This window comes from Amphiprion ocellaris, chromosome 6 (assembly GCF_022539595.1).
Source record: "Amphiprion ocellaris isolate individual 3 ecotype Okinawa chromosome 6, ASM2253959v1, whole genome shotgun sequence".
Taxonomy (NCBI): Eukaryota; Metazoa; Chordata; class Actinopteri; family Pomacentridae; genus Amphiprion; species Amphiprion ocellaris.
In genome coordinates, this window is record NC_072771.1 from 32571576 (window position 1) to 32713738 (window position 142163).

At 39.6% G+C, this 142163-nt stretch overlaps 9 protein-coding genes across 11 annotated transcripts; 6 read left to right on the forward strand and 3 right to left on the reverse strand.

Moving 5' to 3' along the window:
- Positions 1–3118: 3118 nt before the first annotated feature.
- On the reverse strand, positions 3119–7150 carry LOC111566709 (transcription factor BTF3-like). The gene is made up of 6 exons (XM_023267456.3): positions 7064–7150; positions 5799–5867; positions 5602–5715; positions 4821–5022; positions 4671–4727; positions 3119–3473 (listed from the first exon to the last, which is right to left on the reverse strand). Exons 2-6 carry the CDS (start codon positions 5865–5867, stop codon positions 3427–3429), a joined length of 489 nt encoding a protein of 162 aa, XP_023123224.1. The 5' UTR covers positions 7064–7150; the 3' UTR covers positions 3119–3426.
- Positions 7151–8214: 1064 nt separating this feature from the next.
- utp15 (UTP15 small subunit processome component) lies at positions 8215–16002 on the forward strand. The gene is made up of 12 exons (XM_023267459.3): positions 8215–8377; positions 9172–9290; positions 9436–9528; positions 9689–9873; positions 10893–11071; positions 11578–11703; positions 12447–12582; positions 12839–12923; positions 13290–13445; positions 13634–13735; positions 13859–13992; positions 15338–16002. The coding sequence occupies exons 2-12, from the start codon at positions 9201–9203 to the stop codon at positions 15636–15638; spliced, it is 1587 nt and encodes a 528-aa protein (XP_023123227.2). The 5' UTR covers positions 8215–8377; positions 9172–9200; the 3' UTR covers positions 15639–16002.
- Positions 16003–16230: 228 nt separating this feature from the next.
- Positions 16231–65663, forward strand: LOC111566713 (rho guanine nucleotide exchange factor 28-like). Of its 2 annotated transcripts, XM_035946894.2 has the most exons (41): positions 16231–16407; positions 17049–17137; positions 17239–17282; positions 23114–23255; positions 23956–24065; positions 24503–24689; positions 28660–28843; positions 29520–29721; positions 30074–30149; positions 31829–31875; positions 33177–33273; positions 35647–35775; positions 41096–41217; positions 41399–41781; positions 42601–42775; positions 43317–43428; positions 45636–45678; positions 46661–46750; positions 47321–47444; positions 48236–48380; positions 48655–48710; positions 50618–50675; positions 51205–51343; positions 51777–51907; positions 51991–52131; positions 55171–55421; positions 55499–55624; positions 55719–55836; positions 56137–56391; positions 56474–56550; positions 56633–56811; positions 56934–57031; positions 57191–57388; positions 58030–58161; positions 58306–58439; positions 58520–58567; positions 59573–59677; positions 59809–59973; positions 61615–61866; positions 62610–62982; positions 64596–65663. In XM_035946894.2, exons 3-41 carry the CDS (start codon positions 17250–17252, stop codon positions 64781–64783), a joined length of 5625 nt encoding a protein of 1874 aa, XP_035802787.2. In that variant the 5' UTR covers positions 16231–16407; positions 17049–17137; positions 17239–17249; the 3' UTR covers positions 64784–65663. The 2 variants fall into 2 exon arrangements, with proteins under 2 accessions (XP_035802787.2, XP_023123229.2); XM_023267461.3 differs by lacking the exons at positions 16231–16407; positions 17049–17137; positions 17239–17282; ... (7 more) ...; positions 33177–33273; positions 35647–35775 and adding an exon at positions 36467–36747.
- Positions 65664–65777: 114 nt separating this feature from the next.
- osmr (oncostatin M receptor) lies at positions 65778–76070 on the forward strand. The gene is made up of 17 exons (XM_023267464.3): positions 65778–65962; positions 66058–66200; positions 66364–66517; positions 67531–67800; positions 67914–68037; positions 68459–68607; positions 68826–68959; positions 69063–69204; positions 69540–69619; positions 69759–69972; positions 70608–70793; positions 70914–71015; positions 73095–73256; positions 73515–73667; positions 73800–73881; positions 73969–74041; positions 74338–76070. The coding sequence occupies exons 1-17, from the start codon at positions 65875–65877 to the stop codon at positions 74743–74745; spliced, it is 2664 nt and encodes an 887-aa protein (XP_023123232.2). The 5' UTR covers positions 65778–65874; the 3' UTR covers positions 74746–76070.
- A 2266-nt stretch (positions 76071–78336) lies between these two features.
- ykt6 (YKT6 v-SNARE homolog (S. cerevisiae)) lies at positions 78337–89953 on the reverse strand. Of its 2 annotated transcripts, XM_055011624.1 has the most exons (12): positions 89756–89953; positions 89252–89411; positions 89006–89088; positions 88306–88406; positions 88118–88222; positions 87749–87814; positions 86662–86763; positions 82571–86564; positions 82024–82078; positions 80825–80896; positions 79358–79442; positions 78337–79128 (listed from the first exon to the last, which is right to left on the reverse strand). In XM_055011624.1, exons 2-8 carry the CDS (start codon positions 89353–89355, stop codon positions 86529–86531), a joined length of 597 nt encoding a protein of 198 aa, XP_054867599.1. In that variant the 5' UTR covers positions 89356–89411; positions 89756–89953; the 3' UTR covers positions 78337–79128; positions 79358–79442; positions 80825–80896; positions 82024–82078; positions 82571–86528. The 2 variants fall into 2 exon arrangements, with proteins under 2 accessions (XP_054867599.1, XP_054867600.1); XM_055011625.1 differs by lacking the exon at positions 79358–79442.
- Positions 89954–96444: 6491 nt separating this feature from the next.
- On the forward strand, positions 96445–100989 carry gck (glucokinase (hexokinase 4)). Its single transcript, XM_023269149.3, has 10 exons — positions 96445–96624; positions 96970–97132; positions 97269–97423; positions 97635–97754; positions 97934–98029; positions 98131–98230; positions 98331–98514; positions 99075–99230; positions 99455–99688; positions 100213–100989. Exons 1-10 carry the CDS (start codon positions 96544–96546, stop codon positions 100358–100360), a joined length of 1437 nt encoding a protein of 478 aa, XP_023124917.1. The 5' UTR covers positions 96445–96543; the 3' UTR covers positions 100361–100989.
- Positions 100990–102126: 1137 nt separating this feature from the next.
- myl7 (myosin, light chain 7, regulatory) lies at positions 102127–104112 on the forward strand. Its single transcript, XM_023269148.3, has 7 exons — positions 102127–102180; positions 102370–102471; positions 103099–103174; positions 103299–103403; positions 103482–103560; positions 103659–103707; positions 103796–104112. The coding sequence occupies exons 1-7, from the start codon at positions 102178–102180 to the stop codon at positions 103898–103900; spliced, it is 519 nt and encodes a 172-aa protein (XP_023124916.1). The 5' UTR covers positions 102127–102177; the 3' UTR covers positions 103901–104112.
- Positions 104113–106421: 2309 nt separating this feature from the next.
- agpat9l (1-acylglycerol-3-phosphate O-acyltransferase 9, like) lies at positions 106422–114005 on the reverse strand. Its single transcript, XM_023269167.3, has 14 exons — positions 113860–114005; positions 113297–113500; positions 113122–113188; positions 111457–111605; positions 111221–111366; positions 110218–110292; positions 110004–110093; positions 109823–109916; positions 109607–109722; positions 109188–109243; positions 108883–108968; positions 108651–108779; positions 108228–108307; positions 106422–106978 (listed from the first exon to the last, which is right to left on the reverse strand). Exons 2-14 carry the CDS (start codon positions 113438–113440, stop codon positions 106867–106869), a joined length of 1344 nt encoding a protein of 447 aa, XP_023124935.1. The 5' UTR covers positions 113441–113500; positions 113860–114005; the 3' UTR covers positions 106422–106866.
- A 3553-nt stretch (positions 114006–117558) lies between these two features.
- On the forward strand, positions 117559–138223 carry adamts12 (ADAM metallopeptidase with thrombospondin type 1 motif, 12). The gene is made up of 24 exons (XM_023269164.3): positions 117559–117901; positions 118080–118438; positions 123429–123606; positions 123744–123952; positions 124057–124140; positions 125318–125442; positions 125553–125702; positions 126569–126712; positions 128349–128493; positions 128675–128767; positions 128921–129066; positions 129194–129363; positions 129864–129997; positions 130175–130295; positions 131267–131511; positions 131695–131836; positions 131933–132059; positions 132748–132958; positions 133086–134252; positions 134527–134679; positions 134869–135045; positions 136248–136394; positions 136540–136693; positions 136911–138223. The coding sequence occupies exons 1-24, from the start codon at positions 117784–117786 to the stop codon at positions 137024–137026; spliced, it is 4815 nt and encodes a 1604-aa protein (XP_023124932.2). The 5' UTR covers positions 117559–117783; the 3' UTR covers positions 137027–138223.
- Positions 138224–142163: the final 3940 nt, after the last annotated feature.

Genomic DNA, 142163 nt, shown 5'->3' on the forward strand with positions numbered 1-142163 from the left:
ATCGTGAGATTAATAGGTAATGACAAACATCTAACTATCTTTGCGTTTATGATCATAATTCATTGATCTTAAGTTGAATTCTAACCCTTAATCCTTAATTTGAATCCCAGAAATAATATAGGATTATTTTATCCAGAAAGAACCCCAGCATGCATGATCTGCTCTCTGAGGTTTTCCCCCCCATCACGCTAACGTGAGCACTTTGAAATTAAAACACATTCACTCAGGAAAAAAAGACAGAGACACAACAGGACTTCCCCTGACCATCAGTGATGTATGGGGCAACCCAGTTTTGCTTGGCCAAATGTCAGCCACGGCAAAACTAGCCATTTACCCCTAATGTGTTCATCCTCACACATGCTGTGCTTGGATCATACGTTTCTGTCATGAGTTAAACTGTGTGCAAAGGATTTCCACATGCCTGAAGCCAACATTTGGAGTCATAATATCTTTGTCCTTCTACATTCTGATGGGTAAATTCAATAGAATCTACCATCTACAGTGTGACATGGATATTGTTACCATATGCTGACCTAAAATTCTGTGAAACCTAGTATGTAATTTGAACAAAAATAGTTGGTTTCAGGTTTCAGTTCCTTAAAAGAATAAACAGCTTTTTCATGAGTCTGCGTTAGAGAGTGGTTTAATATTAGAAAGCAAAAAGTTTTGGTTCTTTGAAATTCATATTCAAAACCCCATTTATTAAGGTTAGAATTTGTCATCCTGGTGCTGTGTATTTTTTGCCACTTCTGGTTTCTGCGGTAGACTGGACTTGTTTTCTTAAATTTAACTTCAGAAAGCAAAACTTAACTTTGAATTTGTTCAGGTGTGAATTTAACCAAGTAACGCATATTTTTATGCTGCTGTTTTTCTTTTCTTTCACATAACACAGACTTCGATAGATGGTTTTGAGTCACCCAGCTTCTTTTCCCCTCTAAATCAGATGAATTATTGTGAAAAAGCGAGAAAGTCCCAGTCAGTTCAAAGCCTTACTTGATATGAAACCAAAAAAAAACTCCTCCATCTTACACAGTGTTCAGTACTACGGAATTCTCCGAGGTCATTTCAGTCCACATAAGAGATGAAATCATCAATGCTGCCCCAGAAAGAGCTAAACAGTATCTCAGTTTGTATACGACTTCACCTGCTGGATTGTCATTCTAATGAGTATCACAGATTTATTCCTGACTGATATTCAGTCGCACCCATTCATACATCTGTTAGAGATATGGTCACCTTTGTACTGACCCTCTTACATAGGTACATTATAGGCTAATCCTCTGAAAACATCACCATTGCATGTTGTTGATGTTTCCACCAGAGCACGAGTGATTTACATATAAAAGCTACAATTATAGGCAACGCCTGTGTGGCAAATTATATGGAAAATCAATTCCACTCTCACTATGACACATAGCCCTCACAGACCATTTAGTGTTCAAGATTTGATGAGTAAAAGGTAGGTACATATAGCTCGCATCATGAAGCATAACTGGGAATTCAAAATGATTTGTTTCCTATTTACAGAATACAACAGAAGTGACTTGATTCTATGTAATATCCCCTTAGGGTCAAATGATTCAAAGTTGCAGGACCATACAGTAATTTTATTACTTCTAAGTAAAACAGTGGGATATTTGCTCTTGTAAAATTAAAAACTAACAGCTCGAAACTGTGGAAAATACAGGCCCCACACATCTCAATGCAACAACACCTTCCATTACTCAGATTCATATTGTTTAATACTTTGTATGTCCACTTTTAGTTTTAAAATGAAACTCAACCCTCCTCAGTGCAGAGGATATCAGTGTTTTTCTGGAGAGATGCTCTGCCAGTCTTCAGACAAGAGACTCTATCTTCCCTTTAAAATAACCCAAAGGTGCTTCACTGGATTCAGGTCAGGTGACATCCTTGATCAAGTCATAGTTTGCACTCTTGTGTGATTTCGTATGTGTTCTTTGATTCATTATGATGTAATATTATTCTGCAGACTGGGAATCATATCATCAGCCAGTATTTTGGATAATCTGCAGGCATTCATGGCATCATTTATTAATATCAACAGCTTTTGCACTCCCACCTCCGTGCTTCACTGTCAGGACTATGCATTCACTGCTATACCAGTGGGCCAGGTTCATACCCAACATACTGAAACACAGCAGAGCTGAACAAAACCACCTTGGTGCAATCCCACCAATGAATGTGACCTCATTTTCATTAGGCTTACCTTTTTGTGGTTTACCAGAATTTCATCTTGTAGTTTCATGCTGTATTAATGCTGAGGCGCCTTCATGTCTTGTTTTTCAGACCACACACATGGTTTCTGTTTTCGTATCCTTTTCCATCTTTATGAAGCCTCACAAACAGATTTTTAGTTCCTCTGACAGTTTCCTTTCAGTGTTGTGTCATGATGCAAACATGCCGACAGGCACAACTAAAAAAATCCAAAATTGAGAAAGTTCTTGTGTTCACGGGTCTTTGTTATAACCATGCTCATGACAATTAGGCTAACTGGAAATTGCAGATGCACTTTATTATATTTAGATGTGCACAAGTTTTCAAACTCAAGCTCAATGATCCCAGGTCTATGAATTTTGCAGTGTTGTTTCATCTTTGGAGCCTGTATTTTCAATATAGTCTAATTTGTTTTTGATTGTTCATACAAGAGCATACTTGTCAACATAGAAAATATGCAATTGATGAGAAATATTTTTGAGTAATATGATATTTAACCGATATTACAGAGTGCACACAGAATGGACAGATCATGAGGTCATATTTGCTGGATTTGAAGACTGTACTGTATGACACTCAACATTTTAACATATTAGATTGTGTATCGCACTGTGAAGTCTAGCAAATGCTTCTGAATGTACTCAAACACTCCTGCAGTCATCACAGGTCCAGTGAGTATTTACACTTACAGACAACATGTGCTGGTTTTCTGTCACAGATAAGGATGTTTTATTCATCCTCTTATGTTCCTGTTCCTGAGTATCATTGACTAGAAACCTATTACAATTTAATCATTAATTTACAGAACCAACACCATGAATTTTACAACATTAACATGATTGTCATTCAAAAGCTGAAAAGCACTGGTAGAGCATACACAAAATGAGAAATGTAATTGGAATCTTTATTACATGATTAATTCCACTGATACATTTTTGATGTGTGGCATCACAATACAGGAGAGGCAGCGTCAGAAAGAGAAGGACTTTCACATTCAACTGCATTAAATAATTTTACGTGCACTGCATAGCAAGATGGAAGTGTACGTAACGGTTTCCATAAAAAAGTTGATTTTACTTTTTTTGTCCACTTGTTACAGTTATAATTAAAAGGCATTTTTTTCTTTGTAGCCACAGAGCAATAACAGATGAACAAAATAATGCTGTGCCAAACTGTGGTGTTTTTTTTTTTTTAGTTTGCCTCGTTCTTTGAAGCCTCATCAAAGTTTTCGACAAGATCTGAAAATGGAAACAGAGGGACAAAGGTGGGCAGACAGAAAACGGTAACATGTCAGGACAACAAAATGTCTGCAAAAGCATAATATTCCTTGGAATAAACTGACTAAACTTCGCTAAATTTGAATCAGCCTTCTGACTTAAAGGGGAGGTTTGTTAGCTGAAGTGGGGCTGTATGAGGTTCTTAAAGTAGTTGGTGTATTAGCTACTGCAGAACAAATTCAGCTGTCATCTGAAGAAGCAAACAGGACAACCAACACGAAAGCTATGTGGACGGAGTCAGCAACCAAGTGTATTTTAAACCCCCCCCCCCCGAAAGGAATACATTTTTAAAATCTAATATTAGTTTAATGTACAAAATGTTAACTTGCTGCCAGACACCCCTTTCTTACAGGGAACTGAGGCAGTCATATTATTCCCACCAAAACATTCTACAAAATGAGTCGTTTTACAGAACACTGGAGTCATTATAAGACTTTGGAATTACAAGTTAGTTCAGATCTGCACACAACAACACTAATAAACTGTGAAGTAAAATGATGGACTTAGTCAACAGAGTCTGATCGCTGTCATTAGAGCAACATAAAAGTTTCAGTTCCCTGTCAAATGGGACTGTCTGATGGTAAACCACAGCAGTGTAATTATTATAAATATGGCATACACTTAAACTGATATTCATGTTTTTAGCCTTTATTAGGTAGCAAAAACATATTTTACTGCTGCCCACATCCACGGCAATTTACCGCTTTGCTACTATGTTGTTCCTCCCGTTTGGTTCTCTATACTGATGGCACGTCCACTGTAATCTACTGTAATTTATACACTGATTATTGATAAGTACCTCATATAACATCAATTTTAGAAAAACCAAACTATCCCTTCAAACCAAAATATTTTGTCATTGACAGAGGACTCGTCCTACTTCCTTTAATCCTTTGATGCGCAATGTGGGTCAGGAGATACCCATTTTCCATAGGATTTGGTTCACTTTTGACCCACTTTGTGCATCATATGGTTAAAATACATCCAGACACACTGTGACTACACTTTCTAAGAGCATAGATGTTTCATGTGATCCAGTACACATAAACCAATCCAAAATGTTTGCTTTTGTGTCTAATAAATGCAAATGTTTCGATAAACCTTTTCTTACAGAATCAGTGTTCATTTGTTTTGAATGTGCTGTGTAAATTTGCTTACCTGGAACTTCATCATCCTCCTCTTCAGCAGCAACCATTGGGGCTTTGTTCTCACCGGCTGTGAAGAGGGTGAAAGAGAAAGCAAACTGTTAACAGACAGCAGACAAAACTCATGCATATAAACAGGTCAGGACAGGACTGTTGGGAGCACCTGGTTTGGGCAGAGTCTCTGCTAATCTCCTAAGGCTGGTAAGACTATCGGCTCCAAGCTGGTTTAGGATTCCTGGGAGCATCTCTGTGAGCTGTTTGTTCTCAGCGTGTCCTGTGATTGTAAAAGTGTTGGCAGCCAAGGAGGCTTGAACCTTTGGGTTGTTGAAGTGGATCACTGTCCCCTGGTTTGTGAACATATTCACCTGAAGTGAAAAACAAAAGAAACTGAATGGAATAAAGCAATAAACTGTGAGGTGATTATCCAAGAGGATGACGCAAATGCCCTGCTTTCACTGGACACTGTTTTTAACTATGGATCACTTTAAATATGCACTTTTTAAAAATGTAACTGTTCCTCTTGCCTCCTCTTAAGTCATTTTTTGCTGATTTAACAACCACTTGCTTCAATGATACAAACCTGAGCTCATAAAAAAATGCAAATACCATCTATGCTTTTTAATATTAAAAATAACATGTTGGACAAATTGTGTAACACTGTTTTATTATTTACCCTGAAAATAAACTGCAACAGGTCATTACACACTTCTCTCCCTGCTACCCATACTTCACTAATTAATCAATTAATCACTCAGTTTTTACAGCATGAAAATACAGCAAAAGAAGAGTATTCATTTGATAACAATTTGAAATCCTTGTGCAATGTATTTAACACTCTTAATAGTCTTTACTTCCAGAAACCAAACTTAAAAGCATTAATATCAGGAAGAATACTTTTGTGCTATTTGCTTGTCATTGTATATAACAGAAAGACTTTGCTGTACCTCTTCGATACCAGAGATGTTGTTGACTCCCAGCTTCTTCAGGGAAAACTGCAGCTTCTTGTCATCTGCTGTTGCTGTTCTGTGCACAACCTTCTTCTTTCTGCGGGCTGACCCCTAAGACACACCAAAATTTGCTATAACATATAAACCTGTAACCTAAAGACAACGCTTCTTTTACATTATGCACTCCAACTCACCTTGCCGCCTATGCGGACCTGCGCCTGCAGTTTGGCGAGCTTCTCCTGGTTCATTATCGACTCCTTCATCTGATATAAGAGACAACACAAACTTATCAGAAAATGTAATCTGTCCTTACAAATTTCAGTCATTTGGAAAAGCAAATTCTCACTATACACAGAATAGGAAAATGCATAAAATACACCAGCCATCCCATTGAAGTTATGACACTAATGTCAATTAGTGATGCAGAATATATTATTTCAGCACCCACAACAGTCACAGTTACGAAGTGCAGTGTCAGTTCAGTCAAACACATCGCGCTACACAAAACTTGCATGGTTCTCATTTTCCAAGACTAATCAATGAAACTGTCTGATATACATAGAAAGGATGTTGACCAAAATCAGATTTTATATTGGCAGTCTTTTGCAGTTTGAATCAGCAACACAAAACAACAAAAATAGGTATTTAGGCCATATGTTGAAAATTCACAATTGTTTTTATCCTATTAAAAGAAAAAAAATATGGCAATGTCAGTTTTGTTTTCCAGTATCAATGGTGGTACTGTGTCTAAAACGTCTGAGTTGTTAACTTATTCTTTTAGATTTCATTCAGTTTGATCATACTCAATGTTAGAGAAATATATGGGGTGGTATATAAATTTTACTTCCACGACTAACAAATCGGTAGCCGCAACCCCTTGTGTATGATCTCAACAGTTCACATGAAACATATGGTCTATAATTACCATTAAGTGTCATACCCAAAAGTCCCCCAATCCCCGCCTTCGTTGATGCTTTTTGACGCAAGAAACCAACAAGAATGCGCAGCTGCCAGAGGGCCAAAAATAGCTGCACTTTTTAAGTCTCGACTCGAGTTCTGCTTGAATCAGACAGAGGTGGGCTGCTAAAGTTAGTGGCTAAGTTAGGCACGAATCAAAGCTAAGACAGACCACTTAGCCAGTGACTTTACAAGCTTGCTTTTCATGACCTGTCTTAACGATAAGTTAAGGTGGACCCAAGCTTGATCTTCCAGCATCTGAGATTTAAAAGCTTATTTCTTTAAAAACCTGATGCTCATGTCAACTGAACTGCCCGGCTAGGTAGCAAATCAAGCTAAAAAGCTAGCTTGGGCCTCTTCAAACTTGTGTCAGCAAGCAGAAACAGCTGACAATTTTCTTGAATTTAAACTCGTAATGTCACACAGGGGCTGTTCGTTACCTGTTGAATTAAACTGAAATGTGTATGAGACAGTTTTAAAGTGCAGACAGACGTGAACTGACCTGGGAGAGTGTAAACACGCGGGCCACACAGCCGACAGAAGCTCGGAGAAAAGAAGGAGGAGAGGAAGTGACGTCATGAGATACAGAAGAACCGCATGGCTCCGCAGTTTTTCACAATATATGCTTCTAACAGCCTTAATGCGACTTGAAATTAAAATCAGATAAAATGGAACTTTAATAATCCCGGGGTAAATTCTTGTGCGACATATTACAAAATCTTTTTAACAGCAGCAGCAACAATAATAAGACTAAAAAGACGAAGAAAAAAAAAGAAGAAAAGGAATCATCATAGTCACTTTCCTACGCCTCACACACACTTTTTTCCACTCAAATGCATGTTTCCATGCTTCTAACTTGTTGACCAGTTTACCTTTGTCCTATGCTATGTTTATATGTCTATTTGTGTCTGTGGTTTACATGCGTATTAGTTCCTGCATTCGCCTCTCGGCCGGATCATGTTTGCAAAAGAGAACTGGTTCTCAAGCATTTTTACCTGGTAAAATAAAGGTAAAAAAAAATAAAAATTAAAAATAATCAAGATAATATACTCATAATAAATGTAGTCCCTAATACAATAGCAAAGTGTTATAAGTACACAAAAAGCTAAAATATAGTAGAAAAATAAGAAGTAATGCTGGCAATGATCCTGAAATTTCTTGTCTTTCAATGTTAAATGACGAGATTACGTCCAAGTATTTATTTTTGTTTGTTTGTTTGTTTACAGTTGTAACTGAACTTTTTAAATAAACATTAGCGATGTAATTCATTGAATTACCATTCTAGAGTTTTAGCATACTTCATTTCATTTATTTAATACTCCATCATTTTAATTGTATTGATATTTTTGATTAATTAAATAGTCTTTTATCTATCGCTTAAAGATAAATGAAGCATAAATGTACTAAAAGGCTTTTTTTAATTATTTAATTGTTTTGTTGTGCATTAGTCTCTTAAGCTATTCTTCCCATCCTATGTTTTCTCAGTTGCAGGTAAATTATAAAACACTACATATAAACCAGAGTGGATTGGATTGTTCTCAAAAACATGAGCTGAAGTGACTCCTTCTGTTAACCTGACGGTGGAGGGCAGCACTACGCTTCGTGATGTCCAGTCTGCCGTCAATATAGTCGAAGAAGAAGAAGACGTAGTTACGTTTATAGTCATGGCGTTCTCCTGTGTGTGGAGAGGCAACGTGATCACGCGTTAAAATGAGCAACTTTTGGTTTACTTAAACAAACCAATCTTAGTATCATCTGATTTCAGCACATCATACCTAAAATACGAGTTGGCACTCCTGGACGTTTCCGTTCAAAGGTGAGAATCAGCAGAACGCAGTTTAGTAGAACATGCTAGCCGGCTAAATCTCACATGCTAACTAAGTTGTGCTGTGTTGAACACGTTGGGTCACTGTGTGTCCATTGAGCTGGTTTTCATTTCAAACCTGTAACGACATTTGGAGCTAATGGGAAAATGTCGAGCTTAGACGTTTTATTTTTTAAAATACTTTGGCCAAGATCAAAACTTCTCTGTATTGAAGCAGCTAGATTTTTTGTAAGTTTAATTTTATAGTTTGGTGGATTCTGATGCCGTTTTGCAAAGAAGTTTAACGTGAAATCTGTCATTCAATCTTGTCTGTGTGCAGATTTTGTTCTTGTGAATTAAAACAATATTTGCTAACCACGTCTTTTTTTTTTTTTAACACTTTAACGGTCAGAAAAATCTGTCACAGTGTCATATTCTGCCTTGGCGTGTTTTAGCTGCACGAAGCCTCATCATGTTTATACCTAATGAAATGATCAACATTCTTAAGAACATTCTTCATTCTTAAGACTTTTTAGGCAGCACTAATCCTTTAAAATTCGAATTCAAATATTGTAACTCATGCAGAATTTTGTATCACTCTCCCAATATTCTACCTGCCATATTTTTGAATCTTTGACAGAAAAGTAAAGAACATTTATGTGGATTTGAATATTACTGAGCTGCACTGCAAAGTTTGTTTTAAAATGTAGTAGTCACAGAGTTTATGATGTTAACTAACCCAGGTATGATAGCTCTAATATAAATATTAATAAATATTCAGGTTTCATTGTCTGTATCCCCCACAGATAAAAACTGTTGTGTAAACATCACAGAAATGGCTTCATTTAAACCTACAAATATCCCAGTTTACCCAAAACTAGGAGAGAAAGTCACACAAGACACACTCTACTGGAAAAACTACAAGGTAAGTCTCTACTGCTGTATACTATTTTAATATTGCTGGAAATTGATGAATGTCTTATTTTATGCTGTGTCTCAGAGTTGAAATAAATGTAACTTTTTTGTTGTTTCTCAATCTCAACAATGTAAATTTGTTCTCCCTCTTACAGGCTCCGGTCCAGATAAAAGAATTTGGAGCCATCACAAACATAGACTTCTCCCCCGTGACTCCACATAATTTTGCTGTGACTGCATTCACACGAGTATGCTACCTTGTACTTGTATTCATTTAGATTACTTGTGTTCACTCAGTTTAATCTGTGTTCATTTTGTAAATGATTTTTTTTCAAATCAGTTCAGTCCTTGTGAGTACTAAAGAAATAATCAACATTTGTTCTCATCCAAACACTTGTTTCTCTACAGATCCACATTTATGGGCCATTCTCCCAGGAGCCTGTCAAGACATTTACACGCTTCAAGGACACTGCATACTGTGGCAGGTTCAGGTCAGACGGTCAGCTGCTGGTGGCAGGATGCGAGGACTCTGTCGTCCGGCTGTTTGACGTCGGCGGCAAGGTGGCACTCAGGATGTTCAGAGGACACACAAAGTATGTGTCATACATGTCACTGTGTGATTGTGTTTAAGTTGTCCTGTCCTAGACTGAAAACTGAGTGTTACAAAATAGTCCTGCTACATCTGGAGCACCTGCAGAGGTTATGTTGAGTAGGTTAGTAGGAAATGTTTGCAAAGTCACAGTCTCAGGTTAGAGCTATGCAGCTGTTGGTGAGAGAACAAATCCTTTCTCCACTTGAAGTCAGATTTTCTTTCTTGAATGAGTAAGGATTTGCTGAACATGCACTGAATACCTATGTGTATTCTGTTTTTGTCAGTATAATTTTGCAAATCAAGGAAAATCAATAAGAATGTTACTTTTTCTTGGCAGTGTACTCATTTCTGCTATGAAGTCACGATAACTTGACTTCTTTTTGGCTCTTGAAGATGATTTACCTCACATCCAAGGTTCTTCCTCAGCTTTGACTGGTGGGGAATTCTAAGTATTTACTTAACCTTAATTAATGTGAGTTTTAGGTGAGGAAGGACATACAGGGGACCTGAAGTGAATATTTGGACCTCCCCACCAGTTTGAACTGAGAAAACCCTTGGATGAGAAAAACATCCTCGCGAACCAAAGAGAAGTCCAGTTGCCTTCTACATAAGCAATTAGACTTTAGTAATAAAAAGTGATAATTCTCTTGAGCTTTTAACATCGTAATCACTACTGCATAGTACAATATGAGTTTTTACATCTTCACACAATAGTAGAACCAGTTTCTGAGAGTTTTGGTAAGTTTACACACTGCATAGAATGGCCCTCAACCTACAAAATATCTTTCATTCTAACCTGCTGTCCTGTTCAAGAGTGCAGGAGACTAAGTAACAGTGTTGTTTGGAGTTGTTGTGTAGTAAAGGCAATGTTGAATGATGATATCTTGAGTGATCCATCGACTGAAGTTCATGATGATCGCAAGAATTCTGACAACATGTGAACTGTCTTACTGAGTTATACATGTCTGATCATGAATATGAACTGATGGTAAAATTATCACTTATTTTACTTTTCCTCAGGGCTGTACATGTGACAGACTTCACCTCAGACCGTTATCAGATCCTCACAGGGTCAGATGACTACACCTGCCGACTTTGGGACATCCCAAATGCCACTGAGCTGAATGTTTACCAAGAACACACAGATTATATTCGCTGTGGCATCACCAGCAAACTCAACAGAGACCTTTTCATTACTGGTAAGATGGAAGCTCAGTTCTTTTCTAAGTGGAAATAGTGTAAGTGGATGACCAGAAGTTAACTTCATGGCCCATTAGTAACGATGTCTGGTGTTTCCTTGAATTATCTTTTTGTTTACCAGTCAGGTAACCTTTTGTCACAGAAAATCTACTAACGTTTAGCTTTTGAAAGGTATTATGTACCCCCAGGTTTATGGTGTATTAGCAGCACATATGTAGCACTGCAGGCTACAGGAATGAATTTGTATATTTTGTTCGTAAAGCAACAAATATGAAGTGATTAATAACCACAAAAGTATTCATTTAAGGAAAAAACAAGCAAATTATACAGCTAGAAAAACTAATTAATATGCAAAGTCAGTGTCTACAGAAGAAACAAAGTAATCACACACCAAATGCTTCTCTTGAATTGTTGAACCAATGCCACTGCAGATGGAAGGATGCGTACCATAATGAAAAATTTGTTCTGTTTTTGTGTAATTAACAATATATATTTTCTTACTTAGGATCATACGACCACACACTGAAAGTGTTTGATGCCAGAGTGGATAAGAGTGTGATGAGCATGGACCACGGCCAGCCAATAGAGAGCCTCCTGCTCTACCCCTCTGAGGGACTCCTGGTCTCTGCAGGTAGTCGGCAGAGTAATCCTGTTCAAACAACACATCCAGAAAATGTGTTGACTTTTCTCAGCAGTATTTAACCATTTTATTATGATGGTGCACAGTGGCTGGGTGGTTAGCACTTTCACCTTGCAGCTAGAAGATTCCCGGTTTGCGGCCCAGCCTTCCCGGAATCTTTCTACATGGAGTTTGCATGTTCTCCCTGTGCATGTGTGGGTTTTCTCTGGGTTCTCCAGCTTCCTCCCACAGTCCAAAAACATGCTGAGGCTAATTGGTAACTCTAAATTGACCATAGGTGTGAATGGAAGTGTGATTGTTTGTCTCTATATGTAGCCCTGTGATAGACTGGTGACCTGTCCAGGTGTCCCCTGCCGTTGCCTTAAGTCAGCTGGGATAGGCTCTAGTCCCCCTGCGACCCTAATTAGGATTAAGCGGTGTATACATAATGGAAGGATTATAATGGTGGATCAGTTGTCTTGTTCAGCCTTAAACAGGTCGACATGACACAAGTAGGAAAGGTTAAAATTGTTATGGGCCACGACAAACAAGGACCAATAAGGAAGACAACAGCATTTCACAAGTCCACTTATGCTTCATTGTTATTCCAGTTGAGACAAACCTTAAAATACTTTTTGTTGCACCACTGCCCTCCTGAAAATGATTGCATTCATACACACATTGTATTTAACTATCAAGTTAGTTCATAAAAAAAATGAATCCCCAATTTTATTTTTTTTTATCCCTCTCTTTAGGTGGACGCTATGTGAAAGTGTGGGATCTGCTAAAAGGAGGCCAACCGCTGGTTTCACTGAGGAACCATCACAAAACTGTCACCTGTTTGGCGCTCAGCAGCAACGGACAGAGACTGCTGTCAGCCTCTCTGGACAGGTAACTGCATAGTTGTATGTGGAGGAAGCATTTCTAACATAGCAGACAAATAAAAACTACCTGTTGTGAAATAATTAAACTGTGGAAATCAGACGCCACTATATCTGTCAGGGCAGCTGAGTACTTGATGAATTGTATTTCTAGGAATAGTCCTGTGTGCACAAGGTGTCCATGCAAACTGCTCTCTTTGGACCACCTTGTATAAACGAAGGCTGAATGAATTTGATCTAATGCAGAGCCTCTGTTTGTCTTTCAGGCATGTAAAGGTGTACAGCACAACAAACTACAAAGTGGTGCACAACTTTGACTATGCTGCCTCTATCCTCAGTCTGGCTTTGGCTGTAAGAAACACACTCATTATTATGTGATTGTTAATTATAGTCATCCAGTGTGGGAAGCACCTTATTTGACTTACTGTGGTCTGTAAACATTCAAAAAAAAAAACAGCGAGCTGTGATTTGAGAGATCAGCTCTGCAAAGATAAGTTCAGTTTCTTTCTTTCTGTGCTTTTCTCTTCCAATCATCATAAACAGAAACGCTGTCACAGCTGTAACCAGCAAGATAAATATTAATGTATTTTATACCAAGTTCAAGATATTCTACTTTATTGCGACATCAGTCATAGCACAGCCAGATGTGTCTGTGTGGATGGAAGGAACAAGTCTTAAGTCCTCACGGTAGAACTTTGAATGTGTTCTTCTCCTCAGCCGGATGATGAGTCCATTGTCGTGGGAATGACCAACAGTATTCTGAGTATCAAACACAGGAAAAGTCCTGAAGAGTCAAGGGAAATTAGTGGCCAGCAGAGGCGGCGACCGTCATACCGTGTTTTTGTGAAAGGGAAGAACTACGTCCCTAAACAGGTGAGCTTATATTCAGTAATATGTAGTAGCTGTAGTCAGCAGTGTGAGATGGGATGTTTTCTGCTCAGTCATTATGTTTAATAAGTCAAACTGTCTGATGATAGCTGAATCCTTTTCTTTCTGCACTGAGTTTTTGTGTAAGATTTTTTTTTCCTCAACATTTCAGTCTTTCTTCCTTCTTTTTCCAGGATGATTATCTTGTCAGTAAGCCAGTAAAACAATATTTGGCCAAATATGACAAACAGCTCAAGAAATTTAATGTGTCCAAGGCTTTGGATTGCGCTCTGGAGGTATGCATTTTATGCTTTTGCAGCATGAGCAACAAGATCACAATTTTCTCAAGATTCCTTCTAGTTTTAATGCTGTCCTTTTCCAGTTTGTTGATGCACAAGTGTGATTAACTTTGTTTCTAGAAATGGATAAGACTGAGAAATCCGGAGGTACCAGTGGCTGTTATAAAAGAGCTGGATCGAAGAGGAACGCTGAAGAATGCACTGGCAGGAAGAGATGAACAGCAGCTCTCTCGGTTACTCAGCTTCCTCATAGGGTAAGACTCAGATAAAACTGTGTAGCTCAAGCAGACTTTATCAGGATCTCACCATCACCGACGTGCCAAAGCGTTATGATCCCTCACAGATGAAATGACTAAGTTGAAACAACAGCAGCACATATCAAGATCTGGTTCAGCAGTTGGTTTGTGCAGGATGTAGAGGAGTCAAGCATATATAAAGACCTGAGATTCATTGGAACCACTGTGACCTGTGGTGACTCCAGCTTGCAACTGAAAGGGCCATATTATGCAAAATTGAATTTTTCATTGTTTTCAGTTTTACATCCCCCATATGTCCAGAAACACACAAAAAATAAGAAAAGATCATCCCTTTGTTTCCTTATTTTCTCCACAGTTCAGGAAATGTTTCTCTCATCCTGTTGTGCCATGGTTTCTTCTCCTCCTCTGGATTCCTCTCTGCCAATCCCAATCTCCACCTTAAGGCCTAACTTAACCCACACCACAGTATATAATGCACAATAAATATTTTTTCACTGTGTGAGTTCATAATGATTTGAAATGGTTAGAAAAGGAAAAAAACGAATGCACTTTCAAGATGACACTGGATCGGTTGCTCAGTTATTTGCTCCCTGTTTGTGAAGTTAATGTACTTTCATTTTAAGAAACTACCAAGTCAGGAAATCGTGAACATCTGTAAATCCTGTTTGAAAGTACAAACAGCTCTACAAACTTGCAAAAACAAATGCACAACAGCAAATAGCCAGCTGCCGTCACTTACAGTGTCCTGGTTGCTTTCTTCCCCACATAATCAATGCTTGGTTTGTGTACATTTTGTGGGAGGTAGAACATCCGTGGTAACATATCACCAACTATGACTAGTCCACTGAAAAGTCCACATCAGAGCCCCCATGACAGTGGGACAGCCTTAAGCCATTACCTGGATTGGATCTCAAAAACTGAGTGTTGAAATTGGGATTGGGCCACTCATGAAACAGTTGGATTTAAAGCTACACACTGAATCAGCAAACAGTCTAGTTAATGCTCAAACTAGAAGCAAAAGCGTGGTAGCATGAAAAATCTGTGCAATATTTATGTAATACTTGAAATACACATTCTAGGGACACGTGAGACTTTAACTTAATTAAAAGGAGTGTCATATAGGACTTTTAGATGACAAATAGTCTGCTCCCAACATCTTGGCTCAGAGCTGGTTTGGTGTCACATGAATTACCAACAACATATTAGGCAGAGGTGTTCATAATGTTTTGGCTCATCAGTGTAATGTGTTATTGTATGTTTTTTAATTTGGTTGTGGGTATTTCTGTGTCATATCATGCAGAAAAATTTGCCAAGTCAGTACATTGTTCTGTTTCTTCTCCAGGAACTTGGTTGATATGAGGTTCGCTCCTGTCCTCGTAGTAGCAGCTGAGATGATCCTGGACATCTATCGGTCAATACTGGGCCAGTCACCAGTCATAGACCGACAGCTGCTGCGTATGCAGGACCTGCTGGAGCGAGAGATAGACTACCAGAAGGAACTTGTGGAGGTTCTGGGCATGTTGGACACAATGTTTGCGTCCTCCCTCCCGAAGATGGAGGTGCCGTGTTCTAGTGTCAGCAGGTCCAATGGACTGTCTCAGGGAGAAGCAAGTTCCTCAAGACCACAGCCTCAAGTCACCTGAGACTTCTAAAGGGGAAAAACTGCTTCAGACTGGATTACAGTGCCTTTACAGCTCTTTTGAAACATCAGACACACATTTCCTGACATGACAGGCTACATGTCATAAACTTCAGACAGAAGCATTTTGATACAGGTTTAAGAGACTGTCAAAGCCATGTTCTTACTCAGAGAGGACATGAATTTACTGTATGAAGAATCTCTGAATGTGTGGATGTAAAGCAAAGCATTGGTTTTGTCAGAAGTCTTGTAATTACATTTTCAATTTGTAAATGTATGTGTGTGTGCTTGAGTGTGTGAATGAGTTCACATTGAATATCTGACATTGTTTTATAAGCAGATAAAAATAAATCTTTGTCATATTGAAACTAGGTGATTGGAATTGTGTTCAAACAGGTTGAAAAATGAGGTCACTTGTGTGGTTGGTGAATTTCCACAGATGGTGAAGGTTGAGGGATTTCCTCTGCTACTCTTCTTCCACTGGAGGTCGCTGTACCCTCAAAGAAACTTAACTTTCCCTTGGAGGGAGGAATTTGCATTTGAGCAGGCGGAAAGCAGAAAGCATCAACTGAGAAAGGAAGATGCTGCTGTGTCAGAGGAGTCTGGAGCTCAGACTGCAGACAGCAGCGACTGAAGGTTGTTTCTTAACTTGTGTCTTTAGCACTGACACTTGAATTAGCAGCTTTCATAAGGAGGATGAATCTGAATTAAGGGCTTTTTTGTGCAGAATTGCAGCGTGCTTTCAGGTTTCTTCTGCTGGATCTCCTGTGAAGGTAAGTAAATCAATAATCCTTCTTTGAACTGAAATCTTAACTGTTTCTTCTTAAATTTCTTCTGACAGTTTGCTAATGTCAACCTTATACAGCCTCCCATTTATTCTGCAGCTAAATAGGTCAGCATTAGAATGTGAGTTGAAATACATCAGGAAAAATCTCAAATACAGTTAAAGTGAAACTGTTTAAGGTGTTTGATTAAAAAATAGCAACAACAGAGCCAGTGACATCCCAACTGTGATGAGCAATTTTGCTGTGTCATATACCTTTCACGCTCACAAAATTGGGCAAAGCGATTGATTTATTAAAATTCTAAATGTAGAAATGTAAATGCAAAACAGAATGTGATTGCACAGGAAGCAACTGCTATAAAAAATAACTGTTGGAGTATGTTTAGACTTTGCTGTTCTGTCCAGTTAAGGAAGTGACCACTGATGAAGAACAGATCTGAACCCTGCAGCACTGATATTGAATCGATTTCCTCCCAGCACACACACACACACACATTATTAGACTGCCTGCATATCAGATTTGAGCACATTTGGTGTTCTGGTACAATCTCTACAAACCGAGGCAGAAAGTATCATCATTAAAATCATTATTCACATACTTGGGATCAAAAGATTATCCTGTCTCTTCAGCAGATCCCTGACTTTGGTTGGCACATAAAAGGTTTGATAATCTCTTCGAGATCAGAGGAAAAGGCAGAATAACCAAAATAACCAAAGAGGTAATGAGGAGTCACATGGCTACACTGAGCATGTGCTTGCCACTGTTATTTCATTTTTGACTCTTACATATATATACCTAAATATCTGTCTTTGCTTGCAGTTTCTGTGCAGATGGAGCTGAGCAGAAGAAAAGTGCCTCTGTATGTGAGTATGCGCTCCAGTTTGCAGTCAAGTTCAGCTCCTCCAATTAATCTCAGGAGTCAGTTATCCCTGTGGAAAATCTCTGCAAATAGAGTTTGGAATGCAGTGAGAGATCAGCAGCCTCATTTAAAATAAACTTTCATTCATTGTTTGAGTTTGTGTTCTGCTCATGCATCAGTACAGTACATGTAATTTCAGTTTGTAAAGTTTACTAGAACACAGCCTCAGTGACCCTACATGGCAAACCTGTCCTCAGATTTGGCACTAGAGTCACTGTGATAAACAGAAACTTGATGTTGTCGGCTTAATGTGTCTTTTAATGAAACATTTCTGGGTTTTGCTGTTGGATTATATGAGCAGTAAATCAAAGTTTCTTAGAAAAGCAAATCCATCAGCACAACAGAAACAATAGCAGCCTGGCATTTGTGTATGGAACTAGCAAATCAGTAACTGTATGATTCATCCGCACTAAACTCACGTAGTATTTGCTATCTGTTTGATCTGTGGTGTTTCTGGTTGTGGTAAACCTTTGAATGGATCTGCTGTCTGTGATTTAGCTCTAGTCAAACAGGACATGACTGCGATCAAACATTATTGGTTTCAGTTTGGGATCTTAACAGTGTAAGCAAACACTGATGAGAAATAATGCCTCTCTGAGGATGAAAGGGAGAATACATTCCTCACGGTGTTTTCAATTCAATTCAATCATTTTTCACGCTGTTTTTCTATTACACAAGGTTACCGAAAGGTCATCAAACGGTCAATATGGACAAACCATCTTGTCCTTTTTGTGTAATGAAAAACCAGCTCTTTCTATACTGTGTAACGGCTCATTTTTAAATGCAGAGGGTAGATTATGTCACTGTAGAAAGCCAACTTGTGTTTTAACAAAGCTAATCTAAAGTGATTTTGCAATTCTGAGTTTTGAAGTAAATTGTGAACATGAGCTTGCTAAGATGCTCACAGTGACAGTGCTTATGTTCCAGTGTTTATAAGGTAAACTTCATGACGTCAGTGGGAATGTGGTTAGTCTTTCAGGTATTTGGCCATAAACCAAATATGGGTCATGATAACTGACAACTCTGGCCAGCTTTCATTCCAACCTGAGTCATAGTTATTTAGTTATTTCACTTAGAACCACCTGCTTTTGTAACTAGACGAAAATTCAGTAATTCACCAAAGATGTCAGAATCGATGGATTTAATGATACACTGCAGACCAAGCTATCTACCAAGGTTGAGGTATTTTATTACGTTTATGGAAACTTTTACCTGTAAATCGGTGTCATATGAGATGACGGATGATTAATTCCATTGTACAACATGGATATCTATGCCAAACTGAATGGTAATCCACCTACTAGCAATCGATGAATACATTTTGGCTCAGTTTTTCCATATTTCCCCACATTTAATCAAAATAAACATTCCTTGTCTAAAGTCAGTTATTATCACTACTATGTTTTAGGAATATGACATTACAGAATAATGATAATTCTAATAGTGTTTCTTCTTGCTGAGCAGCCTTTTAGGTTATGTTGATGGAGGACTTAATTTCCTGTAGAAATAGATACATTTTCACATGGTGCTTGATTTGCAGTTTTTGCCCCAAAGTGCATTAATTTCTAGAGGAGAGACACAATATGCTGTCTCTGCTCATGTGTTGTTTTGTTTTTTTATTGTGGTATTGGCAGATTTATTTTGATTCTCCTATTGTGTCAAACAAAGAAACATTAAGCATGAGGACGGACCTTAAAATACAGCTACAGGTAGATTTTCACCTGACTCTAATTAGCTTATTAGAAGCTTTAAAAGACATGACATACTTTTCTGGAATTTTCAGTGATGTTCAAAAGCACAGTCAGCTTAGAGTAAGTAACCTTCTGACCTGCTGAAAATGTCATCTATTGAATTAAAAGCTAAATAATCTGTCCATATATAATGGTTGGAAAAATCACTTGTGCCTTGCGCAAAGTAGAAGTTCTAACCGACTTATCAAAACTATAGTTTGCTAACATGAAAGCTGTAGAGTGATTAAATATTGGTGTTATTGATTTCAACTTGAGCGTGTTTAAACTTCTGAGTTCAACTATGTGCAAACATCCATGGGCATCTGTGCCAAAGTGGATGACAAAGTGAAAAGTAGCATATGGCCACACTGGCACACATCATATCACGTAATGCAACATAAACTGATTCAAAGTCTGTTCCAATCCGTTCTCCCTCTGCTTGTGGTCATCCCTACTCTAAAGTCCAGTATTTCATCTAGTAGCCACAGCATCATTAGTGGTCGCCATCTGGTCAATCATCCGGATGTTAGGCGTCTTAATGAGGACACAGGAGAAGCTGTGTCGAAATTTTTTAATTTGTGGTTCTCTTTGTCAAACAATAGAAAACTAGGGATAAAGAAGTGGGTATTTGAGAATGGATTAGGTGAGACAGAGAGAAATAGAGGCAGGATTACTCACAGACTTTATCAGAGACAGCGAGAGAAGTAAAGAGAAAAGCCTCTAGTTTTTTAGCGTGAGAAACCAGGTCAGCTATTGAGGTAATGCAAGGCTAATAGACAGACTCTCAAGAGATAAGATAGTGATACTACTTTACCATTCAGCACTAGTCTGTGATGGGTTTTTTGCCTTTCACATTTATTTTGCATTCTTACCTTCTACATTCTGTACTTTTTTCCCTCCAGCCTGTCTCCTCTACTCCTGCCTCCGTCAGTCCTTTGATATGTTTCCAAGAATAACCCACGCTGTATGTCTCGTGGCCTCAATTCAGTGGCCTATTGAGGCCACTGTAGGTGGACAAATTGATATCTTCTACAATAGATTTCTTCCCCTGTGACTGTTGGATGGTGGTTGAAGGTGGCAGCTCTATAAAATGGCTAGGGGCCCAGGGAAATGTTTGCTTTTTTTTGAAAGACTGAAAGTGGCTGTTTAGGTTTCACGTTGGAATTGCATTTCATTTGCATTAGATATCTACACTCTGCAGACATTTATCCACAGTTGCTCATAGAGACAAATCCACAGATGATTCAGCTGCTAAAGAACTAACAAGGAATAAAGTGTGAATATTGGACTTACAAATCTCAGGTGGATACTACCATGACTTCAAGTGAATGCTAATGTTGCTTATATTTGCTGAATGTGTGAACAGGCAAGTGTTGGCTCTGGAACTGCACTAATTATTTAAATAATCAATTAGTTGTCAAATAATAAATTCATCGTCAACCATTTTGATAATTAACAAATTCATGTCAGTACATTTTTATGAAAAAAAATAATTCTCCTATTGGGAACTACTTATGTGAATATTTTTTGCTTTCTTTCCTCCTCCTATACAGTAGACTGAATATTTTTTTTATTGAGGACAAAACAAGACATTTTCAGGTCTTTATCTTGGCTTTCAGGAGACATTCATCAACTTTTTTCATCATTTTCTAACCTTTTATAGACTAAACAACTAATTGATTAACTGAGAAAATAATTAAGAGATTAATCAACAATGGAAATATTTGTTAACTCCAACCGTTGTTTGCTCACATTTTCCATATAATCTTTGTACTGTGACAGTGTGTCCGCATTTTCTTTACAACTTGTCTGTCTGTCCCTAAGTGTCTAGAATCCAATAAATAAATGTTTAAGGATCTGAAAGCAGATCTTCTTCAAAGATCCAGTATCCAGTTTTCTTGTGTTGTTGGCTTGTCAGTGCATTCGTATTGTATATTTAACAGCCCCTTAAATGTGTTATATTGCTTTTTGTGTATGTGAAAGATTTGAAAATTTACAAGGCCCAAAGGGAGTTATTCTCTGCCACAGAGAACACTGCTCCGTACCTGCCTAAGTTAGTAACCAACAGCGTTCTTAGCTGAGATGAACAATCAGAGCCTTGTGAGGAAGGCCTTAAAGCGTTTTTTAAATTATTAAATAGGGCCGGGACTTTAACGCATTAATTTTGATTAATTAATTACAGCGGGAAAAATAACGCGTTAAAATGATTTACGCTATTAATTTCACCCTCCTCAGTTCCCTCATTTCTGGCACACCGGTAACTCTGATGAACACTCCAGCCCAGTAGGTGGCGGTAATGGACCTAAAGTCTGTTTGTAGCCATGAAGAAGAAGCACAGGAAGCACTGAGTGAAGTCAGGCACTGGTGAACAGTGAAGGAAGATGAGATTGAGCTTGTTGGGCAGAAAGTTTTCTTTTAAAAATCTTCCTGATGGCAGCTTGGATAAAAGCCTGGTTGTGTGCAAATTGTACAATAAAGAGTTTTCTGATCACTGCGTCACTTCAAGCCGACGGCATCACCTTAATGTAAAACATGTTGCTGTTAGCACCAGAGCTAACGTTAGCTACGAATCATGCTAACGGCTAATGGTGTAACCATCCCATAATAGACCACTTTTCTAGACAGTGCTTGAGTTTACAGAAAGTCTTAAAATGTTGAATAAAATCGCTATAATTGCACTTAGATTTGCAGTAATCTGTGAATGGAGCAGACAGATGAAAAATGCAGATAAATAGAAATGAAACATTTTTGTGGTTTGTTTTTACTCCGTGGAGGAGGAATAACCTAAACAACAAAAATATCTCTTTTAATAACTTCATTATAAAATTTTTGTTTATAAAAAAAATACATAAATAAAAATTGATATTCCTATAAAAAGAACCATCAAAGTTACACCATTTATCAGACCCAGAAAAGATGAAAACACAATGAATCTCTGGATTTTCAACTTTCTGAAGCTCCTTGAACTACTTATGCTGATTTTATGTGCCATACAGTGGAAAAAACAGCTAAATTCAGGCTTTAAGTCATCAAAATCACTTTTTTCTATATGTCCCATTTTCCTTTTTTAAAATAAATTTTAAATTATAAACACGTATATGTCTATTCATTGATTCAACTGTCAACCACAATTTTATTTGAATTGAAAAACTTCACTTATTGTGTCAAATACTGCTATTTGACAAAACTGCAATTATTGAGATTAATTAATTACAAAGACAGTAATTAATTAGATTAATTCCACCACTGTTATTAAAGCATTTAACATATTGTAGTGAACCTCAAAAATAAAACTGTGAACCTGTATATGTGTGTAATATGCATCATTTAGTAGTGTTTATTAGGTATCTATATGAAATCTTTTTGCTTGATATATCTGTCTGGTTGTTTAACCTCAGCAATGTTTTGTTACAGAATTATATCTATACGCCCAGTGTTTCAAAATGTTAGTGCCAAAAGCAGGCATTAAATGTTTACATATGGTAACCTTTTTTTTTTTTTTTTAAACTCTTCTTTGTTTTGATAGTTCCAGAGAGATGAAATGTTAAATGAAGCAATACCCAGGCCTAGATAAATCAGTGACCTAGAATCTGAATAGCTCAAGTGGGGCCTTTTGACTAACAAATTACAGTATTGTGAGGCCGACATATAACATGTTGTCACACCCACACCTGACCTACAGAAAATATTTGAAGGCGACTAATCACTCTATGTATCAGTGTGACTCTTCTGCCCCGTTTTACCTTCTTTTGCCTCAGATGAGAAATCTAAAGTGCTCATGCCTGTGTGGATCAGGGCAGGTCTTTGCAGTAGACACTAAGACATTCCTGTTTTTATTGAGGGGGAGATGTTTTATTGCACCCTCTAGAGGTATGCTGTCAGGGGATTTGGTGTACTTGACAGAAATATAGAACATGACTGCATCAGAATAAACTCTTATTCTAAAATGAGCCTCTACACTTAAGGATAGATATAGTTTTTTTGCTGTGCAGAATCCCTCTTTTTTATTTTACCTCTCAACCTCTCTCACCTTTCTTTGTCTCAGGGCGAGGCGAAGGTGTTTGCATTGCTGGATGGTTTAGACTCGGTGCCAGAGGATGCGGAGATCTATGTTGTTTTGGAGGGATCCACGCTGGTCCATGTCACCAGGGCTCAGAGTGATGTCATGCTCTGCTTTATCGTGCCTGGTATGTGCATGTCTGTATGATGTGTTATTGTATGCATGTGGAGTATTTTGCTGTGTTTTACAAAATCATGGTCAGACATTAAACTGCACATCCTGACAATACCATGTTTTCCTCTCTATATAAAAGGTACATCTTCACACATACACTCTTGTACATATACAGTTGATGACTTGAGATCTGGAGAAGGCACAGAGTCTTATCAGCTTCCTCTCAGGAGGGAATAATATGTCACTATTACTGAGCCTCTGTGTAGGTTGACACTGACAGCAGGCTGTCCTAAAGGCGCTGTACTCTCCATAAGATCTGCACTAATAGAATAAGATCTCCCTATATACCCATAAGAGAAATAAATGCCTTTGTTCGCATACAAAGAGAACATTTTCAAACACTTTTCCCATGCTCAAGCATTGTCTAGTCCCCATACTAGTGGTGTGTAGAATTTAAATCATAAATGCATTTTCAGACAGATGTCCTAGCACCCAGGCAGCAGTTACATTCAGTTCATTTAATTACCATTTGTAACAGAGTCCAGGAACTTTGAGATAGTGAATCAGTCACTGGGAACATTGTGTCTGCTGTATTTTTGTTGGAGCCAGTCCCTCACATTGGAGAAAAAATGCAATTAAGTTCTCATAAAGTTTTTTTTTTTCATCAGACAGATATAAATCTGTGTTAAGTCTAGCTTTTTGTGTTTCTTGAGGACATAACCTGGCTGAGGTCGTGTCTGTCCAGGCCTATCTGTGCTCTGAAACCACACCTCCCACCTGGGTGGGCGGGGCTTCATTAGAGTATGTTCACGATGATGCACAGGTAAGGAAGACGAGCATATATGATCACAAGCATTTCACACAAGGATGAGTATCAATATACTAAAACTACCTGTGTATACACAGATTCTTCTTGTGTGCATGCTGTGGAAAACACCCATATCTCCAAAGTAGTACATGTAGTAGTAATTAGGTTTCCAAGAAATGTGTATTTGCTAAGAGGATAAAATTGTTGTTTGAAAATTATTAGTGGAATTAGTGGAAAGTTACTCATTTTGTCTTATCAAGTGATATAATTAAGAAAAAAATCTCCAAACATGTTTGTTTTTGATAGGAAGTAGTTAAAAAAATCTATTTTGTTGCATAGTTGCATCTTTAAAAAGACACACAGAGAAGCAGTAGTTTAGAAAGTTGTATTTTTTTTTAATAGTCATCCAGTAATCACAGATGGTATCTTATTCATGACTGATTTATTCTCAGGACCTGGCAGAGCACCTGGTAATCCATGGACATTGCCTGAGCTCCACCGATCACAAGGAGCTGAGCAGCCTCTTCAACCTGGGCCAGGAGAGCTCTCGTTGGGCTATGGATCGCCGCGTAGCCCTGGCCATGGCCAACCTGGATATCCCCCAAAACTGGAATGTGCTGGGAAGCCACAGTGGAGACGGTGAGGGCAGAATTGTCTTTTATCATGCATAGTGGGCATTCCTGCACAGATATACTGATCAAAAGCATATTCTATTTGGTTTTTAATAAAAACAACGTGAGTAAAGATATAGAAATTTAAAATGGTGCACAATAGATAAATACTTGCCAGATGGAAAGGGAATGTTTGGATTGGAGAGAGTTGGTTTAAAGACAGACACAAGTGACGAGGGATTTATTACATTTTATTATTTACATGTGGGTTAATGAACAAATTACAAAAAATGAGGGCAGTCAGCTTTCATCATAACATTTGTGAAAACTCAGCATTGCTCTGAATGCTTGAAGCCAGTATTATACAAGGAGGTTGAACTCTTCAACTCTGCTGCCCATCACTCTCCCCCACCCTCTACACCATCATTTCCAGTTTCCACCAGCCTGAAATCGGAAGTGAACGATGTTCACATGCATGCTTCTTCTAAATTCATCAAAGCCAATTAGTAGCATGTAATGTGGTTAATAGAGTCTTTCCATCTGGAAGTAGCCTGAGGCAGAGCTCAATAAATCTAAGTCAGAGTGTGCATGTGTGCACTTGTGTATGGCCTCTGTCCACGCTGACCACCATGTTTACTAGATGCCACCATCTGTTTGTATGATCCCAGTGTTTGTGTAGGGCCACCTACATAAATAACAAACCAGATTTAGCCGTAATATAGTTATGGGAGTCTGTTTCGTCGCAGCGTCTCCTTGTAAATGTCTGCAGTTAATCTGATAACACTGCTTGTGACATCATTCTATTGCTGATGACTCAATAGTCAATTCCAAGTTTTCCTTTAGTAGTCGCCATTTTCTTACAGTGCATTCAATATTACTGAAGGCAATGGAGAACTTAAATAGCGCCTCTGTTGAAAATCAAATGTTTTACCTTGTTATCTTGTCATATGGTGTTTTTTATATGTTAGAAGACACATCATGAGCAAACTATGCAGTGAATGCCATGATTTAGCATTTTCTACCATTGAAACTCCAGAGTTTTATACATAACAAACCTAAAGGACCAATCAGCTCAACCTGAAGGGCTAAACAGTATGCATAATAGTTTTACAGTGTTTTAGCAACGTCACAGGTAAGCTGTTGTGCCCGAGCTGCTGCAAGTAGTACAGGGATTGGTCTGCACATTCTAGAGGATGCAATGATGTAGAGTTACATCTATGCTGTTTAAAGGCAGAAAGGAATTATTTTCCTTAACATGGAAACTTCTAAATATTTAATTTTGATGCACGGAGATGAATTTCAGGGCTTTAGACAGTGTCCACAGAGGGACTTCAAAGGCAGTGTAAGAACTGGAATAACCCTCCCTTCTGTCTCAAAATCAAGAGACACTGGAGCTAATTGTTATGTTTTTCCCAAACTGAGTGCAGTTCTGAAAATTGAGCATTAAAATTCTGACATACTGCTGGTAAATGTGTTATCTTGCAAAATCTGCCTTTGTAGCTCAACAAGGTCTGTACCATGATGGATTTTTGGATACAGACAAAAAGAAAAATGAATCTTTAAGTCCTTAAGTGGAGATAGCTTTGAAGTAATGCAGGATTGTTTCTTTTTTAAAGTAAGCTCAATTTCTTGCTGTTTTGAAGCATAAGTTTTCTGACGGTGGATAAAAATTTGCTTTTATCACCTGTCATGCTTCTATTTTTTTAATGCTTACTGAACTGTCCATTGTAACACAAAGAACAGTTCTAGTCATGTTGGAAAAATCCCACAAAACCGCCACAGTCACAGGATGTGCAACTGAATGGATAAACTATGGCATACAGTGTAGCATTTGCAGTTTAATAGCCCTCTGCAGCAAATATCATGATTATCATGATTGTGATATGTTTGTTTTTTGTCATTGGTCTAAATGTTAATTGTGTTCAATGGTCATATTTGAGGCTATGTTTGTGGTTTTGCCAAGTAATATCTTGCCCCTCAGATAATGTTGTCACCCCCCAGTGTGAACTACAGCCTGACCAACTGTAGATTTTTGGGACAGATAGTGAAATTGATTTTATGTTGAATTCCAATATGGATATATTTGCGGATCATCTTTATATATGCATTAGTTATACTGAAAAGGTAAAGCAATGGTGTAAGAAATGCACTTTCTGCAACTTACCATGAAGACACTGCTTGACTCCACACCACTGTCTGCTTAGCTGCACTGCATACTCTGCTACATGTGCTGCAGAGAGCACCAAGAATGTTGTAAACAGTGGAGTCATGGTGAGTTGTGCTGGAAAATATATGATAATCCAAACCATAGTCATGAATCATATAGTCTTCCATTTAGAATAGAATAGAATAGAATAGAATAGAATAGAATAGAATAGAATAGAATAGAATAGAATATGCTTTATTGTCATTAAACAGTGTATAACAAAATTGGAAAGCTTTTCCTTTTCAGTGCAAGAAATCTTAAAAAATAGTGCAATTTACATTTACAATTTCTGCAATGCATTTCAGTTGGCTCTCTCTTTCCTTTCTGCTATCGACATTTAGCTATTTCTTAGCTATTTTAATGACATTTCTGGCCTAATTGCATGCAAATGTTTCACCAAAGCAAATCTCCTGTCACAATTTGAAGGGGCACCATCAATACATCCTGGGCTCAGTGATAATGAGATGCACCCGATGGGTCTGGCTATGCAAGATGTGATGATGCTATTCCAGAATTACCCCAAACATCGTTTACTGCATTATGTTCTTTAAAAAAAATAAAATATTGGACAGCATATATCGCCCAAAATATCACTGATAAGTTTATTTTGGCTGATAACATCAGTCAACTGATATATCAGTTGAGCGCCAGTGTAAACTGGGTATAATTTATGACTCATTTTCATCTTCCCACATTTTTGCAGTCTTTGTAGATAAGGCACAGTCCATTCAAGTAGCGTCTGTCTGACTTCTTTGTAATTCTGCAAGCCGCCTTGCATTCTTTGAAAACTAGTTATGAAAATTACTGTCAGACCTTTCTGAAAGTTGTCAAAGACTCCTTTTTGCTATGTGACTCACGCTGTTGCCTTTATGATTATGACTTTTTGAAGTCAGGTTTAAGTTGCTTGAGAATCAGCCACTGGTGCTGCAGTCACAAAAATTATGATGATAAATGTCAAACGACAAAACTGCAACAGACTTCATTTGTTCTGAAAGACATCAGATAGTTTGACAGTCAAAAGAAAAATCAAACATTATGAGATTCACCAAATAGGTCATCACTGCAGAGTAATTTGGCATTTTTGTTATTTTGTCCACCCCTCTTAGAATTTAAATTTTCTCTTGACCAAAGGCCAAAATGTGAAGACTAGAATAAAAGAATAGTACTGAAACCTGAAAGAAATTGTCAGAAATGTAAAGATGTTAAGATTAGGATCAATACACGCCGCTAGAATACATTTTAAATTACCATTTTTCTGAGGTTAACAGTTTCCTGCTAATAACTGATTTGATGCATGACATTTACAGGGAACACATCTTGAGACAGACACAGAAAAAGGCAGAAACAGGAACAAGAATCTGTCACCACTTTGCTAAAAGGCTTTTATTGCCTTTAAGTGGGTCAGTGGAGCAGAGGGACTCAGAGCTGTACAAGACAAGAAATCAATTATTGACATTTCATTTAATTACCATGATTAGATGGTTATCAAGACAAGGTTCTCAACATGTCAGGTTTTTATTGCTCTTACTGTTAATCTCACTTCCCTCTTTCATTCAGCAGCTGTCTGAGATCCAACTGCATATATATATATATATATATATATATATATATATATATATATATATATATATATATATATATATATATATATATATATATATATATATATATATATATATATATATATATATATATATATATATACATATATATATATATATATATATATATATTTTTTTTTATCTTTGCAGAATTTTTATGTTAATGGTTTTATTTCTCCCCACATCTCCAGAGCACAGTCCCAGAGAGTCTCCCCTCCACCTGGCTGTGCGATGGGGTTTGTGTCGGCTGGCGGAGCTGCTGCTTTGCCAGCCGGGGGGTTTGATGGCTGTCAGTCTGCCAAACAAAGACGGAGTCACACCGCTGCAGCTGGCACAGACAGCAGGCAACACTGAGCTCCTGGAGCTGCTCTCACAGTAAGATTACAAGCTCTAACAGCGCACCTACAGGAGAGACACTGACAAATGAGTCACTGTTTTTGCTGAAACATTATGCATTCAGTGTAGCGCTTTCCTACGCACATGGGCAAGGGAAAGCTTTCGAGCTTTTACCCTCAGATAATTGTCATTCTTTAGATTTCTCAGTTACTGTAAATATACCTGTTGAATGTCATTTTTACAAACACATAAAATGCTCAACACCTGTTAGTATTATCTGTCAAACTCAGTCAGTCAGAAACAATCTGGATCCATAAATCTTCTTCACAGTTTTATAGGTCTGTTTACTTGGCCTGGAAAACTAAAAGATAATCATCTACAAATGTAGAAGAAACCCAGTTTTACATGAACTATTACCCCAGATCATTTTCATTCTTTAGATATCCTCTACCACTGTAAACATACTGGTTGAAGAGCATTTTAGAAACACTAAAACGTGTTAAACACCTGTTTATATTGTCTTTCAAACTCAGGCTGTTCAATCTGAATCCATTCAGCTTTATAGGTCTGTTTACTTGGCCAGAAGCACAGGAGGACCATCATGCATACTTTTAGATAGCTATTTAAATGCTCTAATCATTTGTGAAGTCTTTTAATCCAAAATACAAACAGTATTCTCTGAGAAAATCACCCTAATACTGATGTCCGGCTGCAGCCCACCCAACCCTCTGGCTACACCTCCAGCAGGTCTGTCCCAGGTGTGGGCAGACCAATCCAGGCTGCTGAGGTTCTGTCATGACACAGGAAACCTGACTCTGACTGTCCGACAAAACCTGAGGTGGAGCTCAGAGGAGAGCAGACACGCTGATATCTTGCTTCTCAGAGACCGACTCAGAGATGTGGACTTTCTCAGAGAGGTATGTGGGAGTTAGCACTGTATGTAAAGAGCTGTATAAAAAGGTAGCATCTGTAAACACAGAATAGTTGTCAAATATGACCAAATGGACTAAAAAAAAAGTCAAAGATTTAGCATTTTTAGGGGTAATTTCTACACAAGCAGAAATGGTTCTGATTTTTGCTGAAAATTATACACTGAAAAGTCCATTCAGCAAAAAAGCCAGATAGAAATTGTGTAATTAAGAAAGCAAACCAAAGTCGAAACCAGTCACAATCCACACTAATGCACTGCTTTTGGCTGCTTTGACCTACTCTGCTAATGTTGGTTTTACAGCATCTTTTCACCCAAGCGTTGCTTTTATTCTTTCTCAGATCAAAGCACTGAGGAGGGACCGGGTGGAGACCATCTTAGGGAAGGAGGAACTAGTGGATGATCCTGCAGACAATGGTATCACACACCTCTTAATCTGTCTCTTTTCTAGGATTTGGCCTGGTTAAAATAAACCTTCACATCTTGACTGTTTTCTTTCATGTTGCAATGATCTCCCAATTTTTTTTATAGCGGTGGTTTGTTATGGATCTTACCTGTGGCCCCATGCAGAGATTAATAGAAAATGACTGCCCTCATCTGGGGTTTTATGAGTACTGCAAACCCAACAAAAGTAAAATTAAGACAAGCAAGGTTTAAAGAGAAATAGTGCTTTCAGCTAATTTGCTGATTAGCCTTCAGAACCCCAAGCAGTTTCTGCTACTGTCACATTTTTTTTTACACAATCTTGGCTCATTTGTCATTCCAATATAAAGTCCTGCACCTCTATTTTTTTTAAAAGGACAACAAGCTTTCAAACCCGCTGGTGTGTTTTGGAGTTCAGTGGGTTAATGGATGATGAATTCTCAGTCAGTTATTCAAAAAATTATCAACAACATTTGGCAGATTTTTATAAATTAGGTAAATGGTGCACATAATTTATCCAGCATCTGTGACAATTATTTTTCCTGGATTTTAAAAATGACTGCTACTTAAAAATAAATAAATAAAATGAAATAAAATTCTGAAGTTTTCCATCAAAATGATAAAAAATAAAAACAATTTAAATAAATAACTAATGTTTAGTAGGTAAAATACTCACTTCTTAGCTTAGCATGTTATTTATCTAACATCTGTTAGTTATTCAAACCTCAAAGTACGCCTGTGGATGATAAGAATTTTATTTTGATCAGAGACCAAAGTCTGACAAAACAAATATTTTGACCTGATGGTGAAGCAGTACAAAAGCTCAGGTGAAGACTGAAGTTACTACAATTTATTATGAGATATTTGGATCCAAATTCTGCATTTTGTGCAGTGGCTGTAAATCATATTGAGATATGACTTTGACCTGCTGGTGGTGCTAGAGGAGAAGTCTGGAAATCAACAGTGTCTTTGCAGTTCAAGCCTCTGGGCATCATGAATGACTGTACAGAATTTAATAGCAGTCTGTCTTCTAGTGTTTGAGCTATTTTATTGGCATGGCTATAAACACACAAGATAGCCAGATGAAATTTAAAATATTATATCTCTTCTCCTCTCTCTGTCCTTCCCTCTTCTCTGAACAACATTTGAGCTAGTAGACATCAATATATCAGTAAATGTGTTTTCTGGTATCATAGAAAACCCAGAGAGACCTTCATGGTGTTTTATATGATATATATTGTCTTTTTTAATCCTTGTTTTGACTTCCCCTCATGGTTCTATTCTTGTCTCTGACTTTCTCTCCCACCCTGTCTGCCCTGCGTGGGTTGCTGTTACTTCCTTATTGTACATTTCCTGCCTTTATATATTCACATGACCTCGGGCCACTAATCAAACCACCCAAACACTAATTTCTGTGTGTTGCTGTTTTGTTTCTGGTAAGTGATCATATGCTGTGGCCTTTGATCTGGGATGCACATGGTGGTTAAATAAAAAGAAAGGAGATCAAGGCCACACAGTTTAAAAAAAAAAAAAAAAAAAAAAAAAAAATCGCCCCAGGTTTGAAAAGAATCTAAAATTAAAACTTTACATGGTATCGTTAAAAACTGACAAACATCTGTGCTTCCTTGAGTCTCTTTTGAAGTTTAATAGCTATATGTTTTCTCTTTGTTAAGCGCTGTATCCTGACATAAATGGGGGAAACTCTGCTGGTGAAGAAAATGTAAGTATTTGATACAGGACATTGATTGATTTGCTTATAATAAATCACTTACATTGGCAGTTATGGATTAGAATATGACCAGAATATATTTCAGTTGCACGATAAATCTTCCTAGAACTAGTGTTTAACCCTCTGAACCTCAAAACCTACTGAGACCTACAGAAACTGTAAAACCAAAAACAACTGTCACATTTTAAAATTTTGGACAGTCTTGGACAGATTTAATCAAAAATCCCTTTATTCTCCAATGCCTCATTTAAAAAATAGCAAAAATAAACTGTTTCCAGAAATCAGGTTCTGTAAAAAACTAAAGAATGCTATTCCCCTTGTTGCATCTGAGAAGCCGTGAGTGACTCGGCTACAGCCAGCAGTCATGTGACAATTTTTCTTTTTTTCTTTTTTTCGGCCTGAACTGCAGGCTGTGTTTATAAAGCACACATAGGAGACAAATGAGGAAACAAAATAAAAATCTAAGTAGTAAAATCTTTCATATGTACGGCCCTAATTTTTTCTAGGTTTGGTAACACCTGTGCACATTTGTAAACTGTTGCACATGGTAATTGCAGGTTGTTTTTTTAATTTTGTAAAGTAATTAATAAAAGAAATTCAGCTTTTGTTTTTTCTTATATATGATTTATGGCATTAAAAACTTTGCCATACTGCACATAATTTTTTTGGAGTTCTCTCACTGCAGTGATAAATGAACCCACAGTTAATAAAAAATATGACAGGGGCAAAAAACACCCGGAATCTGCTTGGAGCTCAGAGAGTTAAGCAGCTTCAGCTGATGAATTAGATAAAAACTTACCTTGCCTGTCCTTTCAAAACATTGAGGACTATAGGCGTTACTTAAAAATGCCTGAAATATGTTATTACAAGTGGTAGCTTGTAAAGCTCTCGGACCCCTCAGTCAGTCTTCGTGAACATCTGCACCAGCTAGTGGCAAACTGCGGTCACGGCTAAAACAAGGCACCGCCTGCCCTCAATGCTGCACATTGTTTCACTCTTATTGTCAAGGTGCTGGAACTGGCACCTTGCACACGCCACTGAATAGATGTCTTTGTGAGTGGTCAAAAGTGTGTTTCATGTTCTGAGAGGTGTGGTGTGTGCACATGATCCTGGTCATCCAATAGGACCTGTTTAATGTGATGCAGATGGTTACCTAATTGATCTTTTTCACACCCCTTGGCACTCACCACACACTTATGCTGTTGTACTTAGTTCTGCTCGTCCTTTTCGTTCTTGCGGTATGCATAAAGTGAAAGTCTCACTGTGGAAATGTGCATGCTGTTTCACTAAAGGTTCCCAGTTGCTTCACTGAGGACTTTGAGGAGCAGCTGATGTTTTGCCTGAATGAGGAGGACGAAGAAGAGGACGAGCCTTCGCAGTCTGACTCTGGTAAAGATTTTAAGATTTCTTCCAAGCAGTGTTACTTTCACAGAAGCCTGTTTTAGACGTGGTTTTAATTTTAGAGCCTGTGGTACCGCAGCTGAAGCTCATGTTTTGTACGGACTGAAAGTGATCATTGTTGTTTTAGGTGGTGTTATATTCATAGGAAGTTATCCAAGTAGCTTCCAATAGTTAAGTGAGTCCAACTGCAGGAAACGTTTCCTTTCCTGAACAGAACTTGGAACTCAGCTCTAACCCTCGACTATGGCTGTCTACCATCCCTGCTGACTATAGGATCACATTTCAGGCCCATGGCTGCTTTTGCACCCCCTACCCTCTGTTTTGAATTTTTGGATTCTTGTCACTCTGTGTTTACAGTTATTGTGGCACCAAGGAGGAATCTTTTACATGTAGTCCTGTAGTTAACTTTGAGTCATCCTGCTTATGCCAACAATCTCAGGAGAACAGAAGTGAACTCCTAACATGATGGCTGAAGGTGGCTTCACTCTGATCTGCCTTCTGGATGGGAAGAGAAGGATTTGAGAGTGGGAACATCCTGTGGGTTAATAATTGCCTTGTGTTTCTGCAGAGCAGACTGATGCCTCAGTGTAAGAATGCTGTGGTTACCAGCTGAGGCTTTGGGCTTTATAACACTTGGCACTGGACATCTGCAATCTTAATGTCCTGTGGCTGGTGTAGTTTTCCATGCTAAATGCTTTAGCCATCCGACTCTCTATGCATATGTGTATCAGTGAGTATCTGTCTGTGTTGTCTGACTGTGGATTTTCACATTTTCTGTGCAGCCTTTGATGACTTCCTCCTCATGACCCCATTCAACCCCTTCAAATGCCTTCTGCGGCTGAGATGAAATAATATGGGTCACTTACGTACTGTTTTCTTCAAGTTTCCCCTCAATGGCATGCTTGACTGAAATAATACAGCTCAGGCTGGAAGTGACTCAGATTTCATACATGACATTCTTCCGGGATAACAATGCTTACTTGACCCTTGAAGAATTTAAATTCTCCATTAGACATACCAGAGCTGTCAGGCATCACGAGTGACCAGTAGGTTTTTATATTTTTTAGTGAAGCAGTAAAGCTGATATTGTGATAACAGCCTGTTTTTTGACACATGGCAATATGGCTGCGTAACTCGAGCTAATGCGTCATCAAATAGACAGACAGAACTTGTGTAGACAGACCCTCAGGGAGGGATGAGGAATTTTGAGCATAGCTGTCATGTTCCCCCTGTCTTCTTGATGTCATCTCTCCTCTCCCCAGTACAGATTACTGGAAATTCACTGGCACGGCTGTAATTGTATATCTTATTGCCAAAGAAGGATTTGCAATATTTACAATATGAATATAATAATTTAGAGTTTAGAAAAAGAAAAGTCACAGTGTTTCTATTTGGTCTTAAATCGCCCCTCCTCCCTTCCCTTTCCCCCATCTTTGCCCTCCTAATGCCCCCAATATTTAAATACCCCACCCAAAACACACACACACACACTTGCACCCAAATACCTACATACAAACACACAAATGTACACACCCACACCCCACATCCCTCCCATCTCATCCTCCCAGGTCAGCATTTTAATGTGAGTTTAGTGAACAAATAGCAAAGGCCACTTCAGCCTGAAGAGCTCTGCTCTCCGTAGCTGGTGAAAGGAAGGAGGTCGATGTGTGTGTGCGTTCGCTTGTGTGTTTCAGAGGAAGAATGCAGTAGGGAAGAGTGCTCTAAAGGGGGCAAGGGGTATAGGGAAGTGAAAAAAAGGGGTGTTTGTGGCTGAATGGGGGTTGCCAGGGCTTTGCTGAATGCAGTTTTCCAGCAGCTTGTTGAGATCCCCAGAGAGCAGGGGAGTGTTAAAATGGTGTTGCGTGTGTGTTTGTGTGTTTGTGTGTGTGTGTGTAATGGGGGGAAAAGGGGAGAGAGAGAGAGAGAAAGGGATTTATGATATGGATAGTTTGGCAGAGTGACAACAGACGATAAGTGCAACGCCAGGAGCGCCAACAAGAGTCTCCGACCCCGACTGAGGGATCTAATTGGAGAACGGAAAAAAGGATTAAAGCTCACACAGACCCCACAAAGGCAGCATTAATGTTCACCAGTACAGTGCCAACACCCTCCTCCACCCCTCTCCCCATGCACACACAGAAACTACTTTCTATAGTCACAGTGTACCTCTTTTTCCCTCCTCTGCATATATTCTGCCTCCAAAACCCCTCTCATCCCCCTTTTCTCTCTGTCTCTTTCTCTCTATATCTTTTTTATCACATTCCTTCATTTATGTGCATTTATAAACCCATGTTTGGCCTCTTTCCGCGATGCTATTGTGTCGTTTGTCTCTTAAAACTCCTTTACCATCCCATTTGCCAGGCTTTGCTTGTGTCCTCGCTGCTGCAGACGGAGCACTGTACTCCTGCAGGTTGCTGAGAAGGGGGGAAAAGGAGGAAAGGAACGACGTGGAAGAAGAAAACAGCAGCAGCTCTCACTGCTGTCTCCATGGTGAGGCTGCTGACCTGGCTGGCTGTCTGTCTGCCCCCCCCTTCCCTCCTCTCCTTTTCCCTCCACAGCTTGGCTTTGACATGCTAAAATTATAGAGAATGAGAGAGAATGGAGTGATTGAGAAGGAGTCTCTTCAGATGTGGCATTGGGCATATTTGGGCAGGATTGCTTGTACCTTGAAGTGTGTGGAGCGTGCAGCTCTGCAGCCATGGTACATCTCTGAGACAATGATGAACTCACAGGGTTAATGATTTCTCCCATGTCTGAGACTCACCTCCGTTGAGCTGTCTGCCCTCGTGTTTGTCTTCGCTGCAGACTCTGAAGTCACTCCTCTGTTTGACTTTGTCTTTCTCTGTTTCTCTCCGTCCTTCAGTCACTCTTTCCGGCCGTCAATACCCTCCTCCCCCCTGCTCCTGTCAGCATGTGTTGATCTCCCTCCCGCTCACTCAGTATACTGTGTGTGGTAGATGAGTGAATGAGGGAGACTCACAGAGAAAGAGAGACCCAGAAGTTGCCACAGATTTGAGAGGAGCCGTCAGAAAAGGAAGGAAGGAAGAAGTGTTAAATAGAAAGAAAACTCAAAGAAGAAGCAGAGGGAGAAGACAGGGTTCGGTCCGGCTCTGTTGGACAGTTGGTTGAGAGTTTTGCAGGGGGGGAAGGGGAGGATTTCTAGGGGGAAGGGTGGCTGGGGGAGACAGAGGGGAACATGCTGGCTCACTCCTGAAGTGTCAGTGTCTACAGCAGGGCTTTGGAAAAAGGAGAGAGTGCTGCAGCTAGTTCGCTGTCTGTTCAGCCATGTGGGAAATTATGTGAATCGAGACACTGCTCATTTATTTATCAAACACTTTGAGCTGTTCGGATGAAGATTTTCTTTAAGATCAAAAATCATGGATTCTGACTCAGACTCTCCTTTCAACTACTCCTGGCCTTCGTTTCCTAAGATGAGGATGCGCAGGAAGATGGGCAAAAAAGGTAACATACTAGTGTTTACAGTTATTATTGTGAAAATCTGTCCTGCTGCCCTTTATCATTCACAGTTATGTCAGTTGCCATAAATGTTGACTTACTCACTTCTCACTTCACTGACAGAAATATCCTTGAAGCATGTCTTTCTGACATGTTGACATCTGCAGAGTTTGACACAGGTCAGATGCGTGTGGACTCATTTTAGAGAGAAAGCTGTCAGCTTTTTAAATGCAGATCATAGAGATGATGCAGCTAGTCCATATTAGAGATGGAAAATCTAGCACTTAACTGCAATCTGCCATGTTGGCAGACATGTTTTACCATTCATGGTGGAACAATAAAGTTAAAATTAGACTGTTCCCATTACACATTGTTACTCAGAGGCCTCCGCTGCAGCACTGCATCGGTCAGAGTGAGATAACTAAATGTTTGCCAGTGATGTAACCTGATATGTGACAGTATGTTGGGGAATGTCAGATGTCCACTTGAGGCTGATTGAGTGGCTTGGAGCTTTTGGCATCTTAAGGACACATTGTCGTGTGCATGAATGCAACCCGCTGAGGAGTCGTGCCCTGATCTGACAAAAAGTAAGCCCACAGTTTAACACATGCCTTCATGTAGGATCAGGCACCTGCAGTTGATCATCGTTTTTTGTTTAGGTGTCACTGAAGAAGTAATTGAAACAGTGTTTGCCTTGGTTCATTATGAGAAACTGAACTGGAATCAAGTTAATACTGGTACTTAAACTTGGCATCCAAGTTTGTTGCTTCATTGTTAATCATGGGAGAGCTTAAGTGGATGCTTAAAATAGCGCAAAATTAAGCCATTGCTTGTGTGCAAGTGGCTTTGTGTTTGTTGAGAAGACAGAGAGAGAGAAAGAGTGAGAAACTGAGAGACAGACAGAGAAGAAGATCGTGTTACTGCCATGGCTGTGTCATGGCTCAACTCCAGTGGTCTTTTCCTCATCTTTCACCATAAACCTTCGCAAGATTATCCGTGTTATTGCTTGGTAATTGTGATTGACGTCGGCACATTTCATACACACTGCCTGTCTGTGCTGCTCTTCCACCAAGAAGCAGAAACAGTGGCACTGAATAAACCTTTTAAACCGACCATATAGTCTTCAAGGGGGATTTAAACATTTTGAGAAGTTGGCTCTGGTGTAACAATGCACCTGCTGAAGTGAAATGTGATTTCAGGTGTGCAAAGCTGCAAGTTTATTTCTCCATTCTGAGAAGTGATCACTGCTCCCTCTGGCTTTACCTCTTCCTGGATCTCTCGACCAGAGTGACGCACCAAAATGTAAACACAATGGGAATGTGATGCTTGGACCGGGATGTTTGACCACAGGTGTCATAACTCAGAGTGGGTTTGTGGATTTTGGTGGACAATTGCTTTAATGATTTAAACGTCCTGAACAGTAAAGTTAAATAATTACCTCTCCCCCTTTTTGTACGATAATAACACCCACTGTTATGTTTCTTTTAGACTCGGCTTGTTATTTCACTGTGATCCTAATTTCTCTCCGCTTTCTCCAAAGTGATAGTTGTTTAGTGTGATTAACTGACATCATAAAAGAAGGGACAGCACGGGCAAATAATCCTCTCGTACTCATAATAAACAAGCCGAGGTGTTTATACAATGAATAATTATGATTATTTTGTTTTTGCCAAACAGCTTCTAAAAGGAACGAACCCTGAGAAAGAGCCCTTGTGACAGCTCTGCCTCCCCCCTCTCCATCCTGCCTTCCTCGATCTTTCCCTCTCTCCCAGGGGTGTGCATGGGTTGAAGGGTCACTCTCTGTGTTTAACTGCCCTGGTCTGGAAACCTGGCACTGACTGCTGTCTTTGTCTTAGTCTCTGTAGAGATCCTTGGTCTCTCTTTTACTTTCTGCAGCCACTCCAGGCACCGCTACTGTATAGGGTTGGCTCTCACTCAGGGACATGCTCTGAATATCACATCACTCCAAATATATCTTCCATGAGCAAAAATCCTATATAAATAGCCCCACACAAGGCTCTGCATTTCTTGAAACTCCCTTTCAAGCGGCAACGTGCGGACGGTGGCCTCTGTCTCAGCGATAAAGACAGAAAGATTGATTTAGTGCAGGTCTAACTTGTTAGTAATATGAACTCCCTGCCTCTCTGTTATTCCCCCACTTAACTAATGTTAAACACAGATCACGCTGCCTGACAGTAATGTTCACTGAGGCAGTGTTTATGGGTCAGAGGTGTGTGAATGATTGAGCCTATGGCAGCCAGCTGTGGCTTTGGACCGGGCCCAGAACTTGAACTATTAGGCCTGCCTGTCAAGTCCCCGAAGTGGGTTTATATGAAACGATATCTGCTTTCAAACAGCAGCTTGACTCACATCCAGGATCTAACCCCTCCTGTGGATTTGATGTTGGACTAAAGCTAATCCTGTGATACATAGTGGAAGGTCTAACGTGACTGTGTGCAGGTATAATGCATTTTGATTCAGGTTCATATACAGAGTAATGTTTTCATGTGGAACTAAGAAGATCCAGACGTATCTTAACAACAGGTTGTAACATTTTGCAGTTTTCTACTTGAGGGACTTCAGACTTCAAAACTTTGCAGGATTGATGTGGAGTGCTCTGTTTATGCTGCAGTAGTCCAGTTAATTCATTTATATTAGATGGGGATGTAACAGGAATCATCTGGTGTCCTCATCAATGTCTGCCTGACTCCCTGTTGCCTCTCAGATTTATTGGACTTACCGCCTACAGGAAGCACAGCCAATTGTTGGTCTGATTTATTCTCTGTTACAAATGCTGGACATCTCCTCTCCACTCTGCGGTGCTGGAAGCCTGGAAACCATGGATAAACTGCAGATTCCTTTGTAAAGAAGACTGTTGAGTCTCATTTTAATAACCGTTTAACATGCCAAAGACATGTTTTTGCCCCGCTGCCATCGCCGGAGGCATGACTTGGCCATCGTGAGGTGAGATGGTCATTATGAGGATAATAATATAACTGAGCTAATGAGGCTGCCTCTTCTGGTCGGTGTGACAAATACTGCACTGTCTCCAATGAATGTGCAGTGTGAAATCTCTTATTCAATGCTACAATTCAGATGTACAAAACAGTTATAACCTGTGAGTCACTGAATTTATAGACAACCTGTTACTCTGTGCCTTTCTAGAGACTGCACTGGAGCACTGAGGGCAAGTTGAGGAGCTCATGAAAAAGTATAATTAGGTGATAGAATTTTGTTTGACCTACTTATGACTCACTTGGTATGATTGGAGTTTTAAAGCCAAAAATTTTTATGCTTTGAAGATCATTGATTTTGAAGTTGGTGTTTCTCAGAGGGACACTTTTTGACTGATGGTAGACCAGTAGCAGAAAAAAACACCAGTAAATGAAGTCTGTATACCAGATTCATGTTTTATTGAGGTGCTTTTCTCGGCGTTCAATCGGGGTTCAATCATGCAAGTTCAGACGTAAAACAGGCTGCATAGGGAGTGTGGACATGGGATTTAACAAAGTCTTACAGAAAACAGTTCTATATATTCTAAAACCCAGTGGAACCTATTTAAACTAAAAACACTCATGCATTTGAGTTTCCTCAACCTTGAAAACAGCAGTTGATTCACAGTTTGGTAGCTGTCTTGGAGCTTTTGATCATTTCACATGCTCCTCATCAGCAGTCGGAGCAGCTGCATTTGTTCAAATTCGAACATTTAAGCTACTTTTTGTCCATGTTTGCATCAGAGTTTCTCTGCTTTGTACAGAAAATCCTAAACAATACTTCACTGTAAATGTCTCATCAAAGGTTTTGTTGTCATGTGTGCCGTGACTGGCAACGTTTAGCTTCTTTGTTTATGTGCATAGGTTATTTTGTAGCCCAAAATACCTTCTAAGAAATTTTGTTGTGGAGAGGGTGTGCGTTTTACATCCCAGAGGGAGCTGTGTGTGTGTGTGTGTGTGTTTTGAGAGCAGGAGTGTTTTCTCCTGTTCAACAGCAAAACCAGACTGCTGCTCACAGTGACTCCACTGTGTTGAAAGGGTTCCTCTCAATGCTACTGTGTGCTCACCGGGAGTTATTTCCACTCGCCTGCCGTATCGAAGGCAGGGCGCGGAAGAAACATGTCTACAGAAGTCTGCTCGCAACTCCATGCACACACCAATTCACGTGTGTGTGCAATGAGCCATTCAGGCAGACACACACATTCACACAGAGACTGTTGGTCCTGAACAATGACATGCAACTGCCCAGGATGTGTATGTCACTTCCCGTGTTTGTGAGTTATTTGGTGTTGCTGTGGAAACCAAATGTAATATTGAAAAATCCCCTCTCTCTCTTTCTCTGGCTTTTTCCCTCTCTGCAGAGAAAAGCCAGTCCATCAGGGAGAGCCAGGCCTCATCCCCGACTCTGGCAGCAGCTGCCAGGCTGTCAGCGATGATACACGGCAAAGACCAAGTTTACGCCAACGCCATGCTGGTAGACCAGGTGAGTTGTGGTATTTATTTCTATTCAGCTAGAATGAAAAAAAAAGTGTTTAGCAGTGATATCATTCATGAAACTAGCAGACTTGGCTCAAGATGTGAAATGTTTCAGTGGACGAGCTACAAATCGGTCAGTGGAATGGTTCCGGTTCCGTCTAACTGCTTTCTCACTTTTTCTGTTCCAGGTGGACGACGCTGACATTAAATACCGCTCTCCAGGGGAGGATGAGGTCAGCCCCATGTCCCACATTGGCAGCTCCTGCTGGGATTCCTTCTCCATGACTCCCCCTAATTCAGGGAACTGCTCCCAGACCCGGTACCCATCCTCACCCCACAACGGGCTGAGAGGGGTCCAAGACCCTGGCTCGGAGAGTCACAGGGAGCCATCCCCTCGCATCTCTCCCCCCTCTCCCTTTGCTTCCTCCCCATCTTTTCCTTCCTCTCCCCTGGCTTCCGCCCTTCGTTTGTTCGAGGGAGCACAGAGGCGTCAGACGCAGACATGCTTGCCAGTTTCTCCGGGTTTGAATCGTAGAGGATGCAGCTTGACAGAGTCGTGCCGGGGCCTGAGGTAGGAGATGACTGCTGTTAATTCTTGATGTAATATCAAAGTGTGAACTATTTTTATGAAAGAAATTTAATGCAACTGCCTCTAAACTGGATTAGTTTTTTTATTGCATGCACACTGACCTACTTTAAAAAAATCGATGCAGCAGATCGTTAAACCTCTGCACCAGATTAGAAATGTGTTGAATCACAGGCAGTCTTCTGTTTAACCTGTGCTAAGACAACTAATCTGTTTGGAATTTCAGCAAAACAATTTTTTGACATTTAGCGCAGTGTCAGTGAAGGTGTGGAAAGTGACAGGAAGCTTGAATACAATTGAGCTGTTTGTTCATTGAAGTGCACATTCCTTCCAGTTTCCTCAGTGATGCAGAATCTGGCACAAGCTATCAAAATGCTGCACATTTGTCCATGATGGTCATCTGTGGTAGTTCTTAGGTCATAGGGGTGCATCTGCCTCAGCCTCTGCAAAATAATGCAGCTCAACACAAACCAGCTTGTTATCTTGTAATCTGCTGGAGTTTAGACTTTAAATCTTTGACCAGCTGTTGACATTATGATCCTGTCAGACTTGTGTCTGAGCAAAGCTTAATATGGGTCTGTAGTTCGATCTGCTTTGTTGTTTGTCAACAACTGTACTCAGCAAAAGTGAGTGTGTGACATCTCTTGACTGTCACAAAGATTCTTCAAGTCTCCAAGATTGTTCTCACCCTTAATGCAGATTGATGTAGTAACAGCCATTTAATATTTTATCATACTGCAGGATTATAACCTCAACGTGTGTGTGTGTGTGTGTGTGTGTTTGTATTTCTGTGTGTGTAAACAGCCCCAGCCTAGAGTGTGACAGTGGAGAAGAGGACTTATTGGGACATTCCTACCCCTGCTCATCTTTAAAGCAGCAATCCATCCTGCGGTCCAGCTCAGGAGAGGAGAGGGACTCCTTTGATGCCTCACCAGATTTTAATCGTGTGCACTCCGACATCACACAAAAGTCCACCAAGGTTAGACCTTCATACTTCTGTTTGTAGAATCCTATCTGGCTTGTCACAGAATATTTGCACAAATTCTCCTCCTTTTGATTCACCAGGATCTTTGTTCCAAATAACAAATTAAAAGAGTGATTATATGACTATACTGTCCTCTCGACTGGAGATTATTCTTCTTGAATGCTTACATCTATGAAGATTTTAACTTCTATCTTTAACAAGGTCACCCCTTTTTTGACTCTGTTTCCGTTTTACTCAAATCTTCTGTGTTGCACTTTCATTATCAATTTTGCAGAAAGGTTTGTCATAAAAATTCAATACAAATGCAATTAAACAATAAAAAGTCACGTCTGACATCAAATGCAAAGTCTACCTTACTGACAATCAGTAATCAAGAAAAGCACACACTGTCAACAGCTCAATAAAGTGGATAGAAAGTCAGAGGTGGGTGGAAAATGTCAACCAGGCAGGATTCTGCTGCTCTCCAATTTTCCTGAACCTGTGAACTTCTGTTTTCTGCTGTCTGATTTGTTCCTTCTGATATGTCTTCACCCAGAACCCAGAGGAAGCTGAGGTTCGCCTGCGCTCCTACTCCTACTCCTCCCCTAAAGCAAAGCCGTCACGGCCGCTGCTAAACCGAGACGCGACTATCACTGATCTGGCAGAAGGTGAGTGAACTATGACTCCTTTGCCCTGCGACCTCTGTGTTCCCAAGAGCCAGCTGAATGGACAAATGTGCCACATGTCCAACAGGGGGGAAGACCAGACAGCTGTCATAAATCAGCTGAAGCTCTATGTGTGTTTAGCATCAGTTCTGCGTTGAGTAAATATGAATGTGCAGCATTAAGGCCGTGCTCTGTCCTGTCTGTTAATTTTATAGTGATCTGATCTCAGGTCAGTTTTAATCTTTATATTTAACTTTATATTGATCTGATCTCAGGTCAGTTTTAAACTTCATATTCATCTGATCTCAAGTCAGTTTTAAACTTTATCTGACCTCAGGCCAGTTTTAAACTTTGTCTTTAACTTAATATTTGTCTGATCTCAGGTCAGTTTTAAACTTTATCTTTAACTTAATATTTGTCTGATTTCAGGTCAGTTTCAAAGTTTATATTTAACTTTATATTGATCTGATCTCAGGTCAGTTTTAAACTTCATATTCATCTGATCTCAAGTCAGTTTTAAACTTTATCTGACCTCAGGCCAGTTTTAAACTTTGTCTTTAACTTAATATTTGTCTGATCTCAGGTCAGTTTTAAACTTTATCTTTAACTTAATATTTGTCTGATTTCAGGTCAGTTTCAAAGTTTATATTTAACTTTATATTGATCTGATCTCAGGTCAGTTTTAAACTTTATATTTATTAGATTTTTTGTGAATGTTCTTAAGAAGCATTTTTAACATCTCTTTTTTTCCACCAAAAAATGTTTAAAGATTTCCCAAAAATGTTGAAAATGTGGACATCAGAAGTTTCACTGTGAAAATAATTTTTTCCCACATTTTCAAACTTTAAAACGGGTCAATTTTGACCCGCAGGACAACACGAGGGTAAAACTTATTTTGAGTTTTCTTGTAAAATTCAACTTAAAACAAGATAATTTCAAGATTGTTTGACTCAACAAGATATTTAAGATGCATTGTCTTAAACCAAGTCCCTCTATCTTGCTGAAATGTCACTTGTTAATTGAATTTATCTTAAATCAAGTGGGATGAGACATTTTGACTAAAAATAAGACAAACACACTTTGTAAGATTATGAGTTTTTGCAGTGTAAGTACAAGAGCAGTGTCGAACAACAACCTGGTTGGTCGGTGGAAGTATTTTGGTGTCTTTTCGCTCTTTCTGATACATCATGGGAACTGGTGACTAATAAGAGCTGCATAATTAAAGGGCACAACTGGTATCTTTGCCCTCTGTAAAATGTATATTTGAAGATGATTTAAAAACTTACAGTGCAAAACAAAATCACTTTGCTGTAAAATAAGTATTTTCCCAGATATTTTCTAGAGCCTGATCAATAAATTGGTCTACCAATATTATCAGCTAATATTGGCTCAACACGGATTTTGGTTTTAGCATATATGTTGACCAATTTGTGCTGAATATACATATACATATGTATATTCAGCAAACAATATGTGTGTGTGTGTATATATATATATATATATATATATATATCAAGAATATCAGTCAATATAAATATCAATGTCAGAATTTTTTTCTCCCTAAAATTCACTATCGGCATCAGCTCCTGAAGTGAAGTATCGACTGGGCTGGATGTTTTTTCACTTTTGGCTAAATTGTGCAGCTCTGTGGTACAGTTTAATTCTTGGTGGTGAGCACAACACTCAATGTGTAATGCACAAATCATTATCTGTGTAAGGAATAGGGTCACTATTACTTTGAACTGATTAACAACAGACTTTCTACAAAGCTGAATGTTAAGATTTTTTTCTTAGTAAAACAATAGTCATCTAAAGACTATATATAATAATGGTGGGCAAGTAGGGGACCAAGGTTTTGGAAAAATGCTCAGCTCCTACAGATCATCTGAATAATGAGTTGTTTCTGCTCTGAGGGTTTTTTATGCTTCCCTTTGGGTATGTGTTTTGTCTCCCTCTTGGTTGTTTTTTTTTTTCCATCTATGCTGTCATCTGGATTTTCAAGACAAGCTGCTGTGTTTATTCTTTCTCTGGAGCTGTTTGCTAGCTCCAGACTTGTCCAACGATCCCTGTATTTGTTTCAGCTTTAATCGAGGATAATGTTTTTTTAACCTTCTCAGCTGACTTACTTCTATCTATAACAGTATTTTCAAATGTTTTGATATGCATTTCTGGCTTACTAATTTGCTCATACTCATTATTCTACATTACAGAGCAGAGAGCATTCAACCTGACTCAGACGCCCCGAGAAAAGAGGTAAAATCAGCGTATCATTTCATGACGCTCAGGCCAGATCCGCTCAGCTGTGTTTAGGGTATTGCTCAGAGGTTCCTCCCTTTTTTAGACATGGTGTTGACCAGCGGCTAGACACTGGCTTAGATGGGGTCTGCATGTGTATATGTGTGTGTTTGTGTGTGTGTGTGTCTCTGTAGTGTTAGGCCTGTGGTTGGAGTCTGAGTGTGCAGGATGTGACATACTTCCTGTTGTGAGACTGGGGCCAGCATATACATATATATATTCTCTGATTGCAACCTCAAAGTAACCCTAAATAAACAGCCAAACTCAGGGCTTCTTGGATGTCAGACCTCAGAAACATCTCACTCATCTCTAGACCACATCAACGATGCTTGATTTGCAGCATGCGCATATTGTAGTATTTACCTTGAGTATAGATTCGAATGGTTATTCCGGATTAACATGTGCTTCACAGTCCTACCATGTAACACATTTTGCTTATTTGGATTTTTTTCATAAGTGCCATTTCTCCATGTTCATTTTACAGCTGATTCCATCTCACTGCCTCATAAACTCATCGTGTGCTAATGTTTTGTGTTTCTAGTAACCATGCATTGCTAACAGAGGAAACACTGTAGAACATCATATTAGGCAATTAAATTATCATATCAGAGCCTTGGATTATTGCGTTAGAAAAAATCACTTTAACCATATAGTAATCACAACACCAGTCTGATCAGACTCACAAACCATTTTTGTCCATCCAGAATTAACAAGGTGTGGATATTACCTCTGCATAAAAGCATCGGCTATTAAAATGTGTGACCTACCAAAGCATAATGTAGCATCATTGTGTCTATCCATATTTAAAACCTATAGTCATCTTAATTTCCATACACATGTTAGTCCAAGAAATGTCCTAATTTTAGATATCACATTTTGAGCTACCTAATGAGCCGAGACACAAGAGCAACCTGGTCTGAGGTGTTTTATATCCATGCAGGGTTTTGGGTTTCCGTAAGCGGGCCCAGTCAGCAGAGGAGGAGAGCAGCGCATCGCTCCAACACCTCACCCTCACAGAGTTCCTCAAAGAGTATGTTTTCACCAAAACGGCCTCACAGCCATGCATGCGTGGCTTAACTCATTCTAACCCCGCCATAAAAATCATTCCTCAACTCATCTACTGATCACATGGATCCTTTGCAGCTGTATTCGTTGATGTAGGAATGTGCAGAAGTAGAATATCAAAGCACTTTTTATGACAAGTTTGATGTGATGTTGCATGTTTCTATTCTTTACGTTCTGTCATTGTTGCCTTTCACCTAAAACGGCCAATGTAACTAGTTGCTGTAAATAGTTGACACATTATTAATTGCATTTTGCCAAGGTCATGCTATAAATAGCAGCCACTAGAGTCCATAGTGACTCCCAAGCATGCCAAGCATGTTGTTAAGAGTAATAATCTGTAGACCAGGGGTCCTGGAAGACTGTCTGGACATTCTTTCATTCCAGCATGACACCAGTACACCTGATTATTCAACTCTTTCTAGTCTATTAATAAAATAGTGACTCATACTAGAAACAGTGTGCATGTTTGGATTTGAGTCTCACACAGGCTGTGATGTGAGGAATTGTGGTGACAAATATGTTCACACTGACACAGGATCGAGGATGAGGAGTGGGATAAATACATAATTCCATCTAAGGTCGAGTCTGAAAAGTACAAAGTCAGCCGGACCTTCAGCTTCCTCAAGAGCAGGATGTCCAGTACTCGAAGCAAGACCAAGGTGAGGTGGCAAAGTGGACTCCAGTGGAAAATATGATTCTTGCTGGCTAAGATTTACCCCTACACGTGCTTAAAATGTGACTGAAAATCCCTATAGTTGGCCTTTATGATAAAAAAAAAGAAATCCACAGCTGAAAGGCTTCCCGGAGTAGCGCAGTGAAAGGTTTACTGCCTCTTAGACAGGCCAGGTCAGAATTCCTGTGCTGGGGTCCCATTGCCTGAGCGCGGTGCCTTTATTTGGCGAAGTAGAAAATTCCCTCTCTTCAGGTCTTAGCAACAGGACTCAATGAAAATATTCTCTTACATAACATACAGACTTCCCTCTGCACAGCGTGAGGAACCAAAACACATTCCGTAGTATTCTCTTAATCTTATGAACACGTGTGTGTTCGAAGACATGTTTCCATGTATGTACAGACACATGATGCACATAGACCGTCGAAAAACAAACACACACTCTTACACTTCCTTGTAAAGTTTGATAAGAAAATAAACATTGCTCCATCACGCACATACACAGAGGAATCCCCCAAAGGCCCTCCTAAGGATAAAGCACCATAACAGCAGCCGTCCCCATGGACCTTAACTAAGTAAACAGAAACGCTCGCTCAGGGGCCTCTTTATCTCCTCTCGCTTCACTTTAACAGGTGTGTTTCAGCAGGAACATGACTGCTGTATGCCTCCTTCTGCCATGTTATTTCTACTTTGCTGGTTTTACATGATATTGTGCATCAACTGCAGTAAATGTCAGCTGAACGAGTAAATGAAAAATATTTGTGGCTTGTATTGTAGGTGAAGGGGAAAGAGGTGAAGGAGGGAAAGGAGAAGTCAGGAGCTGCTAATGGACACCAGTTTGTTCCTGCATCTCCATCTGGTCCTGCTCTCTGTGTGGCCTGTGATAAGTCTGTTTCTGGGAAGGAGCTGTTGCAGTGCTCCAGTGAGTATTATACTGTCAGTGGTGTTGTTGTTTTATGTCCTGTGGTGGCTGAACTGTTTAGGCTTTGTTTAAATCTTTTTGCACATGCTGCCTTGATGTTTTGTTCAGCAAAAGACATGAAGTCAATTGTATTCCTTCCATGAAGTCAACACTGCTCGCGAGACGCAGCACAGTTTGACAGCCATCTGGACACTGAATCCAGAGATGTGGTAATTGTGTTTATTATTAGTTGATTTATAAAATTAACCACGTTTTCGTCTTCCTTTGCCTACAGACTGTTTCCTGAACGTCCATAAAAACTGTCGAGAGTCTGCTGCGGCCTGTGGAAAGGTAACCCTCAGCATCACGCATGTCATTTGATCTGTAAATCAAAAAAAAAAAAGCATTTTTTTTCAATGAACATAACATTAATCAGAAATACAGTCTAGAGATTGATAATGTGGTAAATGACTATTCTAGCTGGAAATGACTGATTTTTAATGGAATATCTCCATAGGGGTACAGAGGAACATTTCCAGCAACCATCACTCCTGTGTTCTAATGCTACATTGTGCTATCTAATGGTGTTGAAAGGCTAATTGGTGATTAGAAAACATTTGTGCAATTATGTTAGCACATGAATAAAAGTGTGAATTTTCAAGGAAAACATGAAACTGTCTGGGTGACCCCAAACCTTTGAATGGTAGTGTATATCTGGGGATGCTTTAAGTACCCCGTTTTTTTTGGCTACCTGACCAGTCACAGCAGACTTAGGTTTTCGGGAGGCGGGCCTTAAAAAGACAGTCGCTAAAACAGAGTGTTTCAGACAGAAAGTGAAATGAGGTGCTGCAGCAATGTAATTTATGAGAAAAGTGGTGTGTTTTTGAACTTTGAAGTATGTAAACATATTCCAGTAGACCCAAAAAGTAAAATCATAAACCTATAAATGCACATATTATAGGCTCTTTCATTTTGTTCATGATTAACAGTGCAGATACAAACAGTGTGGTGTTATTTTCAGAGATTTGACAGAAAGAGTCATACTAATGCTTCTCTTTTACTGTTGTATGATTTCATGAATCACACAATTTCTCAGTGGTTTTATACCAGTAGTTCAGTTACTTGACATTGTTATCACTAGTAGCTTGCATGAACAGGCTGTAAATCTGTCAAATTAATGATCTAAAAAGATATTTTGTATGTTATCATGAGAAATGTAGGAGCTAGCCTCATTTGAATTTATGCTAGGAACTAAAAGTCAGAATGTCTTGGCCTCTTCTGTTTGACTTTGGACTTGCAAATCCTCTTAAGTCTCTGGGGTTACAATACTGCATCAGTTTAGTACACCTTTACTGCCTGAATAGGCAGGAAAATATGTGTATTTTAATTTTGAATTATAGGTGTCCTGTGGCATTTTCTTGTGAACAAGGCATTCTTATTTACGGGATTCTCACCAAAGCATGTTTTTCATTATCCTTGAGAGTCAAACAAAGTGCATTTCCTCCATCAAAAAGTATTCCAATCCTATGAATATTTAAACATTTTTTTGGCATGGATTATTTACACCCATGCCTACCACCCATTGTCAAACCACGTACTGTGAGCTCATGGACTTTCACATGCATTGTTGTGCTTGTTAATCATATGAACACAATGGCGACACACTCAGAGAAACATTGCTGCATAGCACTACGAGGGGCCAAAAAGATGCCTTTAAATACACTTTCTGAGCTGAAAAACTGTCACTCTGAAGTTGTGACTATGCTACAGCTAATGCTTCCATAAATCAAACTCGCCACACAATGTTCTGGATCTAATTATTGCAGTATAATTTGATATGGTTCCTGGGAAATCTAAAAAAACAATTGGTAGCCGTCGATCAACTGTGTCAAGACACGTGGTGTTTGGTCGCCCAGTTAAAATCCGCCTTTTGTTTATGGTTATTCCCTTTGTCTCACTCTGTCTCCTGTCAAGCTATCCTTTTAATGAAGGCAAAATGCCAAAAAAAGAAAACTAATCTGTAGTAGAGGTTGGCTGAGAGGAAGTAAATTCCAGTATGTGGTCACAAAGGAACGCCTGGAATGTTTTGAACATCATCAACCAGTGATGCACAACCACAATAACTGAGGGTAGATTTATCTAGGCATAAATTGACCCCAATATTGACTGAATTTCTTGTGCTACAACCACAGCAACTTGTTATTTATAGGACAAGGATTTACAGCTGCTTATGTTAATATGATTATGTCTTCCCCCAGAAGCCACAGGAGAGGAATGCACTGCTGATGAAAAGCAAGACCTTGTCTCTCCCACAGAGTGAGTTCTTCCCCCACCAGTGTCCTCCCTTGGCTTTTGATTCATTTAGTTTTCACCTGTCCTCCCTTGTTTGTACACTAGTGGATTAAGTAAGCCATTGCTCCTCCCTGGTCTTTCGCTGGTTAAGAAAAAATAGTTAAATTTTAATCTACCTCAGTGGGGGACCTGGCCTGGATTGTGTTTATGTGTTTGTGTATGACTAGGGGTTGAGAGTTTCTTCCACATGAAAAGGATCATTTTATTTCTTAATGTGAACCTCTATGTCTTCACTGAATATTTGATATCTGGCAAAGATGTAAAGGTCATTTATAACCACCTTCAATGACTACAACATGTTGTCACAACTACAGGCTGCCTGCCTGCTTAAACAAGGAAACAGTATTATGATCCATTTACTGTTACAGTCGATGATTACACAGATACAAACAAAGCATCTGAACACTAAATAAAACACTTGAAGTATTTATTTGTGGAGTGGGAAAGCCTCCAAGGTGTGACTAATAACTCTTCCTGTTTTTCCTCCCTTTAGACTCTATGAAAGACAACTCTTCAGCCTCCATTTTTTCTCCATCTTCCTCATCCTTATCTTCACTGCCAGTGACGACCAGAGAGAAAAGAGAAACAGTCGCTCCTCTCTCCAAAAGCCTCTCCATCTCCATAGACGGCAGGTAAAGTCAAGGCAATAGTTTTATTTTTACTGCCACAACAACAAAAAAAAACTTTTAACTTAATTTTACATTTAAATATAACTTAAATAGATTAATCTGGTATTTTATTTTATTTCAGGAGGTTTTCAAATGTGTAAACCCTATAATTTTAACATTGAATGGGTTAGATAAACTAGATTAATTAATCATTTATCACTAATCTGTTTTTCTATGAGCTTCTGTGAGAACTTCTTTCTTCCTTCCTTTCCTTCCTGTCTCACACAAAATAACAGCCAAATTTAACTTCAAACTCCAAAACTAACATCTATTTCAAAACGCTTAAATAAATAATAGATAATTTTTTAATATTTTATAAAGATGCAATCAAATACATACACTCTGTCTTTGTCAACAAGCTTCATGTTTAATTCTTACTTGTGCTGATCGTCTGCAGGCGGCTGAGTGATGCAGCAGTGGCAGATGCTGACTGCAGCGTCACAGTTTGCACCAACAGCTCTTTGTCTGACGAAGGGACTCCAGTCACAGCGACTCCCCCGTCCACCGACCTGCCAATCACCACACAGGGTGAGGAGGGGGGACTTACAGCAAGTGGTGGCTCAAAAAGCGATTTAGAACTAAGACATTGTTCATTGTGTTTGTACCTACAGATACTGTCGATGCTCCTCTGCTGAGTGACCTGTCGGCCGACCTGCTGGGACTCGATGCCGAGTCGTGGAGTCTCGCAGTCAGTCCAGAGTTTTGTAGGAAACACGACAGGCGCACGGTCAAACGACAGGATGTTATTTATGGTGAGAGTCATCCTTCTTTCTTTCATCATATCATCAGTTTTTTAATACTATTGTATTTTAATGTCAATGTCCACTTCATATTTTACATTCTCTGGCATTATAGAGCAAATTTGGTTGACTAAAATAAACCTCAGCAGGTTGAGCCAAAGAATCAAACCACCAGAGGCTTGAAAACTTAGTGCTCAGAAGTCTGCATCTGATTAACATTTGATCATCAAGTTTAAGACAGTAAAGAAGAGTGTAATCCCTGAACTCCAATATATGATTACAACACTAGCATCACATCGCTGATTTTATCTCTCATCTTTGATTGGTCCAGCACAAAACCAAGGCAGACGCAGCTCAGACAGTTATTCTGTATTTTTTTCAGACTCAGACATAATCTTGCATTTATACTACTTTTAAAAATTATGTATTAGACAACAGAATGAGATACAATCTGTATCTGTGATTTAGAGGCAGAGATCAAATTTTCTGGTCTTAATGTTCATGCAATAACTCAGCAACAACAACACACATTAACTCTCTCCAGCAATTAATGTGGCCATGACAACAATGTCAACAACAGGGAATTAAACCACATTAAAGCCAGATCCAGGCTCTCTCCAGAGGGCGGACGGCTCGGGGAAAACGGGCCTGCTCCCGTGGCTTCAGCGCTGCAGCGTCGACTTCGGCTGAAGGCAGCATGGTCCCACGTCTCCTGCCATGTGAAGCCGGTCTTTATAGCAGTAGATGGAATGATCTGCAGGTGTGAGGCTCTCTGCAGCTGTTGATTAGTGGATTGGATGCAGCTGCGGGAGAGCTCTCCCACAGCTGCATCCAATCCACTAATCAACAGCTGCAGAGAGCCTCACAGACCAGCGACACACCGGCAGGGGAACGTACGGCCCAAAGGGGGCAGGGCTGAGCTCGGCCTGTGACAGTACACCCTCCTCAAAGTGCGCCTGGCGCACTAAGGGGGTCCATCCGGGTCGGGGGTCAGAAAAAGCATCCACAAAAAATAAAACAACAAAAACTCAACGTGTCCCACACAGGGAGTGGGGGCGGCTCCATGCACGCCACAAACTAGTCCAAAACAGTTCAGTCATGCTGGCCTATCAGCCAGACACAGGTGGGCCCGCTCCGGCGGTCTGACAGGTGGCCGGCGGAAGAGTTGGGACTGGCTACAGCCTGGAGAATCTGAGTGGGGGCAGGCACGGGTCCAGGGGTGCTTAGTGCACACTCTGGGTTCGTTTTTGGTGGGACCATTCTGTCACGGGTTGGGGGGATTTGAACCCAAGGTGAGTGCGGCACAGAGCTGACATCAGGGGGGAAGGTCCACGCTCTCTCCAGAGGGCGGCAGGGGTCCACGCCCGCTACCTCTGCTCCCGTGGCTTCAGCGCTGCGGCGTCGACTTCGGCTGAAGGTACTGAGGCAGTATGGTCCCACGTCTCCTGCCATGTGAAGCCGGTCTTTATAGCAGTGGATGGAATGATTTGCAGGTGCAGGGCCGTGCAGAGACCTTTGGAGGGGCAGGTGCTCCAAGTTAAAAGGGGGCACATGGAACACGAATTTGAAACACCATACAGAAACATACCTTACAATATAACTGGCTGAATTGTAGCAACCCATATTCATTGAGCTTGACACATGGAGATAGTTGTGCAATGCTGATTGGAAGGTCAGTGGTTCAAACCCTGATGTGGCCACCACTGTTTTTAAATTTCATACTTTTTCAAGACATATACTGTATAGCCACAGATTTGCTCCAGGGCGCTGATTCATAATCTGCCCTTTATTATTTGTAGTGCTAATAATAAAGTAAAACAAAAAACAAAAACTAAATGATACAGAAATCATGTATTTAAATGTATTTGTGCTTTTATTCAGTTTCACTATCCACTTTGCGCAAGACAACAAAGGTATAAAAGTTATATATTTTATATTTATGCATATTATATTTAATTTGTCTATATATACAAATGTTATAAACAAGCACTGATATCTTTAAATGACAGGTTGAAAAAATCACAATTCAAATTCTTCTAATTATTATTGTTATTGTATTTATACTGCAATAGTCCAAAATTATGTGAATATGCATGTACGTAGTTTTAGTGAAATAAATAACTTCTGCCTCACTGCCTCTAGAAACAGGAAACACATTGCAACTCACTGACAGTAAAATAATACATCTCTCTAATGCACTTTGCTCATGACAAAAGAAACATACAGAAACAAAAAGAAGCCTGGCAGACTTTATCCTCTCAGCAGCTGTGTGGTTAACTAGCGGCTAGAACTGATGAGAGGTGTGTTAGAGTCAGACACACACAGGATGCTCACTGCACTTAGTCATCTTGCAAAAATACTCCGTGCATAAACGAATCCCGCTGCAGAACCTCCTCATCATCAGGACCATCAGTTGTTGAAGTCCTCGCTCGTGTCTCCGGTTTCTAGACTAGCGGTGCTAGCGCTGAGCTACAGGGAACATCTGGACCCCTCAGAGCAGTGGGGGACGTCTACGTAGATCATGTGACCGACCGAGGGTAGATCTGAATTATTATTAATTTTATTTTTTTTATTTATTTAAAAAATAACTTTGACAAAAGGGCACTTTGGTCATCAAGGGACAAAGAGGCAGGTGCTTCAGCCCCCTCTGCCCCGCCTCTGCACGTGCCTGTGCAGGTGTGAGGCTCTCTGCAGCTGTTGATTAGTGGATTGGTTGCAGCTGTGGGAGAGCTCTCCCACAGCTGCAACCAATCCACTAATTAACAGCTGCAGAGAGCCTCACAGACCAGCGACACACCGGCAGGGGAACGTACGGCCGAAAGCGGGCGGGGCTGAGCTCGGCCTATGATAGTACCTCTGTAAAACATGTATGTTCAGTCTTGCCCCTTAAGTTAAAATCCTGCTGAATGTCAGCTAGAATAAGCCTGCTGTTCACTGAGATTTATTTTAAGCCTGTAAGAAACCAACTAAACATCTCATCAGCACCTGTAAACACACACGTCCACCAGATATTTTACTACCCATAATCCATTTTGGATCCCCTCCATGCAGAGCTGATGCAGACGGAGCTGCACCACATCCAGACCCTGACCGTCATGTCGGAGGTGTTCAGGAGAGGAATGCTGGAGGAGCTGCAGCTGGACTGGGACTGTGTGGCTCGGATCTTTCCCTGCTTGGATCCGCTGCTGCTCTTCCACAGGAACCTCTTCAGAGCGCTGCAGGAACGCCGGCAGGCCGCAACCGAGATTGACAATTCGCGAAATTACCTCATCTGTCAGATTGGAGATACACTGCTTCAGCAGGTTGGTGAAGGTGGAATCCTGCACGTACAATACACACAAGTACACATATGTACTCTGCATCTGATGGTCTCTCTCAGTTCTCAGATGAAAACGCTGAGAAGATGAAGCAGGTGTACGGAGAGTTCTGCAGTCACCACATCGAGGCTGTCAATGTCTTCAAAGAGCTGAAACAACAGAACAAAAAATTCCAAAATTTTGTCAGAGTAAGTTCCTGTTTCCAGACCTCCCAGAGTTTTATAGCAAAATGTCTCAACTGAACAGCTCATGTTCTGATTTTTAAATTTTCTCTCCTCGCAGCAACAGAGCAATAACTCTCTGGTCAGACGAAGAGGAGTCCCAGAATTCATCCTGCTGGTTACTCAGCGCATCACCAAGTACCCAGTATTGCTGGAGAGGATATTACAGTACACTCAGGGTAAATCAGCTCTACTGCTTCCTCAACAAATCTGCAAATATATGCTGCTCTTGAACTTATGTATTCTGTAGAACAGAAATGGCAAAATATGGGTTCAGTGAAGATGTTGCTTCTTTTGTGTCAATTAAGAGTTACTGGATGTATAAAATTGTCATGTCTTAAACACAATCAATATACAACAAGACTAAAATTTTGTGTTTTTACATTGAGTGCTGCATAATTGAAAAACTGTGGATAGTGGATGTTTTTTTCTGACCTCTCTGCTACTCTGTTACACTGATCTGCTGGTTCTGCCCACAGAGGGAAGTCAGGAACACTCAGACTTGTCAAGTGCTTTGGCTCAGATCCGTGACGTGATCGCAGCTGTGGACTTGACTGTGAGTAAGTATGAGAGGTGTCAGGAGCTGCAGGAAGTTCTGGCCCGACTGGAGAACAAGAGCTTCGCCAAGCTCAAGAACGGCAAAATGTTTCGCAAACAGGACCTGCACAGCAAACACAGGGTTCTGCAGCACAAAGGGCTCGTCTACTGGAAGACCGCCACGGGGCGTCTGAAAGGTGCGTAGAAGATCATTTGTACCACTAGGTTTCTTTTTTGCTTCGAGATAGCCAGTCTACATGTGTGTCGTCTTTTTTCCAGATACTCTGGCTCTTCTTCTCACTGATGTTCTGGTTTTCCTGCAAGAAAAAGACCAGCGCTTCGTGTTTGCTGCTGTGGTGAGAATCGACCCAAACCATTCTATGAATCAATCCGTTCCTCTCCATCCCTTAACCCATTTTTATGGCTTCACTCCTTCAGGACCAGAAGCCCCCAGTAATCCCTCTGCAGAAGCTCATCGTTAGAGAAGTAGCCAATGAGGAGAGGGGGATGTTCCTTATCTCTGCCTCCTCTGTGGGGCCTGAGATGTACGAAGTTCACACGACCACCAGGGAGGAGAGGAATGCATGGATGAGACACATCCGCCAAGCTGTAGAGAGGTGAGCACATGTGGTTCAAGTCTAGTCCACCGTGTTTGTCCTGCTTAGAGTCTGTGTGCGCCTGGCTAATGTGTGTAAATGTTTGTGTCACTCATTACCTAACCTACTGGTCTACATGGCAGCTGTCCCGAAGAAGAGGAAGAGGAAGAGCGAGCGGCTGAGACAGAGGAAGCCAGGCAAGCTGCAGAGGTTAGAGTTCAGAAGATCACCAAGTTCCAAGGTAAGAAAATAAACTACGCATGTACTAAAATTCTCAATTGTCTGTCGAGCATTTATTGATATTATTGAGAGCTTGTGTAGTTGTAAAACCTAAAAGAAAATCCTGTGATATAAACCATAAGCAATAATAAATCCTCATCTTTGTGTTTGTTTTGTATAGAGACACTGTTGGGTCAGGACCAGCGAATCTGCAACAGCCTGGAGGAGAAGCTGCAGCTTTATGCTGAGCTCACAGAGTTAACCCTCCATTCACCAGAACCTGCACCGCATCGCCACCTACTGGTACAACCTGCACAGTACACAGACAGTGAGACGCCACGACCGGCCTCCTCACTGCTCACAGCTGCACTCAGAGAAGGTAAGAAACGTAAAGCTGTATGGCTGCAGAGTTCACAAGCTGAAAAATGACACATGATTATGACTAGTGATGAACTGCATTAAACCTTTCTGTTTGGGGTAAATCTACTGTGGTGAGTAACCAGATTTAAGTCTGTACCTGGGAGTCACTATGGCAAACTTTATCTAAGAATAAGGCTTTTATACACAATGAAAACAGGATGGCTATAAGCAACTTTTTAAAACTTTCATACATTTAATTTCTCTCAAACTAATTGAATCCATCATTATAATAGATTAGCAAAGGTTGTTTATACTTGTTTTGGCTCATCAGACATCTTTTCAAGCTGTGTGGTAGAGTTCCTTGTATTGACAACTCCCTGTTTTGATGTTTTTCAAGGTGTGCACGTATTTAATCAACAAAAATACAGTTTTGTAAAGTGCATCAGAATAAGGAAATACAGTATTAAACTTTTGTTCTAAATACAATTTTGTATCTGTCTTAGAAACGTGTATAAATTGGCCAATTTCAGTACAAAAAGTCTGCACACAGTCCTGTAGGAGAACAGAAAACTGCAACTAAATAGTTTAATGTAAGTAAAGTATGCTGTGGAGTTACTGTAGTATGATCATAAGTTTTGACACATACTGTCTTTCCTGCAGCGGAGAACCTTATCACCATTCTTCAGGTTCGTGATGGTCTTTCTGTTCAAAACCAGAACTTTCCTGTCCGAGGACCAGAGTGCTGCAGCTACAACAGCCACGGCAGCAGCATTCAGGAGTCTCCCTCTGAACGTGAGTCACAGACATAAGCTGCTCTTCTAAATGACATTTTGTTAAGTTTGTCTTTGACCTTTACTGATGTGGGCGAACCACATTTTGTAATATGTGCAAGCCCTGACATTTACCACATACCTTCTTCTTTCCATGTCCCCACAGCGGATTATCTGAGCACGCTCAGTATGAGCTCCACCTCTCTGGGATCAGACAGCGAGTTAACGGGGCTGGACAATGTGCTGTGGAGCTCAGCTGTGGAGCTGAGAAAGAGCGACACCAAAGGCACACTCATAAAGGTTCAGCCACTTTTTGAGCAATGTTTGTAAATAAAAAAATCTATCCTACTGTTCCACTGTGTTAATACACTGTTCTATAGGTGGCAGAGAGTGTGCAGAGCCTGACTCAGCTTCTCTACAGTCTGCAGGTGAGAAGAATCCACACCTCAGATAACCGAATGCATTCATATCTGGATTTAATGAGTTAACTTCAAATACTGGGCACAGTGTATGGACATGCAATATAAAAATAAAGAGCACACTATAATTTTGATAATAGTCGTGTGACTATCTGCCATAGAAAACTCCTCTGTTATCTTTAACTGTCTAGAATAATGGAATATTTATAGGTTTTTGTAACCTTAAATAGAATGAAATCAACCTTAATCTGACCTAAATTTACATCTGATAAAGATTTCCAAGGGATATGCGTTCAATAGACTGAATTGAGACAGAAAAAAATGCTGTCAAATTCAAAGTTTTAATATGACAGTTATGGGGATAGATTTAATTTGAACATTAGGGAACCTGGATACCCTTCCTCAAAAAAAAAAAGATTATCAGACACTGACATTTCTGCATTCATGTGAATCTTTATGCATCACTTTGTCCCTTTTCTGCATATTTTGTGGTGGAGATGTCTTTTTTTTGTGTAAAGAAAACACAAAACTCAGAAACCAGATGACAGTTCAAGATATCATTGAATCTAATGCAATAAAGCATTCTGTCCTGCTTTCAGTTATTAACTCCTGTAAAAAAACATTTCTTATTTGATTAGTTTAGTTAATTCAACATACATATTGGCAAGGTTTACTGTCCATGCATGTGGCATCTCTTCACATTAATAATAAGTTAATTTAGTTTGATAAAATTGTACATTTCTGGCCTTGAATAGCTCATCCATGTTTTAGCTAGATTTGTGCTCATATATTGCACATATCTGTGTTTGACCTGCACCCGTCAGAGGTTTTGTTGCAATGAGTAAATATTGTAGAGGTTTTTCAAAATAAAAGTCCTCTGTCTCGTTCTTGTTTTCATTGGGGGGACAAATGTTAATTTCCTTTGTGTTCCCCTTAAAATTTTCAACTATGATGTCACTGCATATGTTACAGGTAGTAACTGGAGTGTGATGAAGTGTTTTCTCATGTTTGCAGGCAGCTGTGACGCTCCAGGACAGCTGCTATGAAGTCCACAAACTCCTTCTCCAGGAGGGAGAAAGACCTCAGCTCCGAACCATCACGTCTCTCCAAAGCAGCCTGGTATCAGCCACATATTATTAATATTAAAATAAAAACGCATACCATAAAATGATTGTTCTTCTGCTAGAGTTCAGCTGCCTCTTTTGGGAATATCGACAACAAATGATAAACCGGTGTCTGTTGTCACCCAGGAACAGGAGAAGCAGAGGAATATTGAGAAGAAGAAAGAAGAAGTGGAAAAGAAGGGTTTAGAGAGGAAGAAAGAAGAAGTGGATGACGTTCAGAAACTCCATGTGAAGTTGAAACAAGAGCAGCTACGTTGGGACAAAGAGTGTTCAGCCAGAGAGAAACAACAGGTGAGCTTTCTGCTGATGCTCTTTAAATGTGCTCTCATGTGTCTGTCACTGGTCCTTCCAGACTGTTTTTATTCCAGGGCAGTTTGGTGCCTCACATAAAATATCTTCTTGTAGTGGAGAAATAATTCACTTGATTAGTGTTGATTATGTCACGTTTCAATCATATGTTTAATTATCAGAATTTAATTTATGATTTCCATGTTTTATATGCATTTTGCTCATTAGCATAAATGATAAAAGTAGAATTTGAATTTGAACTTTAGCTGAATCTTCGATCAAGATGAAAACAAGCTGTAATTTCCAGAAACTGAAGAGAAAAACAGTGTCCCTCCTTCTCCTCTGTTCCTGTTGTCAGGTCAGGCTGACCTTGGTTCACCGCAGAGATATCCTCTTTTGCTGAGAAAAACAAGAAAAAACTGTTGTTAATTATTTCACATTTGTTTAAGCTGTAAAATTAAAGCTAAAACAACAAAAAAAACACCCTTAGCTGACATGTTAGACTACCGTAGATTACTAGATAATACTGGAATAGAAGCAGTCGTTTACATAAAAAGTGAAGGATGCCACAAATGCACAAAACCTCCCGGTTGAATTCACCCTCATGATCAGATATTTTCACATAGCACGTACTGATGGTATCAATACCATCAGTACGTAATGTGTAGTAAAGTTCAGATGTTATTTTGTGGTTAAGTGCTTTCACTTAATTTCCTTTTGAACTCGTGTTTGTACATCTACCTGTGTATTGTAATATTTTTTGGGTACGATGTGCTAAAAATAAAAGATGATATAATTATGGCAAATGCTATTAGACTGAAGACCAGAAGTAAAACATATGTATTCAGAACATAATGGTGTAAACTTAAGGTATTCTAACTTTTGACATATATTGGAAAAATATGCATGAAATCTATCACAAAATAATAAGGATAAGATGTGGAGTAAAAAGTCTGAACATGTCTGGACATGTTCTCTGTAAAAGATGACCTAATGATAACTTAATGCGCATGTCTTCTGTAAAGTGAGATCTGTGGTGAAATATGATAACCTGACGTCATGATCTGACCAATAGATTGAGAGAAGTATAGTGGTTTTAAAACTCTCAGTCCTATCATACGCCCTATAGGCGTGGAAATATGACCAACGCTCCCAGCATAAAAGACGGTGCACGACTCAGTAACTTCAGTTCTCCTTGGGGTGTTATCACTGCTAAGAATTACTCCTGGATTTTTTGTCAACAAATAAATCCTGCTGCCCTCCGAATGCTTACTTCTCTTGGTGATTTTCTGAAGATCTTAGCACGGTCAAGTCATAGACTCTGGCCTTGATTTGTAACTTAGTTTGCATTTCACCTGTTACAGATTTGTACATCATTTTCTCTCATCAGCCTCCGTTTATTGTGTTGTTTTTGCTTGTGCCTACGTTTAGATGAGTGCAAAATCAGGAACAATGCACATCATAAAGATTTAAATATACAAACTTAAATATAGAACAGATCACTAAAGCGTGTCTTTAAATATAGAAATCTAAATCCTAATTTAGTTCCAATCAACTAGCAGAAGTTGATTTTACTGGAACCCCAGGATGATAGATAGCTAGTGTCCCATGTCCCTGATGTGTATAAGCTTTGTATTGTTGCAGAGTGAGCAGGAGAGTGAGCTGGAGCAGCGAGAGCAGCAGTGTCTCCTGGAGGCCGAGCGGCTGCGGTGTGAGCGTGAGGAGCTCAAGGCTCAGCTGCTGGAGTACCAGCAGAACCTGGACAGACTGAGGGAAGGCCAGAGGAGCGTGGAGAGGGAGAAGGAGAGGATCGAAGCCCAACAGAGGCTGCTCCAGAGCTGGAGACACAACCGCCAGAGCAGCCTGCCTGTTACCATACCGCTGGATGGATACAAGGTGAGGGAGAGCAGAGACAGAAGGGTGGTAGTATATTATAGCAGGACATATTAAAGCACAGAAAGAGGGAAGGAGTGGTGTACAGATGAAAATGTTCATCAGGATCCAAACAATCAAAAGAGAAACGGGTCATTTCATGTCAATTCATCGCATTTTTAGAAGAAGCTTGACTATGTCTGATTTGCCTATATTTTTATATCATATAATATGGATAGATATAAAAAATTAGTACAATTCCAGCTTGCTGCATAAAATAGTTTCTGAGAAAATGTTGTTGTTTTTTTTTATTGTCTGTTGACTCACTTTCAGCATGTTTTTTCGCACACTGAAATTTGAGACTATGTTTGGATGACAACATCGCTCTCTTTTACCTTTATAGGAAAATAACCTTTTCACTTGCACTTATTGTCTGTTATGCTGTTGATTCAGAACCTGCAATATTAGACAAGTAGCTGAAATAAACTCTAACATGAGTGAACATGAATATAAATTCATTCAAATTTCAATGTGCAAAAAAAATGGATACAATTTAAAAATCTATCTATATTTCAGAAAGTATTCAATATATCAAACTAACATTTTACAGATACCATTTTAAATGTCACCAAAAAAAGCTTCACACAAATCAGAGATGGTTAAGCAGAAGGTCCCTGATGATTTAAGATGGAAAAACCCCAAAAACAAAACACTAAACCCTTTTAAACAAACCATATCACATCTGCTTTTCTGCTGTTGTTTCAAAGCCCCAGGTGACCAGCCACAGCCGCTCAGGCAGCCTGGATGGTAACTGTTCGGTGTACGAGAACGAGGCGGCTTTTCTCGCCTCCCTCCAACAGAACCACCTCCACCAGCCCACCACCAACAACCAGCATCTGCTCTCCATGCAGAGGAAAAACCATGACGGGCCTCTGCACAGCTCCAGCTACACCGCTAACCTCGGCCTCAGCGCCAGCCTCTACAACAGCCTCAACACCCTGCTGAGCCAAACGCACAGCAAACAGGCTCTGGACGGTCTGACCTACCCGAGTTACAACCACAGCTGTCCACGACCTCTGAATGATTCCATCCAGCCATTCAGCAGCAGGGTCACCACACAGCCACAGAGGACCAGCAACAGTAAGACTACTCACTATACTGGATATGAAATCATTTAAAACTGTAGAAACCTCAGTGGGATTCTACACGTATATGAGGGTACCTCAAAAAGTTCTTGGTTTTCACCAAAAAACTTCACAGGAGAAAGATAGTTCTTGCATTACTCTTCAATATAGTGTCCTTTAACTTCAGTGCACTTGCTCCACTGATGTTAAAACTTGGAAGAAGCCTCCATATTCTCCTCAACAGCCTGTATGACTTAACTTTGAAAATGGCGATTATGGAAGTAGGATTTAGTTTGCAAAACAGATACAAGTCACATGGTGCAGGGTGGGTAAGTAAGGTTCATGGGGCAACAGTTCACAACCACATTCTGCCACCTGTGCTATGTCAATGGCACATTGTTCTGGAGCAACAACAGCCAGCTGAAAGCTTTACCTTGCTTTTGTCTTTGATTGCTTCAAACATTTGAGTGTTTGTGGACAGTGATATGAGGGTTTATAGTTTACAGTTATGTCTGAAAATGGAAGATACGCCCCTTGTTTCTAGCTGAGGTTGAGAGCTTTTTGAAGTGCCATTTTCATTTCAGGCAAACACAAGGTATTTGTGCTTTGACAAGAAAGATGAGCACTCAGTAAAGAAACCCACCCCACTACGGCCTCTACTGATGAGTTTAGTAGCCTACCATATTGCTCCAGATGTCCCCCACTGCTTGAAATAAATAAGTCAGCACTAGCCAGCATATCACCAAGGCTATCAAGTGGGCACCTCCTTTCACTGATGTTTTGTTTATTAGGTCCTCAATGCCTCAGAGAGGCTGTGAGTTAACTGTGAGCTCTGACGTCCCAGAGCCACCTCCCTCCATGACAGCTCCCATTGCCCACCATCTCCACTAACAGAACATCCCAATTTAACAGCACAACACATACAGTATTCTACAGACCCAGGCTTCATACATGTGAGCTCCAGGGATTGACAATAGTGATACTACCTATCTATTTTGGCCTCCATCTGACATTATTTCTCCTCATTCAGATCCTCTGACTTGTCTTATCTGCTTCATTTGACATTTACCATCTTTCACAGGTTCTGTCCACGTACTCCCAATTCTCCCAGTAATTGAGATATTTGATTGTACTACAACCCCTCTGCATCTGACTTTTACTGGATAAATCCTAACTTTCCAAGCTCGCTGTCCTGTTTCTGCTGCCAGTTCTAAGGTTTTTCCTTTAATATGCCTCCTCCACTTAGTCCTCTTAGGGCACTGTCAGTTCAAAGTCATAAGCTTTCTGCTGACTGAGCACAATGTCAGATCTCAGGTTAGTGCAAACTATCTCTTGTGGCACTACAAGTTTTCCTTCCAAGTCTACCTGCAATCATTAGCACCCTTTATGTGGCCTGACTGCCTATTTACAAACATACCTTCCTTGGATTTCTCTCCTTCATGGACGAAGTGAATGGCTGCACTCTTTCCCTGATTACACCTGATTTTACCTGTCGTATCCTACTTTCAATCCCTGCCACTAAGCTCTTCAACACCTGGCTATGTCACCATGTATAATGACCGACATACATATCAAAACATGACCAAAACACAATCTTTCTTTTAATAGTTTGTGTTGTTCTTTTACCAGCAGACTTCAACCCACTGCTGGACCGACAGTGTCCAGATCCCTGGAGGTCGGAGGTCACAGGTCACGGACTTTATGAGGACTACTCCTCCTCTCCCTCTCTTACCCCTCTCCTCCCCCCTCAGGCCTACCTCTCCCTGGAAGGACAGAATGGGGAGGAGGGAGGAGAGGAGAACATTGTTTACCTCTGAGGATCATGAAATGCAAGCTGCCTAATGTATAACTGGATGAACAATAATGTATCAGTCGCTTCTGTGTGCATGTGTGCATTTGTTTTTGTCTAAATGTGATGGATTTAGTTTCTTTAAAAAAAAAAAAAAAATCCTTAATAATCAAATGGATTGTAAGTAGTTGCAGGGAGAAGGTATAAACAGATACACTATGTGCCTTTAGCAGTGTATGTGCTGAACTAATCTTTCTCTTCCAGTGTCATCAAACCATTGTGCCTTTTTGCAAATCAGCTTTTATGCTTGTACTGCCCATGTTTTTACTTCTACTATGATTTTTTTTTTAAAGCTATCTGTTGCACTTGTTTGATGACAGATTTACCTTTGTGCTACAAACTCTAAAGTACCAGGAAATCATGACAGAAGCATTGACATCCTTTTCCCTTCAGCACTTAAACAAACATGAACATGGAGAAACCAGTTGAGCCCCAAACTATATATAGAGTGCTGTTGATCTTTAATAATATTTATAAGGGATTGTGAGCATCTACAAGACATAAAAAATATACTGACGTTATTGTATAAATATTAAATATATGTATAGTTTTCTGGAAATGCTACCTATGCCCACTGTTGGAGGAGAATCTTAAACTCTATCGTTATTTTTCTCACTTAAGTGCCAAAAATCTCACTATCTGATACTGTAATTGATTTCTGTAAAGAATGGGTGTATTTTTTTTTTCAGTTCATTGCTTTTTCTGATAATTTATTGCATATAATTGCTTCATGCACTGTAAACAGTAATAATATTTTGTTTCAACATGTGTTGTCTTGTAATCTCTATAATCAGAACTGTGATGTGCCATATTAATATTGTGTATATAAAACTATTGTGGCAAACCTCTGTTGACAGTGTATTTTGCCTTGCGTAAAACACATCATAGTGACACCAGCTTGATTTTTACACGCCTCCCATGAGTTCCAATGTTGCATTATGCAATCTTCTTATTGTAGGCTGCTATTTACCGTTGGCTCATGTGGCTTTCAGTTAGTGGGTGCAGTGAAATGTCGGTGTTTAACTCTGGTTTGACCTTGAACATTTTTCAACTAGGAGGATGATAAATGTCAGAATATCCTTCATTAACTTGCTTTGGTTGCATCAAATATTTTCTGTGGATTACAGCGAATGCAATGATGAGACTGGTAAGTTGGATCAGCTTAAAATCTCTTGAGTCACTTGAAAGCTGCTTATGTTACATCCTATAACTTTGTGTGCACTGTGTTGTATTATGTGCCAGTTTGGCAATCATCAAACCCAAGCATCAGGCTCGGTGACAGGCAAAGTCTGGTGGTGAGCTGGGTGGTAAACCACAGTGTCTCAGCGGGAGAAGTTTATGAGATCCAGATTGGGCGCACTGAAAAGCACACCATTGTTTATAATGTGAGTATTGCAGAGTTTGTTTTCTGGATTTTTTTTTTTTTGTTTTAAACATAGTTGCAGTTCTGTAATTTTATGGTACTGATAGTTTAGATTTAACATTATAATAGTAATTACAAAGTCTAATGGAATTCATGTACAATACATCTTGATTTTGTGAATTTAGACAAACGTGACCGTATCCTCTGAAGATTTACATGAATACACATGGACATGGATCTCTGATCTGCCTCTGGAGTGTGTTGATCACTCAGTCAGGATACGACATTTTTATAATCAGTCCACCCCGAGTCCTTGGAGCAACTGGACAACCAACAACGGTGAAATGTTATTCTGTTACTTAATTACCAATGAATGTGAGTAAAATCAAACCACATATGTAAAATGCAGCTTCTTTAGAGTACTGTTTCACTGAGATGGTGATTCTTGGCAGCTTTATTTACATAGCACCAATTCACAACATGAGTTATCCTTGGGCTTTTCACAGATAAGGGCAATATCTTACAGTATGATATTATAGAGAGAAACCCAACAAATCCAGAGATTTTCTTTGGCCAAGAACTTGGAGACAGTGGGGGAGAAAATGTTGATTTTAACATAAGAAATTAGTTTTAAAAGGAAAAACATCTCCCACAGAATCAGGCTCGGGGAGGGAGGCTGTCTTCCTCGACTGGATGGGGTGAGGGTAAAGGGGAGAAAGAACAGAAAAGCAAGAGAGAAATGGACATACAATTAAGAAGAGAAGAGTAAACAGCAGGGATGTTGATGGAACTATTAAATCTGGATCAGAAATACCTGCAGAGACAACAAGATTCAAAGTATGAGTGCTGAGTGAGGACAGCAGGTCCATGTTCTGCTTTACTGCCCCAACAAGAATCAAAAGCATGACCTTCAGAAACAACTAATACTCTCTTATGGGTGTTGAAGGCAAGTGCTATTTTAACAGCACTCATCAACGCTTTGTGATGACATCAGATAAGCACTAGTTTCTGGGTTTTTTTTTAAAAAGAGTGCGTCCCCAACTCTCTTCCCCTTCATCACTGTTTAGATCAGTGTTTCTCAACTGTTTCAGTTAGAGCGTGGGCTGCAGTCATTGCAAACATGTGTTGCAACACACCTCCTATTACGAGATGGGAAACATTTTAATAGTCTATCATTTTTGCCGGCGTTGCTCAGCAACGCTTTTTACTTTATCTCTTAATTGTGTATTAAGAGGTGATGTAAGGTAACTGACAAAGGCCCTATAACATACCATTGACATTTCTTCCTCTCCTTGTATGCAAAACTGCTAGATCCTTATCAGACTGCACAATAATTTTACTCTGTCTTTTAGGGGTCAAGGCAAAGGACAAGACCAAGATATATCCCTCTGACCAAGTGCTGAGGGAGGGTAGCAACCCTAAGTTCTGCTGTGTTCCCCCAGTAGGAGTCAATATCACGGGCATGGCCTTCGGGAAGAAGCCATACCCGCTTGAGAGTGTCGGAGATGGAGTCAAGGCTATTACTGTAAAAAACCTGACTATCCCAAAGGGTCTCTTGAAATTTGTATTAATCAGTTGCAGTGACACAACAGGCAGACAAGACACCCTGAACTATGTCAGTTGTGAGTTTGAATTACTGCTTTTTCATATTCTTTTTATTCTTTATTATTTTGATGAACAACCTGTACATGTGTGTAAATGTGTGTGCATTTTTATGTGTGTATATATACTGTAGTTCCTCCCCAGAAGCCTGTAAACCTCAGCTGTGCGACTTCAGACATGACAACTGTCACCTGCACCTGGGATGTAGTCAGAAAACGAGACTCTCGCAACCCTCAAACACAAACTCTGCACATATGGTACACGCTACTAAAAATGCATTTGTAGCAGAATGCCAGGCATATAGAGCAGTTGTTGTGTAAACATTGGTCCAGTACATTCAACTCCTACTAGCAAAATAACATTGTAGGGAAGATTCAGTTTCTTGTGTACAAACGTAGTTTTCTCTTGTCGTGAACTTCTCGGTCTTGTCTTCTGACTCAATCTCTAGTGTTTGTCATTTAAGCAAATAACTAGGTTCAAGATATAACATTTATGTCTAAATAATTTAGAGTTATATTCTCTCAGGACACGCATCTTTACACAACAACTTGACAACGGTGTTTTACAGGACAAATAGGACTTAGAAACTCTATCACAGAGTAAGTAGCCAATAGTTATTTTGTCACAAAATGAAAGGAAAATGTTGTTCATATTCTCTTCTTTCTGTTGGAAATGTAGGAACTCAGGCCAGGCTCCCATAAGCTGCAAGCAATCATCTTGTACTTTCCCAGCTGTGCCACAGCTGCAGGAATACAACATCAGTGTGGTGGTGAAGGACAAACTGGGAGAGGAGGCAGAGAGCTACAGCTTCAACATCTCTGACAGAGGTAAGAAGTCATACAAAACTCAATAAAAAATATGTAATATACAGTATATGTTGTTTGTATATACTCAATATACCTGTGATTTTGAAAATCTAAAGGCTGGAACTACGTGCACAAATAAATTTGCAATACCTTAAGTGACGACCTTCGGTTTTTCTATTTCAACACTGAAAGTTGAGCTTTCGCTATAACATGCTTTTCATATTTGTGTGCACCATTAGTGATTCCTATAGTGGAGTGGGACAGAGTGAGCCCTGGGGTGACAAATGTTACCTTGTCCTGGATCATACAGGGTAACTTGACTCAAATGAAACCCCTCTGTCAGGTCTCTGCAGTCTCAGATGACACCACCGAGGTAAATTTAATGTGGTTTAACTCAGTTGCTCATACTGCAGAATTAAAAGTCAGATATGTTGATGCATGTGTTTTATTTTTTAAACCTTCCATCTGTGTAACAGCTGAACTGCAATGATGTGAGTGGTCTCTGTGAAGTCAAACTGGAACATCTGCTTCCCAACACCGACTACTTCACTAGGGTACGCTGCTCTATCAATGGGAGACTCTGGGGAGAATGGACACGACTCATACCCTTCACAACTGGTAAGTATGAAATGGTGTCTTAGCCAGACAGAAAGGTGTATGCAGGGTCCAGATTCAATGAAGTCTCAGTAAAAACACAGTCAGACAAAGTTAAAACCAAAAATAATAAAGGGGAATGAAAGCATTAATGTCCAGCACATTGTGATTACAACCAGAAAGGTTCATTTTCCTCCCTAGAGTGCCTTTCCTCACTTTACATTCAATCAGATGAACAGATGAACCAACAATACATCAAACCTACACATCAAAACTTCTATAATACGTAGAACAAGATGCTAGTTTTGGTACTAAATGTTCTGCTGCCTGTGATGCTTTGAACACATATTGTTTCTCAGATCCACTGGTGACTTTGGATTTATGGAGGAGAATACAGCCGCTGCTTCACTCAAGTCAAGTTACTCTATTGTGGAATCCAGTAAGCTTTTCATCAATTTTGTTAAGTTAGCGCAAATAATTGGGTGGTACAACACCCAGATTCAATTAGATTTTTATACAGTTTAGTGTCACCATTAGAACAAACCATTTCCACCATTAATAACACATTTTATTCCCAGCACATTGTTGGAAGAGCAACAGCAGTAAACATCCAAGGTTACAAAGTTCAGTGGTCACAAAAGGGTGACATCTGGACAGATTTTAAGGACGGTGGACAGAGCCAGGCAGAGATCTTCATCGCACCAGGAAAGTGTGACTTCACTGTTCAGGCTGTTCTTCACACCGGCTCCTCTATCCCTGCCCACATCACTGTCCCACCAGTGGACTCTACAGGTGAACAACTTCCCTGGACTCAGCTGAGAAAGTAAAAATTATGCTTGCTTTCTTGAAAAAGTAATTTCATCACACAACAATGTTATAGTTTTATAATTCTATTGTATTGTAATTTTGTACATCTGTCAGCTGGATGTCCTAAAAATGTATGAACAGCTAACAGGTATAGTAGCAAACTGAATGGTTGTTCAGCTTTGTCATTTGGCTGATGTTTTTCTTTAGATCATTTTTGAATTTATGTCCCATTTCCTGATTTTAATATTAGCAATGCTAACACTTCTAGATTTAGTTAACTCAGTGGTTTCCAAAGTGAGGGTCTTGACTGATGAATTCTGCTACTAGCTCATGTTAAATTACTGTAAAATAGCATCAGGGTTGTTTAGCTGTTGCGTTCTGTTGTGTCATTGTTCTGCTCTTGTTTGAATAGATCAATGCATGTTCTTGTCTGTGTGCAGCATTTGTACACTTGAAACACCTCTGGGGATTGTGGGGGTCACAAGCTTCTGGAGCCATTCTTTTTGGGTTTTGAAGGCCTAAACTTTGCTAACATCTGAGTTAATCTACTCAGAGACGGTCTAATTCACTGCATCCAGCACTTTACATATAAACCAACTGAAATTTGTGTCACTATACAGAAAAACTCCCCGTACAGAAGCGGTTGAGCAGCACCACAGATGGCAGCTTCAATCTGACATGGGATCAGCAGAGCACTGTCACCTGTAGCTACACTGTGGAGTGGTGCATTCTGGGAAATGCAGTGCCTTGTACTCTGAGGTGGATGAAGGTGCCAGAAGGAAACAACACAGTGTTCCTACCTGCTGGTAAGTTGCAGTTTTGTGATTTCCCTTTAAATGATGGCTGCAAAGTATTTTTGTATTTTTGAGTTTTGTTTTTTTTTATTTTTATTTTGGCATTAATTATTGTACACTTTTATTTTGTAGAAAATTTCACAGCAGGTTGCAGGTATACATTCAATATTTATGGATGCACAGAAAATGGACACAAGCTACTGGAGATACAGATGGGATACGCAAAGGAGCTCAGTGAGTTGTTTTTTTTTGTTTGTTCGATTATTCAAATGATCTGGATATGTGTGTGTGTGTGTGTGTGTGTGTGTGCTTTTAATGCACATTTGTCCACCATATTTCTTCATGGGGTGATTAGGCATTCTGTTGCCATCATAGGAACATCGAAGGTGAAGAGTCAGTACAAAAGTTTTAAACACTAAAAGCAAAGTGAAGAAGCTTTCAAAAATAATTAAATGATTAGTTTTTATGAAGTAATTGTTCACACAAAGTGCAGTAAAGATTAACAGACCTGAATCAAATCAATATGTGTGTTACGATTGTCCAGGAGGCTCAGGTGCAGGAAATAAACAGGCAGGTTTTAATGCAAAAAGGAAGTTTTATTTACAGAATCTCAAAAAGAGTTACAAGACGAAAACTAAGATCTTCTACAAGAGATACTACTAACTGGAAATAAACATAAGCCTTCTGACAATCTCCTGGCGACTACTAGAGGTGGGGACGACTAAATACCAAATACAAATACACTGACTCACGTTAGGTAACACCCAGGAAAGAAAGCTTCACTAATATAAAGAATGAAAATACAAAAAGGCTCAACTTAAGGCGAAGCTACAACTAGGAAGCCTGAATGATAGTCAAAAAGATAACCGAGACTACATGGAAGATCGTTTTTAACATAAAACTAACACTAGGAGTAAAAACCAGATTCATAATCTACAATTCACGAATACACTAGATAGTAGGTTCAAAATCAGAAACTCAAGAATACTAAACTTGATTTAGGACACAAGATGATTACAAGACTCGATTCTAAATTCAAGAACAGCTACTCTAATAAACTAAGCTAGATTCAGATTTCTAGGACAAAAACTCAAGAATACAAAACAAGATGCTCGGACTGGGCTCATGACTGTAAGCAGCAGGTGGATCCAGATGGATGGTTTTGAGTCTGGACGATGAATGGCGAATTGCAGCGACAGGTGAATGTGGAAGGACGCCAGGATGGGGGAAAACGGCACAGGTGAACATTTCCAGAACGCTTGAACAGAACAGGATACTGGAGGTGATGGAGAAACCAGGATGCATTGAAGCAGGAGCAGGTGGAACCGGGACTGAAACAAAGGAGGACAAACAGAGTTACCAGGAGAACGAGAAGACGGAACTGTGGCTGGAGTAACATTCAGAACTCTGTACTGACTGTGTCACAATCCGGCACTGAGAGGTGAGTGGCGTCTGGTTATATTGTGGCCAGAGTGGAGCTTGATTGGCAAATCCCCACCTGCTCCTGCACCAGCTGATGATGATTGTTAATGAGAGACACCTGCCGCTGCAACTGCACTGCTGACAAACCTAAAAAGGAAAAAGAGGTGGAGAAAAGAGGGAGAGAGCACTATCTAGGCCTGGCAGCTGCCAGCCTGACAATGTGACAGCATCGGGTCTCGTAACAGCACTTTAACACAATTTTTTAAGGCACTTGACTGTTATTTTTCAACAACTTGGAGAACTTTCCACAGTTCCTCTTTTTCTGACTGTCTCAGTTATGATAACAGACTGACTCCATGATGTAGGAATCTGGGCTCTGTGGGCTCATACAATCTTTTACAGAACTCCTCGTTCTTGTCCTGCACAGATAATAGTTCTCTGTGACTTTGTATCTTTTGCACAGTCTTTTTTGTCCCAGTGCTATTGCATTAGGAGACTGTATGTTGAGAAATACTGAAATCACTTGTAAATGAAACTTTTACTAAGGTGTGGTAGCAAAAGTTTTGACACAGATGTCTTCATTGGAGACTCTGATTAGGACATCTACTGAACACAAGACAGCATTCTTCCTGTTATTTGTTATGCAGAGTGGAGTATCTTATGAAGCAACAAAAGACAGCAAATAAATAATGATGTAACGAAGAAACTCTGAGAACACTGGGTTTTAGAAAGAAAAATACCAAAACAGTAAATCAGCATGTGCATCAGCTGGAAAGTTCCTGGACTTTTCACATCAGTTGGGGAAGTTGCATCATTGCTTTCCGTGTGTTGCTGTCATTCTATTTGATTCTATCTGTCTTCCTTCCTCAATACCACCCCCATTTTCCTCAGAATCTGTACAGGCCCCACGTCTGGTTGAACCTGTTCAGAGCACTTCCTCATCCGTGACGCTGGAGTGGCGTTACAATGAAAACGATCAGCCTGCGTTCATCACTGGTTATGTGGTTACAGTCCAGGAAGCAGGATCTGATATGAAGCCTGGTCAGGATGCAAGTGAGTCCAGAGGAAAGCTGCCAGAGTTGAATAATTCTTCATTTTGATCTTTGTGGATGTGCTGAAAATTAATATACAGCACGACTGTTGTGAAAAATAAAGTAACTGTTAGAACAAGGCTGCTCTAAACAGTCATATGCTTTAATTTACTGCATTTATTCATTAGATGCATTCTCAGATTAACACTGGTTTGAGCCACATTTTAATTAGTTTTCTGCTGAACAAAAACAAAGCATTTTTATTCTTGTGCATATCTAGAGCTGTTCAACATGTCTGTGGCAGACCCCCTGAAGAAGTCTGTGACCATAGATGGTCTGCAGCAGAACCAGAAATATGCTTGCTCAGTGAGCGCTCTCACTAAGGAAGGTCCTGGGCTTCCGGCCAGCATCACCATCAGGACCAGAGGCAACTGTGAGTTTCATAACATCCAATGCAACAGTTCAACAGTAAGAGTGGATGTTGTTTTTCTCAGCAAAGTCTTGTGCATGAGCTTGAATCTTACTTGTTGACTGCATAAACCTCATCTTCTGTTTGCTATCATAGATTCTGCTCATTTGGCCAAGATTCTGACTCCCATCCTGTTACTGCTGTGCTGCACCATTCTTCTGTGGCCCCAAAGAAAAATGTGAGTAATACCATTTTTAAATGTGTCAAATGTAAAGGTGACTTGGAGTCTCTCTCCTCTACCTTCTGTTCTGTTCTGTTTGTCCAGGCTGAAGGAGATATTTGCTTATCCTACTGGCATGAACATTAAAATCCCTGAGTTCGACAGCTTCCTGAATGAGGTATGGAAAAACTAGGGAAAAGCAAAGTCATGCACAAAGAGGAAACAATGCACATGTGCTAACAAGCGGAGATGTTTTGCACATGCATATTTTAAAGTATTGCTGATGAGATCATTGAAATGTCGAACTATACAGAATATATTGAACTAAGGTAGCTATAGACAATAATCTATCCCCGGAAGAACCTACATTAGTCTGCAGATTTTTATAAGTGTTTGGTATTAAAATTCGCTATAATTAGTAATTTATTTCCCTTTCTTTTGCATTATTATTACACCCTTTGTATCTTTGTATAGACTGATCAGAGACTACATTCTCAGAAGGCAGAAGAGTGCATCAGCTGTGTCATTGAGATTGTGAACACCAGACCTCCTCTGATGGAAACAACCACACTGATAGAGCCTGAGCCTGCAGACATACTGTGCTCTCCTGGTTCTGATTCCTCTCCTTCATCCATGGCACCGTCCTGTGAGCCGATCCAAGCAGATTACTGTCCACAGCCAGCCACTCTGCACTGGGACAGACCAACCCTTCCGCGAATAACAAGCATCACAAACAAGAGTTACGTATACTCCATGGTGGAGGGTTATTCAGAACCACAAGAAGTCACTTCCAGTGAAATCAAATCCAGCTTCGAACCTTCTGATTGTCTGCAGGATTCATGTGCTGTCATATATGGTTATATATCTAATGTTACTTTATAAGTATACTGTAAAAAGCCTCTAAAAAAACAAAACAAAAACAGTAACGTTTCGGCAGGTGGAGCCCCCTGAAACTACTGTAAAATTAGGGGAAATAGCCATCTCATAAAAAATACGGTAATTTTCCATAATTAAAATACACTTTCTAGCCTTATTTTTAAATGAGATCGTAAGTATTCTTTTGGGCTTTTGAGTATGTGATGTAAAACACATTCATTTGATGTTTTTGTTGTATAATATTCTGTAATAATACAAGATATCTGTTGTTTAACAAACAAATCTATGTAAATTACAGAGAACCCAATATTTCTTTTTCTGTAAATAGTCCATAGTTGTGCCTCATTTTAGAAATACTTTATATGTACAGTAATAAAATTTAATTAACTCAGCATTATCTATTCAATAAAATCACATACTTCTGAAATTACTATAAATTAGCATTTTATGTATTTTAATAACATTTTATGTAAAAAAAAAAACTATTTCATTATAGTTATTCAGTCACTGATGTTTAATATTATTTTACATTTGATGAATGTAAATTTACACTCATGTTTTATAATTTTATGGATATTTCTGTGTAATTTAAAAATAGGGAAAAACGTAAAATATAAAGGAGGAAATCTGTAAAATTGCAGATTTTTTAAAATTATACTGTTTACAAGACTAAAACTTCTACAACATATGTGTAATTTCAAAAGTATGAATACTATAAATAGATGCTTTGTTAATTAGGCATAATGTGAGCCTTCTTTACAATATGTTTTGGAAGTTATAGTACACTTAAATGTGCTATTTGCATATGGGATTTGTTTGGAAATAGTAGCTTTCAGATTGCATCAGCAGTTTCTACAGAAAACACACAGCAAGTCCCCCGGAGGAACATTCGAAACAGCTCTGTGTTTGAAGTCCAAAAATGAATCTCATGGTGCTTTTATATGTGAACGTGTTTACCAGAGAAGAAGAGGAACTCAGTGTAAAGATTTTTGCTAAACTGTGAAGTAACTGAGATGTTATCTACAGGATGTGACTGCTCACACTGATAAGACAACTGAACTTATGAAGCAGATAGAGAAGACAGGAACATGGTAGAAAGATGCACATCTCCTTTGACCTTTCAAACATGCAACTCAGGCAGTAGGAGGAAGTTACTGAAATGAATCTGAACATTTATCTGAATCGCTATGAAATCATCGGGTGTATAAACTTGACTTGTAGAGTTTCAAATTCCTGTTGGTTCTCACTGGCATTTGCTATTCAGTAAAGAACACAATTATAGTAAAATGGCTTTGGTATAAGAGCAATAAAAGGAAATGTATTTCTTTGTAGACTGACTTCATTTCTCTGGAATTCCTCATCATGGACTAATGGTAAAAGAAGAGTGTTTTTACTGTGATAAAGGTCTGACTCAAATATCCAAATATAAAGGAATCTTACACTTGAACTTTCTCTGCTTGTTAGGACAGGCCACTCAGGGACATTTTCTCCTCCAAGTTTCCTGACAGTTTATTCTGCAGTTCATAGCCAGACATTGCTTTTAACTAATAATAGTTTTATATGAAGTGATATTCAGTGGTGCATTTCTAACTTGCCAACTTCAAGAAATCTGATTATTTTCATTGACATATTTTTGTTTTTGTCATTTTAAAGTCATGAGAAACCGATAAGGTGTTTAACTGCTTTTAGCTGCATCAGAAAACATACAGTCAGTTTATAGCAGCAAAAGTCATGTCTGCATTACTGTAACTTTTTCTTCAAGAATAACAAAACTGTGCAATTGCATGTTGTTGAGGTAAAAATAGAGTTACTTATGACTCATAGGTTGAAATTGTGTGTTAATTCCAAATGAAAATAAACTGTAACACACTGGGATTTTTTGTGTTTAAAATAATAAATGTTCAGTGGCATGTCCTTCGGCTGTTACTCAGTTAATTTGAAAATACAGACAATTTTAGGCTTTTAAATATTTATTAATTTCATTCCTCCTCTCATTTTCCAAAAGCCACCATCAGCCAAGCCACGTGAGCATCCCTGCTTCAGAGTAAAGAATTTAGTTTGCCATCTATTGGACAAGAGCTGCTATAACAAATATTGTAAGCATAGGAAACAGTTTTTGCCGGCTTTCTTCTCTAGTTTGTACTTTCTAACACAAGGCTGCAGTAAATACAGGCAATGTTTTCTTAAAGTTAAAAAATGTCATATTTTTACTCAGCTCTCATATGAGGTTTGGAGTAGCTTCTATGACAGATTCAATAATTCCCAGAGCTGATACCATTGTTTAAACTCCTAAAGGTCCAGTGTGTAAGATTTAGGGTGATTCTATTGGCAAAAATGGACTACAATATTCATAAGTATGTTGTCATAGAATCTTTTGTTACCGTAGTCAGTCTTCTTTTATGATGTCTGACATGTTGCGGCACCATCTTTCTACAGGGGCCTTCCACATCTGTAGCAGCCACCTCTGTTTTCTTGTTTTTTTACTCACCCTGATGCCTCTGGGAAAGTACAGCAAAGGAATGCTCAGCTGTTTGCATTCTACAACCCCATCGATTCCTACTAAATCCTACACACTGGAGCTCAAGTATAAAAATCTGAGTTCCTACATGTATTACTTGACCTGTATAGAAGTTTTCAGTGTAATCGAAGCTACTCGTACATCTCCCTTTTTTAAAAATCTAGAGTTTCATCAAAGTCAAAGGTAAGGCTTGGATGAAATGAACCACCTCGCATGATTAGAATCTTGTGTATCTCATCTCGGTTTTGAATCAATCAACAGTTACTGTATCTCTGCGCTGATTGATTCAGTAGAATTTCCATCCAACACATTCCCTGCTCATTATCTAGCTTATGTAACCCCAGCCTGTGGTTTTTCGATCTTGTAGAACTGGTTCTGAAAACGAAAAATTGTCACACCACAGTTGTAAAAAAAAAAAACGTCAACTACTCCAATAGTACATAAAGCAGAGCAGCTTAGTGGCTGCTGGACTGCCTCCACTTATGCAGGTTGTGGCCACAAACTGTACATGTATGGCACAGGAACATAGGAAAGGCCGGTTTGAGTTTCTTTATGGCTTTGTGAACTCACAGATTAAAGCATATATATATATATATATATATATATATATATATATATATATATATATATATGTGTGTGTGTGTGTGTGTGTGTGTGTGTGTGTGTGTGTGTGTGTATATATATATATATATATATATGTGTGTGTGTGTGTATATATATATACACAACCAGTCAAAATTTTGGACACACCTTCTCATTTGTTGCTTTTAATTTATTTGTATTATTTTCTACGTTTTAGATTAATACTGAAAATTAACACATAGTCTTAATGTCTTCAGCATGAATCTACAGTGGATAAAATAGTGCAAACTTTAGACTGGTAGTGTGTGTGTGTGTGTGTGTGTGTGTGTGTGTGTGTGTGTGTGTGTGTGTGTGTGTGTGTGTGTGTGTGTGTGTGTGTGTGTGTGTGTGTGTGTGTGTGTGTGAGCTTTACTCATCCCATGCTTAAGGCAAGATAAAGATTCTGAACTTTCACCAGTTTGTGACACACACATTTATGCAAATTTTCATCCACTAAATGTAAAAAAAAACCCATAAGTCACAGTTTATTATACAGTCAAAAATCATACAGTAGTTACAGCATCCTGAGGAGAATTAATAAACCATGTCAATTTCCAATACATATAAAATAGTCACCATACATTTCCAGGTTTTAACAGTAAATGCTGAGTCAAGTAGAGCTGACTGATTGTTCCTGACAGCTATGAGACTTTCCCCAAAACATCTTTAAGAAACAAGGGAAGATTCAAATTGTGGAGAAGATGTAAATGCTACTAAATAAGGCCAATAGATACACTTTACAAAAATATAAAGAGCTACTATGCCAGGCCAAGAAAGCATGCTTAAAATGTAACTGCCCAGTTGATGCTGCTACAAAAATATCTACATAAACTAAAAATACTATATTCCCTGTGTCTGAGACACAAGTACACACAGCTTATTGGTCAGTGGAGCAAGCTGTGGCCTGAGCCGCCCCTCAGTAGTGCAGAATTCACAGAATATGACAGAAAACAAGCAGCACAGTCGGACCTGCCAGAACAGTGTTTCACATCATCGTGGAGCTTTAAGTCAACAGGAGCCTCCAGCAGACAGTAAAGCTAATGGAAAAACCCGCTTAGTTGATTCAGTTTTTTCTGTGGTTTGATCTTTGGTTCTTTTAGAAGCATCATCACCAGGGAGCGAAGTCTGATTTTAGATTGCAGTCTACGCTGCTGTGACCTGAATTGACCAGCTGAGCAGATGCAAGGCACTTTAATCCTCCTTACACAGAAGTCCTCTGCTGTCCTCGTACTCTCACTTTGCTGGGCTTTCTAAAAGGGAAACAGAAATGAGTGTGTGACATGATGAATAACAGCAACATGAGTATGAAATGGAAAAAATGCAGATTATGTGAGGTCATTGTGATGAGCTGGGATACAAAGTTCAGACATGTGACACTAGAAATCAGGTGAACAAACAGCACTTTCTAAGATCCCTGTGTCAACAATATCAAACTGAAGCTGCAGCAAAATCAAGTTAAGACTTGTGTCTGTTTTTTACCGTTGCGGTGGCGACACCATGCACTTCCAGAGGACCGCATAGAGAGCGAGTATAAAGGCAATGAACACTGTGGCTGCAATTGCACCTAAAAGCATAAAAACATTCATTTCTTCATTTCAAACCCAACTAGACAAAGTGAGTGTAGAGTAGCATTGTCTGTTGCATGTTGTACCTTGTGCAGTGACTACTGTAGACGTAATTTGTTTACCTGCTTTACATCCTTCTGTGGTGAACAAACCACTTCCTCCATAGAAAACAAAAACAAGGTTTTGTGACTGTTTATGTTCATATTTATGCTCCTAATTCCCCCCTCTATCTCCACTGCATGTATTGTATGCTCAAATCCAAGGAATTTTCCACTCTATAAAAAAAGGAACTGCAGTATCCTTTCAGTGCTTTGGGGATTTTTCTCTGTCACAGGCTGTTACTTTTCAGAGCTCTGTAGTCTATTATCCAAACACTGCTGAGAAGTTTAGTTCCCTTTTCAAATTTATAGTTTCTATCTGCTGAACTTAGACACAAAAACACTATTTTATCCTGACCAACAATGACTTAATGATCCAAAATAAATCAATTAAAGTTTGAACCTCTTTTAACTTTTGCTGTTGGTAACAGATATAGTAATATGGATACTCAGTGCTTGTAATCTGAGGCAATGAGAGATTTAAATTTTAAAACAATCGAGGGTTGTCGTCGGTTGGCATAGAGGCACCATGTTCAGGTTCAGTTCAACAGTTTGGTCACACATTTGCATGCTTTCACAGTGAAACGCTGCCATTATTGTAGGGGCTAATGTCAGTCTGTACCCTCCCCAAGCAAACAGAGACACACAAACACAAACGAACTGAGGTCACCAGAGCGCAAAAGTTCTCTTGTACAAGGTTCAGCTGATAAGCAAGAAGCAGATCTGCTACTGTGTGTCAAAAAAAACATGCAAAACTTTAAATTAGGGTTGAATGATCTGGGTGAAATATGCAATTGTGATTTTTCTGACAGATATTGCATTCTGATTTGTGATGTATTTTGTCAAAGTCAGGCTTCAGTTCACCATTCACTGTGTAACAGATTTAAAACATGACGAAACACTACAAGACGGCATGTATTTATAAAACTACTGACAACAGTATAAATCCTCGGTAAGAAATGCTGCATAACTTGACATTTGCTGATTTCATTTTTAAAACACAACTTCTAACTCAAATAGATTCATTTTCAGCTCTTCCTCACATTCAAAGTCTCACAGAGCAAGTGTGTGACAAAAACCAGCAGTGTCATACCTGAATATTTCTGAATAATCCAGGCTATGCCAATGATAATAACCCCAAGCAATTTGATAAAAATCACATTATGAGCATTCCCTTGCAATCATCCTCCTAAAAGAACTGCTAAATAAGATCCCATTTTTCTCTGAAACAGGTCTTACGTGGTGCATAAAGACATCAGAGTTTGGACAAAAGCAGAGCTCACCAGGGATGATTCCGCTGCTCTTGGTTAAAGAGTCCTCAGCGTGAGAAGGAAGAGTGTCAGCTGCAGCTGAAACTTCATGAGGAAGAAAATAGAAATACTTGAAAACAACAGAAAATATTGTTTCATACACACTTGTCTAACTAATTCAGTAATGACACTATACGGGATTTAAAACTGAATTTAAAATGTGAACAGAAAAGGCTATGATCCAGCATGTTAATTGCTCATTGATAATAAAGCAAAGAAAGTTATAAATATACCTCATTATACATTAATTAAGTAGCACCCTACACACACCACAAACTCACAATGGACATTTTGGTAAAACTGTGTCAGAGGTGAAGAATGAAAACTGTGACTATTCAGTAAATTACTTTTGATATGAGTAGTTATGGCATGAATTAGTCAGTTAACTCCTCTGATGTCTTGTTTCATGCATAGATGAATTTTTGGCACTCCCCAAAGAGGTTTTAGGCAGGGCCAAAGGAAAACCACCAACTCCAAATGACAAGAACTGAGAATAAAAATTATCTATATATGTTATAAATCAATTGTGATCACTAGGATTTCAATTATTCAAACATTATAGCATCGTTTTTTCTCATCAAATGGTCATAAGTAACAGGAAACTTAATAGATTTAGTCTAATTAGGTAACAGAGATTCACCGAGTACAGCAAAGTACACAAACAAATCCTGTCTACTGTCCTGTATAGTCACACCCCCACAAAGGCCCAATCTGAGCCCAGAAAAAAAGACCTCAATGTGTAACTCCCTTCACTGGTAGATTGATATTTTTCATGTGTAGTCTGCGATTTTTCCCTTGACACAGTGGACAATTTGTGTTTTTTGGAAGGTGGTCACTTAACTTCTTTGGAGTTTTGCCATTTTGTGTTGTGTCACTGTGACCTGTAAATAGCATCAACTTTAGATGACTGCCATTCATCTAAAGTTGACACATACCAATAAATGGAATTCACCTGAAGTTGATTCCCCCGTTTGTTCGGCATTGTAGCCTCATATAGGTAGTGCAGAGTGAAATCCCCTTTTTGCGTGGCAGAAAACAGTCGTGAAGTTCTGCTTTTTAAATGAATAAGACTAAATATCACAGCATGACGTAGATATTTAATCAGTTTAGCCCACCCTGCTGAGTTTATACGTGTAACTCAAGAGGAAGATAGAAGAGATGAAGTTTCTCACCATTTCTTTGTTGAACAGTGTGCAGAAGCTGCTCTCTGAGATCTGAGTCAACCATCTGAAAATGCAGCAAAACACTCGTGTTTGAACAAAAAAAAAAACAGTGCACAGATCACTGAGAAGTCAACTTGTCTTGTGCAGATGAATATCAGCGTAATTTAGTTGCGTTTGCTGAGAAAGAAGGGAGATGTGCAGAAAGTCATGCTGTTTGCAGCTGAGGTGGAAACTTGCTGCAGGAAGTTGAGCAATGTGGAAAATCTGAGCGCAACGACATGGCGAGAAGATAAGAAACTGTGCGAGATCATTAAATGCAAGTTAAGGTGCAAGTTTCCAAAACATCTGTGCCATGGCAACAGTTTTGCCTGTTAGTTAAAGGCTGATAAAACAGCTGCAAGTCCAGGTAGAAATCTTGTAAACAACTGCAGCAGTTCTGCCTGGGTCAGGCTTCAACCGTCGTCTCCAGATCCCGAGAGACTCCAACTTGTTTTGGCACATTGCTGTTCGCCACGAAGAGGAAAGGAAGGCTGTTTCCCACCTTTTAGCTTCTCACCTTCGAGCTGTTTCCGTCGCTGATGACAGCCCTGCTCTTGTTTTTCACCTCCGTCCACATTTCTAAAGCTGAGACTTCATCAGTTCACGCTGTTTTCTTCTCACCTCAGCTGTGCGCCCAGACGCGCCTCTCCTGCTGCATTCAGGAGCCTCTTTAGAGCTCGTATTTTACACCAACACAGACACGATGCATTTATTTGTATCAGTAGAGTGTAGTGTTCTTTTTAACGGTTTAAAGGTCCCATGTGGTGAAAATATGTTTTACAGTTGTTTTACACTTGGAGGTGTAAAGTAAACGTTGTTGAGATATGAACACTTTAACTTCTGCCTTTCCTTAAACCCCCCACCAACTCAATAGCCTCCCAGCTTTACAAGTGAATAAAAATTTCACTGAATTTCTACACGCCAGCTGATGAACCGATTGTAATCTATGTGTGTCAGACTTTGTGTAATCCTGCCCCCTCACTGCTTCCAGGTGAGCTGTGGAGAGAGAGCAGCTGCCTCTCACTTCACCAGGTTGATTCGCTTTCTAGAGGTGCTTCTGCTAAAATGTCTCAGCCACAAGCAAAACCACAACTATTCTGATGTTGGCTGCAAGAGTGAACACAAGAGTCTTCATGCACTCCCAGTATCTAAAGAACCAAAAATCAAAGTAATCCAATGGATTTCTGTTGTCAGACAGTGGACTGAGTATGAAATGGATAACATGTTAACCAGCAGTCACTTCAGAAGCAAGTTTGGTTTAGCCTGGCTTTCTTAGCGTAAACTGACTCAAAAGCTGAAACCCCAGTCAGAGATAACAGGTACTACAGTTGTCGTTAAGAAGTTTCTTTGTTAACCCAAGTTTTCTGCTTCAGGCTCTGAGTGCTTTCACAGAAGAGATGTTTAATCTGAGATTTTGCACAAAATGAACCAGTTGTCCTTTCAGTCAACACGTTGTTATAATGGAGAACTATAAAGAATATTTAAAAATAATTACTGCAAATGATGTAAAAGAGGAATGTTGGTAGAAAACTGTGAATTGTGCAAGTTGGTGTATTTATTTTACTGATCAATGCAGCTGCTTATTTCTAACGTGACAGCTGCACATCAGAGCTGTTAACTTTGGTCTGACATTGTCCCATAATGGATGATCATTTACATGATGTAATTTATTGATATGTCAAAGTGAAATTCGTGTCACTGATAGAACATTATCAGTAATAAATACCAATAGTTAACTGTCTAACCTGTGTTCTATTAGCTGCAGACAACTGTAATGCAAAATGGTTCAGGAAGCAAATGAGAACCAATTATAAAAACAAATGTCTTTTGCATTACCAACTGAATACATGTGGGTTTTTGTGGCAACGTGATGCAGTGTGTGCTACTGTAACCACACGGCTTTATTCGGTGAGATTAGCAATGTACAGCTCAACAGGTTTATCGCTCATTCTTCATTTAAAAATCAGAATTGAAAGGGAGATGCTTCTTATAGCCCATGAAAATCCAGAACCCTGAACAGAACCTCTTATGGAGCAGGTTAGCTATGCAGGCTAAAAGCGAGCCACCTTCATGACACTGAAAACTCCTCATTTTAGGCTAAACGTACTTTTCTAAACCACTAGTCTCGTTTGTGTTTAAGACTTCTGAGTGATCTGCAGGCTTTCTAAAGGTTTGAACTGATTTTTGTAATAAATTCTTTAAATTTTATTGAAAAGACCTCATTACTCACCACTTTATTTATGATATTTTACAATTTGTAATAGGCTGCAACCCCCGAACCCTTCATGATTTGTCCAAGCTAATTTATAAGGTTTCCTACAACACGTGAATGTTGCACCAGCTTCTTGTCTAACAGTCAACATAGAGATTAGCTGATTAAAGACTGTTGATTTCCTATTGTTGTAATGAGCAACTTTTTCTTCACACAGTATCACGGGATATCCTGACACCTCACTGGCACCTTGGAAAAATAATTTCCACATGGATGCCTGAAACAATGAAGACATGGCACATAAGGAACTATTTTTCTGTTTATCTAAGCAAGATTACATGTTCTGCAAACAGTGTATGAACAAATCAATGTTCGAAAAACAAAATGTTAATACAGACAGGAAAGAAGTTTATTATTTTAAGTACTTGTTTTAAATTTGAAGACCACGTCTGGATCAAAATGTTAAAGTGTCGACTGTTTAACACACTGGTCAGTGAGACCTGACCTTGTAGGTACAGCAAAACTCCACAGATCTGACGGATGATCAAATTCAACACATCAATTGGAATTTTTAAAAGAACAAATTAAACATATCTCAGAAACAACCCTGGTCAAACTTCATGTGGGAGTTAGTCATAAGAATAGCATATACAAAGGTCAAATTACTGTCCTTTATGAGAAATATTTCCATTTATTCTCTCTAGTTTACAGAGAGACACACACCAACAGTCTGCAGATATTGCACAAAAGTTTACACTGTAAAAGCGGAAAGAGCAAATTCAGACTCCACATACGATTCTCACGTCATACACACAGGCACTCGACACCAACGCAGCCTGCAGCTGGATGTTGTATATCAGCAAATCATACACACATACAGCAGAGACAAAAAAGCAGAGAAACATCTAAAATACACAACCAAAGGCATCTCTTCATCTTAAGCAGTTCCGAAGAAAGAAAATTCTACCCAATCAGACCTAAATAAAAAGCTAACAGTGCTCACAGTAAATCAAAGTCAGTTGTGGAGTGTGGTAAAGAGTGGATTTGGATTGATATCCCTCAACGTGTCTGTTCTCTTTTTAAACGCTAGATCCATTTTATGAGAAAAGACGCTAGCACGTAATAAGAGGCCGGAGAGTGCAACAGCACCTGAGGTTTCCCAGAATCATCTCAGTCGCAATAAAAGATGGTAAAATATCAGCGATCCTGGGTTTGAGAGGTACAGATGTGCTCTGGAGTGCACACGCCTGAGTAGACTTGTGTAAAACTTGCTCAGGTGTCATGTGTGCTGGCTGTCAGAGAGAAAAGCGTGGCTATGGTACACCTAGCAAATGAGAATAAACAGGACAGGGGGTTTTATATGTTAGCCACACTGCAATCAGGCTGCATCTATGGGAAACATCTTTATACATTTCACACCTAATCTCCCACTTCTCATCAGCTTTAAGCATTTGCATCATCACTCAACAACACAATCATTCAAAGTGGGAATGTTGAAGATTTAACACTATCAGACAGAAAACAGCAAAGAAATTATGTAACTTAATGCAGTATAGGAGAGGTGTTTAAAAATTACGCTGTGAGATTTTGATATCACATGTCCGAGCAGCCGCTTGCTGTCATGGCTCACATAAAAGTTTTTAGATTGACCTCAACTTTGAGGCTCGATGGAACAATAAAGTGAATAAACAGGGTCACCTAGTGGGCATAAAACGTTACGCCTGCAAGAAAAACCGCTTTGAACAACCGAACAGCAACAGTGACATGCTGTAACAACACATAAGATAAGACTGGGAGATTGTCAGAGTTGCCTCAAAGCAAAAGCACAACCGTGGTTAATACTCTTCCAAAAAAATTAAGAGTTGAGATCAAACAATTAAGATTTGATTCAATCTGAATAACATTAAATGGTTTGAAGACGTTTCAACGACACATCACCAATACACAACGCCACACTAGTATGCCTTCAGCTGGTACTGAAACACCACACAGATGTTTACCATTTGAAAGGTTAAAAATAATTCAAACGTTACTTTTTATCCCCTGACCAGACCCCATCACTCCTTCAGCTCCCATCAGTCACAATCCAGAGAGCTCACACTACGGCTGGCCACCCTTTTCTTGCTCTCATCCTGGCAGCCCGTCTTGGATAAGACCGCGTCTGTTCTGTCCCTGTCGAGAGCTGGCGGCTGGTGCATGATGGGAGTTGTAGGAAAAGCAGAAAGGCAGAGATAGGTGTGTCCACGAGGACGAGGCAGCGACATCACATGATTTCACAGCAGGAGTTCTGTTTTCGTGCCTGCGGGGTTTAACACAAACACACATATAGTCTCTATAGAGCGACTGATTGACAGGAATACAGTCCAGCGTTAATGAGGCGAGTCATCAGTACTTACAGTCTTGTAGAAGGCTTTGGACTGGTTTCCCAGGTGCTCTGACTTTGCCACAAGATCATCCAGTTTCTCTCCTCTTTCCAACAGACTTTCCATGGTGTTGTGCTGCAGAAAAAAAACACTTTATTAAGAAAATAGCACACAGGGCAAAACTATGACTTGACTTTCATTTGGACCACAATTTGTCTAAAAAATGTCGCCATATGTGTCATATCTGTACATATCCATGTGTAAAAATGTACAATGCTTTATTATATCATTAATTTATATGTATTTTTAGCCTCATTGTGCTTTTGGAATTTTTGTCCTGCTTCCTGATCTGTATCTAGCTGCTGCAACACATGAATTCATCTGGAGAGAGACCAGTAACTTTTATCTTATCTTAAAAGCAATCCACCAATAACAGAATCTGGTCTGATGATTATTTCTACCACTATGTCTTAAGGAGGATTTATAGTATTCCAGATAAGGAAAAAGAATTTTGATGGTCCGTCAAGTAACACCTTTTGGACACAACATAAAGTGGGTCAGTATTTTGCCTATTCGCTGTAGCTTCCAGAATAGAAAATCCAACATTCTCTCCAACCTCTGGTGTACCAAAGCAAGACAGGAACAAAGCATTGTACTGCTGTTTCTGGCTCTCTCTCCTTAATGTTCTGCAATCATTTGTGACACTTTTCATGCAATGCAAGACTATTAATCTCTCTTTGGAGAGATCACCCAAAAATGTGTACCATTTTTTCCTTTGTAAAGCATTAGCATGTCTCCTCTTCTCTATCATGTCCAGTTTGTACCCTATCCTTCCAGTGTGGTGGTTTGGAGAAACTATAAACAAACATCTGGTGTGGTTGGAAGCACGTCTAAACAGTAGTTCATCCAAACTTTACAGTGGCAGTTGTGAGGCCTATGACCTTGAAGTTTATAACAAATTGATTCGTGCCCTTCTCAGTTTAGTATTTTAGTGTAAGCTTTCATATCCAATATTTATGTTCTGCTATGTTAAACTGGAAAAAGTATATTTAAGTGAATAACATACATACTTTACAGCTTTAAATAATAAAATGGGTCTCTGCTTATGAAAGCAGTTTACCAAAATGATTTTTGTCTCATCCAGCTCCGCCTGCACTTTGGTCATTGCATCTGCTTCTCTGGGATTCTGAGGGAAAAACAAATAACACAACCAGCTATCAGGCACACCGACATGGCAGTCTGTTTCCCACCATTACATAAAAATAAATTCTGTAATCAACCACAAATGGATTCATGAAGTTCATCTTCATGCTTCCTTCTTAATGTTTACTGCAAAGCGTAGCTCAACACTTTTAAATATTGTCAAATGATGTAAGAAAGTTACAAAACTCAAACTGACATAGTTCTTGGTACACAATTATTGTATAATCAAATCTATAAGCTATCAGGGCTATCCTGAACATATATTCTGACAAAAACATAAACTGACCTGGTATTTTGAAAGGTGAATATCCAGAGCTTTGTAGTTTGTGGTTTCAGGATTACCAGAGGGCCAGTCTATACTGTCCACTTGCCTAGAAAATTCCTCTAATACCTGAAAAACAGAGAGAAGCATAAATATTGAAATTGACAGCCAAGTGCCATAAATAATAATGTGCTATATATTTTTAATCCCACCTTGTCAAGCAATGTGAAACAGACTCTCTGTGGGTATTCTGTGTCTGCGATGACCACAGCACTCAAGTTATCATTTCTCACATACACATGGCACAGGTACTCTGAAAGAAAGAGGAACCATCTATGGTATGATCATCAAAACAGTTTTCCTGGTCCACTGAACCTAGAATGTGTGGGTGCTGTTTGTTATAATAAAGTATAGCCTTTTTTTTTTTAAATAAAGCTTTGCACAAGGCATGACATGTCATTTTGCAAGTTCAGTTTGATTGACACTAAGGGGTTAAAGTGGTGTGTTTATATGTTGTATTCCAATGACAGGAAAAAAGAAATATTTAAGTCAATTGGTCTGAGTCAAATTATGTAAAATCTCATTCAACTGAAACTACTGTTTGCCTAAATTCTCTAACAGGTTCAAGTTTCTTTCCTTCTCATTGACAATAATTTGAATATTGTATAGCTGTGGACTACACAAGATATTTAAAGGATGTCACTTTGGGGTTTTAGAAACACTGATCAGTATTTCTCCCCATGTTCTTTAATTTTAAATACCAAACAACCAATTGATTAATCAACAACTGAATCATTAGTGGCAGGTCTATTACGTCCATCCTTGGTTTTGTTTATGTGAAGTGGCTGCTGAGTGACTGTAATTTCCCTCTAGATTAATAAAGTTCTCCATGTATGTATTCCACCTTTTTACCTTGTTCTTTGACAGAGGCACGACTTCCTAGAGATGTTCGCTCAACAATCAAGGCACTGGTGAAGGTCATGAACTCCTGAACACTAAACAAACCAAAATAACAATATCACCAAGCGGGAAACACCAGAAGCAGTCAGTGTTGTTGTTACGGAATGTAAACGTATGCTGGTAGCTGGAAAGTTAAAGACAACTCTGGCAACTATGTTTCCTTGATCAGATATGTTGATAGTAATCAGTCTGGCGTACCTGGAGCGCTGAAAGAAGCTAAAGGAGGACAAGTCATAGGCCGCTTTGAGGAGGTTGGCTTTGGTCGCTCCTTTAAAGTGGATGCTGAGGCTGTAGAGCTTCATGTCGCCTCCGGATCAGTTCTGGTCAGTCAGTCAGTCAGTCACACAGCCCTGAGGGTCTAATTAGGTACATGACACAAGCAGGATCACATGAGTGTATTATCCCTTATCCAGCTCAGCTAGCTAGCTTAGCTGCTAACAATAGCGCAGCTACACAAACTTGGCTGAAGTGTTTGCTAACAAGTGAAAGGAGCCGCCTCGTTAACAGCTAGCAAGCTAGCCGGTTACTGTTAGCCATTCTCGGCCAAAAAACATTATTTCTTTTCATAGGTTAACTGAAAGCGATGAATGAAGATCGATTATGTAAATATGGTTTAAAACTTGTTTACATTTCATGAATCTAGTCAAGTATGCTGCTAGCTACATATGCTACCTGCTTTACGAGAGGCCTCAGCTAACTTACCAGCAAATTAGCAGGAAACTGTCGGATCCCCGTCAAAACAACTACACAAACTTTTTATTCCACATAAACTACAACTCGTAAATATGTTTAACATGCGTCCAGCGACCTAATCACGACGTAGTTAGCGCTAACTTTCAGTTTCCAAGATGTACTTTCGTGACCAATCACCACCACGTCACGGTGCCCAAACGGTTCAATGGAATATTGGCTCGGGTGGAAACAAGTACACGGCTGTTTTCATTGTTCCGGTGTAGAGCCAAAAAGGTGATGTTTGGCCTAAAACTGATTATGAGTTACTTGTTAAAGCTTTATTGTCCATTTTATATACTGCTGCTTTTATATCAATCAAACATAATTAGTCATAACATACAAATATGCAAATACACATAACTTCAACGTCTAACCCTAAACTTTAACGTTTCTTGTAACAGAATAATTTTGACCAAAAAATGTTTGCGGATAAAAATGTAATCATTGATATTATTTAGGAAGAATAATGGCAATGCTATAGTATTGTTTCCCATGTTAAGACTGTGTGTGTTTGGTATGTCTATTATCTCTGTTTTGACTTTAAATGATTTGATTTATTGTTAGGTTTGACATATAAAATAATGAAATTACTCTTTTGCGGTTGTCCTGTGGTCTATAATCTTGAAAATATAACCCCAATGAATAAAATCAGCTCATTTAGATGTGTTAAGGATATTTCAGTCAAAATTTAGTGAACTGCAAAAACTGCATTTTAAGAGATGACCTGGACTTTTTAAGCTATTTCAAATGGCACAAGACACCTTGATTGATTTATAATCAAGGGCGCAGAACATACTGATAATGTAGAGATATGAGGGCAGTTACTCCCACAGTTTATCTAAATGACAGTTTATTCAGACAATCAGTTTGTGGCACCAGTCATATGCAAGTGCTTAAAGTATTTAAATGTACATTGGAATAAAAATTATCTCGTGAAAATCTGGCAGCAACAGTGCCGGAAAATTACTTTCAAAACTGTGACATATTGTAATGCTAAAAAAATGAAAATATGAAAACATCAAAATAACAGTAAAAATCTTAAAAATAGTGAGATTTTTAGTGGACTTATCTACTATAAAATTGTGTTCTTTTATAATCACACATGGGAAACAAAAAAAAGTCTCTTTACTATTAGTCAAACATAAATGCGGACCTTATGTGAAGTTTTTTAATGATTAACAAATAGATTAATTACGAGACGGTCGGTAAACCATAATCAAATGTCTGGCGTGGTTGGAAGCATGTTTTAAGAAATTCATCCAAGTCTTACAGTGGTAGTTGTGAGGCCTATGACCTTATGACTGATAAGAAACTGGCTCTTGTCCTTCTCAGTTTAGTACTCCAATAGTGTGAACTTTCCATATTTCCATATGCAGTATATGTATTTGTATCTTTAAATGCATTACATACATACATTTCAGCATTGTTGATATATTTTCTTTTTTGGAAGGTGATTTGCTAAAATTTTTTTTTTTTTGGTCATCCAGCTCTGACTGCACTTTGTTGCTCGTTGCTCGTTGCAACGCCTTCTCTGAGGTTCTGATGGAAAAATAAATAAAAGAACCGGCTATCAGGCACACTGCCATTATATTCGGCTTGCCATGATTACATAAAAACACCCTGTGTGATCAACCACGAACGGATAATGAATTTCATCTTCATGCCTCTATCTTAATGTTTACTCCAAAGCGTAGCTCAACACCATTAAACATCGTAAAATAACGTAAGAAAATTACAAAAATTGGTAATTAAACAGACAACTAACTCAAACTGATATGCTTGACTTGGTGCACAGTCATAGTGTAATCAAACTTGTAGGCTACCAGGGTTTTCTTTGACATATATTCTGACAAAAGGATAACAAACTGATCTGGTATTTAGAAAGGTGCATATTCAGAGCTCAAAAATGAATTTGATTTTTTTTTTTTTTTTTTTTTTTTTTTGCAGAAAGACAGAAAAACTCTCACATTAAGTCTTTTAATTCCGATTTTGGGCCTAAGGCTGTGAAACTGTTGCTGGTGCTTTTTGTGGATCTGCCAGCTGTTTTGTCTGCCAAAAACATGGCACCTCAATTGATGTTTTCTATGGTAATCTTGCTCCATTTAACAATTTCCTCCTGGTCACTTAACTCAGTGTAAGTAAGTGTTTTCCATGCCACAAGTGTGCCTGTTATTCATTTCCCAGGCAACACATTGAATTCATTTTGGCATGGAAACCGCTGAAGCCTCCAGGTGAATCTGTTGCCAGGTCAGCTGGGGAGGAAGTGATCCTTCTTTCCTGGAACTAGTTTTGGTGGAGTTCAGATGCTGTCACCGAGAAGTTCAGCTACCAGTTGGAGGTTCGCGCAATTTTGAAATTTGTATCTTTATAAAAAACAAAACAAAACAAAAAAAAACTTTTTTGCTTAAAAACTTCAGCTTCAACACTGGAGTGAAGATTTGGCAGGAAAATCCAACGTTTTCATCGATTTTTCTTAATGAACTGACTGATGGATGCGGATTCAGATCGCGGATTTAACTGGAACGTTTAAGAATGCAAGAATGAAGGCAGATCGACAGTTTTTTTTCCCGGTATTTTATCTGCAACATTGAAGATAAATCCGTAATTTTCTTCTCGTAAAATATGTCCAGGAAGGAATTTAGTTTTCTTCTTCTAAAACATCACCAAGACTGAATCTGTAACATTTTCTCGAAAGCATTTACCAGCTACAGGCCTCGTAAATCCTGCAGAAATGTAAATGTTTTTGGAGAGCTGCTGCGCATCATTATGTAGATCATCCACTGGGGATATAATAATGGTTGGACAGCATCCCATCAAAGGATAATAGAATCGGTTTTTTGTTTGTTTTTCTTTTTGCTTCACGTACGTTGAGGAAAGACTTCACACTTCAAGAAGAGAAGACTGTGAATCTCCATCAATTCTGTGAAAAAAAGGAGTAAACTTCCACTCCAGAGCACCGATGGTCGGCAGGACTCCTGGGATTTGATCCTCGTCGTGATACGATGGATAAGGTAAATAGATATAAATGGATTTAGTTCACTAAAGTAATGATAGGTTGTTTACAGATGACACGTGGATTAAGATGGACATGGTCCTTCTCTTCTTCCTTTTACATTTATGACACCTGAAGAAAAATGTTTTAGGGATGTAAATGATCAAGTCACTCTGTAAGACAAGGAAGGAAAATATCTATCTGTCTATCTATCTATATCTATCTATCTATCTATCTATCTATCTATCTATCTATCTATCTATCTATCTATCTATCTATCTATCTATCTATCTATCTATCTATCTGTCTGATATAAATAAGTCAGTATACTAAGATAAGATCAAACATGACATTAGAAAATGCAGTGATAGAAAAGCAATACAATGTAAGTAGAATACACTGTTGAAAATAAAAGAAGTAAGTTGAAATAAAGCTATACAATGTAAAAGTCAGAAGTAGTACTGGCGAAGACACAGAGGTAGTGAAGTCATATCACACAACATAATGAAATATTGCACATGAAACTGGAATATTGCACATTACAGTGAAATGTGCATAAAAGTGGAATACTGCAGTTAAAAAATGAAATATTGCAGGTGCAATGTTTCAACTCCCTGTGTAGTATTTCCCTATTATTCCAATAGCTACAGTATACATACATCAACAATTTAAGTTAGCATACCAGCTGATACAAACAGATGATCATAAATTTCATTGTATTGCATGCATTTTAGTGTATCACACACAATGGTGCAAAAAAAAAATAAATTATTGCAATGTCTGTGGATAAATGAAATGAGCAGCCTAACTTAAAAAGGGTAAAACCTGTAAATAATTCAGGTATTTCTGGTAAATCAGCAAGGGCACAAGTTAATGAGTCTGTAAGTACAGTAGATTTCTGATATTGTCACGTGGCAGCAGTATGGATCTCATTTCATAGCACCTTAGAGGAGGGGCTGGCACCATCAATGGGAAAAAGTAAATAATTAAGTAAAGCAGACTTTCAAACACTAAGTATCTGTTCCATCCTGCCTTTAACTGGGTGCAGCAAATGTTCCCGGAGGGTCCATGTGACAGGACGGGCTGAAAGGTTTCCACCTCATTGTCCTAATTTGAATGAATCCGCTCCTGTGCTGCGGTGAAAAGGGGGCTGTGGCACAAATTCCTTGATGTACAGTATGTGGTAATACACCATACACCTACAGATCTTTACGTTTCCTTTTCCTGTAATCGAATAACATGGTTTCCCGGTCTTTGAAGTTCCTTCTGAGAGACAGCTGGAGATCCATCAGGCTGGTCTCTGTGCAAACAGCCCAGCAGGTTAAATTAACTGGATAATCAGCTATTGACAAGCATTTGGCTCGCATTCAACTCTTTTCCGTAAATGGATTCAGTGCAAACCAAGTCTGGCTGGTGTGTGTGTGTGTGTGTGTGTGTGTGTGTGTGCGTGCGTGCGTGCGTGTGTGTGTGTGTGTGTGTGTGTGTGTGTGTGTGTGTGTGTGTGTGTGTGTGTGTGTGTGTGTGTGCGTGTTACAGCATGCTTGTGTCCTTTAAAATTTTATTATGCAATATTTCACAGCGTTACATTGCAAATCCAAATTTTCCACTACTCTAGTCATATACAGTTAGAATTTATTACATGTAATGTTTTATAGCTGATAAACGTCAAAGAGATTTCAGACTGGAGCAAATTTTGCTCAAAACACAAGAATAATATTCTAACTATGTACAAATTTATACACAAAGTTAATTGTAAAAAGTCTCTATTTTGATGTTTGTGTGTTACCACATGCTTTCATTAAGCAATATTCCTTGGCATTATGTTGCAAGTTTAAAGATTTTCTGTTATAATTCAAAATTCTTTTCAACTATTTTGGTTATGTACAGTTGAAATTGAATGTAATATTTTACAGCTGATGAAAGCCAAGTAGATTTCACAGGGGAGTGGATTTTGCCCAACACATAGGAAACACCCCAAGTTAGTCGTAATACGTTCCTCTTTTGACATTAATGTTTCATCACGAGATCCCAAAATTTCATAACGTGCTAGATATTGCAGCTGAACATTTTAAAAATGTGTATAAAATGATGTACAAGACATCTTGAATGCTTCAATTTGATATAATATTGCATCAGTTATATAAAATACTGATTACTAGGTGCCATATAGGTTGTATGGTATAAATTCTGAGCAGTGTTGCTGTTTTATATAAAAGTGTGTGTCAATGGGTCAGTGTCCCTCTTTTTACCATCAAATCTTCCCGTTAGGGCTCTGGGAAGAGGGTCAAAGTTGCGTAACACAATCAGAGCTAAGAAAAGCTTTGAACCCTGGTCAGGTGAACTGCAGGAGCTGATAAGCAGCAGAGACCTTCACCTCTAGATGACTATGGTTAGTTTTGGAGGTCATTCATCCCAAATTGTTGCTAATTTTAGACATGTTTCTAATTTTATAAACTTGTTTAACTATCCCAGGCCTCTGAAGTCCGAGCGTTGAGCAACCCTTTAGCCTTGTATGTTGTTCTTCTAAATAAAGATTTATTTGATTTAGGATTTGTTTGATTTGTCGTGTTATAGAAGTCCAGTTATGTGAGTCAAATGTGGATCACAGGTCACTCATTGCCACACGAAATCAAAGAATAATTGACTAAACTTTATTTAATATTTGACAGTAGTGGGTACTGAGTAATTGGCACTGATAAATCACAAAGATTAATGTGAGGTTATGTTTAATGACATTAATTTAATGAGGGAAATTTGAAAAGTCTCTTTTTCAGGAGAGTTGTGATAAAGTAGCAGCCTGGCCAGGTGAATTAAGCTGAATTAAAGGTTTTAAAAAAGCATAAGACAGAGAAGCAAAAACATATATCACCAGATCAGAATGAGATTATTGTTATCCACTAGATTTATTGTAGCCATTGTAAAACCATTTGAAATGTCATCATTCATAAAACCTATTGTTCAGAATGTGTTTTGTGAATTTCAGATATGTATTAAACAAGTCACCATTATATCTTATTAATGTTTTTATGTTTAATGAGATATTTTTTAACAAAGAAATAAAATAATTATATATTTGAGTATGATCTTCTTGTAGTAGAAAATATTGAGAGAAAAAGAAGGCTCTGAATACATACTATGTAATTTCATCCAAAAGGTCTACTAAGCAGTCAAAAGTTTGGACACATCTCCTCATCCAATGCTTTTTATTTATTTGTATTATTTTCTACGTTGTAGATTAATTCTGAAGCTTAGTATTGTTTTGTTTACAACATAATTCCATATTTATTCTTTTATAGTTTTCATGTCTTCAGTGTTAATCTACAATGTATACAATAATTAAATAAAAACCACTGAATGAGAAGGTGTGTCCAAATTTTTGACTGATAGTGTATTTAAGTAAAATAAAAAATGTTTCTCTGAACTAAATCTGGACTTTAATCCAGACCAAAATTTTAATTTTGGAAAATTAGGTCACATAGATTTTGAGTTTTCTAACCTTGCACAGAGGTAGTATGCATGTGTGTGTGTGTGTGTGTGTGTGTGTGTGTGCTGGGGGTGTGTGTTTGCACCATCACCAGATGGAATGAGGTTGAAAAGGGGTGGGCATTTGCCTTTGGTGCGTCCTGCCCACTTCACCTGAGCATAAAACCAGCTGAGGATCTCATTCAGTGGTACTCACACTTCAGTGACTCCTCACACACACAGGGTGGACACACACTAACACACACACACACACACAAACGCTCGCTTAGTTAAACCTGCAAAGATGCCTTGTATCAGCTCTCATCTCGACCAGATGGTGAAGGTGCCTCACGGCTACAGCCCTGCGGCTGACAAAATCCTCATGGTAAGATTCGCTTTTTGTCTGGGTCTATGAATTGAAACTTCCTAGAAGTTTCAGTCATTTCTGCCTGGAGAAACTGGATGAAAAGCTTTATTGTTTTATTTTGTCCAGTTCATTTTTTTTTAAAAATATGCTCTGTTGCAGAAGTTAGTGTCTTCTTCACTTAATTTTATCATTTTGTATCTTAAGCAGTGTCTTCCTGTCATTCTTTGTTTGGCATCTCACTTGTAATTTGTGCATTTGAAAACTCTGTTATACCATTTGGTTCACTGACATTTGTCCAGTGTCAAACTGTGGAAAGATTGTGAGCAGCTTTCTGACCTGCTTTTCTCTTTCCTCCGATTACAGGTGGAGCAGATCCTGTCAGAGTTCAGGCTGAACAAAGAAGAGTTAAAAGAAGTCATGAAGAGGATGCAGCATGAAATGGACAGAGGACTGCGTTTAGAGACTCATGAAGAGGCCAGTGTCAAAATGCTTCCAACTTATGTCTGCTCCACTCCCGAGGGATCAGGTAGATAATCATTCTCAAGCACTTTGTAGATAAAATCCTGCTAATGTGAATAAAAGGTAATGTGCTGCTTGCCAGTGAAAGGCTGTGCGTGCTGCTCAGGTGTAACAGTATTGTGTGTATTGCTTCGTTGTGACAGAGGTGGGTGATTTCTTGGCTCTGGACTTGGGAGGCACAAACTTCCGTGTGATGCTGGTGAAAGTGGGTGAAGACGAGGAGAGAAGCTGGAAGGTGGAGACAACAAACCAAATGTACTCCATTCCTGAAGATGCCATGACAGGGACTGCAGAAATGGTTAGCAACTCTATTTATATATTCTTTTTTTTAATTGCCAGCTATTTGTAGTTTCCTGTTAGTAGAGCTGAAATAGCTGTAAGGTGACTGTTCAAAACTGTCAGAGTGCCTAAAACCTTCTGAGAGACTGTAAACATGATGTGCTTTTGAAGTAAAAACTCTTAAAATGAATTATTGTGCCTTCATGTCCTCTCTTTCTCTGTCTCTGCAGCTATTTGACTACATAGCAGAGTGTATGTCAGACTTTTTGGACAAACACCATATCAAGCACAAGAAGCTTCCTTTGGGTTTTACCTTCTCCTTTCCAGTACGACATGAGGACCTTGACAAGGTAAGATGTAACGCTGTACATCAGACTTAACAGTACTAAAATGAGTAAAAATCACCCCAATCACCCTTTTCTCTGAGAAAAAAGATCATTTGATTCCCTTTTACATGCCAGATTCATAGATGCATCTGATTCTTCTGTAAAGTTTATATATTCAAAGATTGTCTTGTGTATTTTCACAGGGAATCCTGCTGAACTGGACCAAAGGTTTCAAGGCCTCTGGGGCAGAAGGGAACAATGTTGTTGGTTTGCTCAGAGATGCCATCAAGAGACGAGGGGTGAGTGACTGTGTACAAGTTTTCATTTTAGTAAACAACACAACTGCACCTGTATACAGCTGCATGACTCTAATGCTTTTTAATGTGGTGCTGTTGTATAGGACATTGAGATGGACGTGGTTGCCATGGTGAATGACACAGTAGCCACCATGATCTCCTGCTACTATGAGGACCGCAGCTGTGAAGTTGGGATGATTGTTGGTAAGAAGTTGCATTCCTATATGCACTGATGGCACATAAACGTACACAAAAATGCACAGACTTTCAACTAAAGTTTGCATTTTTTGCTTTTTTTCACCAGGCACTGGTTGCAATGCGTGCTACATGGAGGAGATGAGGACCGTGGAGCTGGTGGAAGGTGAAGAGGGTCGGATGTGCGTGAACACAGAGTGGGGGGCGTTCGGAGACAACGGCGAGCTGGAGGAGTTCAGGCTGGAGTACGACAGAGTGGTGGACGAGTCCTCGATTAACCCCGGGCAGCAGCTGTGAGTAAAAGGACGCGTTCAGCTCAAACACTCAGCACGGTCAAGTTCATACAGGAAAGCTCAACACGCACAAGCGCCCGTGACAAGACCGCTCATTAGTTATTAAAGCCCAAAGTGGTTGGCATGGAGTTCAGATTGTAATTTCGAACGTGCCACACACCCCCTCCCTTGCTCTCTTAGCATTTTTTCTACACTAATCATCCTTCTCTGGCAGTGCTCACCTGCCTCTCACCTGAGGTGTCTGTGTAGTTGCTATGCTACCTGCTGTTTTTCCTCAGGATGTTTGTAAATGGCTACGGCCCTCATACGTCAGCAGGCAGTCAGCAGGACGCGCTGTCAGATTAATGATCCCTCTTTGCCTAATGGTTGTTTGCACTGGTAGCCCCTTCACACAGACAACTGCTGAGCCCAGCCTCTTTAGCCTTGACGTTGCCCTCCTTACCGGCTCTCCTCCTTACCCAGCCCCTCACAGAGAAAATGACTTGTTTGCTGATGATACACATCATTTCACGACAGTTTTTAAAGTTCCCTCTCTCTTGTTTTCTTTCGGCTTCCTGCAGGTATGAGAAGCTGATCAGCGGGAAGTATATGGGCGAGCTGGTGAGGCTTGTTCTGATGAAGCTGGTGAATGAAGATCTGCTGTTTAACGGCGAAGCCTCAGAGCTGCTGAAGACACGTGGCAGTTTTGAGACGCGTTATGTCTCACAGGTGGAGAGGTGAGCATCAGTGAATCTGGATGCAGTTTGTATTATTAACATTGCCTTAGAAAAGATAAGATCTTGTCAGACATTAATTGTACATGCAAACAATCAAAACTATTTATCTTAGTAACACTAACAGTAGAACTGGAAATACAATAATATCCAAAACTTCAGCGTACTACAGAATGTGTATTGTGCCTCTTCTTTAATATTTTGCTTCCTGATTTTTTTTTTTTCAGTGATACCGGGGACAGGAAACAAATCTACAATATCCTGTCCTCTCTGGGTGTTCTGCCCTCAGAGCTGGACTGTGACATTGTGCATCTGGTCTGTGAGAGTGTTTCCACTCGCTCTGCTCACATGTGCGGCGCTGGACTGGCTGGTGTGATCAACCGGATGCGTGAGCGACGCTGCGAGGAATCCCTGAAAATCACAGTGGGGGTTGACGGATCTGTCTACAAGCTGCACCCATGGTGAGGGAGGCTGCGAGTTCTAGACCATGAAAAGAGCTTCATTTCTGAGTGTATTAGGTTACGTTATTATATACAGTCGAGTAATAGTAAATATTTTGATTATATGATTGGATTTACTTTTTCTAAATCATAAATCCAACCTAATAAAATCATGCTTCTGGTTATTTGAAGACGAAGGCTATTTGTTAACAAAAAATCAATCATATGTTGTACAATTGACATTAAATGCATCAAATAAGAATCAAGTAGCAGGCAATGTACCAATATTCAATCATAAAGGGGAAACCCATTGTGGAATAGCAAGAAAAAATGCCCTCTGCAGATTACAGTGCTTCCTTCACATCTCCTTTATGTAAACATACAGTGTATAGCTACAGGGACTCAGTGATTGCTTGTTTTCCTTATAGATTCACTTTTGAATTACACAGTTACTTAGGTAAACATTGGGGAGGATATGAAAATCACCAGAGGAGGTGGACAAATGGACACTTGACTGATTCTGACACATTGCTTCTGTTTCTCAGTTTCCGTGACAGGTTCCACAAAGTGGTCCGGGACCTCACGCCTCACTGTGACATCACCTTCATCCAGTCAGAAGAGGGCAGCGGTCGTGGAGCAGCTCTAATCTCAGCAGTGGCCTGTAAGATGGCTGCATACATGCTGACGCAGTGAAAGGAGCTATGCGCTGAGCTGTCTCCAAGCAGAACGGTGGCCGAGAAAACCCAACTCTGACTGGAGAAGATTGTTGTCTTGTCATCCACGAGTATGCAGCTCAAGCCTCTTTCTGACTCCAAAGGGAAGCTGAGTACTCATCACTGGGAGATGTCAGGACAAGAAAGCATCAAACCACTTGTATTATAGACTGTGTTTGATAAACCAACTTGTAGCAATGAGTCATTTGAATGTTTCTGAACTGTAAGAACTGGTTTGTTGTTGCAACTAAAACATTATGTGGCATGAAAGCATCATTTAGCATACATGCTCCTTGTGTGTCGCCGTCTGTTCTGGTGTGGGCTGTAAGATATATTATTGATGATATAGTGTATTATGAGACCAGAGCCTGGTTGCTGTACAAGACAAGGATTTTGTAAATGCTTTTGTAAATTAAGAATAAATTAAATCCATTGCTTTGTTGTGTAATCCCTGTTTGAGAACTATTGTATTATTTCTTCGCTATTGTATATTTAAAGAACCGTTGTATTCTAGCCAGTATGGTGTCTTATGTGCATGATGCAACGTGCTTTGGATATGAATAAGCTTGACTGTAAATAAAACTGCTCAAATAAAGTATTGCACTTTCACTTTGTGTTATTTCTCATTTGTCAACTTTACAAATTTACAAAAAGTGTCATTAAATTACATCAAAAAAACTAATATAATGCATTGCGAGGAAAGTAAAAGTCCACTAACACAATGATATAATTAAAGCTAGTGGTCCCAATGTAACATTAATGGAGCAAAAGCTGTCAAACTTTTAGTGAAAAAATATCTTCTTTCCACAGCTATTATCATGCTGGCCTTTGTGAAAATAGATCTCCTCGTGTTAATATAACCCATTAACAGTACAATACAAAGGTTTTAGGAACTTTATATTAACTTTGCAACCATCTGGAAGGCATCTGATTGTTCTCACATTCATTTACCAGCACGACAATGAGCCAAAACATACAGCCACAGTAATAAAGAGCAACAAGAAGAACAATGAGCCCTGCAAAAGATGGCATGACCTCCACATCTCAACATCATGGAGTCAGTATGGAAATAAATGTAGAAACAAAAAGCACGCAGAATAAATCTACAGAAGAAATGGGGAAAGTTGTCCAAGATGCTTGGAAAAACCAACCCATCAAGTACCTTGAAAAATCCCAGTGTCTGGAAGATTTTGCATTTCTTTAAGGGCAAAGGGTGGTTAAGATTGAGACAATTGGTCCAAGCTAATGTTCTGATTTTTCATTTTTATTTACACAAAGTTTTCAAATGAGAAAGGAATGAAGTTAAAAGAAATGTATGAGCAAAGTGCACGACTGAAGTAAAAGATAGCCCACACATCTTTCTGTCCATGACTTTATCAAATCTAATTTGACATGGGATTATTCTATTTGTGCAAAAACCAGCTTAAGGTCTGCTGAGCTGCATAATGCAATTTCATTTTGCACATAAAACATACATAAAATGTTAAGCTTTAGAGTGTGATTTGACCTCTATAGTGTAATTTTGTTTGAGTCACTGTCAAACGTCAGAGGTCACTTTCCCTTGTCTCCTCTCCCCCTTCTCTCTTCATATCTCTGTTTTCCAGCCCAGAGGAATCCTGACTGCCTCACCTCTTATCAGGTTCTCTCAGCGACACACCGAGAGCAGCCTTGGCCATGTAAGGGTCTGTGCTGCCCATCGCAGGCTATTATAGGAGGGCAGAAGATAAGATGGGTCGTACATAAAACCCACCCCAGCATCACACCTTTGGCTGGGAGTCCACATACGATCATTCAGACATGGTAAGTCAGTGAGCATTTGCAGTTTTTTTGATATTTTTAGTGAGGAATGATTTTTTTTAAAAACCACCAGATGATTTAGGAATCCTCATCTTGTATTGTATCAAGGTTGTTGCGTATTTAAGAATGTTATGTTACTTTAAAAAAAAAGAGTGGTTTTGTCTACGTCTGAGTGGTTTGTGTTCTTCTTAGGCGAGTAAGAAGGCTTCCAATAAGAGACAAAGGGGAGCACAGAAGTCCTGTTCTAATGTCTTCTCCATGTTTGAGCAGAACCAGATACAGGAGTTCAAGGAGGTACAGTGCTGCGTCTTGGAAACGTGTGATATTTCATTTTCAAATTCAGATTTTAGGCAATTTACCTCTTCTAGTCAATACAATCGGAATGGACAGAGTGGCCTCACTAACAAACTGCACCAATGACAAGTGTTCCCTGGTTGCGATCAAATTTATTCAGTAGAGAGTAAAAATGTGCAACAAGTTGAAGTTCATTGCTTGAGCAGTTTTGGAAAACTTACATTTTGTAAAATTCAACCACAACAAATGAAAAATGACCCTTATCTATTTACAGAAATTTCCTTGTCCGATTAAACCAATGCAACAATTTTTTTTCTGCAATAATAAATTCATCATAATAATATCCTAAATAAAGTTCAGAAGCGCTTGTTTGTTTTTATAACTAAGAAAAGCCTAAGTTGCAATTTATTCTGCATCTGATTATAAAAGAATTTCATCTTCTAAATTATGCAGAATAAAAAAAAAACTATTTTAATAATTCTAATTTCAATTCAATGAATGACAACCTGCTGGTCCTTGTAAAGGCTTGCATTTGAAAGAAAAGTTGAACAACTGAAAAATGTGTCTATTTCACATTTTCTTTAAATACTTCATGATTATTATTATTATTATTGTTTTATTCTGCAGGCATTTGGCTGCATTGACCAGGACAGAGATGGTGTTATCAAAAAGCAGGACCTGAAGGAAACCTATGCACAGCTGGGTACTTTCTCTGCTTTCAACCCTTTATCTTTTGACCATTTTTAAGCTAAATTTTTGCTTTTCTTATGGCATTTATATAAAACTGATGTCCTGTGTTTGCATTGGTATCTATGTGTGTGTTCCAGGGAAACTTAATGTCAAAGATGAGGAGCTGGATGAGATGCTGAATGAGGGAAAGGGTCCCATCAACTTCACTGTGTTTTTGACTCTTTTTGGGGAGAAACTCAATGGTGAGCACTTTATACACGTTTAAATGAATCTTTGAATCTCTACAAGGAACTTTTAGATGATACGTTGTTTTCTTAAAGGTACCGATCCTGAAGACACAATCCTGGCTGCCTTCAAACTCTTTGACCCCAACGGCACAGGCTTTGTTAATAAGGACGAGTACGAGGCTTTTAATTAATTAGCTTTTATATCATTCATATTTTCCATAACAGCTGTAACTTTCTGGTATCTTTGAATTGTTTGTCTTGTTTATCCAGGTTTAAACGATTACTGATGAACCAGGCTGATAAATTCACAGCAGAGGAGGTTTGTGTTTTCTGTTTTTTTGGTGACACATTCGCATATTCTTTAAAATCATATTCGGCAGGCAAATTGTTGTTTCATAAACCTGCAGGTGGATCAGGCCTTCGCTCTCGCCCCCATCGATCCAACTGGCAACATCGACTACAAGTCGCTCTGCTACATCATCACACATGGAGATGAGAAGGAAGAATCCTAACAAGGACTGTCAGGTCACACAGGTCATCTCAACATGCTCCCGACTGTTTCATAGCAGCTGCTTGTAATCAAAAACATTCACGATTGCTGGAAAAATGCTGCAATTTCTGACTCTTTCAACCTCCAACTGTTGTAAATGCTGCAGTTTAGTTGGTGTAAAACTGGCTTATTTGTTTCTAAGTTACTGAGAATAAAGTGTTGGGCTCCTCAGAAGTTTCTTTATTGATTGCAAATGCTCATTTTTGTTCAGTCACATTGTATGATTGTGCATGGAATAAGACTGAAAATGTGATTCAAAATGAAAGATCTCTTTGCACAGCAAATAATATGAGAAAAGAATTGTCAAGAAAGCAAAGCTTAATTTGTTTCCTTAAATTATGTCAAAATAAATCTTTTGGAATGATAAATTCAATTTAATCTACCTCACAAATAAATGTGACTGCTAAAGTCAGAATCATATTTACAGACTCTAAAAAATTATAATAAAGGAAAAGTACACCATTTTAAAATCTCGCTTTAATTATTTAAAATTTTCACTTTATTTAAAAAAAAGAAAAAAATTATATCATATATTACATTAGTTATTCTGTTTGTAGTTATAAAAAAATATTCTCTTTGTACTGGGACAGTCAGAATAATCAAACTACTACAGGATTTAGTGAATAAACTCAAAAAAACATGATCACAGAAAGGCTTTTTTTCTTGGTTGCTAAAAAGTTTTGTAAGACAGACCACCTGTTGAAGTATTTAGGACTATTTCTAATTATTTTAAAGTAAAGTAGTTGATTCATCACATTCACGGAGGCCTCACTGCTGTTCCATTCTTTTGAGGCACCGTCGCCATGGATACGACAACAAACACCTCCATAAACTCAGCGGCCTCATTTTCCTGCTCACACAGCAAACAGCCAGTGAACAACAAGAGCACAAGGAGTGTGTGAAATTCTTCAAGGCAAGAAAGTTGTTTTTTTTTTTTTTTTTTTTTAGCAACAGCAGGTTTACATCCAGATGACTGTGAGTTTTTTTTTTCTTTTTTTTTCTTGACATCTGTATTTCTACCAGCAGTGATGCCTATCGCATCTGGAGCTGCAGGCAGGGTGGATGTAGGAGTCGACTCAAGCACAACATGGAGACCAGATGGACTGAAGGGGAAAATCAAACCTGTCAACAGACCCTGTGACTCCTACCTGCAACGGTGAGATTGGAAAAACAGATCTAGCTTTGGAAGGATTTTTGATTTACAACGCTCAACAAAGATGAAAAAGAGATAGTACTGCGATTTTATACTGGGAAATTGCAACTATTTTATTTATGTAGAATTGAAAAGACTTTCATAAAAATGAAAACTCCATATTGTGTGTTGGTTAGATTTGGCAGCTGGTGTTATCCTGAGGACACAGGATCACTATTGCAAAACCCTTGAAGATTTGTTGCAGTGCAGATTTATTGGCTTTTGTTGCCGAGAGATAAAAGCAGCTTCATTTAAACACTGACTGACTGAATCAACAGCAACCTGTTTGTCATCCAAACTCTGCAGACGCAGATGTGAGGCACTAATCTGGCTCATAAATGTTTCAACCTACCATTTATTTTTCCATCTGGGTCACTTAAAGAAGAGTCACATGTTTTTTTAAAGAAAAGCTGCCTGTATATCTACCAGACATAATTCCTTAGAAATAAATTCTGTTGAGTGTCTTGGCAATGATGTGACCTTTTCCTTTGTTGGTAATATTTGCAGATATCAGGAACTCAAAATGAGAAAAGAGAGAAATAAATTGTTGCAGGTGAGTAGAGTCATGATTTAGAGGCTCACAAGTGGTTGGTTTAGAGGAAGCAGAAAAAAAATGAAAAACTATGACTGATTATTTGTTTTTACACAGTTAAAGAAGGAAAACATGGATCTGAGTGATGATCAGAATGAAGGTGAGAATACTGACGTTTTGTTTAAAAAAGAAAAAAAGAAACATCACTGCATCCATATTCACACATTTACAGAACAAGTCCTTACAACAAATCTGTCTCTAACTTCCTTTCAGAGTCTAAAGAGGAAGTCCCAGAGACAACTGATGACTGTGAGGACTGCACTTCAGAAAAATCATCCAGTGAAGAGCGATCCAAAAAGTCTGTGCTGTGTGTTATACTTTAAAGCTGTTTAAAGTCATGTGGACATTTAAAGAACTGGACTTTTACTCAGAGTATTTATTATTTAAGTGCCAAACTTGTGTGTAATTTTAGTCCGAACTTTGGTTTTGCAGCTCTGAAAAACGAGTGAGGTGTTCAAGTTTCCTTTTGGAACAACAAAAATGAAGGTTTATGTCTATCAGTGTTAAATTTGGAAGATTATTCCAACAGGTTGTACTACTGAAAACTATGTGGCATAGTTTGGTTCATATCAGTGTTAATTATTTTGCTTTAAAATACGAATACATTAAGCCATTTTTTTAGTGTTAAAATCAAAGTCATTCTATTTGTTTCTGTTTTACGTCTTTAAAATGTGTCATGTTATAAATAACTACAAAGGCTTTTCAATTTGTAAACTAAAATTTATTTTTTAACAAAAACTAAACAATGAATAGAGCATGAACAGGCCAACTGGCTGTAAAAGTACAGGCAGTCATGAATCCAGTTTGTCCAACCAGTGGCTCGTCTACAATCACACATTTCATCCTGAGCATTTTTTCAGCATTAATATTCAATCAAAACAGCAGACATCTGAAGCAGCGGCAAAAATGCAGAGCTTTCCCTTTTCACGGTCGATTTTCTCCTCAGAAAGTTCAATATTGCACTTGTGCTGTCTGTCCATCACTGAGACTCACCTCCTTTCAGCTGTACCAAAGTTTTCATAGTGTCCAGCTGGTCATAGTGCATCCCCTGACAGGTCAAGTTGGTTGAGAAAACACTGGAGGAGAGTGGCCTTTCTCCCCTATATGTTCTCCATAAACAACAAAAGGAGGGTTGTCCATTGTGTTAACCGTCACTGTTGCTGCTGCTGTCGTCTCCCACCACCATGCTGCTGTACTTCTTCTGCTCCTGCTCCTTAAACGTTTCCTTCACCTTCGCTCTCTTCAGGCCTCCGTCCCTGCAGAAGCAGACATACAGTCAGAATGAACTGAGACTGATGCTGATCATTTAAACTCATACAGCACACTTCATGATCAGTGTCAGTACATCACTTTCATGATCTTCATGTCTGACATTCAGACACAGAACTGCTTCTCTGTTACTCTGAGGAAAGTCAGAAGAAGCCTGACACTCTATAGCTTTGGAGACAAGTTTATGATTCTTATTTCAGTTTTGTCTGATATGTTTCTCACATTTTTCTCCTACAATGAACAAGAATAAATAATAGTATATAGTAACGGGAAGCAGGTTAGACAGTGGAATAATTGAGACTTAAAGGAGACACTGGAGATATATAGGTATGTTTACTTCATACTTTATTTTATACTTTACTTCAGGGAGATACACTACAGGCCAAAAGTTTGGAAGCAAGAACAAATTTGTACAACAATAGATCATACTTTCATTTGTAAGCTTTGCAACAAAATAAACAGGATAATTATATAAAGAGTCAGTCATCAGAATACATTTGTACTATAATTACCAGGTGTTTGTAGCTGTACTCTTGTTTCTTTACTCAGCTGTTTGTTTCTAGTCATTTCTGTGGTAGTTATAGAGATATGGAGACAGGTGAGATTTATTGGGATTTTCAGATGCAAACTCTCAAAAGCATAGGAGCTAAAGTGAATTCTGCGAACCGTGATTTGTTTTTTACTTTTGCACTGAAGTTGTGGCTCTTGCAAATCTTATCAACCCTAAAACTAAGCCTGTCTTTTCTTTTGTTAACATTTATTCATCAATTGTCTGGTAACTTCAATGCATACCTAAAGGTAAATTGAGGAAAATGGTGCATATCAATGAAAGCAACGTCTGATCATGCAGTCAATACATCCCAGAATCCATAGAATTCATACTGGTTTTAAAGAAAGGCATTGAGAACAGAAACTTGAAGTTGCTTCCAAATGTTTGGCCTGTAGTGTACCTGAGCTATATGTAACTCAGGTATCTTTAAGTCTCAAGTATGACTCCTGTTACTAATTTTAGGAGAAAAACACATCAGACAAAATCAGAATTAAAATTAGGCTTCAGTTAGAATCACAATTCTGTCTCCTGAGCTGTGGAAGAGCAGACTTTGAGCTCTAAAATTATTCTATACTTTTATCTAGAATAAGGCTTAATCTGTTTCAAAGACAACAGAGAAAAAAAAATCATTCAAAGACACTGGTCACATCGTTGGGAATTTCCAAAGTGATTAATTTCAAGCTTACCACTGTAGATCTATTAGTCCTCCCTGGTGAGCGATGGCCGACTTCACTCTGTTGGCAAACTGGACAGCATCTTCCCCTTCCTGACATGTTTGAATAAAGAACAAACTCAGTCTTCTATGATGTGTTTATTGCTCATGTTGTGGGGCCATAAATCTGTCTGTATGTCCTCATAGTCATTAAAATTTAGAGTAATGACTTTTTGTGGTAAAGGAAAGGTTAGGTTTATGTAAGGTGAAAGACAGCTAGGACTTCTGCTTAGGGCGAGGGCAAGTCCACAGTCTCCAGTTCAATATAATGACCCTGGAGTGACGGAAACATGACTGTTCATGTGCATATGTGGAGGGGTGGGGTTTGCACTCATGCAGCATATGCATGGCTTAATGCATACATGTGCTTCCATGCTTTGACTCATGTCAGACATACCTGCTGGTGCATGGCCGGCAGGTACCAGACGTTGCAGACGAGGGCCCAGCTAGTCATCATCCTCAGCAAATAGTTGACCATGCTGTACTTTGAACTGTTCCAGAAAGCATCTCCAAATTTTGGGTCATACTTAAAAAAGTTTAGACATACAGAGACAAGCGGTGAGGAGCAGAAATATGTGACTGAGAAGGCTAGAAAATATCTGAATGAATGCTAGAGAAGACTCAAGTACCTTAATGGCTACTGGATATATTGTTGCTCCAATTTCAAAACTTCCCTTTTTAAACATCATGACAGATGTGTTGTTGACGCAGGTTCCTATAGAAACCAGACATCAGGAAGTTAAAGAGACGGTGTTGTGTGAGCTGTTTCCAAACCCACATTAAATATCTGCTCGTTTGACACAGCTCAGCAGCCAGACTGCTGTCAGACACTGAGCTGGAATAACAACACTCACTGAGACTCTCTTTGAAGACACAAACATCAAACTGGTGCTGTGGAGAAAGTAACTCTATCTTTCCACATGATCACACTCACCCTCCGGAAAAATCAATATGGGAAGCTTTGTCTTGTCATTCACATGATCCGTCAACCTGGAACACAATAAGTAATGGAAACTGTTTCATGATGATACAAATATATACATGCTGTGTCTTTGGGGAGTTTTTTGATGGTACATCTAACATCTACCATGGGTGTCTTGGTGCAGAAGGGAAACAATAAGCTACTAGACGCCAAACTGCATGAGTCACTGCTCAGTAGCAACATCCCAGAACATATCTGTTCTCACTTGGATAACAAGAGACACATAAACCCAAGAAGTTCTTTACTGCCAGGAAAATGCCAACCTCTCTTGGTGCCACAGCAGCCACAGAGAGAAAATACAAGTGAGAAAGACAAGCAATGACAAGCCCTTGAAGAAATGTGGAGTTAAACGAGACAGAGGGGTAACTAACCTTTTGGTCACTAGGTGGCGATCTCTCATCTCTGCTCTCTCAAACCAGATGTGGGGACAAGACCTCACCATGGCTCTCTGAATAACTCCCATCAGACCCCCATGGACCTGACCCACCTGAGGATGGATTTTAGAAATTCTCATGGCTCAAAATGACAAATTAATGTTTATCAATTTAATATAAAAATGTAGAACTATGGCTGGTTTCACTGCATACCATTGCATAACCGCCATCATTGCAGAGAATCACGATGTCGATGGGACTGGTGTGATTGGCGACACAGATTCCTCCTTTCTTGGGTTTATTTTCCCTGTGGTCGTGAGGTGAAAAGTGGAGTCAGAATCCGAAAGATAGAGCTATTTCTGTTTTTTTTTTCCTCACTTATCTGGAAGACTACCTGTTGTGATAGCGAATAGCAGCAGAGAGTCCTCGGGCACAGATTCTGTAGCATATAACATGGACCCATTCACTGAGCCACGACTTTATCCTGAGAGCAGACGTTTGCATGCACAAATGATGCACAATTAAGTCAGAGGCTGATTCCACAAGAGTGAAGCAAAATGTAAGGTGCACGAAATGCTTAGTTTTGGACTAGTTATATTTATGCTCACCTCCAGTTTGGCAGTAATCCAACAGCAGACGTTCCTATCACCAACCAGCTCAGACCAATGCAGGCCAGTGTTATCCTGCAGAGACAGTAACACATGCAGACTTCCACTGATAAGCAGGTTAGAAATGGGAGTAAATTCAACACGTAGGAGACGCATGGCATAAGGATTAAAGGCATGTTGTAAGAGTACATTGTTCACTGAAATTTTGGTGCACCACTTATTTGCTTGGAAACTCATGCATAAAAAATAAACTAGTCAAGCTGTGTGTAAAAATGTTCATAGCTTTAACTTCTTCCTCTCTTACACTTTGCATTTTCCAACAGGCATCAATCTCAACTCAAATAGAACAGAATTTTTACTAGACTAAACCATTTAATATCCGTCTACTGACATTATTCCTACCCAGAAGGCAGTACTGCTCTAGTATCACTACAATACAAGGCTGCTTCAGAAAGTTCCCTGCCTCACCAAAAAAAAAAAAAAAACATCACAGGAGAAAGACTGATCTTGCATTATTTTTTCAACATAGCCTCCTTTAATTTTAGTGCACCTGGTCCCCTGATGTTAAATCTTTGTGGTTATAGAGTCACATCTTCAGCTTCCAGATTCTCATTAACAGCATGCATGACTTTATCAACACTCTGAAAATGGCAACCACACAAGTGAGATTTCAGTTTGGGAAACAGAAGTCAGATGGTGCAGGTTGGGTCAGTAAGGTTCACGGGGCAACAGTTCAAAGCTATATTTGGCTGATTCTGCCACCTGATGCTGTGTAGACGGACACATTGTCCTGGAGCAACAGCAGATCAGCTCCTCTTGTGATAGCTTTGGCTGCTTTAAATATTAGATTGTTTGTGTACAGTGATATCAGAGTATATAGCAAAGCCCCAAAATGAGAGTTACACGTCTTGTTTCCGGGTGAACTTTATGAAGTACTCTCACGGACTAATATATTTGACAGCTTGATTCTGCAGTCAACAGACTCCATTCAGTATTTGTTTACCTGAGGGGAGCAAGGATGCAGTATCTAACAAAGATACCAAGACCATAGACCAGCGTCAGCCTCAGACTTATATACTGGAAATAGTTGTTGGTGCGAGTCAGTAAGTTCCAGGACACCAGCTCTTCAGATGTGAACCGCTGAGTTACCTACATTTGAAATTGAAAACAAATTTAAAATCAGGCAAGGATAACAAACAATTTGATAACATTTGCACAACAAATCGTACATGGATTTACCTCATCCTCTACAATGCTCTCAATTCCTCTGCGGCTGAAATAGAAACAGTCACTGAGCGTGAAATCACCACCCACTGGTGGTTTGGGGCGACTGCGTCTAAGTTCTTCTAATTCTTTCTCCATAGAACCATCTTCTCTCTGAATGAGACCTGAAACACACCCACACACAGAGTCAAACTGAAACAGTGATAGGAATTACTGTCTTAGTTCCAAACTGGAAGATAAGTCTGCCTCGCCACATCTCATATCTATTTAGACTGCATTGATTATGATAAGAAACTAAATGATTTGAGCCGTTAATTTAGGACTGTATTTAATGTAACTTTTGTGCAAGAATAATGTACAAATAAAAAACACAACTAAATGATTACAATTAATCAAAGCATTAAACCATCTGGGGCATGAACTTGTGCAAAAAAATCAACAATTCGCTCTCATCTCAGTTTGCAAGTGTTGCATAGCGTAATATGCAGACATGTATACTTGTACTGATTACAGCCTAGATGACACATCGCTTTAACCCTTTGATGCGTAGACCACATCAGGAGATAGCCATTTTCCATTGGATTTGGGTCACTTTTGACCCAGGTTATGCATCAAAGGGTTAAGAGATTTAATAACAGCAGGGACTTTAACAGAAAGATTCTTCTACATGGCTGGGACCACAATGAGGCTGATTATGAGGCAAATCCAAATCTTCAGCGCCCAAAAGGCCCCTTTCACGACTGTGCGACGGAAAAGCAGGCCTGACACCTTTAGATCTGATCTACAATATATCACACAGGAACTTGCTGTTTCAAATGCAGTCTTAAGTTATGACAGTGTCACTGCCTGGTATCTCATTTTTTAACAGCTCTCAGAACAGTTAAACCTGCCTCAGTTCAGATTTCTCTTTATCTGATAACTCAGCAGGCAAAGTCCAACACTTAGAGTAACAAACTGAATTCAATATTCAGTCAAAACTTTCAGAACAATATCTGCATTGTCTGTGTGTGTATAGCACAGTTGCACTTCTTATAGTCATCACCCACATTTAAAAATGTAACACTGACACACTCTGGACACTGGAAACACCACATTTTGCGGACAAAGCCTTTATGTTTTACAGCGGGGGATACCACTCTGTACAGCTTAGTGGCTGATAAAGACTTGAGTAATTGCATCTTGCAAGATAGGAAGTGTTTCCAGAGCACCTTTACCTTGCTGCTTGTCATAAAACTTCTCAAGGTAACTGAGTCATGGTGCCACTTGGAGACTTCTCCATGCAGTTGGAGCTTTAGAATAAAACAATTTTAACCTGCTATCTAACTGCACTATCACACAATGCGCATTTTATCTGTTACTCTTTGAAAACTATGTGGTATCAGTGCAACATGCCTGCCCAGACTTGTCATAAAATATCTTGTGAAATCCAGTATTGCAGCAAACACATCTGTCCCTGAACCTCCACATTTCTCAATAAAGGATATGATAACATCTTATTCTTAGAAGAGTGCCCTTATGACAAACACTATCTATCTATCTATCTATCTATCTATCTATCTATCTATCTATCTATCTATCTATCTATCTATCTATCTATCTATCTATCTATCTATCTATGTATGTCAGTATACTAAGATAAGATCAAACTTTATTGATCCTCTGACACAGTTTTCTACTCACCATTAGATGAAGAGGCTTTTAGTGTTTGTTCATCTGCATGTGCTCTCTGTATCTTCAGTGTGGCCCACTGTAGAGGAGGACAGACGAGACATATTCATGTTATAAAGAATGAGAATCATCAGAATATCTAAATAAAGCGTGAATACCTGGAAAGGACATAAATATGAGACGGCACCTCTAAAGTTTTGACCAGGATGGTCATGTAGGTCTCTGAGATGCCCAGCGAGAATCCAAACATGGCTGGGACCATGATGAGGCTGATTATGAGGTACAGCCAAATCTTCAGAGCCCAAAAGGCCCCTGCCCAGAAATCCTCCATCTCTGCCTTTGTTCCCTGAGGTATAGAAGATTAGCCCAGTGGCTCAGATGTAGTGTAGTCCTGTTTGTGGGAAAGAAACAAGGTGTTTTGTTGTTTGTGATATAGATAATAATAATAAATCCTGTGTAAAGCACTGCAAATGTTATGAGGATAACAACCACAATGACAACGAGAACAAATATTAACTAAACAAAACACTGAAACATTCCAGCTGATTAAGTCAGGTGCAAAGTATCACTGACACAGAGCACAAAAACACTGACGATCACTATGAATATATTCCTGCCAATATAAACAAATCCCTGAATAATCAAACTGTCAGAGGCTCCTCCACAGTTAGATTGCAGGACTGTATGAAAGACAACATTATTTTTATAGATAGTTTTCAGCAGATACTAGATTATGCCAGCTTAGTTTACCTGTCACGCTTCAGTCCATGTCCTTTTCTTGCTGAAGAACAACTCAAGATTGAACACATCGAGCAAACACGCCCATTTCCTACTAGAACAAAGTTCACGGGGTGGGGCTCAGCAGCGCCCCATGTGGTCAGGAAGGGAAGTACACACGGGTGGACTTCATGCATATCCACCATAGACTGTATACAGTCTATGATATACACCCATCTGTTTACTGTACCCTCTTAATACTGTGGAGTGTCACAAGGTCAGTGCAAAAACAGTGACCCCTAATAGTGTTTGGACAGAATAGCAAACTTCCAGGATGTTCATTTGGTTATTTCACAAGATAAAAGCAAACAAGATAAAATCTTGGAAAGCAGATTTGGAAGCAAAAGTGTCACAGTCTTAGGTTTTGGTTACTAATTTAGCTTTGTTTCTGTGATTTATTCTTGTGTTTTTTTGTTTACTGTGACTCTATTTCTGTCTTTGGTTTTCTGTGTAGATTTCAATTACTTCACTGGCTGATGTTAACATAAACTGGACTATATCATTACCACCCCAAACCATAAAATTTGCACTGACATTCTTGCACTGCACATCTCTGCACTTTTAAACTTTATTTTTATTTTTATTTTTTCTGTTAAGCCACTTTACCCTCATCTGTCACCCTTGTATATATTGTAAATATTATTACTATTGTTCTATTATTATTTTATTCTTATCACTATGTCTACTGTTACATAAGCTGCTGTAACAATGTAAATTTCCCCTGGAGTGGGGAGAAATAAAGAACTTTATCTTTATCTTTATCTTTATCTTTCCTGTTTTATTTTGAAATGGACTTTTCTGGTGTCACTTGTGTTTTCATTTCTGTTCTTTGTCCCTCCCTTCCCTCCCTTTTGATTGACCTGATTAGTTTCACCTGTATCAGTTTGTCCTGTTTGCTTCCCTCATGTTAGACCTACTGATCACCTGTCTGAGTTCTTCGCTGTGTTCATCTGCTTCAGATTTGTACATCTAGTTGTTGTGTTTCTATATTTCATACTTCAGTTGATTCTATGCTTTTGTTAGCTTTTTTGGATTTTTAGGTAGTTTTTGTCGGCTTCCTGTGCTTTTGATTTATCTGGACAGTGGTTTGTTTTTGTATCATCTTTTGGATTAAAGCTCATCTTTTGTTTCTTAAATACCTGTCCTTTACTTATCAATGCATGACATAAGAAAGGCAATGACATGTTGTTCTGATCTAATGCAATGAAGTGCATACATTTGTAAGTGTCCAAATACTTTTTAGGGCAATTATATGCCTGTTTGGTGGGGAGAATTCTTTTAAATAAAAAATAACATTAAAGACTTATGCTTGATGCAAAGTTTTCATTAAAAAGATGCTACAATGCCAACTTTTTGTCCTTGGCACTTGTGGCCATAAATGGATGGGCTTTCTTTAGAACAAAATGGTCTCAGATCAAGACTTTTGACAGGTTGAAAATTCATGTTCTTTCTACTGAAATGAAAAACTTGAAGAAAAAAACATCTGCTGCAATTATACAGTGTGAAATTTCTATATATACAACAGGCACATAAACTTTATTTTACTTACATTTTCTCCATATTAATTAAGGGTATCACTGGCCCAGCTGGTAAAGTGCTGATCATACACTAAGGCACTTCCAGAACCAGTAAAAATAATAAACTGCCTCAGACATATTACTCACCACAACAGAGGGAAGCCTTAATGAGGAATGTGGCACCAGCCTCTCTGTGTTAAAGCTTCTCTCTCCCACCTAAAACTAACAAAAGGTCCTGATTATTTTCCAGGTTCAGACATTTCACAGTCTGTTGCACATTACTGTAACAGGGGACTTAAGGGGGTCATTTTGGGTAATGTCTCTGGGAGTGATAAGAGGGCGATTCATTCTGGGATTGAATCTGATCCAGAGAGCTTTCTGGAATTAAATCTGGATACTTGGCAGAGATGCATTTTTGAAACAAAACTGGCTGCCTGCAGTAATAAAATTCAGAAAATATGCTATTTGATAATACAATTCAACTATAAAATCCAACCTCACTCAGAAACATGTGATCACTTTGATTAACTAGAAAAACTGTTGCCAGCAATAAAATTGTACATCGTTTGTTGATAACTCAGACAAATTGCTTTGTCCATTGATTTCTACACCAGGTAGATGCTCCAGATGTCAAATACAAGTCAGTAGCACACCATTTGTCCTTTAATGTCAGCGTGTGTTGGTTCCAATAAAGCAGAGCCTGTTACTTCTGAAATAGCTGCTTTTATCTTAAGTCTAAACACTGAGAGCGCACAACTCCTGCTGCATGCTGGTTTTATTGGGTCCTGTTGGTGGAACTCCCCAATGTGGCCCATTAGGGTTGTTTTTGTTGGTTTTGTCTGCCAAGGGAGGGGAAGTTCGGGTCAGTGGAGACCAGCTCAAAGCTGAACTGTCATACTCTGTGCAGAACTGTATGTTATCAGATATTTACAATGTTATTTTTAGCAGGGCCTTGAATTTTCCAAAATTAACTGCACCCCAGTCCAGATTTCTGAGAGATTAGGGAAAATATGTATATTCCTGTTTAAAAAACATTTTCCAGCAGTTTTACGTGCAACTACTTATGCAGGACTTCAAAATAGTTCGTTTAAAATAGCTAATGTAATTCAAATCTTGCTTGACTCACGCTTGAGTCTTTGCTGAGCTTTGAAAAACACTGCAGGGGATAAATCTACTGTAGGTCCATAACCACATTTCTATATACACACACGTCTTTTATACTTTAGATGCAGAGGGAAGTAGACAGACGCTTCGATGACACTACAGATAGAGTTCACGTTATTGTCTCCCTCTGTGTTTCCCATGAACTAAGATAACACAGGAGGGAATGTGTCATGTCTCAAAAGGCTTTTAGTCACACATAAATCTGCTGCAGGGATAAATATTAGAGAAGTGATCCTCAGTAGTATGAACTGAAAGGGTTTATGGCCTTCAGGGCTCAGAAAAGCCTTTAACCCTGAACTCAGCAGAGACTTGACATGTAGTTTGAAGGTATTTGCATCTACTTTCCTTGAATCCTGCACACAGGATTCTAATTTCTGGTTGACATTAACTGATAAAGGCGAATTCAGACAAACCTATAGGTACTGCTGTTTAAAATATGCACTAGCCATACGGAATGAGCCAATATTTGTCCTTTAATCTCAAGGAAAACTAAAGAATGTATGTGTTTGCACAGGATTTGTCTATTGTTTGACTGAAAAAGAAAAGAGCATTATTTAGAGTTTTGCAGGTCTGTGCCCTCCAATGTGCATTTATAGACTTTGAAGCACTTTAAGATAGATATGCATCAGTTTATGAACAATGACACAACTGTACCTGCAGGCTATTGACTCCTTCTTATGCATTTTCACAATGTAGCCTTTAATTTGTAACAACTGATTTACAGGTAATCTTAAAGTGTTGGACCATCTGTCATCAGTGGACAAATACAAACACCAATTTTTATAGTTAAAGTTTCACAGTTAAATTAACACTGATCTAGGCACTGCTTTGCATCCATAAAGTTGAATCCTTAATTTGCTGCGAGCGTCGTCTCACGTTAATGATGCGCCGCGGCTGCAGCAGGAGACAAGTCTGGACGGGCTGGTTCATTCAAATCCACGTCGTTTTCCTCCTCTGCAGAAGCTGATCCTGCAAGGAAAGTAGACACTGATCCAAAGAACACTCCTCCCCTCCTTCCTCCGCAGAGACGGAGCTTTCTCCCTCTTTTTTTAAAACCATGATCTGGCTCCCAGTGTTCCTCGGCGCATGTTTCCCCTCTCAGCTTGTTCATGTCATGACACAGCGCAGCGCAGGATCGCAGAGGTCCCCTCCAACGCCACCGGAACTCCGATACCGATGACTCTTTCCCAGTGCTTTGAGTTGGGCTACATGAAATATGCGATGTACGCAGGAGCGCCCGGTTCTTTTTCTGCTGCACTTTGTTTTCATTTTGGCAGCCGGCCACGCAGAGCTCTCAGACTCCGGCAGACTGCTCTCCCTCTTTGCACAGCAAGGTCAGTGTGGTGCAGCTTGAACATAATCTGCATTTCTGTGCATGTTCTTGATTGAGTGCATGAGCTGAAAAAAGTTTGTGTGGTGAAGTGCATGTCAATATTAACATGCGCTAAAGGTTTAAATCAGTGTGATCAATGCTTCACAGCCCCTTAATGTTCATTCTACTGTGTTCTACAGGTCATTTGTCCCAGTCAGATCTGTCCATTGTCCATCCAGTAAAAACCAGCGCTGATGGAGGCTTCATCTCCCACTCTTTGTCCCACCACTTTATGAGTGGGAGAGTCAGGCGTGACCTGCGACCCCTTGCTGTGGAGGGGCAGGTTTACTACAGGGTCAACTACAAGGGTCGAACTTTAATGTTCAATTTGACTGCAAACAATCACCTGGTTTCCAACGACTACATCCTGGAGAGGAGGAACGGCAGTGCCAACAGCACCGAGCATCGTCCTTCTGGGGGGAATTCCTGCCACCTTCTTGGCACCGTGGAAGCCTCGGATGTGCTGGGAACTGCTGCCATCAGCACCTGCAAAGGCCTGGTAAGATGTCGCACTGTTTGATGGGAGAAGAAGGTTGATTTTAACCCGAGTCTCATTCATTAGATTGAATCCACGTGAAGCTTTCACGCAGGATACTTTCGTGCATCTTTGAGAATTGGTTTTACTACACAGGTGAGGTGGCATCAGTCTGTGGAAGCTGGTTTGGGGAAGTATTGGCTGTAAAGCAAAACCTCTCCATCTGACAGTGCCCTGTCTGTTAGTTTGCTCTTCAAAGACTTCCTGACACTATTTGCAGAGGGACTGTGCTGCAGACCCGCTGTCGGCTGCTGCTCCTCAGCCAGCCATGAGATCCTTTCGGTCTTCTTTGTCTTTCAGATGTTTTCCTCTTTCCTTTCACCCTCACATCGCTGTCTGTTCCTGCACGAGCTCTCTGCGACCCCCCAACCCTCAGACAGGCAGCATTACTTTGTTCTACGCTAAAAGAGAGCTTCAGTCATAGTTTTTGTCACATTTTATGGAGCTGAACAGTAAAATTTGACATGTTGAGGGACAGGAAATATGGCCATACCTTTTGCTCAGTGGATCTGTGCTTTTTTTGACTTAAGCTGTAATGTTTCTAATCATACAAATAGCTCAAAGGAGAGAAGACAGCTGGGCCACAGAAAGACGAAGGAGCAGTCCAGCATATTTTAAGTATGAAAAGACATATGCGCCATATGAACATATCTGGAGAAGTCTGTGGTTTCCTGATTGCTGAGGTGTTGAGTTTTCATTCATCAATACAGGGTTTTTCTAACATAGTTTACACCTACAGGAAGAGGATGTAGAGAAGGAGGAACTTTCCCTCCTCTGAAATGATAGGATGTGTCACTTTTAGTCATGAAGAATGTTTCAGTGTTCATGTTTGATGGTGTCACAGCAGGAATTCCTTCTCCTGCAGCGTCTTGCCTCCTGCCTCTCTTGTTATGTTTGTGTGGGTTGCACTGCCTCTTCCTGCCAAATCTTGTAAATGCAGGTCGTTTGTTGCATGTGAGTCAGAACAACGAGACCAAAACGACAGCCTGCCCAGCGGTGCCATAATTTATATCTGACCCACTTTACATGCTCTCCAGTAATCCTCATAGGAAGAAAGTGTTGCGTCACTCCAAATTCCACTTATCGACCAACTATCGCATGTGGAGGAGTTTTCTTCTTGCAGTCCCAAATGCCCCAGTTTGCCCCTTCTCTCCCCAACCCACCACGCAAACCGCTATGATCCATTACACTGATTTTCTGTTCTGTGGAAGAAGGTTTATAGCAGCTAAAACCACACAGAGACCACTGAACAGCAAGGCTCAGCCAGACAGATGTGGGAGTGAAATCCTTCCAGCTGCTGTGGAGGTCATTCAGCCTCAGGAAAAAGAGAGAGGGGCTGCACTGAAATATAAAGTCATGATAATTATTTGTTGATGTAGCACAATGGAGAAGTTATTAAGGGCTAAACAAACTGAAACGTGAGGAATACAGCAGAAAAAAACATTAAATGATGTGCGTGTGAAGCATTTACTGATGCTTTGCAAAAATATGGAAGATGTTTTTGTAGCAATAAAACACATCATGGATTCCAACCGATATGTTTGCACAACCTCATGTGTCATCTTTAAATTAAGAGCAGATTGGACAAAATCAATTAATGCTCTACACTAAAAAACTTTCAAAAACAATGGCGTATCCCCTTAATTTCCCAAATTCAAGGTGATGCCATCAAATGTCTTTTGTTGTTTAATAGAAGAAAAACCCAAAGATATCAATTTTGCTCCACTGTACAACTAGGAAAATCAGTTAATGGTCACATTTTAGGAGTTGGAAATAGTTTTTTTTCCTTAATAAAGGACTTAAATATCAAAATAAGACCTATTATTTTCTGTCAATTCACTAATCAGATAATTTACTTGCTGTTGCAGCTCTATCAGACACAGAACAGTCAACAGTGCAGGATCATTTCTCTTGATTGCTGTACACACCTCTCCCTTTTGTCATTCTAACATCCTGCCTCTGGTTGCGAAAACAAGGATGCATTTGCTCAAACAAGTGCTTTACTGCAGCGAGCTATGCTATATTTACGTTATGTCTTTACAACTTGCAGGTTTCTCTTCATCTTTACTGTTTACTGTACACATGAGACCATGAGGACCAACTCACTGAGGTTAAAAATTCTCCCACTGTTGTTGTATTTTCGTGGGAAAATCATCAACCTCAGCAAACCCAAAGCTCTCTCAGAGGAGTCTTCAGCAATCCCCCAGGCACAACACAAAGCAAGAACATGCAAGTTCAGAGCTATTATACTGGTATTTTCCTCACTTTAATGAATCTTTCTTCGCACTATGCTGATGAAAAATGGTTATAATGTCTTTGACCCCCGAGGAATAAATTAGCTCACAGGTGGAATTATCTTGTGAAGTAAAAGAAAGAAAAGTGTAGCGAAACCTGCAATTATCAAGAAACGTTTGTCTAAGAATAAATGCACGTCTGTTTGCTAGAAAATAGTTGTGATTAATCACATTTCAGCACGGTCAACCCCTACCTCTCCTTGCGTCCCACTAATCACTTGTGAGGCCACAGGCTGTGTAACAGCAGAGACTTTATTTCAGACCCAGTTGGCCTGCACTCCAAAACCCACAGAAGCAGGAAACAGAAGTAAAGCAGTTCCACATGGCCGATGTATTTAGAACACAGACCTGTGTTATGGTAACCTCCCCTGGCTCTGGCACCTCACACCCAAACAACATGCTTCCTCTGGGTCAGAGGAGGGGGATTAATGGGGAAGAGGAGGAGAGGAGCAGGAGGTGGCAGAGGGAGAAGAGGTGGTGAAAGTGCAGAGTAAACTCCAGTTTGAGGCGGTTGGCGGAGAATTAAGGAGTCAGAGAATAAGCTGTGCCAGAATAATTTTCCGTTTTTGTTAAAAATTAAATCCTAGCTGGTGTCCTTTTAAGTTGTCTCTCTTTGATGAGCAGAGACATCAGACAGGATCTGCATCTGGTAATTTAAGGATCACTAGTAACACCATAACCACACTGTATGAGCAAAGCCTTGCAGGCTGCGTTGCACAGTAGGACTGCATTTGGTATGCACCTCATCATGCACAGCAATGGTCTGAGTGTTTGGATGGGCCTCTCTGTAGCATTCCTTCTTGGTTGATCTGCACTCCACCACCTGCCTTTGTCTGCTGGGGCTCACTTGAAGTTTAACTCTCAGAAATACATACAGGAGATGATAGGAAGGTATATGATAACAGTGAATACCATAGAATCTTTCTAAAGACATGTGTTTTGCCTTGCTGTGACATGCTGCAAATACAAAAACAACAACATGAAGATTTATTAGTCCTATGGAGTGCAGCGTTTGCATGAGATATAGAGCAACTGTGAAATCAGCTGAGTCTTCTCTGCACAGGGCTTCTGGGAAACTTTCCCAGCTGACCGTCCACATATCAGCGTGCATGCTTTGTAGATGAGTCCACCACAGCTCTGGGAGCCCTGGCTCAAGGCCACGCTCTGAATCAGTGCTGGAGAAGCCTTTCTCAATGTTTTATTTAATCTGAGTTTGGAGAAAAATAACTAAACCTCAGGCATGTACAGAAGGCTTTGTTTGGCATTTACATTATCTTTGTTGTTTTAGTGGTGGTTTATAGTGTCAAAAACTATCCCGAGAAGTTTATCCCACTAAGTTTCTGCTTCAGTCTGTGGACACTTCTTGTAACAGGTGGGGTAATGTAGTCTTTCCAAGGGGACCCCGGGTTTGTACTTTATGAACTCCCTGAATGAAGCAATAGGATACCCAATGAGAGCTCTGCAGACTGCTGAATGAATTCACTTGGAGATAGTTTTCATCCAAGAAACACATGTAAAACTTGTCAGCATGACCCAGAAAGCTGAACAGTTTAGAACTGCAGTAAACAGCAGGGTAGATCCCTGGAACCACAACCAGCCAAACTGTAAGCAGTGCATGGCCTAATTTTTCACATCTGCATGTGGCTCCTAGAACAATAGTATTCTCAGTATTCTTGATATTTCATCTCCTGGATGCATTTATTCATATGCAATTCATCCTGAAGAAAGATGATTCTTTCATTATTTAGTTGTATAGATGCACACCTTCCTCTTTCCATTCATTTGGCTCTTGAAAGAATTTTTCAGCTCTCTTATTGTGTCTTTTGCGAGCTGGTTTAACAAAAGAGGGGAGAGTCCATCCTGGAAAAGTCTGGGCATGTTTGGACTCAGCTTAATACGACCTGTAACCAAACACAATCACTTTAATGAAGTCAACTTGCAACTTTCCTAATGCTTGTGCAACAAAAAGTCAGAGATTAGCCTCTTAAGTGTGTTTTCATGCATGCACTGCATGTTTTTATGTACTTGTATTTGTGTACGAGGGCGTGTAACTCTGTGTGTGTTCAGCAGCACACCTAACTCATCAGCAAGTGAATAGTCTGCACCAGTAAGGACACGCATAGCATACTTAGGAAGAAGTAGTTGTATTACGGCTGCAGCAGACAGAGAATGTGCCCGAGGGAAGGAGAAAAGGTTCGTATTCAGATCTGTTGACTAATGATAGTTTCCACTCTGATGGAAATTGCTGTGGAGTGGCCTTTTCTGCATACTTTAAAAGAGGGAGGTCTACCTTCTCACTTTTTATGCAAAGGAACCATTGAAACACTACACTTCATGTCGTTGTTGGCCTCATAAATGTCATAACACAAATGCATGCTTGTTAGCTTTGCTCTTTTAGCCACGGTCTGAGAATGTGTTGCATTTGCAAAGAGACTTAAAGCTGCATTAGGCACAATTTTTGGATCAAAAATTTCATAAATAATTATAGTCTGGAGGTGTGATTAGGGAGAACACCCTCTTCTTAATGGCTAAGATAATACAGATTTGCCCTGCTTTTCAGATTGTCAAATGTCAGGAAATATTTGATCAAAGCCTGCACTTGCTCTGCCCAAACTTATCACTTAATGTTTATTCATAGGTGTCGTTTTTATTTCCTTCAGAGAGGCTTCTTCTCCCTGCCAGAGGGCCACTATTTTATTGAACCTGTTCAGAAATCTCCACATGATCCTGCAGAGGCTCCAGAGCCCCACATCGTCTATCCAAGAGTTTCTGCAGAAAGCCAGAGGAAAAAACGCAGCCTTGAGTCCAAAAAGACGCCCAGCGCCTGTGGAGTTCGAGGTGTGTATTTCAGTTTGTGTGCATTTGATCCTGCAGGTGTTTGCACAAGTAAGCATTTTTTTCAGTCTGCGCCTGTGTCAAGGGAGGATAAGCCAAGAGCGTATTGCAAGCAATGTGTTCCATTATCCATGCTTTAGATGCCCCGAGTGACTCTGTCCAGGTGGAGAGGGAGAGGGAGGAATGGGAGAGGGAGCAGCAGAGGGGGGAGGATCAGACTCGGCCTCGCTCGCAGCGCTCAGTCAGCAGAGAGCGGTGGGTGGAGACCATGGTGGTGGCTGACTCCAAACTCATCCAATACCACGGCAGTGATAATGTGGAGTCATACATCTTCACCATAATGAACATGGTTTGAATTACTATTGATTTTGCTCTTTACTTTTGCTCTCACACATTCTTAGTTATTGTACATGAGGTAACATTTTCAGCAGTGACTGATCTTTATGTTGACAGGTGGCTGGGATCTTTCACGATGCCAGTATTGGGAACGCCATCCATGTCATCTTAGTGCGCCTCATCTTGTTACAAGGAGAAGAGGTAATTTAAAAGAAATCCAAAAGAAACTTTAATGTGCTTCTATCACGTTTGCTTTGGTAATTCTAACATTAAATGTTGAACAAGGGAAACACATTCCTATCATGACAGCTGACTCCACTTACAGCTTGTTGCACACTCAGCTGGATTTACTGCTTCAGTCTTTCCAAGTTTGTCTGAGAAAAGTGTGACAAACATTCAAACACCCAGAGGACAGCAAGAACTGTTTAAACCAGTCAAATATCCAGCAACACTGGATAAAGTATAATGCTCCTATTTCTCAGCTTGCTTTGCAAAGAATCATGTTGCCTTCCAGAGGGAGTAGAGTACACTGATGAATTCTTAACCTAGTTAGTGCAAACAGACCGTTTGAACTCTGCTGTGTCCTGATAAAAGTCAAAGTGGACAAAGAAATGAGGTAAACGGAAATAAGTAACACAAACCATGTGTGCAATTGTCAGATTACATTATTTTACAATTGTTCAAATCTATTGGTTGATGAATTTAAGGGTGGGAGCTGCTATAGTCAGTGGTCATGCAAATAACACCATGTTAGAAAGACAGGATTACAAACCCCTCTAAAAGATAAATGTGCAAGATGTATCAGAATAAGCTCTGTCAAATGTGACAACTGAGAGGAAACATGAGAAACCAATTTATTTATGCTACAGTGCTAACATCATATCCGTAACAAGACAAAACTTGAAGAATGACCTGTTTTTATTGTTAGCAGATTTATTGCCTCATGCCTTTGTTCAGTTTCACTCTGATGAAGAAACTATGGAGTTGAAGTCTTTGTCTGTTTGCACAATTAACAGCTATGAATATATTGATGTGCTCTAGTCCCTTTTTATCCTCTAGAGGTTCAACTGAATTTTGCTAAAAATGCATGGGAAACACTGTTTTACTTGGAATCCTCTTGTTTTTTGTGTAAAAAAAACATGCTGTTGTACAAGAAAGTGAATGAAGGTGAACCAGTTGTAATGTAGGTCATGACCTTCTCCTCCTCATTCTGAAGATGATACCATCTCTACAGCTCTGGGCTATGGCTCTTTACCTCATATTACACTCAAAGCTGTAAAAGAATTCAAGACAACTGAAAGAGAACGAGTTCAATGTAGAGATAAAATCACAGAAATTTAAAAGATGCTGCATCTCTTAATCGTGCTGTTTGTTGCAGAAAGAGCTGAAGATTGTTCACCATGCAGACACCACTTTGGCTAGTTTCTGCGCTTGGCAGAAAAACCTCAATCCCCAAAGCGACACACACCCAGCTCATCATGACGTGGCTGTGCTGGTCACCAGGCAAGAGACGCACAAATGTGCACGAGGATGTCAGCAATTTGAATAGATTTAATTACTTCTAGAGGAAATGTGGCATGTTTACACATAATTTGCATGTGATTCCCCCTCAGAAAAGACATCTGTGCAGGAATGAACCAGCCCTGTGAAACCCTTGGTCTGTCTCATCTGTCTGGGATGTGTCAACCTCACCGCAGCTGCAACATCAACGAGGATTCGGGACTACCTGTCGCCTTCACCGTCGCTCATGAAATGGGCCACAGGTCATTCCGTGTGTTTGTGTGCATGTGGTTTTGTAATTGTTGAGAAATCCTGAATATCAGAACAGTGGGACAAAAAAAGCAGCTTGTTCCCATGATCAGTTCGAGGATAACATGTACAGTTGTGTCATAAAATCTTGCATTAGCTCATCAGCCCATTAGTGAACTGCCTGTATGCAAATAATGATTAAGTATCCAGTGACTGGACATACAAACGACAGATACCTGAGAGGCTTGTTGTTCTGTGGGTGTAGATCATTTAGTAACAGTGAAAGTAAAGGGACAGAGGTGTTGGATTTGTTTTCGACTTTAGATTAAAGAACAGAAGATGATATTGTTTTCAGTTTTTTTTACGCTGGATCTGCTCCAAAGGATTGTTCAGTGTCATTTTAGTTCAGTCAAAAGTAGATAGCTGTAATTACTGGGTGATGGAGAAAAGTACAATCAAGATCCTCGTTTAACCTGATCTCCTGGACTGAGGCCAAACACACTATATACTACTAATATAATGTGCAAATTATGTACTAATCTTCATAATATCCTTTATGGGCAACAAAACAACATAATTTTCCAGTTTGTACTGACAGGACATGATAGACATTGACAAATATATGTCAGTCAAATGACTATGGACCTTTTTCAAATTCAGAAATGCATGTTTTACATAACTGGGTGTGTTTTTTTTTGACATTAATACCTACCTGACAAGCCAGTAGTATAAACATACTAGCATCAGCCAACAGTCACAGAAACTGAGTGTAAAAATTGTTCATTCAGATAATCGAGCATAAGGGCTGCCCAAAGTTGTGAATCTCTTCTTTGTGTAATGATAATATCATAAATGTCACGTTGATTGTGTTTGAACACAGCTTTGGAATCCATCATGACGGCCAGGGGAACGACTGTGAGCTGGAAGGGAGACACCCGTTCATCATGTCCAGGCAGCTGATGTACGACAGCTCGCCTCTCACTTGGTCGTCATGCTCCAAAGAATACATCACACGTTTCCTCGAGTAAGGCTCAGCCCATACTTTATTCTGAAAAACCTCCCTGCGGGTTCGAAAGGCAGGCTGTCTTTCAGAAAAATCACCAAAATCACACCACTTATTTGAGCCAGGAAGTGAAAAAGCAGGAAGAATCCTCTGATTTTAAACTTTACAACATAACTTGACCTACTTGTCTGTGAGTTGAAGTTCAGTAATCAAACTTAATGAAATCTAAGCTGAAAATCGAGATAGTTCTAAATTTGTCATTTGAAAAAGTTGCCAAAAGAAAGCATTTGCTCTCAAGAATTCCTGTAAAAACCCAAAAATTCTCTGCCCTTGAATGTGACCGGAAAGCTATGACTGTCTGAGCTGTGACCAACAGTCACGTGACAGAAATTCAGGTGTTTTTGAGCTAAACTGGGTTGAACTGCAGGCTGTGTTTCCATAGCGAAGAGAGGAGGCAGATATGGAAACAAATTAAAAACACACTTGTAAAGTATTAGTAGTGTGTAGAGGTGCATTTTTAAGGCACCTTTTTTCCAGTATTGGTTAAACCTTTGGGGGAAAATGTGATGCATGTTGATTCCAGGTTTTTCCAATTTTTGTAAAGTGAAGAATCAAAGAAATATACATTTATTTTTTATTCTTTTAAAAAAAATAAAAAATCTCTAGCTTTATACATGTGCTATACTGCACACAAGATATTTTTGAGATTTCTCTGCTTCCAGCCATGGTTGTGCCATTTTTAAAGAAGTGCAGGACTTTATGTTACAGTGTAAATTGAGCTCACAGTGAGTAAAAAGGTCACAGGAGCAAACAAAAACACCCACAAACTGCTTGTTGTTCTGGGTTAATCATGGTAAAAATAACATGATTCTACAAGTTTTACTACTATATGTCTTTGTGAGGAATGTAAGAGTTGCCTGCAAACTGTGTGGATTTCCAAGATTGTGAAATCATTGATGACAGTGGGTCTGCTTACAACCTACAATGGTAAATGGACACAGAGAAAGTGGATATGCTAGTGAAGATTTCCATGGAGGTGATGGAAAAAAGATCCAAAAAACTCAGTGGGTGTGGTGCTTGTTGGAAGAACACGGACATGAAGCAAACCATGGCAAAGTTTTTTTTAAAAGGGAAGCAAAGAACAAGAGTGCAAATATGTCAAAGGCTCAATTCATGCAAATCCAGCAACTGACAGAAAAGAAAGAGGAGCCGAGAAGGAACATTCGAGGGCGGCCACCCTTACACAAATATCTGCAAATGTTTGCTCTGACTTTCATTAGTTTCTTTTGAAAAGTGTGTCAGTGGTGAATTTTTGTCTGTAAACACTTTCACCAGCTGCTGCAAAGTCGAAGGTCAGAGCTCATATTTGTTGAACGCTATTAGAATAGCTACTTTTTGACAAGTAAATTTCTCACATTCTGGTGTTTTCCCATCAACATGGGGAACACCTGCATGGTGACAAGACAACTTTTGCATATTTAAAAAGTTTTCTCTAAAACTTCTCCCTGCTGAAGTCTTATTCTGTTGAACTATCAGGGTATTTTTTTCCTTTCATTGTCAGGAATCTCTCTCTGTGACCACACCCTGTGTTCCTTTCTCTTTTCCATCTCTTCCAAAAGGTCACATTCAGTATCACGTCTCTGTTTATGTGTCTTAGTCGTGGCTGGGGTTTCTGTCTCGATGACCGTCCTTCCAAGAGGGACCTCACCACCCCGCTGGCTCGCCTCGGTGTCCGATACACCACCCACCACCAGTGCCAGCTCCAGTACGGTCCGAATGCCACCTTCTGCCCTGAGGTTGATGTGAGTATTGAACATCAGCTGAAAAGTAAATGTCAGAAATCTTGTAGGGAATAGTTTGTTCTCATTGCTTTTTCATAGCTTCTCCTGACTGAATTTTACGACTAAGACATTCGAAGCACAAATCCCAAAATCTTAATACCATCCTTTGTGTTTTTTTTTTGTTTTGTTTTTTTTATTTCAGAATGTTTGCCAGATTCTTTGGTGTTCAGTGAATGGTTCCTGTCGCTCCAAACTGGACTCGCCTATTGATGGTACTCGCTGTGGACCAGAGAAGGTGAGTGGTGCTAGTTGATTTTCAGTTTTACTTCCATGGCAACAGGGATGGTTAGCAGTAGTATTATGTTTTGGCAAGTGCTAAGACTTTGGTATTAATTACGTCATATTACCAGTGTTGTTTTACTGATCTCACCATCATTCTCTCATTCAGTGGTGCATCTCTGGTGAGTGTGTGATCGTGGGTAAACTCCCAGAGACGGTGAATGGAGGCTGGGGACAGTGGAGCACCTGGTCTTACTGCTCCAGGACCTGTGGGACTGGAGTTCAGTCAGCAGAAAGAGAATGTAACAACCCAAAGTAAGAGCAATGGTGCACATTTGAACTATTTCTTACACTGTTCTTGCCAGTTTTTGCATTTTGCTACCACTGCTACTGTATCTTACATACAAATGAAATTCTGAAAGTGTGCTGCTGTTTTCCACAGACCAGAGTTTGGGGGCAAGTACTGCACCGGGGAAAGGAAGCGTTATCGAACCTGCAACACGAAACCCTGTCAGAATAATAGACCCAGCTTTCGAGAGATGCTGTGCAGTGAGTTCGACACTGTGCCTTACCATAATGAGCTCTACCAGTGGATTCCTGTGGCTAACCCATGTAAGTGCTTAAAACCTCAGACAAAAAAATAGATGGACACACACAGTCCTTTCTTTCTCATTCGCTTTCCAAAAAAAAAAAGAGAGGTATATGTAATTGTGTCTGTCAGTCAAGAGGGGGCAGCATTTACACTTAAAAGCCCTCAGCGATGTAACTGCGAGCTGCACCTCACCAGTTATGTGCAACATTTCAGTTTAGCGGCTGTCTTTGCTGAAGTTCTATTGTGTTCTTGTGCCATTTTGTATATTCAAATCCCTGTTATTATAGTCTTTATTTATACAGATCAAAAACGAACGGCTTTACACTAAAAAACATATATTAAAAGTAATAAGAACCAGAGGTTAGGATATAAACAAGAGAAAGTAAATTAAATAAACTACAGATGATTTTCTGTGAAAAATATGCCTTATCACTGGTTTTTGAGACATTTTTACACATAGTCAGTCTTTCATTTTAGTTAAACTGCAATTCTTTTCCGCCCATATCACGGCCTTCATCAGTGAATCCCTGTGAGCTGCACTGCCGACCAGTGAATCAGTACTTTTCTGAGAAGATGCTCGACACTGTGACGGATGGGACGCCGTGCTTCATGAACAACAACTCCAGAAACATCTGTGTTAACGGAGTGTGCAAGGTAGTGTGGCTGGGTAAGAGACTAATAGAGGCTGGGGGGTTAATTGTAGCAGAACAGGGTGACACATTGCAGTGGAACTACAGAGAAAAAAAAAGAGGTTTTCTGTGTAAATTGTCAATTATCCTGTGATGTGATTTCTGGCAGTGTTTTTGTGTGTTTTGTGTGTGTTATCTGTAGGAGGTAGGCTGTGACTATGGCATCGACTCAAATGCAGAGGAGGATCGCTGTGGAGTCTGTTTGGGCGATGGCACAAGCTGCAAGACAGTTTATAAGTCGTTTGATGAAGGAGAAGGCTTTGGTGAGTGCAACACAAAAAGAGACTCGTCCAGCTGGAAACTAATTGAATTAGCTCAGCATAAGAAATCATACAATTTTGAAATTTTCAGTAATGCAAAACAGACAAGCTGTTAGTGAGGCAAAGTTTTGATGTAGCAGCCAAAACAGTGCGAAAAAGCAAAGAATTCCAATTTATGTCTACGGGCGGAAAGTCATCTCAGGACAGCTCATTAGCGTTACACCATTGTGTTGTTTCTTTGTTGTCATGGAAGCCGTGTTGTCCACACTGTGCAGCTGTTTGTCGTGCAGCTGTTTGTCATGCTGTACTTGGCGGGGTGTGATGTGTGTCTGCAGGGCCAGTGTTTGCATTTGTCTAAAGATGGTTGCTTTTACTGTGCTTGGAAAAGTATAACTCACCAGCCAAATCAACATACCGTGAAGACAGATTAATAGAGAAGGAGGCTCTAAAACAATAAAAACTCCCCTCCTTCCCTCCTCTCTCCCCTCTCTCTTTGCAAAGCATCCTTTCCAGATAACCAGCCCAGATGTGTAAGACTTCAAAAGACTTAGACCAAGGGCAAACCTCCCCCTCCTTTCACAAACACAGAAACACACACCTTCCCACAAACATCATTAAACTCCAGAGACCCACTCATTGCTGCTTTCGTCCTCCCCCCCATGCAGCAAACCTCCCCCCCGCCTCATCCACACACAATAAAAACCAGAGACAGGGCAGTGCCCCCCACGCCGAATACGTACAGTCACACACACACACACACACACACACACACACACACACACACACACACACACACACACACACACACACACACACACACACACACACACGCCAACCACCCCCGCAGACTGAGCCCACCCTCTATTAAAGATCAGAGAGAAACTGTCTGGTAGTCTGATGTGAGTGTGGCAGCAGCCATGGTGGGCCATCCATTACCCTGGTGTAACTCTGACTCCCCTCCCCGACTCTCCCAGGGTACATGGACGTGGGGGTGATACCTGAGGGGGCGCGGGACATCCTGGTGAAGGAAGTGGAGGAGGCAGGTAACTTCCTGGCTCTGAGGAGCGTGGGGTCCGAGGAGTACTTCCTCAACGGCAACTACATCATCCAGTGGAACGGAGAGTACGAGGCCGGAGGGACGACGTTCTTCTACGAGCGCAGCGGGAACATGGAGAACCTCACCGCCCCTGGACCTACCAAAGAGCCGGTCATGCTCCAGGTAGGCCATCGTATTCCTAGAACTTAAACAGGTTGAAATGGACTGGTGGCGAACATTCATTTTCACAATTTTCAGATATTCCAGTGTGAAGTTATCTGAAATTTCCAACATATTTCTTCTACCTTTGCCAATAATGTCTTCAGACTTGAAATTATACTTATAAACATTCCTGTGGTTGTCCAGTTGCTGTTCCAAGAGAGAAATCCAGGTCTAAAGTTTGAATATGTCATCAAGAAGCCCAAAGACACTCAAAATGAGGTCCTTGAACCTATTTACACATGGAGACATGGAGCATGGACGGACTGCAGCACCACCTGTGGCCTAGGTCTGACTTAATTCTTCAATAATACAATCGTAGTAGGATGATTTCACCATTTTTGATTGGATCATGATGTTCTTTCTGCATTTTGGTCCATCTTAGGTGAGCAACACCAGCCTGTGCGTTGTTTTGAGATGGATGTAGGCGTTGTGGATGAATCACTGTGTGACCCAGGCAGCCGTCCGCAAGACAGACACCGAAAGTGCAAGAATATGGATTGTCCTGCTAGGTGTGTACCATCAAATATATTTTTTTTCTGTCACTATCAACACTATTATAACCTCTAAAATAAATGCTGTGGTTCTAACTCAGTTCTCGACATACCCAAAAATTATGTGGCTGGTTTTAAAGTAGAAAGCGGCCATTTTTGTTATCTAATCAACATTTTTCAATTAGTCTCAAGAGAGACAATGTGTCCTTCACCCCTTTCTGGGACACTTGATTTCTTGATTTTACCCAATGACACAATTGTTTGGGCAGAATATGGAGCTTTTGTACTTTTCTGTTAATGACTGAAATGTGTTTCTCAATGGCCTGGGCAGATTTATAGTCTTGTTTTCTTACTGTTTGATCACAACTAACAGATGAAAGTTATTCTAAATCACCATTTTGCCATTTTGAGACTATTCCGTTTATGTGAAATTCTTACACAGTTTGGCTTATCTGAAAAATAAAAAAGGGTTTTGGAGAAAAACGTGTTTTACTCCAATCAAGGTGAAATGCGTTCTTTTGGTTTTGGTACTGGAACTCAGGTAATGCACTGGCAGTGCTATAAATATTTGAAATAATACTCAGCCCTGTTCAGTGTTAGAAAAAAATGACAATGTTGTCTACTTGCCATGTTCCCCCTGTTTATTGTTTGATTGCTGGTGGTCTCTTTCTTCACCTCCTCTTCCTGTCTACACCATTTGCCTCAGGTGGTGGGTTGGGGGTTGGCAGCAGTGCACAACCACCTGTGGATCAGAGGGCTTGAGGAAGCGAACGGTTCTCTGCGTCCGCACAGTTTCAGGGGAGGAAAGAGTGCTCCACCCTGTGGAATGCAAGCATCTCCTTAAACCTAAACCTGTGGTGCCGTGCAACCGAGATGTACCCTGTGGACAGGAATGGGCTGTTGGCACCTGGGAAGAAGTAAGCCTTTTTCTATGATTTTTTTATTTTCATAGCTTCTCCTGCCCCAATTCTGCAGATAAGACTTTCAAAGCACAAAACCCAAAATCTTAATACCATCCTTTGTGGGTTTTTTTTTACTTCGCAGTGTCCTGTCACATGTGGCGGAGGTGTTCGCTCACGCACAGTCACATGTGCGCTGCCATCCAAAACCACTTGTGACCCCACAACCAAACCGAGGTCCCGATCACTGTGCGCCCTGCAGAGCTGCCCTAACTCAAGTCTTCGTAGGCGACCGGGGCCTCCTCCGAAATATCGCCGTATTTACCCGCCTAAGATCAACTCCACTAAGCCTCCTGGTTCATCCACATGGGCTCCTGTGAGCACCACAGCTGCCCCTACAGCTGCAAAGAAAACCACCACCAAAGAAACTACAACAGCTTTCCTCCCGACCACTACATCTCTTTCAACCCCTGAAGCCACAGTTCCCGAAATCATAGATGTAGATGATTATAAGTTCAATGTTATGGTGGGGAAAAATGAGGATAAGAGAGGGAAAGTTTTCCCTGCTAAACCCAATTTTGCTGAGAAGGACAGGAAAGCAGATGTTGTGGAGAAGGAGAAGGTAGAAGAGAGGGATGAAGACGAGGAGGGAAGTACTCCCAATGTGGTGATGTACACTCCAGGATATGATTACGTTGTTGAGGAGAGGACAGAGAAGACGGAAGAGGAAGGGATTATTGATCTCGATGTTTTCACCACAGCTACACCACTCAGAAAACTTCCTAAATCAACCACACCAACATCACAGATGCTCATCACACCCACTTTACAAACAAGTCCACCTACTGTGCACACAACCGGAGCTCCAACCACAGCTACCTACTCCACCCCACACACCAGCACTGAAACATGGGCAAAGACCACTCAATACTCATCCAGCCCCCACACCACGTCACGTATCAGGACAACAAGGGTTACTCTGACCACTCCTTTGTCCAGGGACCACACAGCTGCATCAACAGCTGGCTTCTACACAACGAGAGCTCCTTCAACAACTGCGAGAAAACTCTTCACCACTGCAGCGTCAAGCACAGTCAAGATTATTAAAATGAAGAAGCCTGCAGTCACACCCAAGAAAAACAGTTCTACGACTCGTGTTAAAAAGCCCACCTCCAGGGCTAAAGGTGGTCGCTCCAAGAACCAAAACCAGAAACTGGGGAGTCCGAAGAGCATCTCCAGTGACCAAAGCAACCTGATGGCCAGAGAGCCAGTCAGCTTGGACTTATTCTGGGTTGTAGGAAACTGGAGTGAGGTGGGTGCACACATTTTGTGAACACTCTCTACAGCACAATACCAGACATGACATTAATTTTAACCACTCTCCAATGCATACACTAATGTTTTATAATAGTCAATGTGATTTGAAAGCAAGAACTGGTTACAGGATTTACTTTAGTAAGACTAAAACCTGCAAAACCAAATATATCCTCCTTTGTCCATTGTCTTCCAAGCTCCTAAGCCATCAACATTATAATATCCTTGTGTCTTTGTCATTACGGTAAACCTAAATATTTCTCCTCCCTCAGTGTTCAACAACATGCGGGATTGGGGCGATATGGCGGACGGTCATGTGCAGCTCCCAGAAGGAAGTGGACTGTGCCAACATGAAGAGACCTGAGCCTGCACGCACATGTCACCTGCAGCCCTGCGCCACCTGGCAAAGTGGCAGCTGGAGCAAGGTGAGTAACTTTAGATTTCCTCCTGTCACCCAATCTGATAATTACACTTATTACTTGTTAATTACACTCAATACTTAATTATAATCCCGCTTGTTGTCGATTGCTTTTCCAGAAGACGAAGTTGGTTTGTTTGCTGTCGCGGCTATCAAGTTATCTGAGACATTTATTGCGCTGTAATATTCTCCACAGTGTCCAAATGACTGTGCATCAGTGGGGAGGAGGTACCGTGATGTACAGTGTATCGATTCTCAGAGTAAACGTCCTCTCAGACCTTTCCACTGTCAAAATGTGTCCAGTAGACCCCTCAACTCTTTGGTTTGCCCCCACAAGTCCTGCATGACCTGGAGCACATCACCCTGGGGACCGGTAGGAGCATTATACACTCCAGTCAATATATTTGACACATTTGGTTCGATGTTTATAGCTTTTATAGAGTAATACATGTTTCTAAAACATCTTATCTCAAGTGGTATATAGTTGTTCAGATAGTTTGAATTTATTTGTGTAGTTTTCTGTCACCATTTTACTTTTTTCTCAATTTGAGGGAAATGTACCTTTAATGTTCAAACTTTTTTTAAATAACATTTTCAGAATGCATCTAACATGACAAGAAGGGGAGCAATTTGTGTTTCATTTGCATCAGTTATTGCAATTTTGTGTTGTTTTGTTTTGTTTTTGCCCCTGCCACATTTTTACTCACTGTGGGCTAATTTTTCTCTATGAAAATAGCACAACCGTGGCTGGAAGTAAAGGGAACTGAAAAATGTCTCTTGTGCAGTATGACATAGAATTTCCATGAATCATAAATTTTGAAAAAAAAAAAAAAATGGACTCAACATGGACAGCCATTTTCCAACTGTCCACGGGTGTTAGTGGTTCTTCTAAAAATTGTGGCTCTTCGTACTATAAATGTTTTAATATTTTACATTTTTGATGTTTTTTCTACACTTATCTACTCGCCGCTCTGTGCAAACAAAACCTGCAGTTCAGCACAGTTTAGCTGAAAAGTCTCTGAATTTTTGTCATATGACTAATGGTCAGAGCTGAGTACTAATGACTTTCTGTTCATACCAAGGAGTGCAGAATTTAAGTTTTTTTACAGAATCTAGTGAGACCAAACGGTTTATTTTTCACTCATTTTTAACTGAGACGTGTAGAATAAAGCAATGTTGATGAAATGTCATGATTTTAAGCTTCTAAGTAGAACACAGATAGACCATGAGAAAATTCAAAAGCCAATCATTCTTTATATTTTCACAGTTTCTGTCTCTGATGGTGTCATTTTGATGATTGCCTTTTTAAACCTGAGAGGTCTTGAGGTTCAGAGCTGACAGATTTTATCCTATTTTCTAGTAACTATTTCCACCAAGGCTGACAGTTTTTGCAGTTCTGTCACTAGAAGTAGCCTCTACTATGAGGATACTTCATGTATGTTGTCACACCCAACTTGATAAATTTGTGAATATTGTCACACTGGTGTCTCATTATGTAACGGTGCAAATATAGATGGAATGTATTTTGTTCCAATCTCAGCAGACACTCACTTAAAATCCTTGTATTTTCCTCAGTGCTCTGGCAGCTGTGGTGAAGGTGTCAGGGAGCGGCTGGTGTATTGCCCCGAGCCTCACCGCTGTAGCGCCACACTGAGGCCGAACAGCACGGAGCTGTGCAGTTTAAAGCCCTGTACTCACTGGAAAACTGAGGACTGGGAGGAGGTCAGTCCTACGCTGCCCATTCAGGAACTCTTTAAAACTTTTTTTTTTTTTTTTAATTTTTCCAATAAATAGTTAGGTTTACAATAACCGGACTTGGACTAAATTATTGCTCTGTGTGTGGCTGTTTGTGTGTACGACATTGCAGTGCTCTGTGAGTTGTGGTGGGGGTCAGCAGCAGCGTGCAGTCAGCTGTGTAAGTGAGCAGGATTCGGCTTTAATGCCAAACAGCCTCTGTGAGAAGATTTCCAAACCAGAAACGCTCAGGAAGTGCAATATGCAGGAATGCAAGACAAATGCAGGTTCGTATGTAGCAGTCAGTTTGTCTGCACGACTTAGAAACTGCATGTGTGTGCCAATACTGAATCTGCTTTTCATGACATTTCCGGTTTGTTTGTTTTTTTTGTAGGGGATAAGGGTGTCTGTGTTAAAAATGTCCCTAATTAAACTTGACTTTAAATGCTCTCTATTTCAGTGTTTCACGGTGTTTGACCTCCAGCTATACTCCTTCTTTTTTAGGTCCAGTTTGTAAGAAGAACACCATGTCCTCTCGCTTCTGTGACAAGCTGAAGCTGTTGGGTCGCTGCTCTCTCAGGTCAGTCCAAAGACAGTGTTGTGTCACCTGCGGGCCATAACCAGGGCTGGACACAACTTTATCCTCGTGAAATACTGGTATAAAGCCATCCACAGACTGAGAAACCAAAGTGCTCCAATGACCACTGGAACAAGCACATTTTAATCAGCACAAACAAGCCTGGGTCGAACAGGATTTTTTTCTTCACCCCTTTCGATCTTTGTAACTTTTTGCAATGGAACATTTTGCTTGGAGAGTGAGCAAGAAAACAACACAAGACACTGATGATTAATAGGCATTTGAACTGTTTGAGGTGTTCAATGTTGGGGAAAATGTTTATCGATTTAGAATATTTCCTTGCATTTATTAAAGGGCAAATTCCTGCTGCTTCGGGACAGCATGCAAAATTTGCCATACAATGAATGTTATCAGTTAATAACATTCATTGTATGAGAAAATGAAGCAACATGCATCACCAAAAACATATCATTTATCATTATTGATTTAAAAATAATAATATCAAGAAGAACAATTAAAAAAATGTATCAAAGCACAAGAGCTATGACTAAATCAGATTATAACTGAAGGTGCAATATGCACCTTCTTTATTCAGCAGAAAATCATGACCTACTGTAAATTCTTTTCTGGGCCAAAGGTGCTTCATGTGATTTTCTAAAGGTGCTTCTATAATTGAGGTGCTAATGATTCACAGCTCAACAGTCAAGTTACTAGTTATTATATGTAATTTTTCAAGGGAGCTAGTAAAAGCAGAATGTAAAAAAGAAAAAGATTTCCTGTGACATTTTTATTAATTTGTTAATAATACTCAGAAAAAAAACATGTTTTTTACTAATAGATTTAGCTTTTTTTCTGCTTGAGATGTGGTTTTGTTCTCAGAGCTGGCACTGTGTGTTTATATTATTCCAGGTACAAGTTCCTGCTTTCGTCGTTTTTGTTCCGATTGTTCTCGATAATTAAATCCGCTGCAGAACCTGCACAGTTCTGCAGTCAAAACCTGTGGTGCTCCTCCTCTGGTGTGAGATTTACCAATGAGAATGAGGTGTTGCAGGTCATCCCTCTCAGGTCACTGTAAAGATGGCCGCCGTGTTTGTGTGATATTGTACAGGCATTATCATTGTCATGTATAGGGTGTGTCACCTCTACTGATTTGTAATTCACATGTCTCCATTAACAAATGTGATGTTTGTGACAACACTGCTTTGTAACTGAGGCATGAAATAAATTCTTTTTATGAATACTTTTAATGTGCTGGTATGATGGTGTTCAGCTGGTCTGGTAGATTTCCATTCATCTGTCCCACCATTTTCATGATCCATTACCATTAGGGATAGACCGATTATCAACCTGTCCGATTACTGTGACCGATATTTGGCATTTTACTGATAATTGGTATTGGTAAAATTATTGACAGATTATTGCTAAATTAAATGCTACTACTGCTACTTCAGGTCTGATGCAGCCTCCCCTCTCTGTCTGTCATCACTCTGTCTCTCAAGCAGAAACTGAACAAGAAACACAAGCTGTTGCCACAAACTAGGTAATGAGCTTATCTCACAGTGGCTAAGGCTACGCTAACTGCTAGCTTCTAAGTTAGGAGGCAGCCACAAATTACCCTGAAATAGCATTAATTAATAATGCTTTAAGATATGAGGCTTTGTGGACAACAGAAAAGATAGAACAATGAAAGATTAAGAAATAGAGAAGAACAGCAGGTGTAACTGCAGGAGACAAAATGGTCAATTTCAGTTCATCCCACATAAACAGAGGAAAAGGTTCTAATTTAATCACTCCTTTTTCTATTTTACATATTCAGCTATAGTCACACTTATTAATGAAGAAGCCTAATTATTATCGACAGGTTCTCTACTATCACATGCTGTAAAACATTACCTTTAATGCATATCGGTCCTTTCTTGAGCAACAATAGTTGGCATCTGTATCGCCCTTGGAAAACCCATATCAGTTGATCCCTAATTATCATTATTCTGATCAAGTCTGAAGCCAGGAACGTTTTTGTCTAAAATGAAGTAGATTAGTATTGTATACTGTACAGCAAAAGTAAGTTTAAAATATCACTTCAGTAGTCTTACAAATAGAAATATATCCTTCTTTGCATCACAATCTTCTGCTTCGTAACCTTTCATGTGGACAAGGTCATTCTGGCCTGAGAGCGCCACATGCTGCTAGATGTGTAACACCCGAATCTGCAGCACCAGGCTCCGTTTCAAGGATCGGGTTCAGCTGGCCCAGATTTCCCAGGCTCCTCTGTGCCAGAAAACTTGACACGAACGGACGTTGCCCAGCTCCACACACCCAGCTGCTGTCATTCAAGCCAGAGACCAAGAGTTAGTCAGCAGTAATGGAAGGAGTAACACAATACTGGGTCAGTGAGGAGCATCGTGTCTAAAACCCGCCAGTGAGTGTGTGTGTGTCTGTGTGTTATCATGACGAAGCAAACACCATCCACTTGTATTACCTAACCACATTGCTCATTCTGTTATGTCATTGTGTGCTGTTTAAGTTGCACAAAGAAGCGGTTGAGCTCAAAGCAAATGACTGAACAGATTCTAAATTCACTGACGTATGTTGCATATTTATCATTTAAAATTTGTAGTTATTTTTAACTGAATCCTGGATGATCAAAATATACAGAGAAAAGCAGACCAATAAAAAGTCAATGATGAAGTCATTAGGATAAAACTGAAGGTGTTTCTTACTAACAGAAACATTTAAAATATATGTATTGTTCTCTTTACTCATTATAACATTGTGAAAGTGACTTAACTGGCACAGCTCGATATCAGCTGTTTTCAAAACAACATAAGTGTCTAATGGCTGGTTGTTTGCTAGAAAGGGCAAAATGCTCATAAAATTACTCTTAATTTTGTGCAACACAAGTCAAGTGTTCCAAAGCCAAACAAACTGTGGTTTTGGATTCAAGAGTGAAATGCTTACTTCATTGTTTGTTGATTTTCCAGACGTTCTCTGCACTGTGCCAACAGTAGCAAACACATGTTGCCTGCAAAACTTCAGAACATTATACAATGATGCTTACAACATGCTTTATGGAAATGCCAAGATATGACATTTGTCTGTTAAATTTTCAAAACAGGGATGTCGTTTGGTGTTTGTTGTCTGTTTTGTTGTTTCTGACAACAAAACATGTAGTCAGATTCAGGACAATTTCCATTTACAACTTGGACTTTCAAGAACATCCAACCGCCTAATTGTTGTAGTTCAATTTGGGCTCTGTGGGCTCTGGGAAAATGTGGATTATTCAGTAAATACTGGACTTCTGGAAGCAGAGAGGGAGGATTAAGCCCATTTCTGTCATTTGTGGACTAAATGAGCTACTCATTATATACATTATCCTATTTGGTGTACTTAATATGATATATCACATGTTGAAATAGATTTCTCTGTAGCACTTTTTTCTGTTGCCAGGAGTTTTTTGCATCAAGGTATCTGATGGTTATTATTAGGGCTTGGTGATATTAATGCAATCCTCTGTTACACTGTTATTTTCTTTGACAATATCAAATATCTTATGATGTAATACATTATTTGAAAAATAAATTAAGAAACTGTGAATTGATAAAGTAAGCAGGCCAATCCAGGAAATTAAATTCTTCATAATGAAAAGTGTTTCATCACATTTCTGCAAATATATTACCATGAAGGTTGTCTGCCCAGTGATTTGCAACCTTTTCAAATGCATCCAGAGACATTGCAGTAGAAAGACAGATGCTAAGTTGTAAACAGCGTGGCCTAGCATTATATTTATCAGTCTAATAGTTGTAAAATATTGCACTGTCACCTCAGAAAGATGGAGCACAGTTCAGAATGGATGAGTTGATCCAGTGTCTGACCTGTAAGTAAATTCCTCTGCCCCGCTGAAAGCGACACTCAGCAGAGAAGAATGATGTAAGTGCCTGTTCAGGACGTGGAAGATAACATGACAAACATCTATTGATGACCGTAAAGCAGGAAACAGCAACCTCATCTTGTAAGGTTACCAGACACCCACCAATACAACGGCCAGGAACACATTAAATATTTACATTTGATGACCAACAGAAAAACGAGGCCTCCAGCATGAGCTAAGCAAACTCATCTCCTCGGAGTAACACATTTCTGTGATCTATGAAAAAAGTGCCATTAAAGCAGAATGTTTCTTTAATCTGGCTGCTTACCCCCTCAAATCCCAGTGTAAACCCAGAGACGGAGGCGGTGGAAGGTAATCTGTGCACAAACTGGCTGTTTTTTAGGGGAAGAAGTCCAGTCTGGTGGCTCTCATCTGGACCCCATCAGGTTGGATGTCCCCAGGCAGTCAGACTGGCATCCCTGTACCAGGCCTGTTCCTTTATTAAAGCCTCGGCCTCCTCTGACCCGGCACACACAGATCGGGCCCTGGGGAACGCAGACAGACACACACATGGTTCCCATAGGTCAGTTTGGTTGTTTGTGAGTTGTGCGTTTGATTCCTTCATAGACCACATATGGATTTGAGCTTAAGTGACTCGGAGTGAGGTGCTTTTCTTTGTAAAACATCTGCTTAATGATAGTGTACTGAAAGGGAGGGGCCACCACGCTGACAATGAGGCCAAGCAAAATCAGACACACATGACATGAAAAAGGTGAGTTTCCACAGTGCAACTTGCTAATGTGATGCAGTGCATCAGGATATAAAACAGCAGATTGCACAGTGCTGGATACACCTGCTGCCACAAAGGGTCGGGATTCAGCAAAGCCAGGAACACAAGGAAAAATTTAACATCAGAAACAGACAGTGGAATATGGATTTACTTGGCATGTTACACATAAACAAGAGCTTCTGATTTGAGATTCTGCCTGCAGTATGCCGTCTTTATTGAAAAAATGCAGAATTTCAGAAACAATGTGATATTTTCTGTTAAACTACTTTAGCTTTGGTTAACATACTGAATGATTCGGCCTAATCTTAGTTCATTAGAAAGCTCTGCAGATAATATAGAATAGAATACATACTTCATTTATATATAATATATATATAATATAATATACAGAAAAATAAGCTAAGATACAAAATGCACCATGAAGTGTAAAATGTACTATGACGAAAAATGCACTCAATGTATTAAATGATTGCTATCAGATCTTTATCTGAAAATAACACAAAAAAATGATGCATGTTAAAG

Coding starts and splice junctions, on each gene's coding strand:
- LOC111566709 (XM_023267456.3), bottom strand. CDS start 5,867: ATGAAGGAGTCGATAATGAACCAGGAGAAGCTCGCCAAACTGCAGGCG. Junction 5,023..5,601: donor ACATCTCTGGTATCGAAGAG/GTACAGCAAAGT, acceptor TTTTCACTTCAG/GTGAATATGTTCACAAACCA. Junction 3,474..4,670: donor GGAGGATGATGAAGTTCCAG/GTAAGCAAATTT, acceptor TTCCATTTTCAG/ATCTTGTCGAAAACTTTGAT.
- utp15 (XM_023267459.3), top strand. CDS start 9,201: ATGGCTTCATTTAAACCTACAAATATCCCAGTTTACCCAAAACTAGGA. Junction 9,291..9,435: donor TCTACTGGAAAAACTACAAG/GTAAGTCTCTAC, acceptor TCCCTCTTACAG/GCTCCGGTCCAGATAAAAGA. Junction 11,072..11,577: donor CAGAGACCTTTTCATTACTG/GTAAGATGGAAG, acceptor TTTCTTACTTAG/GATCATACGACCACACACTG.
- LOC111566713 (XM_035946894.2), top strand. CDS start 17,250: ATGGAGCTGAGCAGAAGAAAAGTGCCTCTGTAT. Junction 42,776..43,316: donor TCACACAAAAGTCCACCAAG/GTTAGACCTTCA, acceptor GTCTTCACCCAG/AACCCAGAGGAAGCTGAGGT. Junction 57,032..57,190: donor GAAGATCACCAAGTTCCAAG/GTAAGAAAATAA, acceptor TGTTTTGTATAG/AGACACTGTTGGGTCAGGAC.
- osmr (XM_023267464.3), top strand. CDS start 65,875: ATGATAAATGTCAGAATATCCTTCATTAACTTGCTTTGGTTGCATCAA. Junction 67,801..67,913: donor CACCCTGAACTATGTCAGTT/GTGAGTTTGAAT, acceptor TATATACTGTAG/TTCCTCCCCAGAAGCCTGTA. Junction 73,668..73,799: donor CATCAGGACCAGAGGCAACT/GTGAGTTTCATA, acceptor TTGCTATCATAG/ATTCTGCTCATTTGGCCAAG.
- ykt6 (XM_055011625.1), bottom strand. CDS start 89,355: ATGAAGCTCTACAGCCTCAGCATCCACTTTAAAGGAGCGACCAAAGCC. Junction 88,407..89,005: donor TGCCTCTGTCAAAGAACAAG/GTAAAAAGGTGG, acceptor TCTTTCTTTCAG/AGTACCTGTGCCATGTGTAT. Junction 86,764..87,748: donor ATGAGACAAAAATCATTTTG/GTAAACTGCTTT, acceptor TTTTTTCTGCAG/CACAACACCATGGAAAGTCT.
- gck (XM_023269149.3), top strand. CDS start 96,544: ATGCCTTGTATCAGCTCTCATCTCGACCAGATGGTGAAGGTGCCTCAC. Junction 96,625..96,969: donor CGGCTGACAAAATCCTCATG/GTAAGATTCGCT, acceptor CTCCGATTACAG/GTGGAGCAGATCCTGTCAGA. Junction 98,515..99,074: donor ATTAACCCCGGGCAGCAGCT/GTGAGTAAAAGG, acceptor GGCTTCCTGCAG/GTATGAGAAGCTGATCAGCG.
- myl7 (XM_023269148.3), top strand. Junction 103,404..103,481: donor TTTTGGGGAGAAACTCAATG/GTGAGCACTTTA, acceptor GTTTTCTTAAAG/GTACCGATCCTGAAGACACA. Junction 103,708..103,795: donor ATAAATTCACAGCAGAGGAG/GTTTGTGTTTTC, acceptor ATAAACCTGCAG/GTGGATCAGGCCTTCGCTCT.
- agpat9l (XM_023269167.3), bottom strand. CDS start 113,440: ATGGAGGATTTCTGGGCAGGGGCCTTTTGGGCTCTGAAGATTTGGCTG. Junction 111,367..111,456: donor AGAGCATTGTAGAGGATGAG/GTAAATCCATGT, acceptor TTTCAAATGTAG/GTAACTCAGCGGTTCACATC. Junction 109,917..110,003: donor GCTATTCGCTATCACAACAG/GTAGTCTTCCAG, acceptor TCACGACCACAG/GGAAAATAAACCCAAGAAAG.
- adamts12 (XM_023269164.3), top strand. CDS start 117,784: ATGCGATGTACGCAGGAGCGCCCGGTTCTTTTTCTGCTGCACTTTGTT. Junction 125,443..125,552: donor GTGGCTGTGCTGGTCACCAG/GCAAGAGACGCA, acceptor ATTCCCCCTCAG/AAAAGACATCTGTGCAGGAA. Junction 129,998..130,174: donor GTGTTAACGGAGTGTGCAAG/GTAGTGTGGCTG, acceptor TGTTATCTGTAG/GAGGTAGGCTGTGACTATGG.